This window comes from Chaetodon trifascialis, chromosome 7 (assembly GCF_039877785.1).
Source record: "Chaetodon trifascialis isolate fChaTrf1 chromosome 7, fChaTrf1.hap1, whole genome shotgun sequence".
Lineage (NCBI taxonomy): Eukaryota > Metazoa > Chordata > Actinopteri > Chaetodontiformes > Chaetodontidae > Chaetodon > Chaetodon trifascialis.
In genome coordinates this window covers 1147633-1261941 of record NC_092062.1, presented here as the reverse complement: position 1 = coordinate 1261941, position 114309 = coordinate 1147633, and the positions used below count along the sequence as shown (strand labels likewise).

The window sequence follows — 114309 nt, the reverse complement described above, 5'->3', positions numbered from 1 at the left end:
GGAAATCTGCAACCTCTTTAACCTGTGCAGCTGTGTGGACATGGACACATCCTCTCACAGTTTCAGCAGGTCTGACCTCCAACTGACTCATCTTGGTCCCTGAAGCCACAGCGGAAGTAAACTGCAAAGGCTTAACACCTTAATTGACACAAAGTGTGTCAAGGGTCACTTGAAGCTTGTAAAACAAAAAAAGCAGTTGACCTACATGACATTTTGGACCAATTGCAGGTAAACACTGTATTGGGAGACATTGAACAGGGCTGCATAAAATCTCTCAACAGGTGTGACTTGCCAGCCTGCTCACGTGCAAGGATTGTGAGTTTTTGTCACAAACCTGACATTTCACTTGGGACGACACCAAATTTGATTGCAACCTCTGACATTATGTCCACTAACTTTTTATTTTGGATGTATTGATATGACAATAGTGGCATGCAGGAGAATGTGGCAGGAAGCCGCTGTACTGTATATGTGTCTTGGGGGGAAATATTTGTGGAGCCACTGCTGTTTCCTCTGCTGCTTGTAAAGCCCATTAATGTTTCTGTAGAATGGGATCGAAGTGCAATAGTTTCTTCTACAAACCTGATGATCTCCTCCCTTAAGGAAAGGTTCAATCATTCCTTCCCCTTTGACTCATATTTTTATAGTGCAATGTACAAGTTTTATTCTAAATTTAAAGAAAGGGGAAGAGTACTGAATGTGTCCTTGTTGTACATAAAGTTTAGACAGTGTTTACTGGTCAGATTATTTATTGGAAATGACAGGGACATTGTTTTTTTTGTTGGTTTGTTTTTACACAGATGTGAAAGTGCCAATGATGAGAAAGGGTTTTAGATGTAAAAGCCAAAACATGTACCATGGCTGTATCCTGATTTGTATTTTAAAAGAATCTCAGGCTTGGGAATAAAATAGCACTTTGAATAATGTGTCATGACTTCAGGTTTTGCTTACAACAAAATTTTCTGAGCTAAATACCAACACAAGAACACTAAAATGCCATCTGGAGAGCCCATGCCAGCAGGGCCACCTGATGGCATCAAAAGGCAACAAAATGATTCAATCCTGTGGTTCTAGTTGTTGTTGCCATTCAGCTTGTGTCTGAATTTGATTCAGAACTTTGATTTGTCTTCACAGATTTTGTGGATAGAATTAGACATACTGTAAGTCTACTTAGCCTGTACTGAGTAGTTGATCCCAATCTTGGTTTTTAAGTTGAAGGATTTCTCTGTCAGCGTACCTGTTTCATTTCAATTGTTTGTCATCATAATATGCTTTGATTAAAAAACTGTAATATAGAAGAGCCTCAGTGTCATAATTATTGCAAAGTCAGTGGATACTACAACACATTGACGTCAGCTCTGCAGGTTGACTTGAGTTCTGCTGACAAGTGCACTTTGCTTCAACTGCATTAAACTGTAAAGGCTAGAGCTGTTGCATGTATTTTATTTGGGTTCAACTTGAATTGTCACTCATTTGCACATTCTTTTAAAATGAATACATTCAGCTTGAGGGTTTGAAAATAGGGGGCTTCGAGAGATCGATAAAGAGAGAGGAAGCAGATTATTGATCTCAATGTTAAAAGCTATGCCAAGTCACATAAATCATATAGTAAACAACACAAGGACACAAATACATAGCTAATGGAAAATAACAAAACAGCATGAAAACTAAACAAACTTCTAGAAACTGAACTAAAAATTAACCATACCCAAACTGTAGCTACATATGATGACAGTACCAACACCCTTTTCTCTGAAGAAACACTGCATAAAACTATCAGATTTTGATCACAAGGGTCCAAAATTGACTTCACAACTTCCAGCTTCACTGGTGTTTAACTGTTACTTTTTATAGTTAGGTGTACATGCACCTACACAGGCAGGACATTTGCAATTTACAAAGGACAAAAAGCATTGTATCTTTCAGATAGCAGCTCAGAAAAACATAAATAAATTCCCTTATTCCCTTATTAAGTATATTAACTTCCAGTGCATGATAATAAATGTGCAATAATGCCTTGGTGAGCTTCATGTCATCTTTAATTCCATCCATCCATTATCTATACCGCCTATCCCTTTCGGGGTTGTGGGGGGCTGGAGCCTATCCCAGCTACAATGGGCAAGAGGCGGGGTACACCCTGAACCGGTCGCCAGCCGATTGCAGGGCCACATTCAAGGACAAACAAACATTCACACTCACACTCACACCTACGGACAATTTAGAGTCATCAATCAACCTAATGAGCATGTTTTTGGTCTGTGGGAGGAAGCCGGAGAGAACCCACGCATGCACGGGAAGAACTTCACACAGAAGGGCCCCGCCTGACCCGGGGATCGAACCGGCAACCTTCTTGCTGTGAGGCACATGCACTACCTGCTGCGTCACCGTGCAGCCCTCATCTTTAATTCGTATCTGAAAATGTTGCACCTTCACATTGAATCAGTTTTTCTTCTGTATAATTATTACTGCAGTAATAATAAGATTGGAAAAAAACAATGGCCTGAGAAATTGAGCCTTAGGTGTAAGTTTCAATGAACATGGCAGGAATGGTGATAATTGCAGTGGTCTAACGGGCTGACAATGGAAATCATTAACACACACACACACACACACACACACACACACACACACACACACACACACACACACACACACACACACACACACAAAATATCAGTATGCGTTTTGATAAGTGAGACGAGCTCCTCCTATCGGCGACGCAGCCCGCGCAAAAAGACGTGAAGGAATTTCCGCTGACGTCACTGCGTATGCCCATAACAGGGATGCAGCTGTCTGAGAGCAACAATAACAAGCTCTACCAAACAACTTCAACGCGGCATTAGCGGTAGCTGACAGTCCCAAATACCACCTAATTTCACAAAATGCGGTTGTCGAAATAACTCTAACTTCAATTTGTTCGTCGTCAGAATTGAAAACCGGGTTATCGTCGCGGCCACCGCCGCGAAACAAGCACGGGGGCTCGGCCGCAGGAGGAACAGGGCAGTTCGGTGCTGCATCTGGGTCAGTGGGCCTGTCGGCGGCTGTAACGGTAGTTTTGTCATCTCCACAGTGTGCCGTTGCACCTGTCATTAGTTGTGTCACCTGGTTAAATCGTGGCAACATGCAGGCTAACGGGGCAGGACAGGACCGAGATTCAGAACTGTCCTGCCGAAACGGTGCGCGAAACAGTGAGTCGTCCTCCACCGGGGTAGCTCACTCCAACGGACTTCTGTCAGTCACAAACAATGGAAACAGTGTCAGCAACAATAACGGAGTGTCTTCTCAGCCAGCGTCCAACAACGCCAGCAGCGCCTCGGATGCCAACTCTGGCGTCAAAAAGAAGAAGCGACTGTCTCAGCCTGAGGAGGACGTCATCAGACTGATTGGACAACATTTACACGATTTAGGTCTCAAGTAAGTGGGCCAGTTTAGTGACGGTGTCATCGACCAGCCGAGCCTGTACAGCCAGCTGTCAGACGAATTATCTTACTCAAATCCATGATGCAGTAGGGATGGTCAGGATGACCTGTGGACATGTTTTCTATCTGGGTTAAGGACGAAAACCTCCTAAACGTCCCTCGGAAAACTCAGGCAGTTTGTATCGTATATATCAGCAGTACGTTAATTACGTTACTAAAAATAACCGAAAAATGTTACCAATCTGTAGGCCCCGCAGGTGAATTTGGCCTATATAAAACCCACGTAGGAAATACGTTTTCCTTGCTCTTTTTTTTTGGAACGGTGGAGTGAATTTTTTTTTTTTTTTTGGATGGAATTTAAACAGATTTTCTTTCTGTCGCACGTCTTTGTTCAATAGAACGTTCTGGAGGACAGTAACAGTTAGAGTGTTTGGACAATCAAGTATAGTTTGGTGGAGCATAATATGCTCCACCAAACATATTATGTTCGACACCATGAGGACTTGCTCCTAAACATTTAGAAACAATTATCAAGTTTGGACAAACAGCAATTCGACTCAAAATTGCTTGCTTTTTGCACGGAGTTTGGCATGGGTTCCCAAGTCCCCAAATCACCTTCCCTTCATGCCATTATATACTGTTAGAGCATACAGTACTATGTAGTGTACTGTACCAGCAAAGGAGTAAGTTTTGTAAGGGGATTTTTTTTTTCAATAATCTAATTGTTTTGTCGATAAACTGTCGATAAAAAACGCACATCACCAGTTTGCAGTGGTCAAGGTGACTGAATATCTTTATGACAATCTAAAACCTAAAGATACTTTACAATGAAACAGAAAAAAAGCAAAGCACATTAGCGAAGCTGTAGCCAGATAATGAAAAATTATTAATAACTTATACAAATGAATTACCGTTAATTGAAAATTGAAAATCCAAATTGTTGATCATTAATTTTCTGTCATTTATATAATTAGTTCTCGCTGTTAAGTATATTCATATGCTTACAGATATACTTGGAGTGTAGATTGTATAGATAGTGAGCTAACAATTAAGTCTGTGGCTTGGCCCACTTCATGCATAGTGTCACACAGTCATTAATATAATATGTTATCAGTTTTTGTCATGACAAGACTATACATGTTTTAGTTCAACATTGTACTAAATGATCATGAGTACTGAGGCATTCCCAGGTTATTGATTATGATGTTAATTGATTTTTATTCTGCTCTGTACATTGTTTACAGTCAGACAGTGGACCTTCTGATGCAGGAGTCTGGCTGCAGACTGGAGCACCCCTCTGCCACCAAGTTCCGTAATCATGTCATGGAAGGAGAGTGGGACAAGGTGGAACCAAGTTATTTGAAATGCAAATCCATACTCTTAGGAGTCTTGTCCTACAGTAATCTGTCCACTGTATTTACACCAAGTTTAGGAAATTATGTGGATTTAATCTGGCTAAAAAAGACTGTGCTTGAAACCTCTGTGTGTTATTTATTCTTTTTCCCTCTTTATTCAGGCTGAGAGTGATCTGAATGAGTTGAAGGCATTGATGCATTCTCCAAGTGCTATAGTGGTAAGTGTCAAGCCTGGCAATCCTAAAACTACTGACAGTTTTTTCTCTCAATGCTATCTCATCAACAAATACACAAACACGACAGCTGTGAGTACCAAGCTCTGAAAATGGGGACAAAGTAAATGAAACTATCAGTAATTAGCTCATTAGTTCAAACATTTGTGTCAGTTCAGCAGAATAAAAAAGAGAAACCATCAAACAGTTTCACAGAACAACCACTAAAACAACCACAGGAAAAAAAATGTAACTTGACTTGCATTCTGACTTCAATAAGTACTTCATGTCAGTAGTGAGAACAAAAATATAAACATATTAAGGCTGTGCAAATCTTGAAACTGGTTGAAGGCACCCTGTTACTTTAGTTCAGTCGTCTGAGACACATACCGCCATTATCTCTCTCAACTAAGTTGTGTACCAGCCATGTGATGCTCAGAAAGTAAAAAGTTTCACAGTTTTATTGACTGGTGGACACACAGCCTGTGATGACAAATGTTATGTTGTTAGTTTTGGCCTTGTCCTCTACTTTCTTCCTGTACAGCGGATGAAATTCCTGCTGCTGCAGCAGAAGTATCTGGAGTATCTGGAGGATGGGAAGGTCTTGGAGGCCCTGCAGGTCCTCAGAGCCGAGCTCACTCCTCTCAAGTACAACACAGAGCGTATTCACATCTTGAGCGGGTCAGTTCCCTAGCAGACAGGAATGTTGATGGATTTTCATTACACTTTGAATATGAAATTTTGCTTGTTTTTAGGTTTAAGTTTTGCTTTTTCCATGTTGCTGTAGGATGTGTTGAAACCTTTGGAGTTCTGTTAGAAATGATTTTGGTAGCCTCACAGTTGACTTTGTTGTGTCAGATGAGCAGTAGGGATTATAATGTGTGCTTTGATTGGTAGGGTTTATTTTTAAAGAATTTCAAAATTAAAAAAAAAGTCCCACAGAATTCTGTGCTTGGTGGATGGAGATCCATCTGAAACAACAAGACCATCACAGAACACTAAAACACTAAAATGCAATCCACACAGACAGTGTTTCTGATGTCCATCACTTTTCCATCTCATGGATCTTTCATTTTGTCAAATGTAGCAATAAACACAGACAAGACGTGCATATGTGATGCTCATCCCACTGGATCCCCAACATTCCTTTTACGCTGCAAGTTTCTTTTTTTTTCTCTTGCATGTTTGTTGAAGCATAATCAAACAAAGCAGCCTTACAAATCATGCACATCTCCTGCTAATCTGTATGTTCATTGTCATATTGATGGTATCAATGATTACTCAGTACTTCCAGTTTTGCTTTGAGCCTCCTAGTTACACTTTAAACATTTCCCTGCCCACTAAGGTTTGGTGTTTATTCAGTTCAGTTTATTTTTTATTCGTCATATGTAGGTTAACACTGTACAATGAAGTGTGTTGGACAGGGACAGAGAAAAACACGTCAGCTCAGTTGTGAGAGCAGTAATAAAAGAGAAGAAGAAATTTTTCAATAAAAATAAATTTAGTTAGAAGAAAATCTCTCTCTCACTCTTTTCACATATACACTACTGACAAAAAGTTAGGGATATTCGGCTTTTGGGTGAAATTTCAGGATGAACCTAAAATGCACTATAACCTTTACATGTGAACTTAATTTGACCTTCTCTAAACTTTTGAATGCACATGTCCAGCTGTTCAATGTTTCCAGTACTTTTTGCACAACTTGCTGTTCTCTAACAAGGGGCTGAACGGCAAAATTCACAACAGGTGGTTGATCCTGTCCAGTCAACCAATAAATTTCCTTGTTCAGTTAGAATTGGTATTTAAACAGTCCTCGTCATCATGCTGTTCACATTTTGACATCATGAGATCAAGATGACACCTAACAATGGATCAACCGTGCCTTGGCATTGCAAGGCTTCAAACAGGATGTTCTGAGGGAAGTGGCCACTGAGCTTAGAGTGTCACAGAGTGTCATCAGCAGGTTGCAAAAGAGATACACAGAGACTGGAAGAGTCACAGAAAGGCATAGAAGTGGACGTCCTTTGGCCACATCCCATGCTGATGACCGTTTCATTGTGAACAGTGCCCTGCGGAACCGGATGATGAATGCCACTCAACTCCAGGCACATTTAAGGGAGGTGAGAGGCACCCAACTCGTTAGACCATTTGAAACTGTTTACATCCTTGGGTCTGCATGCTAGACGACCTGCAAGGGTACCTGACCAGACCACCTGGCATGGGTGTCATCGTCTTGCATGGGCCAGGGAGCATTCACGCTGGACAAGGGACCAGTGGGCCTCAGTGCTGTTCTCTGATGAAAGTCGATTCACGTTGAGCTGCAATGATGGCCGCCAACGATGTTTGGAGATGTCAAGGAGAGCACTATGCATCAGCCACTGTTTTCACCAGATGAGCCTTTGATGGTGCTGGTGTTACAGTATGGGCAGGTGTGTCTAGTCAATATAGAACTACCTTACACTTTGTGAATGGTACAGTGACAAGCCCATACTACCTGAATAACATCATTAATCCAGTCATTGTGCTCCTGCATGAACAACACAGGCCTAATTTCATCTTCATGGACGACAATACTCCAGCTCATTGAGGTTGCATCATTAGGGAATGGCTGCTGAAGACTGGGGTACCTCAGATGGAGTGGCCTGCACTTTCTCCAGACCTGAATCCCATGGAAAACCTATGGGATCAGCTGAGTTGCTGTGTAGAGGCTTGTAACTCTGTACCCCAGAACCTCAATGCCCATCAAGAAGAGTGAGATGCCATGCCTCAGCAGACAATAAGTCAACTTAATAATTCAATAAGTGAACAGTATGAGATGTCGTTGTCAGGCTGTAATTGATGCTCAAGGGCACATGACAAGTTATTGAGACATTGACATTTTTTGTTGTGATATACCAACCACTGTTGTTGGCTTTTGTTTCAATAATTTGTTTGAGATGAGGAAATCACCATTGCATGCTTCTACTTATACCTATTATATGCTACTTTCATGATGTAATATCACTGTCGCGTGAACATTTTCCATAAATTTCACCTGAAAGCCAAATATCCCTAACTCTTTGTGAGTAGTAAATATATCTAACACTATATACATATTTGAACCACTATATATATTTGAGGATTATGTATAGAAGTAAAGTGACAAATGTCTACAAGAGTGTTGCACAATTCTATGTAGCAGTCCAAGTGCATTCTGTGTAATTCTGTGTACATTGCACAGCACAGACAGTGTTCCAACATTGTTGCAAACTCAGTGTGAAAGTCCTGGTTAAGTAGCAGCAGTCATGGTTAATAGCACAAGATTAGATTTATGAGTTCAGAAGCCTGATGGCCTGGTGGTAGAAACTGTCCTTGAGTCTGATGGTACATTTAGCCATGCTCCTGTATAGTCTGCCAGATGGTACCAAAGAGAACAGTGGGTGGCTGTGGTCCTTGATGGTGCTGTGTGCCTTCCGCATGCAGTGCTAGTGGTAAATGTCCTGAATGGCAGGTAGCCTGTTGCCAGTGATGCACTATGTCACTCTCAAAACTGCAGAGATTTGCGGCTGTGAGCAGAACAGCTCCGGTACCAGACTGTGCTGATGTAGTCTGTCAGTAAGCATTTGATGGTGCATCTGTAGAAGTTTGTGAGGATGCTGACATTTATGCCAAATTTCCTCAGTCTCCTCAGGAAATGGAGCTGCTGGCGAGCTTTCTTCACCACAGTGTCTGTGTGTACTGCAGATAGTGTTCTTAAGTCCAACATCAGTGAGCTCAGATTCCAGTTTTGAGGGAATTATGCTTTTGAATACCAAGCTGTAATCAATGAAGAGCATTTTTTTCAGAGGTTTTCTCTTCACCACGGTGAGTGTCTGGATGAGGTGGGGACTATGGACTTACTCGGGGAGAGGTTGAAGATGTTTGTGAACACCTCTGCCACTTGATCAGCACATGCTCAGAGAGTCCAGCCTGGGATACCATCTGGGCCTGGAGCTTGCGGGGTAGACCCTCTTGAAGGTCTTCAGCTTCACGTCCACTTGTAGTCTCATGGCATGCATTGTTTTGTCCACATCAAACCAGGCATAAAAGGTGCGGAGCTCCTCTGAGAGTGATATGGTTGGCAGTGTCCTTGTCTTTCCCTTTGTAGTCAATGATTCAGCATAATCCAGTCCACATGTGCTTGGGATTGGAGCTGTAGTACACTTTGGTCCTGTAATCCCTGTGTTCTCTCTTGGCACCCCTGACGAACTTCTGGAGGTCATATTTCGGTGCTTTGTAGGCATCGGGGTGCCCTGAGTTGAAAGTGGTGGACCGCGCTTTGAGTTTGGTGCAGATATACTAGCTGACCCAGGGTTTCTGGTTGAGGTAGGAGCAGGTGGCTTTTGGAACAACATCATCAATGCACTTACTGACTTAGCCTATGACAGAGTCTGTGTAATTGCGATGTCTCAAAGCAGTCCTGTAAGACCACCCCCCCCATCACATTGTTCCATTTGTTAATGACCCTGGAAATATGTTTCAATTTTCACTGTCTTCATATTGGCTCTGTTGAAGTCTCGCAAAACAATGAATGCAAAGTCCAAACTTTCTGACCATTGTAAATCCAGAAGTGTGTATCAATCATACTGAGTATGTGATAATGATGAGTGTGCGAAAAGAACCAGTAATAAAAGTAAAACCACAGAAATTTGTTGACTTGACTCTGAGCTTTCATCAGTGCAGGCATCTCTCGGCCCATCGCATGCTATTTATCTATGAATAAATGAGTGCAATGCAGTTTTGCCTTGTATACTCCTTATGACGCCCACTGTAAAACTATTTTTGTCCAGAAAATTTCTGATTTTCCTCAGCTGGTTGAAGACTGTGTCTTGTTGTCCTCTCAGCTACTCAGGAGCTCTGCTGCTGACAGGAGAGCTGCTTCTGAGGATGTACAAGACTGAGCAGAGGTCTGAGTCACTGTGGATTGAACAAATAGGCACATCTTGCTTTTGATGAGAGATTACCAATAAGGCTGTTTTCAGATCACTAACACTGCATCATAATCCGAATGCTCCTTATGCATTTCATTGAAACCACTGTGTTTTAGCAGTGGGGGTACATCCACACAAGGCTCCTACAAAAATAGCAGTTCACAAAAGCAAGATTGATCCTGACTCAGATTTTGTTGCTGTGTAGGGTAACATTAGAGCCTGCAACATTCATCATACCCCAAAATTTGAAAGTGCTTATGTGTTCCAAAGAACCAAAATATCCTGATTTGGGTTCGGTATCTTGCATGCAGTTTGACCTGAGGGAAGAAAACCAAACAGAATATCAGCACTCACAGATGAATGGATAACTGATTTGTTGTGGGAATTCCAAATAGATATAGATATAAATAAAGTTGGTTTATATATGCCAGTTTCACTGATGCCTTTATACTTTTCATGGGCAATAATGGCAATAGTAAGTAGGAAAACAAAGTGATACCGTGTTGGTTTACTATAGAAAGTTAAGCGTGATTTTCCAACTTCTCTTTTATGTAGTAATTGTGAAGGCAGAGCCTGTATTATACGAGATGACAGTATAGACCCAGACTATGCCATGCATTTGTGTAAGATGACTGTAAAAGTAAGTGTGAATGTGTCTGAAAAAATGTCATCATGTGTCTTGAAGGTACCTGATGTGCAGTCACGCAGAGGACCTACGAACCAAAGCAGAGTGGGAAGGCAAAGGCATGGCATCCAGAACAAAGCTGCTGGATAAGCTCCAAAGTAAGTGTAGTCTGACTCACACCCCATAGTTATTCTACTGCATGTAGTTAACACTCCTTTTGTATGACCATTGTCATACACTATGAATGTCAAGCAGCAGCATTAACAGCAGTGGGTAATTCTCATGTATGGGATGTGCTTGAAAATGTTGTGTTTCTCTCTTCCACTCTGAAATCCTCCAGCTGCTTCCTACATGACATTAGCAGTTGCATCCTGGCTAGATTTTATGTAGATATTATTCATTTGGGTTATGATATTAGAAATTTCTTTGTACACTGAAATCAGAGTTTTGCCCATTTTCCAAAACACATTTTCTCAAGTTAAATCTCCACCTGTGCAAATAAGAACATTTAGGAGTATGCTAATCTTGGCCAAAACACAGATAAGTATGGACATATGCAGAGAAGGTTGTTATGGGTAACTAGAGGTCACAGATGCTCACAGAGGATCAGTTACACACACACACCACACAAATCTCAACAAGGCGTGTGCAGATCTTCACGTCAATCAAGTTGTTGTTGATTCAACTCATGTTGAGAAATGGGTCCAAAATAGTGACCAAAAAAAACAAAAAATGCATGATTGCTCATGTTTAGCCCGATGAAACAGAATTCCTGCTAAAGTAACTATCAAATGCTCAATGTGAGTTGAATTTGGTTTTCCAGTTAATTCCATACTCTGATGTTTGTTACAGTAGTTGGTCACTAAAATGTTCTTAACTAATTAGTGTGTGTGTGTGTGTGTGTGTGTGTGTGTGTGTGTGTGTGTGTGTGTGTGTGTGTGTGTGTGTGTGTGTGTGTGTGCGTGCGCGCGCGCGCAGCGTACCTGCCTCCATCAGTGATGCTGCCTCCTCGCCGCCTGCAGACTCTTCTGAAGCAGGCAGTGGAGCTGCAGAGGGAGCGCTGTCTCTACCACAACACCAAACTGGACAGTGGACTGGACTCCGTGTCCCTGCTGCTGGACCATGCCTGCAGCCGGTAAGACCCGACACATCTGTACCACGTCGTTTGATTGTCATTTAGTACTGTGGCACAGTGTTGCCTATATGCAGTTTGGCCTATATAATTCCTGTCTGGGTGGAGACAATATTTAGTCCATTGGACCCTCTCTATAATCCCTTCCGTGACGATCTTTTCATATATATTACTAAAATCAAGACAATTAATGTATTGCTGATCAAGTCTGCAGTAGATGTGTAATCATTCAGACTATGTCATATAAGATTTTTTGGCAAACAAATGTATTTGACCGTAAACACGGTTATGTTTGATGTCTGCTCAATTTTTGTGTGTTCCTAATCTTTAGGAAACAGTTCCCTTGCTACACTCAGCAGATTCTCACCGAACACTGCAATGAAGTCTGGTTCTGTAAGTTCTCCAATGACGGTGCAAAACTAGCGACTGGGTCCAAAGACACCACAGTCATTGTGTGGCATGTTGACATGGTAATCAATCATTTATTTATCATGAATTTCACTTTGAAGCAGAAAAAAAAATTAGTCACCCTGTGAGAGTTGAAATAACTGGATGATTGACTGTTTTGTTAATCAAAAGGAAACCCAGCAGTTGAAGTTGATGAAGACTCTGGAGGGTCATGCTTATGGTGTTTCATACCTGGCATGGAGCCCTGATGATGCCTATCTGATAGCCTGTGGTCCTGATGACTGCTCTGAACTGTGGCTGTGGAATGTACAGGTACAATATGTCTCACACTGGTGCAGAATGGGCATGTATATCAGCTGGCCATCGGATGCCTTCTTGTTTGACTAAACTGTGATCCACCTTTCGAAAAATCAAACAAGTAAAACAACAACAAAAGTAATTGAATGACAACTGCTGGGCAGCTGCATGGTGAATGTAAAGTAAATCAGCAGCAGGTCACTGGCCAATCACAACTGTGATAAGGCAGCTAGGATGTCTCGGCATGATTTTACTAATGTATTTATTTGTTTCTCACAAACTCTGACCTGATCTGACAACAATTTCCCTTCGGGGATCAATAAGTATTTCTGATTCTGATTTTGAATGCAGGCTTTAAAAAGCTGGTTACATACAAGAAAAGGCAGCATTTTATAATAGACATCAGTTATATAATAATAGGAAAAAGTTTATTGGGAGTTTTGTTGGTCGGTGTATACAGTTTATCCCCTGTGTTTTGGGGTATTTTTCACTTTTTAATTGTTTACTTTGAATGAATTTTGTTGATAAGATAATGTTTAAGAACAAATCTTTTCAGCATTCAGTGTATAGTGCACTCACCATACAGATGGAGTGGCCTCGAAATTCCCCTCCAGGCCAGAGGCCATCCAGTTCCCAGCCGGCTCCCAGCCGGCTGCCAGCCAGCTACCAGTCCCCCCCCTCCTCTTGGGGGTGTGCCCAGAATCCACTATAAACACGCCTCTTCATTCAATTGCAGGGTGTCACCAGGAGATGGCGTGTCCCTCACAGGAACACATCTCAAGGGCAAAGATTTTTACTCCACTACATTCATCTGCTTTAGTAGGCTTATTTGTAGTTAGGCAGTCACAGTTACTCAACTATTTTACGTTGATTATTTAGATCAACTTAGAAAAATATTTCTCGCACAAAGTCTTAAAAAAGTCTTAAATGTGTGTTTCCATCAGCCTGTTTTAATGCATATTTTCGATTTGCAAACAGAAAATTCCTAAGTTTTTCTCTTACAATATACTGTATGAATGTTTTTGTGATTGTTGCGATCAAAAAAAAAACAATCTCATATAAAAAAGTTGTATATAATCACTTCCTATATGATAATAACCATACTTCACATTACAGAAACAGTCGAAAAGATTCAGTTCCCATCTTAAAAAAAAACAAGTTTTAAGTTGAGAATACGAAACATCAGCTCAAAGTTACGAAATTATGTGGTGGAGATTTGGCGTAGTTGGTAGAGCATTCGCCCCGTGTATGAAGCTTTCTGCAGCAGCTACGGGTTCGATTCCGTCTTTCAGCCCTTTGCTGCATATTATCTTCTTTGAAAAAAAAGTTACAAAATCATTCCTGAGTCATAAAAGTGATGTAGCTTTACAAAACAGCCTGTGACTCCAAGAATAAACAGGCTCCATCTGTTTACATAGAGTTTGCTTTTGATAATTATCAACAAAAATGATGACCTAATTTTACTTTACATGCGCTGGAACAGAGACAGAGCTGCAGGAGCAGAGCGTGTCATCTGGAGATTCCAGGGCTCTCCTATGTTTTCCGCAACAGGCGCGCGGCTCTCGGCAAAAATAGACCAGGAAGCGGCCAGTAGACAGTCATATTAGTATTGGTTGGATATGCGCTAATTTTTGCGATCGCAAGATTTCCTGGTCGGACTGATAATATACATTTTGATGCATGAGGGAGGTGGGAAAGTTGGCTTATCCATAAATGTAATTAAGTGTAATGGAAACATTTAGTGAAGTCTATAAAGTAGCCAGCGACACAATATTAATATCTGTGGCACAAATTGATTTTTAATTACTGGAGGTACGCGCTCCCCTCAGCCCTCCACCTATTTTACTGGCCATAGCTAGTCTGTGGGACAGTGGGGACTGGGAGCCTGTTTGGCTGGCCACCATCCATTGAGTTAGAACAAAGGATACACTCTAATGCAAATAATTACTTTTCAGCCAACAACGCGGCCGGCTCGACACTACACATGCCTGACAGAGTGACAGACAGGAGAACATCATGACGCCTGTGGTGATGATGCGCGATGTGTCAGTGAAACTACAGGTTTACTCAGCTCTGAAATGTGCCGGGAGTTAATCGCTTCAAATGCACAAATGCAGTGAAGTTCACAAACCACCAACAGTTTATAGAATAAGATGGACAGTCTATCAGTGGCCATTAGAGCAGCTCTCTAATAATTAAAATAGATGTCACGCTGTGCGGAAGAGCTTAATAAGTTAACAAGAGATTTGGCCTCGACAGCTGAAACAATGAAACAATTGGATTTATACTTTATCCAAAATCGGGGTGAAATATTGCATGCCACGGATTAGATAGATACAGAAATCATATCTGAGAAATACTCATGATACTGATTTCACTGTTTATTGGCCGTTTTCATGTGTGTGTGTTAACTGATTGGCCAATAAAAACAAGTAGATTGGCCCATCTACATCGGCCCATTGGCCCTTTATGCCCCACAACATTGTTTTTTTTCATTGGTCTGATTGGCCCATTAGGATTATTCATGATTGAATGTAGGTGTCCGTGCGGGGGATGAGGCTCGCTGGCTGCGGAGGGAGAGTTGATGTTGTAGTAAGAACCTGTCTGCCTGGTCTAACATGATGAAGTCATGTTGAACATTTCCGTTTCCCAAAAAAACATTTATTTGAGGTGCTGCGGCACAATATCAATATCAAACACGCGTGCACAATGCCTGACGTAAAAAATGCATTCTTGGTGTGCTTCTGAGCACTATGTTTACCCGCGACTATAAGTTTTTTTTTTAATAGTTACTGTTTATATTCATTGCGTGAACAGTCTGAAAAAAGAGACACAGAGAGGAGGACACAGACAGTCACACAGACAGAGTGATGAAAAAGATCAGTGATAATTAACTACAGTTTATTAAGCCTATGATGTTGAACATCGCAGTGCGCAGTGCGAGCCGTCTGCGGCGCTCCGCAGCCGCCTGTGAAGGCAAACGAAATCTGGAACCTTTCAGCTCAATGACATGACTTTGAAAGCACCAAGTGACTTGTTTTAACAAATTTCGTTAGATTAAAATATGTAGAACTGTAAAATATCACTTCCGTGAGGCTGTTCAGTCAGACATTAACAGATCACAGGCTGAAATTGGCATTTCATCCTCCCGTCCCTCCCTCTTCAGCGCACTGTAAATGATTTCTGTCCAGTAATATACAGTACACACACATACAGAAACTGCGTATTGCTGGTCGCCGCATCAAATAGCGACCCGCAAATCTAAAATGCGCTACAAACAGGAAACCCACCAACTGAAAGTGGCTCCGCGAATCAGGCAGAGTATTAAACATTTAACTGTTTAGCAGTTCAGAATGCTAGAAAAACGCGACGCACAACTTCTGTTATTCATGATTAATTTTCTGGGCACAAATCACTCGGCACGCGGAGATGCGCTGGGAGCCTCTCCAAAGGTGGAGAGAGATGTGGAGGAAAAGGCAGGATGGGCAGATGAGCAGATCCAAGAAGTTTGTGAACGAGTACTACAATAATGTGGATGATTAAGCATAATTATATTTAAAAAACTGCACAGGGTGCTCTACTAGACAAGCAGTTTTTCTTACAGCAGTGGAGGCTATGTGCAGATCTAATGAACGACTCAGCAAAGCTGACACGGTAACCGATTATAGTGACTGCTCCTCCTGGTGGACTGATCGAGCGAGTGCAGGTAGTTTCCGCAAATGGAGCTTAGGGGCGTTACGAGTTGGCCCCGCGCCGATGACGTCATCGCGGGGGATCTCATTACAGTCACGAACCCGCCTACTGCAGAGCAGGGACCGGTCACGGACCCGCCAGGGCCCCAGCATGAAATTAGGGGAATTTCGAGGCCGCTCCATCTGTATATGCTCTGTCACTGTATGTCATTCATCTCCTGCAACTGAGTGAAGATTAAATGTATTTTTGTTCATATTTAGAAACAGCCAACCAACTTCTCCGTGACAACCAGTTCTCTCAGCCTGTCCATCTGTCATGCACGTAGCGCAAACTGTATTCCTAGCGGACAACTCTTACCAATCTTGGTAGCACTGCTTACCATCTATTTGTTGCTGTTGTCACCTCCCAAATTACAGTCCTTTTAGTATAAAATTTGAAAAGGCTGTATTTCCTGGTTGATCTGCAGTGAAGAAATAGTAGCGCAAAGAGAGAATTACCTACTAAGAAGAATGTAACTTTGAAAGATATTAATTTAATTTGTGCACCTGAGACTGCTTAAGTTTCATGTTAGTTTTGTTTGAACTTTAGAAGTCATGTTTACACAGATGAGGGTCCATCACTTACAGTGTAGTAGCACTAAGAAGGATTGCCTTCACTGCCAGTATAACCAGAAGGAATGATAACAGCAGCCTTTAACTCCCTCAGTGTACATATATGTGAGAATTGTATTAATAGAGAATTGCAAATATTCTATCATTTTACTTACCAACTAAATTGTTGGAATTCCTGAATACTGGTAGTGAGCAGTTAGTGTACAGCAGGTTTAGCAGAGATTTTTCACTGAAGCCAGCTGCCTACTGCTGCTGGAATTCAGGCTGATGAGAGAGGAGTTTTTGCACTGAAAAACTACTCCATTGTTCTGCTGGGGGACTTCAATGCTCACATGGGTAGCGACAGTGATACCTGGAGGGGTGTGATTGGGAGGAATGGCCTCCCTGATCTGAACCCAAGCGGTGTTGTTATTAGATTTATGTGCTAGTCACAGCTTGTCCATAACGAACACCATTTTCAAGCATAAGGGTGTCCATCAGTGCACGTGGCACCAGGACACCCTAGGCCAGAGGTCAGTGATCGACTTTGTAGTCGTATCATCTGACCTTTGGTGGTATGTCTTGGACACTTGGGTAAAGAGAGGGGCTGAGCTGTCAACTGATCACCACCTGGTGGTGAGTTGGATCCGCTGGCAGGGGAGGAAGCGGGACAGACTTGGCAGACCCAAACATACCATGAGGGTCTGTTGGGAATGTCTGACAGAACCCGCTGTCAGGGAGGTCTTCAACTCCCACCTCTGGGAGAGCTTCGACCAGATTCTGAGGGAGGTTGACATCGAGTCCGAATGGACCATGTTCGCCGGTGCCTGTCGTGGCGGCAACCCCCGAACCCGGTGGTGGACAAGGGAAGTAAGGGATGCTGTCAAGCTGAAGAAGGAGTCTTATCGTGCCTGGTTGGCTCATGGGACTCCTGAGGCAGCTGACGGGTACCGGCAGGCCAAGCGTGCGGCAGCTAGGGCAGTTGTAGAAGCAAAAAACTCGGGTCTGGGAGGAGTTCGGGGAGACCATGGAGGAGGACTACCGGTCGGCCTCGAAGAAATTCTGGCAAACTGTTCAGCGCCTCAGGAAGGGGAAGCAGCTTTCTGTCAACACTGTTACAGTGGAGGTGGGGAGCTGTTGATCTTGACTGGGGATATTGTCAGGCGGTGGAAGGAATACTTTGAGGATCTCCTCAATCCCACTGTCATGTCTTCTGTAGAGGAAGCAGAAACTGGGGACTCTGAGGCCGATTCATCCATCACCAGGGCAGAAGTCACTGAGGTAGTTTACAAGCTCCTTGGTTGCAAAGCACCGGGGGTGGATGAGATCCGCCCTGAGTACCTCAAGTCTCTGGATATTGTAGGGCCGTCTTGGTTGACACGCCTCTGCAACAAAGCATTGCAGTCGGGGGCGGTGCCTCTGGACTGGCAGACTGGGGTAGTGGTCCCTCTTTTACAAAGGAGGACCGGAGGGTGTGTTCCAACTATCGGGGGATCACACTCCTCAGCCTCCCTGGGAAAGTCTATTCCAGGGTACTGGAGAGGAGAATCCGGCCGATAGTCGAACCTCGGATTCAGGAGGAACAATGCGGTTTTCATCCTGGCCGTAGAACACTGGACCAGCTCTATACCCTCCATAGGGTGCTTGAGGGTTCACAGGAGTTTGCCCAACCAGTCCACACATGTTTTGTGGACTTGGAGAAGGCATTCAACCGTGTCCCTCGCATCATTCTGTGGGAGGTGCTCCGGGAGTATGGGGTTGGAGGCCCTCTGTTGAGGGCTGTACAGTCCCTGTACAACCGGAGCAGGAGCTTGGTCCACATTGCCGGCAGTAAGTCGGACCTGTTCCCGGTGCATGTTGGACTCTGGCAGGGCTGCCCTTTGTCACCGGTTGTCACCGGAATTTCTATGCGCAGCCAGGGGCCGGAGGGGGTTCGGTTCTGGAGCTGGCAGATTTCGTCTCTGCTTTTTGCAGATGATTTTGTCTTGTTGGCTCCCTTGAGACAGGACCTTCAGCATGCACTGGGGCAGTTCGCAGCCGAGTATGAAGCAGCTGGGATTAGAGTCAGCACCTCCAAGTCAGAGGCCATCGTTCTCAACCCGGAAAAAGGTGGCTTGCTCCCTCCAGGTTGGGGGAGAGTTCCTGCCTCAAGTGAAGGAGTTTAAGTATCTTGGGATCCTGTTCACAAGTGAGGGAAGGATGAAGCATGAGATTGACAGGCGGATCGGTGCAGCGGCAACAGTAATGCAGACGCTGTATCGGTCTGTTGTGGTGAAGAAGGAGCTGAGCCAAAAGGCGAAGCTCTCGATTTACCGGTCAATCTACGTTCCTACCCTCACCTATGGTCACGAACTTTGGATCATGACCGAAAGAACGAGGTCCTGGATACAAGCAGCTGAAATGAGTTTCCTCCGCAGGGTGGCAGGGCGCTCCCTTAGAGATAAGGTGAGGAGCTCTGTCACCCAGGAGGAGCTCAGAGTAGAATTGCTGCTCCTCCGCATCAAGAGGAGTCAGGCATCTTTATCGGATGCCCCCTGGACGCCTCCCTAGGGAGGTGTTCGAGGCATGCCCCACCGGGAGGAGGCCCCAGGGAAGATCCAGGATGCACTGGAGTGACTATGTCGCTCGGCTGACCTGGGAACACCTCGGGATTCCCCAGGAAGAGCTAGAGGAAGTGTCCGGGGAGAGGGAAGTTTGGGCGTCCCTGCTCAGACTGCTGCCCCCGCAACCCAGCCCTGGATGAAGCAGGAGAAGATGGATGGATGGGATATGTCTCCTTTCATTCTACACTTCAATCTTAAGCTGCACTACTCAAGTCGTACTCAGTGCCTTACTCAAAGTAGCCATATTGCTGCTGCTCCAGTCACTTTCATGTAAAAAGGCATCAGGATCCTCGTAGTGCAGTATTTTCCAAACCCATTCAAACCTGAAGGGAGAACAGTATTGCAGTCAGAGATAAAGGAAAACTTACAGTTAGTGTGTGTTGTAGAGTGTGTGGTGTCTGATGATTTCAGTCATGTTTCTTTCTCTTTGACTCTGTTGTTTAGACGGGGGAGTTACGTACAAAGATGAGTCAGTCTCATGAGGATAGCCTGACCAGCGTTGCCTGGAATCCAGATGGCAAACGCTTTGTCACCGGCGGCCAGAGAGGCCAGTTCTATCAGTGTGTGAGTATCTTTCACAGAACACACTCTGTGCTATCAGTGCCCACAGGTTCACAGGTTCTGAGCATTATATACAGTGCATTTACATCCCACTCACTTTCATCAAACCAATTTTACAGAAGTGCACTGGTAGCTGTAGCTCACACTTTGCTTAATAAGCTTTCCTTATATTGATATTTTGATTTCATGCACTTTGAAAACATCCATGTACAATAGGGCTGTCAATGAATTTGTAAGTATGAATTTATATTTGCATTATAAAAAATCCATACATTTTAATGAAAAAAAGTCTTTGAATGTGGAAAAGAAAGCAGCACTGCCTACATTTAAAGAACTGCATGAAGGACAGTATAAAAAAAACAGTTTCTGTTGTCCAGTAATTACTGTTTTTTGGTGAGAAAATCTGTTGCAGTCTGACATATTTAAGTCTGTGCAGATGTGTAAATGTTACAACATTACAGCACCAGGAAGGATTTAATTACAGTGTGTTTTGTGGCTGCCAGCTGCAGTGCTCTCACTCAATAGTGAAAAAAACTTCCAAAAATGTTACTTTCACTTTCTTAAAATGTCACTTTCATTGACTGTAAATCTAATTTAGGTCAAGCTGAATGTGTAGGTGTGTAGATCCTTTGAAAGATGATTATGTTCTAATAATGTACAAGTAATATGTCTCTCGTATTTGTTTTCCCTTTTATGGATGTAATATACAAAAATAGATAATCAAATAGTTTGAACGAATGTGTTCTTTAGAGGGAATATATTAGTGTTGTCAAGAATATCGCGTTAATTAACGCGTTAACGCAAATCAGTTTTAACGGCATCATTTTTTTATCACGTGATTAACATTCTTTGTGACCTAGTGAACTTGTAGTTTTTTATAAACTGTGGCCACTGCTAGTAATGTTACAAAAACTACAGGATCGATTGTAAACCGGAAACAAAACAATAGGCCCGCCCCGCGCACGTGTTTGGTCTTGTCTGCATGTTAGCTGTGAAAGAGAAGGCTACTGGTTTGTGTGGATGTCAAGCACGAAACGCCAGAATGGATGCGAACAAGATTCTGAATGGAAAGTTTAGTTTCAAAAAGTTACCAGATGGGTCGACCAAAGTTATCTGTGGTTATTGTCGGTGTGAACTAAATTATCACCGCAGCACATCCAGGCCAAACACACGGCTAATGTGAATTCTCCGCCGCCTCCTTATCAAAACCAGGTGACAATCAATGGCTTTCGGCAGAGGCATATGGATACCGCAACTAAGAACCAGCTTACTGCAGCCATAGCCAAGTAATGTTCATTCTTTCTGGAGAGAAATAATAGGCTGGGTTGATAAGCCTCTGGTGAATAAACAGAAGAGCATAATAGTCTGACTGCTTATATGTTCAAAGGAAACTTAAGAAAGAAAAGTTTAAGCCATGGTTTACTGCACTATAGGCTGAGTCCTAGTTTGCAATGATGTGCACTTTGTAACTTTATTTTGTATCACCCTGTTTTGATCCCTTGGAAAGGGTTGTTGAAGGGACTTTTTTGTAACCAAGTATTTATTTTTTTGTCATCTGTTTATTGACAGTGTTAAATTGTGTGAGCTTCGATTCATTCAAATGTGAATGACTGCTCAAAGTGAGAATGTTAGTGTGAAATAAAACACTACACGTTGCTGTTTGCAATAAAAAACAATTGCACAAAGCAAGCCTATCCACTTTTCCAGTATTAAAATGATAATTAATGGGACATTTAGAATAGATGAAAATGTGTGATTAATTTGTGATTAATCGCGAGTTAACTATGACATTCATGAGATTAATCGCGATTAAATATTTTAATCGATTGACAGCACTTTGTATTATATATTTTGTCCTGTCATTTACCTGATTTTAGTGCTGAAATGATGCTTGTTTGTGCACAAATGGAATCTTGGACATGTGATTGAAATGACATTCTGATATGTCAAACACTAAGGCTATTTTTTTTTAAAGTAGCAGACTTGTTTAATTTGGGTGTCATATGGGCTTGTATGTAAAAAGAAAGTGCACTTTTTATGTGTGGAATAGCAAGATTCCTCAGGTTATGAGTTAGCCCTGAATCCCATCAAACATCATGGTTTCATGTGCACCTTATCATGATGAATCCTCACTCTTGAGTGATGGTGAAACTTTTTATTCTCTTTTTCCACCTGTTAACACAAAACATTAAAGACATCACAGATTTCCAGCATCATGCAACTCAAACAAACATTGCCAGGGTTAAAGTCCATCTATTAGTCCACTTTGACCAGAACAAGTTTGTAAAGTATATGGCCCCACTTCACCACTAAGGGGGAGATGGGGCAATAATTAGGCCATTATCTCACTTTATCAAAAAGGGTAAGAACCAACCTAGCAGTTGATCACTCTTCAAACTTGTCACAAACTACACAGGGCAACTAATTCATCACTCCTGATACTTAATACTCATTTTGCAGAAAAGAAATGATTAATTATGTCCAAATGTTGATCATTGGTCCTCCTCTGGTTTGCTCCATATTTGGCAGGTCCTACACAAAATACCCTGATGCAGTTGGCCCACCTCTTTGCTGCACTCAAAAAAAATAAAAAATAAAAATAAAATGTTGGATTTACTTAAAAATGTCAGGTCAGGTGGTTCCATGAAACTGGGTTAGGTAACTCCTGAGATACTTGATTTATTAATATGGACTCAAATGAAAATCAAATGAACAATACGTGAGTGTATTGAGTATATATAACTAGATTAGTTCATTTTTATGAATTATTCATACATTCAACTAACTTAATATGGTTATGTTCAGCTAATGATAGAATGATGATGATAATGATACAGTGATACAAAATCAGAGGATTCCCCCATAGCTCAGTTGGTAGTGTATGCGCCCCATTTACTGAGGCTGCCAATTCTCTGCAGTGGCTGCAGGCTCGACTCCCACCTGCGGTTCCTTGACTGCATATTGTACCCTCTCTCTGCCCCCTTCCTGTCATGTCTTCAGCTATCTCTGTCACAATAAAAGCAAAAATCCCCAAAAAGTAATCATAATTGAGTAAAGTTACTTTTAAGTAACTCATTTGTTTCGTTTAGCCTATGAGCCTATTGAGCCTGAAACTGGGAAGGGTGCCACGCCTCTGCAAGACGTCCTGCGTGGTACCTGTTCCAAAGACCCCACATCCTAAGGACCCTGGCACTAACATCCCACCTCATGAAGGCCCTGGAGCGGCTGGTCCTTGCCCACCTGCACCCTCTGGTGAGCTCGTCCATGGACCCACTGCAGTTCACGTACCAGCCCGGCATAGGAGTGGATGATGCCCTCATCTTCCTCCTTCATCGAGCTCTGTCTCACCTGGAGTCGCCTGGGAGCTCTGTCTGTATCCTTTTCCTCGACCTCAGCAGTGCTTTCAACACCATCAGGCCAGCCATCCTGAGAAATAAGCTGGAGCTTTCGGGGGTGGACCAGCACCTCACATGCTGGATAGTGGACTACCTCTCCAACCGCCCACAGTATGTCAGGACACGGAACTGTATGTCAGGGACTGTCCTCTGCAGTGTAGGGGCCCCCCAGAGAACGGTGCTGGTACTGTTCCTCTTCACCCTCTATACAGCTGACTTTTCCCACCTGTGACCCACCTGCAGAAGTTCTCTGATGACTCTGCCATTGTCGGCCTCATCACAGATGGGGATGACAAGTCATGCAGAGGACTCATCCAGGACCTGATTAATGCGGGTAAAACCAAGGAGCTGGTTGTGGACTTCCGTCGGCACCCATACTCTCCCCCATCACCAGTGAACATCCAGGAAAGAGACATTGAGATGGTGACATCTTTTAAGTACCTGAGTGTTCATCTGAACAACAAACTGGACTGGATTCATAACACCACTGCACTTTACAAAAAAGGACAAAGCAGACTCTATCTGCTCAGAAGGCTGAGGTCTTTTGGGGTGCGTGGAGCACTCCTGAAGACCTTCTATGACTCTGTTGTGGCCTCTGCCTTGTTCTATGGTGTAGTCTGCTGGGGGAGCAGCATCACAACAGCTGACAGGAAGAGGCTGGACAAACTCATTAGGAAGACCAGCTCTGTCCTGGGATGCCCTTTGGAACTGGTGGAGGAGGTGGGGGAGAGGATGGATGCCAAGCTGTCCTCCGTGACAGTCAATGACTCCCATCCCCTCCAACACACACTCACTGCACTGAGGAGCACCATCAGTGAGAGGATGCTACATCCAGCAGCAAAGTGGATAGCAAGAATATAGGGCATCAGTAAAAAAAAAAAAAGATATTAAATATCAAACAAGCAATATAAACAATATAATCAAGGAATATAAAAATATGAACAACAGGAACCGATTGGATGATAGTATTCCTGACTGGAGTATTGATATTGCACATAGGAGTAATAATACACCTGATTGAAAGATTGGCATATTGTACCTTAAGTTGAGATTCACTTGAGCAAATAAAATAATTTCAGTGTAAGTGAACACAGTTGATGTGTATTATAGTGCAGTTATATTGAAATATTGTCTTGGTGAGTGTGTGGTCTACTGGGAGCACTGCTGGTTGTAGAGTCTGACTGCTGCAGGAAGGAAGGACCTGCGATAGCATTCCTTCACACACTTTGGGTGAAGCAGTCTCTCGCTGAAGGAGCTGTCCAGTGCTGTGAAAGTGTTCTGCACAGGGTGGGAGTCCTTCTTGATCATAGATGACAGCTTAGCCATCATCCTCCTCTCTCCTACCACCTCCACTGAGTCAAGGGGGCATCCCAGGACAGAGCTGGCCTTCTTGATCAGTTTGTCAAGTCTCTTCCTGTCAGCTGTGAAGTTGCTGCTCCCCCAGCAGACCACTCCATAGAAGATGGCTGATGCCACCACAGTCTCATAAAAAGTCTTCAGGAGTGCCGCCTGCACTCCAAACGACCTCAGTCTCCTGAGCAGGTGAAGTCTGCTCTGGCCTTTCTTGTAAAGTGTGGTTGTGTTGTGAGTCCAGTCCAGTTTATTGTTAAGGTGAACACCCAGCTACTTATAAGATGTCACCATCTCGATGTCCGTTACCTGGATGTTCACCGATTTCAGGGGGCAGAGTGTTTGTCTGCGGAAATCCACCACCAGTTCTTTGGTTTTCCCTGCGTTGATCTGGAGACAGTTCCACTAGCACCAGTCCACGAAGTCCTGCGTCAGTTCTCTGTACTCTCTGTCGTCCCCATCTGTGATGAGGCCGATGATTGCAGAGTCATCAGAGAACTTCTGTAGGTGACAGGTGGGTGTGTTGTATGAGAAGTCTGCAGTGTAGAGGGTGAAGAGGAACAGAGCCAGGGCTATTCCCTGCGGGGCCCCGGTGCTGCAGATGACCGTGTCGGACACACAGTCGCGGGTAATCACAAACTGTGGACGGTTGGTGAGATAGTCCAGAATCCAGTGTGTGAGGTGATGGTTCACCCCGGTGTGCTTCAGCTTGTCCCTCAGAAGTGCAGGCTTAATGGTACTGCTTAATGGTACTGAAAGCACTGGAGAAATCAAAAAACATGATTCTCACAGTACTCCCAACTTTCTCCAGGTGAGAGAGAGCTCAGTGTTGGAGGAAGATGACGGAGTCGTCCACCCCAAGGCCAGGCTGGTAGGCAAACTGAAGTGGATCCAGTGATGAGCTAACCAGGGGGCAGAGATGAGCAAGGACCAGCCGCTCTAGGGTCTTCATTAGGTGGGATGTTAGTGCCACCGGTCTGTAGCTGCTGAGGTCCTTGGGGTGCGGAGTCTTGGGCACCGGTACCACGCAGGATGACTGATCAAATCTATTGAAGAATAAGTTTAGGTCATTCACCCACTTTTGGTCCCCCCCAGCTTGGGAGTCAAGTTCCTTGTGGCCAGAGATGGTTTTTAGGCCTCTCCAGACGCCACTGACATTTTTTTCCTGCAGCTGATCCTCCATCTTCCTCCTGTAGGTGTTTTTCCCCTCTCTGATCTTCCTTCTCAGCTTCTTCTGCACAGCCTTCAGCTCATCCTTATTTCCTGACTTAAAGGCCCTCTTCTTCTCCCTAAGGAGAGCCTTTATGTCAGGGTTAATCCACGTTTTTTTGTTGGAAAAACACCGTACAGTCCTGGTGGGTACGGTGTTTTCCACACAGAAGTTAGTATAGTCAGTTATGCAGTGTGTGAGACTCTCAGTGTCCTCTCTGAGAATCACAGAATTCCTACCACACAGTTGTCTGTAAACAGTCCTTCAGAGCCTCGTCAGCCTCGTCGGACCATCTCTTCACTGTGCGGGACACAGCTGGTTGCCTGTGCACAAGAGGTTTGTACACAGGCAGGAGTTGAACCAGGTTGTGGTCGGATCTTCCCAGGGGAGGGAGGGGTGATGAAGTGTATGCCTCCTAGGTGTTGGCATAACACAAATCCAGTATCTTGTTGTCTCTGGTGTAACATGTAACATACAGGGTAAAGGTGGGCAGAGTGGAGGATGGAGAGGCATGATTAAAGTCCCCAGAGATAAGAAGGAGGGCCTGTGGGTGCTCTGTCTGCAGCCTGCTTGTGACAGAGTGGAGAACGTCACAGGCTGCATCAGCGTTAGCAGAGGGGGGATATATGCAGCTATGGCGATAACATGCGAGAATTCCCGCGGCAGGTAGTGTGGCCTCATGCTAATGGCAGTTCAATGTCCTTGCAGCATTGAGCAAATAGAGAAAAAATCTGAGAAAAATATGTGCTATGCAATACATACAATGATGAAGTGAACTGTAGTAGACCTGTAAGTGTCCCAGTGCTCCTCCCCTTCCCACCCTCTGTCCCATGTTACCTCCTCACCCCGAGTGAGACGTTGTACAGTCTGATGGCATGAGGGACAAAAGAGTATTTTAGTCTGTTAGTCCTGCACTTGGGAAGGAGCAGTCTTCCACTGAACAGGCTCCTCTGGTTACTGATGACGGTGTGCAGAGGATGGCTGGCATCATCCATAATGTTCAGCAGTTTTTGCAGCATCCTCTTCTCTGCCACTGTCACCGGAGAGTCCAGCTTTGTGGCAACCACTGAGCCGGCCCACGTGATCAGTTTGTCCAGCCTGGATGTGTCCTTCTTGGATGTGCTGGCACCCCAGCACACTACTTTGTAGAAGACCACACTGGCGACCACAGACTGGTAGAACATCCACAGGAGTTTGTTGCGGATGTTATGACCGCAGCCTCCTCAGGAAGTACAGCCTGCTCTGTCCTTTCCTGTACAGGTGGGTGGTGTGGGTTGTCCAGTCGGGTTTGCTGTCCAGCCACAGTCCGAGGTACTTGTAGGAGTCCACAGCCTCCACCTCAACTCCCTCTATCAGAGCTGGACATGGTCTGGGTCTGGACTTCCCAAAGTCAGTGACCAGTTCTTTTGTCTTTGATGTGTTGAGTTGTAGATCGTTTGTGTGGCTCCAGGCAGTAAAGTCCCTGACCAGGCTCCTATACTCCTCCTCTCTCGTCCCTGATGCATCCCATGATGGCTGTGTCATCAGTGAACTTCTGAATGTGACACAGCTCAGAGTTGTAGCAGAAGTCTGATGTGTACAGGGTGAAGAGAAGAGGGGTAAGCACCATGCCCTGGGGGGCTCCAGTGCTGCTGATCACAGAGTCAGACGTGATGTCCTTCATCCTGACGTACTGTGGCCTGCTTGCAAAAGAACAGTGCATGTGCAAGTACATGTCAACAAATCCACATTTCTCAGGAAACACATAGCTTCCTCATTATTTTCACCAACATTAAGCATTTCTCATAAACTGTCTTATAAGTCTTTTAACATGCATGTAAAACAACAACAGCTTAAGTACACAGCTTGTTTGAACAAGCGGAGTGAACAATAGGAGCCGTCTCCTGTCTGTTCAAGCTGCACGTGATTTGTCAACTACATGATCAGACACAGCGCACCCACCTTATCCAATCAGTCCCGCGTCGACCAAATCTCACTCTGAACTCAGTTCAAAACTTAAGAGCCCTGTGTAACATTATCTTCACAAGTTACCTGAGAGATTCGAGTGTTAACGTTACTACAAAACCCCCAAACCAGCAAATACCAATTGTTTATATAAAATACATGTACATTACATCACCAGAAAAAAGTTCTCTTATCGGTATTTCAAAGGATAATAATGGATTCCACCTCAATCAGTCAGCATGACATTCACAATGATGCACTTGGAGGCTGGGCGCCAGGTGAGTTGAATTTGTAACGGTGGTGCGCTACGCGGATATACGACAGTCATAGAGGAACAATCTACTTCACTTTTGGAACGACTTGCATTTTACTTAAAAATGTTGCATTGACTCAACAAAGAGCCATTGTGTAAACCTGACGAGACACATTAGTTCATTGAAACAGCAGAACTGACTGAATTAGACTTTGAAATATACATTTGTTGAGCACATTCAATAAAAGAGGATTTATTAAAACCAACAACACTGAGATTTCGTTTTTTTGAGTGTGTTCCATCTGGGGCTCAGTGGTTAAGGGCAAGAATCGATGCTCCCTTTCCCCTCGTGATTCCCAGGATGATGCTACTGGTTTGGCTCTTTGCTACTTTGGCTACTCTACCAACATCCCTTCCCTTCACTGCTGCTGAGTGGAGGTTGTGCTTAAAGAAATTACAAAATTCTATTCTGTCTTTTGTGTGACAATTTGGTCAATTATTAAAATTCTTCAGTAATGCAAATAATGAAAGATATTGTGCCAATAAATACTTAGTAAAATCTAAGTAATAAGTAAAATAAGGAACTGCGCTGTAAATGTAACAAAGACATTAAGAAATATAGACTTTATTACTTTTCCCAAATTATTACTGACAGTTTGAGTAATTGTACGTTTTTGTTCAGTACAATTGATAAACTGGTTTATGATCTTAGACCAGTACCTGCTGAGCTCCACTCTTAAGAGAAATGTAAAGAACGATGATAGACGCTAATATTTTTAACCACTGGCCCTACAGCCACCAAGCCCCCTAAATGTGATGGTCAAACAGAAGGGCAGTTTAACACAACTTAACTCAGCCTTAAAACAACGTAAGACACTTCAGTTAATTAAAAGCCATTTACAGAATAATACCCATTCCTTCAAATCAAATCAAATCATCAAATCAAACTTTATTTATATGGCACTTTTCATACTTAAAATCAACACAGTGCCTCACAGAGGCTAAAAACAGCAAAGAAGAAAAAGAAACCCCGCCCCTCCCGCCTTCCAGGGATATTGATAGTACTACTTTTATCATTACTTCTCATAGGTTCAGTTCTTTACTGATGCTCTTTTCGTTTCTTTACATAAGTAAATAATTGCTTTTTATAAAGTATTTTTAAAATGAATAACAGCAAAGTCATTATATAAACAGGGTAGTGTGTCACTGGAAAAAAATCTAAAAGGTCAGTAAAATAGATAATATTCCTGACATTGCAATAGTGAGTCAAGTTTAAAAAGAATGAAGAACACAGACATCAGTCATTCATCCTGTCATTAGTCATACATCATGTTTTCCATCTGTCCTCCTTCCTCTGCTGTGGTGATCAGAAACAGAATCAGAAATACTTCATTGATCCCCGAGGGCAAATTGTTTTCGTTACAGGTGCTCCTTACAAGAACAAAAGAGATGGAAGAGATTTAACATGTAGTGCAATTAGAAGAGGAAAAAAAAGTATATATATATATATATACATATATATATATATAAAACAAAATATAAGACAAAATGGCAAAAAGAATAATAATAAACACAGTATATATAGTAAAGGTATGTGCCTTGTTTTTGAACAATAGTATACTAATATTGTACAGGCTAGTTATTATACATATATACTGTAATAGATTAGAATGTACAGAATGTGCATTATGATACAAAAGTAAGTTATTTAACAGTGTAAAAAATAAATAAATGTATGACAGTGGATATTACACAAGTTGAATTATTGCACAGAGTAATAACACTGTTGGTTATTGCACATGAATATTGTATTAAGTGAGCAGCGACTGTAGTATAAATATGGATGATCTGACAGGGAGTGAAAAAGTCCAAGAGCCATTCAGAGGGAGGAGTTGTACAGTTTGATGGCCACTGGCAGTCGTGCCTTTTGGTGGGATGAGTCTCTCACTGCAAGTACTCTTGTGCCTGACCAGTACATCATGAAGTGGGTGTGAGACGTTGTCCAAGATTGTCCGTAGCTTAGTCAGCATCCTTCTCTCTGACACCACCGTCAGAGAGTCACACTCCATGCCCACAATGTCACTGGCCTTGGGGATCAGTTTGTTGAGTCTGTTGGCGTCCGCCATCCTCGGCCTGCTGCCCCAGCACGCAGCAGCATAGAGGATATCACTAGCCACGACAGACTCATAGAAAATCCTGAGCATAGTCCAGCAGATGTTGAAGGACCTCAGTCGCCTCAGAAAATAGAGGTAGTACCCCCAGGTACTTGTAGACCTCCACAACGTCCACACTGACCCCCTGGATGGAAACAGGGGTCACCGGTGCCTTGGTTCTCCTCAGGTATGATATGGGATTCATTAATGGATCACGGGGCAGGAGTTATTCCACAGCCAAACGACCAGTGCCATAGATGCCCCAGGACGTGGCCATAATGCCCCCTCAACCGCACAGCCAGTTTTTGTCCTGTCCTGTCTCGCCCTGTCTTGAACTAGATGTTTTACCCTTAAAAGAAAGTTGCAAATTTCCTCATTCAAAACTAATGTTGTATGCAGTTAACATTGTGTGATAAGTACAAGCAGGTAAACATTGTATACTGTAAGTATTAAAAATCATGCTGGATAGCTGTGTACTGTGAACTGTGAACTGTGAACGTACATCAAGTTTATAAGTTGCTGTGAGATCTGACTTGCCACTTGTCTGTTGACAGACATGCATGATGCGTTAATATCCGAAAGGATGCAGTAAACTCCTACTATCTACTAACTATCTAAGATAAAATAAGATATTCCTTTATTAGTCCCACAGTGGGGAAATTTCCAAAATCTACACACCCGGAAGATGTACCTATTTTTTCCCCAATGCTACACACTGAATTAACACTGTTATGAGTCAGTGTTTAGTTCAGCGTGCATCTGATCCACCAACCAGCCTGTATATTAGTGAGAAATCTCAATTTTGTGAGTGGTTAGCCCCGTTCCCATGGCCGTGTCCCAATAAAATAGAGCAGCCAACCAACAGAGGCTGATAGGGAGTTTGAACAGAAATACAGTTTGTAAGACTGTCGATATGTGAAGGCCTTTTGTCTTGTGTTTCTAGAGTAATGTGTTGTTGTGCACACATAAGGAATTATCTTTGTCATATTTCTTAAAGGACATTTGCCTAGATTCCATTTAATTGAAATACTGTAAAGTTATGTATATTTTTAATGTTTTGTCACCATCACAGAAACACCAGGTAACTGCTGAAATATTATATTGTCAGACAGTTATTGACTGCGATTAGTTACTGGTTTGATGAATGGTTTACAGTCTAATAATGTGTGTTTGTATAGTTTACTGATTGTAGCTGATCAGGCTAATTATCAGCTAATTGTTTCAGTGTAATCAGCTTCTATGACAGCAGAATGACTGACTGACATAACAATGACATGACTGACAATATGCAGATGATAAAACTCCTGATAAAACTTAAGCCACATTAACATTTATTCACCCAGAGCAAGCTAATATTTCTCTGTAAAATATGACCTCCTCTTTCTGTCCACTGCTGTGTGTCTTTGTATCTAGTGATGAGATGAGTAGTCTCACCTTAGTTGCATGGCTTTTGAAACTTAATTAAATTAATCTTGATCACCTTTTATTTTATTATTAAAATATGAATTTGAATCTGAATCAGAATCGGCTTTATTAGCCAAGTATATGTGAACGTACAAGGAATCTGACTCTGGTTTGAACATTGTGCTCAGTGCACTGGCACAAGGAAAAAGAAACACAGCTCAACAAGGACAAAAAGACAAAAAAAAAAAAAACCCCAAAAGAAGTTAAGGAGTACAAAAATATAAACTAAACAATGAACTATATATGGATGTGTGTGTCTGTCTCTGTCAGTAGGTGGGGGTGGGAGGGACATATGGGGGCGGGAGGGCGGGGTTCTTGTTTTTGTTCTTGTTCTGTGAAGCACTTTGTGCTACAATTTTATGTATGAAAAGTGCTATATAAATAAAGTTGATTTGATTTGATATATACAAAGAATTGAGAGGCAATAAACAATCTATGCAACAAAATTTACAATGCGCAGGGATTTACATTGATATGAAATAATAGTAAAAATCAATGGGCTTCAGGGCATTCAATTGTTCGCAACTGGACTTGGTCAGTTTGTCTTGGAAGACGTTTCGCCTCTCATCCGAGCAGGCTTCATCAGTTCATGCGCACCAGACTAGATAGGACAGCTCTAGTCTAATAAAATGGTGTTAGGTTCAAGTATTTTTCCTCCGCGTGAGGCCAACCCCCAAAACCAAGGATGGTATCACTCTATTGTGAGGCAAACGATCCCCCATTAAGGCGGGGTAGGGTGCAACCCTTGGGTGTCAACGACAGTCGCCTGCCTCGTTAGGAGGCATTGGGAGGCTCCTTGAGCCATGTGTGAATGGCTTTGTTGTTTATTTTCAGAGGCTAAATTTTTGAATCTCTTTGGAAGAGATGAAAGGACAGCATTGTATGTGGGAGATAGGTGGTGTCTCAGACTTCCCCCTCTGTTCAGAGATGGTTTTTCAACCTTGACATGGATGGCTTCTCTCACTCCTCTTTCAAACCATCTGTCTTCTCTGTCCAGAATATGCACATTTTTATCCTCAAAGGGGTGTGCTTCCTCCTTGAGGTGCAGGTAAACAGCTGAGTCTAGACCTGAAGAGTTAGCCCTTCTGTGTTGTGCCATGCGTTTGCTCAGTGGCTGTTTTGTTTCCCCAATATATAAGTCTGTGCATTCCTCACTGCACTGGACTGCATACACCAGATTGTTCTTCTGAGTATGAGGTGTCCGGTCTTTGGGGTGCACCAGCCTTTGTCTGAGAGTGTTCCCAGGTTTGAAATGTACCAGGATGTTGTGTTTGTTAAAGATTCGCCTGAGTTTCTCTGATACACCAGACACATATGGAATGACAATGTTATGTTTCTTTCTGGAAGCGGCTGAACTTTTCACAAAAGACCAGGTGGGATAACCACAGGTTTTGAGGGTATCCCTCTGGTGTTTGTGTTCCTTGTCTCTGGCCTGTTGGCTGGTTGGAACATTATCAGCTCTGTGTTGGAGAGTTCTGATAACGCCTAGTTTGTGTTCCAGTGGGTGATGTGAGTCAGAAAGGAGGTACTGGTCTGTGTGAGTAGGTTTTCTGTAAACCCCAATATGGAGGCTCCTGTTCTCTCCAATGTGGACATCACATTCCAAAAAAGGCAAACTCATGCCCTTGACATCCTCTCGAGTGAATTTGATGTTCTTGTCCACTGAGTTAATGTGCTTGGTGAAGGCTTGCTTGATTTTTACCCATGTGTCATCCACATATCTGTACCAATGACTTGGTGTTGTTCCTTTGAAAGAGTTCAGAGCCGTTCTTTCCATGTTCTCCATGTACAGATTAGCCACAATGGGGGATACTGGTGAACCCATCGCACACCCATGTTTTTGCCTGTAAAACCTCGGCCTAAATTGAAAATAGGTGGTTTTTAAGCAGAGTTCCAGTAAATGGCATATTTGCTCTGGGTTAAGGGTAGTTCTGTTCTGCAAAGTGTTGTCTTGTAACAACTGCCGCCTCACTGTTTCCACTGCATCCTGAGTTGGATGAGTTGTACAACAATGCATGTGAACAACGATGTGACATCGAAGGAAACCATTGTTTCTAATGGGTCTAGTTAGTCTGTCTTCCAAGACAAACTGACAAAGTCCAGTTGTGAACAATTGAATGCCCTGAAGCTTACAATGACCTGGATGAATGAGAATATTCACAGGCAGTAAAAATTTATGTGATGAGTTCAGATTTAACAAAACAGCATTTTGTGGAAAAGTCAAATATTCAGGTTCCTTAGTATTGTTTTTAAATGCACAGATTCCTGATTGTTGATTGGATACCGTTTTGTCTTCATGATATGTAATTATTATTTATTGTTAATGCATAATTGTTTTGGCATTGTTGCCCTACATTTTGCTTGCAATGCCCCAATAATTTTTATTTATCAAAGGCCAAAGTGCTTTGCCCTAAAAATGACGTTATGCTAGGCCTGGGGTGAACCAATCTTTTTACTGACCTGGGAGTGACAAGTCCTTATCGCCGCTGACTTGCCCTTCCTACATGTTACTGGCTACTGTAAACTGCTAAGATGGGGCAAGGCCACGTGTCACTCACACTATTGTGCAACTCTAATGTAATTGTTTTTATAGGAATGTATCAAGTTAATTCCTGTATTAACCTAGCCCTGTGAGAACGACAACCACTTTGCTTTTTGTAACTCAGTACTCTCTCTCCCTGCCCTGAGCTGAAGGTATAACTCACGTTGGACAAATCAGTCACACACTCAGTGCTCTCTCCCCCAATCCGGAGCCCACCCTGTGTCCTGAGCTGAAGGTCTGACTGCACAAATCACTCGCTCGCTTAGTGTGTGTAGGTCAACTGGTTTTGTTTGTTACTGCTGGAGTTTGCTGCTCCACTTCCCTAATGTTAGTCTCTGTGTGAGGTTTTATTATTGCATGCATGCGTACATGCTTGCAATAATAAAATGCTTGTGAGAGAGAGAAGTAGGGAGGGACGGAGAGGGAGACAAAACAGTCAAACAGTCTTTCACAAACACTTGCACATGGTTTATTTACAGTGTTTTTTCACTATTGCACATTAGGTAAAAAAAAAATGTAGCACACTATATAAAAGAAAAAAATATATATGCATAGACTTGATACAAAAAAGATAATGTAATATTGAATAAAATATGTAAGAGGTAGGACCTGCTATAACAAGCTGCCACTCTTGCAGCTCCATCTTGCACCTGTATATCGTCAATATATCTTTGAGTTTTGGACTGCCAATCAAGCAAAAAAAAAAAGACATTTGAAGACATCATCTCTAGTTGTGAGCAAGTTGTCACTATTTTCTGACTTTCATAGACCAAATTATTGAAAAAGGGAGTGTATCCTGTGCAGGGTTGTGGAAAACAGGCCTGAAATATTCTTTTTTTAAATAAAAATTGTAATCTACTGTCAGGTAATGTAGAAAATAACCATCTGTAGAGATCATGCCAAAGTTATGTTGTGTTTGTAAAATATTTGTGTTTGTAAAATAATTGTAAAATATACTTAAACTTTTTTTCTTAAAGCTTTTTGGAGTAAACTTTTTACTGTGATATTGCCATCTTTTCAATTGTTCTAGTGGCTCGACTTGGTGTTTCAGAGAAATGAGGCATCCCATTGAAAACTGGTCTTATTGTTGCTTTGTGGCCATTCATTTAGTGTCCTCAGATCGCATCAGTAGTCTGTCACATTATTGTCATGTTTACAAAAATTTGTCAATTTTCAAACTGTTTTCAAATTAAAGAAAGAAAATATAAGCCATAAATAAATATGTAATGATGTGTAGTCTCGTGTTGATGGTGTTCCTGAATGCATTTTGTTTCATCGTGACTTCCAGGACTTGGATGGAAACCTGCTGGACTCATGGGAAGGAGTTCGGGTGCAGTGCCTGTGGTGTCTGTGTGATGGCCGGACTGTCCTTGCATCAGACACCCACCAACGCATCCGTGGATACAACTTTGAGGACCTGACGGATAGAAACATGTAAGTCACCCCCCTGACTGGGGTGAGGAACCAGAATACCCTGTTTTCCTGCCCTTTCTATAGAAAGAGCACAAAATGTAACCAGTTCTGGATTTTATTTCATCTGTGCCAGCTCCAGCCTCAAAAGCCACCTTTCTCTCCAATGGAATAAGAATCGGTTTTAAATCATAATGAATCATGAGATTCCTAAAGATTCCCACTCCTACAATATACCCTTCAGTTTTCACAGAAGAAATTCACAAATTTGGTTTCTTTAACAAATTAATTGTGCAATTGTGAAAATGTAAAAAAAAAAACAAAAAAAAACTTAAGAGTTTTAAAGTGGTTGCATGTCCCTTCACCACAGTCAACCACTTTTCAATAAACAAGATTCTTTTCAGAATTTTGGTTGGATCATTTCCCAGTTTTCTTGGCAGCAGTCCTAGCAGTAGTATTAGAAGTAGTAATAGTAGTGATGAAACAATTTGGTTGTCTAGCATGGAGGTGTCTTTTGTATTTTCAATGAGGTTAAGGTCAGGTCTGGAAAGAATTTAAATGGAAACTGATAGTGAGACATTATAGAATGCCGCACAAAACAAGGAAGATTGTCTATACTTTCTGGTCATGCAAGAAATTGAAAAGATACTGGGATGACCTCTCAGTTCTGTTTTTGAAATATAAGTCCGCCAGAACTATTGGTTGCTTTACTGTGAGTTATCCATAGATATCCGAAGGAATTTTAAGTAGAAGTCATTCAATCTGTTGACGTGGATCTTAAAGTGGGAGAGTGATCCAAAACATACTGCAAGGTAGAGTTGGGATCTAGCAGAGGGTCTAGCAGAGATGGCGCCGCAGCTGGCTGCCTCAGTGTGCACGTTGTTTTGTTCTGTTTTGTGTTTTAAATCTTTTTTTTGCGACAGTACCCGGAGCTCCTTTACCAGAGAAGAGCTCATGAACATCAGGGTAACAACACCACAGGATTTATTTCCTAATTTTCTGTTCCCAACATTGGAAATTTTGGACACCTTTGCTCAAGCAGCGAAACACCGGAGGAGAGGAAATTGGGCTGGTGCGCTCATGCGTCTTCGCCAGTGCGGACTACGCACAGTGTTACCGGGAATATTTCTCTCTAACGTGCGTTCACCGCTCAACAAACTGGACGAATTGCAACTGCTGTTGCTTAAAAATAGGGACTTTTCTTCATCTGCGGTTTTGTGCTTCCTTGAGATGTGGCTGTGTGGATTAATACCGGACTCTGTGCTGCAGCTGGCTGGCTTCCAACTCCACTGCGCGGACAGAGACACGGAACTTTCCGTCAAAACTAAAGGTGTAGGAATCTGTTTCTACATCAAGTGGTTGGTGCAATGATGTGACAGTGATCCAGCAGCACTGTTCTCCTGACCTGGAATCTTTTACCATTAACTGTAAGCCAGACCATTGTGCAGGACACACAGCGCGTGCTCAGTGCATGAAGCTGGGGAAACACGTCTCTGATGCAAAGACCATCAGCACCGGATCCCCTCAGGGCTGCGTTCTTTCTCCTCTGCTCTTCTCCCTGTACATGAACAGCTGCACCTCCAGTCACCAGTCCGTCAAGCTCCTGAAGTTTGCGGACGACACCACCCTCATCGGACTCATCTCTGATGGCAACGAGTCCGCCTACAGGTGGGAGGTCGACTATCTGGTGACCCGGTGCAACCAGAACAACCTAGAGCTCAACGCTCCACTATTGACACTGTGGAGTCTTTCCGCTTCCTGGGAACTATCATCTCCCAGGACCTCAAGTGGGAGCCAAACATCAGCTCTCTCATCAAGAAAGCACAGCAGAGGATGTACTTCCTACGGCAACTGAAGAAATTCAATCTGCCAAAGACAATGATGGTGCACTTCTACACAGCCATCATTGAGTCCATCTTCACCTCCTCCATCACCATCTGGTACGCTGCTGCCACCGCCAAGGACAAGGGCAGACTGCAGCGCTTCATTAGGACTGCAGAGAAGATGATCGACTGCAATCTCCTATCTCTTCAGGACCTGTACACCTCCAGGACTCTTAGGCGCGCAGGAAAGATTGTGGCTGATCCCTCCCACCCCGGACACAAAGTCTTCGAGACACTCCCCTCTGGCAGGAGGCTGTGGTCCATCAGGACCAAAACCTCATGCCACAAGAACAGTTTTTTCCCGTCTGCTGTCAGCCTTATCAACAAGGCCCGGAACCCCCCCCCGACACTCTTCATACTCCACCTCTGCCTCTACTTGTCACACTGACATTGCCATATCTCTATGGGTTACATTAATGCTCAGCTTGGACTTCTTTCTTTCTGAGAAAACAGACTGTGTTTCTGAAAAAACAGGCTGTGCTTCTGGGAAAAAAAAAAACAAAAACAGACTTGTGTATATATATTTATATTGTTATTAGTGCTGTCAATTGATTAAAATATTTAATCACGATTAATCTCATGAATGTCATAGTTAACTCGTGATTAATCGCAAATTAATCACACATTTTTATCTATTCTAAATGTCCCATTAATTATCATTTTAATACTCTTATCAACATGGAAAAGTGGACAGGCTTGCTTTGTGCAAATGTTTTTTAATTGAAAACAACAATGTGTAGTGATATATTTCACACTAACATTCTCACTTTGAGCAGTCATTCACATTTGAAGCAAAATCTCACACAATTTAACAGTCAATAAACAGATGACAAAAAAATAATAAATACTTGGATACAAAAAGCCCCTTCAAGAACCCTTTCTAAGGGATCAAAACAGGGTGATACAAGATAAAGTTACAAAGTACCAATAATTGTAAACTAGGACTCAGCCCATAGTGCAGTTAAACCATGGCTTAAACTTTCCTGTTTCCTTTGAACATACAAGCCGTCAGATTATAATGCTCTTCTGTTTATTCACCAGAGGCTTATCAACCCAGCCTATTATTTCTCTCCAGAAAGAATGAACATTACTTGACTATGGCTGCAGTAAGCTGGTTCTTATTTGCGGTATCCATATGCCTCTGTTGAAAGCTATCCATTGTCGCCTGGTTTTGACAAGGAGGCGGCGGAGAATTCGCATTAGCTGTGTGTTTGGCCATCAAGTGGTATTTCAGACTGGATGTGCTACGGTGATAACTCAGTTCACAACAATACACACAGATAACTTTGGTCTTGTCAGTTGACCCATCTGGCAACTTTTTGAAACTAAACTTTCCATTCAAATCTTGTTCGCATTTATTTCGGCGTTTCACGCTTGACATCCACACAAACCAGTAGCCTACTTTTTTACAGCTAGCGAGCAGGCAAGACCAAACACATGCGTGGGGCGTGCCTATTGTTTTGTTTCCGGTTTACAATCGGATCCTGTAGTTTTTCTAACGTTACTAGCAGTGGCCACAGCTTATAAAAAACTGCAAAGTTACTCGGTCACAAAGAACGTTAATCTCACAATAAAAAAAATGATGCCGTTAAAAGTGATTTGCGGTAACATGTTAACGCGATATTCTTGACAGCACTAATATTTATATTTTTTACTTTTTAATAGATAATTTTTAGTAGACATGTCATGCACCAACCTCACCAAAGCAAATTCCTCGTATGTGTAAACTTGTACTTGGCAATAAAGCTTTTTCTGATTCTGATTCTAATATGTGTTGGAATGGCCCAATAGAACACATATGGAAGGAACTGATGATCATAATTGACCAGTGGGCCAACCAGAATCTTCTGCAGTTTCAGTTAGCATGTTCAGTACTTTTGTCTGGTGTCATTCCGCTTTATTTTGCAGAACTTTTTGTATGGATTTGAATGTCATTTATTTCTTTATCTGTATAGTTTTATTCTGTTAAAATCAGTGTGTGGCCTAAATTTAATGTGAATAGTTGCATTGGAAAAATGTTTACTGAAAAAAAAGTGGTGAATACTTCATTCAATCTGCCACAGTCAGTTGAAGATCCTACTTAGTCAAAAGGTAGTATCCTTGACTTGGTACTATACACTATTTCTGTCCAGAGAATGTAGAGTTAGTAGATGCGTTTGTCTCAGACCAAACCTTTTTAAAACCTTACTCCATCACTCGTTTTTTTTACTGCTGACTCCGAAGCCAAATTCAGTAATTGTTTTATCCCTATAACAACACTTCCACAAAATTCAGATGAACTTCAGATGAGTCACTGTCTTTCCAATATTGATCACCCTCCCCTGACTTAATGAACACAGAAGGGATGGGCATTTCAAGCAAAATAGCATTCAATATTAACTGGATTTGACCATTCTGTACATAGTTGTAGACTGATATGCTGGCAGGTAGTTTTACCTGTCTTATAGTTGTTGGGAGAGCACTGGTTTCTTCAGATTAATTTAGCATAGCTTGTAGCTAGTAACTAGCCGAAACAGAGCAGAGGTAGCAACTAGCAGAGCAGAGTGGTTTAATGAAGAATATGTCACAAGACATTGTTGTGGGGATTGTATACAGAAATTTTATTTCCTCTGCAGCAGCACAGCCTTCTAACACTACTAAGCTGCAACCTCAGCTTATCTGGACATTTTTGCACTGACTATTAATACAACTCACTACCTCTTGCACACACTTTATGGTGGCTGCAATAACATGAAGGTTCACTCACACATATGAGAGATCTTCCCACAAGTCCCGATGAACTATGTCATACCCACACAGGTTAATTAAAACAAGGGAAATATGTTTTTTTAAGACAAGATGATAGTGTAAATTATTCTTCTTATTTTTTAGAATTTAAAGACTATTCTAAAGATTTGAAGACCATGACCCATTCTACAAACACACCAGATCCCTGAGAGGAAGATGCAGAAGATACAAATGCAAATGCATATAGCTAAGTCAGCAGTTGTTTACAGCACATAAAGTTTGCATGGCAAACTACCAGAAAGCAGTAAAAGAGACAAGATCAACATATTTCTCAGACATAATATCCAAAGTTTCATCAGTTGTGTTTCAAACACGCAATCATTCAACTGCCACTGAAAAAGGCAAACAAAAAACAGGATCATCTATTACTCAATAATTACAAAACCAATTTCAGAATTCAAAAAATAATTTCAACTTAATGTCTTTTATGACTAATAATATTTTAAATAATTTTCAGTCAGGTTTTAAGACCATTAACCTACTTTCAACAGGAAATGAAAGTCCCTGCTCCCTTTTTTTTCAATTGTTGTAGAAAATGCCAGTTCCTGTAGGGCCCATTCTCAATTCAATTCAATTCAATTCAATTCAATTCAATTCAATTCAATTCAATTCAATTCAATTTTCCTTTATTAGTCCCATGAGGGGAAATTCCAATATACAGCAGCATCAATAAAGTGAATAAAGTATTAGAACAAGTGCAATGCAAATTCAAAACAAGTATATATACAAGAGTGGGATAAAAGAATAACATCATCCTAAGAAATTGTAAATAGTATTTACAGATTGTTATGCACTGATTATTGCACATTATTGCATTATTGCACAGGTTATTGCACAGATTGTATACATATTATTGTACTGATTACTTGGAGCAGTTTCTGTTGTACAGTCTGACGGTTGCAGGAAGGAATGACCTGCGATACCTCTCCTTCACACACTTTGGATGTAGCATCCTGTCACTGATGGAGCTCCTCAGTGCAGTGCTCTGCTATTTTCAATATCTCCTTGCCTGCCTCGTGGATGTCAAATGCTGGATGTTACAAAACTTTTTAAAATTGAATGACCATAAATGGGAGATCATAGCCATGAGTCCAGCAAACTCTACCAGCCTGGATCATAGCAAGCTCAGCTAACTTCCTTAAAATGTGAAGCAGGCTGCAAGAAATTTTAATTTACTAATATTTGATGCAGATTTGTGTTGTGATGTTCAAGTGAAGAACATTGTTCAGCCATGCTTCTAAACTAAAACAAACCCTCTAAATTCAGATTTTTTTTAGTCTCTTTCTGTTTACATAAGGTTACATATGCTTACATTTTTTCCTCACCTGGACCACTGTCATGCATTCAATCCTGGTACCAGTCAGAGCTCCCTTCACAAACTTAAAATGGTGCAGAACATGACTTGTGTTAGGTACACTAGTTGCCCATTTTATTCTTTATTAAATTTAGTATTTTATTGATCTCTTTTAAAGCGCTAAATGGCCTTACTCCAAATTATCAAAAGAATTTATTGACTCCTTATGTGCCCAGGCATTCTCAGAGATGTGGATACAGCTCTATTTTTTGTTCCTGGATCGGGTTTGTGACCAGGCCTTTGCTGTCCAAGTCCCCAAACTGTGAAAAGTTCTACAGAAATAAGACAGGCTAAATCATTAGCATAATTTAAATCCCTTCCTTTTATAGGGAAGCATATATGAATATTTAATACATTGCTGGATTTTAACTTCCCACTCTTGCCATGCTTAAGTTTGAACTTTTATTTCATTTCCCATTGTTTTTATGTTGTTTGATCCTTGTGTGTTTTTTGTTTTTTTTTCTGTAAAGCACTTTGTATCCTTGTTAAGAAAAGCGCTGTACCAGTGCCAGTTGCACATGTACTATCATGTGTTGTGTGAGATTTTTTTTTTTTTTCAATTTTTGCCTCTCTGTGCAGCAGTATTTGCTCTGCCTGTTGCTGATGTGTTGTGTCATTCCAGAGTACAGGAGGACCACCCCATTATGTCTTTCACTGTTTCCAAAAATGGAAGGTTAGCTCTACTCAATGTTGCCACTCAGGTGAGCAGCTAGTTACTTCCTCACATTTCACATGACAGTACCGTATACTTTCCTTTCCTTTGAACTTCAGCTTGTCACTGCAGCAGCAGTTCTGGTTAATATTGATTTTGAAATGCGTGTCTCAGTAAATGCTGTACATTTCTAGGGAGTGCACCTATGGGACCTGCAGGACCGGGTGCTGGTGAGGAAATACCAAGGGGTGACCCAGGGCTTCTACACTATCCACTCCTGCTTCGGAGGGCACAATGAAGACTTCATTGCTAGTGGCAGTGAAGGTATGACAACATAATGTTTAGTTGGTCAGCTCAGCTGCTTTTTGTTGTGGACTGAACCAACAAAAAGAACATTACAAAAAATAAAGATTACAAGAAGAACTGTCAAAATGTAAAGACATTATCACAGTTACTTTCTCACACTTGAAAAAGCTCCTCTTGAGCCATAGCCTGCACGTGGACTTCTTTGAAGAAAAACATAAACACATCTACAAACCCACACATTTCCTAAATCACACCAAAACATCATGGGAACACGTGTCTCAAGCAAGTTGGAGCTAAATGTAAAGTATAAAGCAAACAGCCACACTATCAGCTCAGAGTGACCCCTGTGTGTGTTTGCTTATGCATAGCCTGAGAAGTACTCTACATTATATATACACAGATTTGTGTCATTTGTAAAATTGATGAAGTTGCCATTTAAGTCTAATCCAATAAACAGGTTGCAGCTGATTAAGTGTCCTGTCTCCTGTCAGATCACAAAGTTTACATCTGGCACCGGCGCAGTGAGCTGCCCATTGCAGAGCTGACTGGTCACACCCGCACAGTCAATTGTGTGAGCTGGAACCCTGTCTTGCCCGGACTGCTGGCCAGTGCCTCTGATGATGGGACCGTTCGAATCTGGGGACCTGCCCCTTTTCTGGATGTCCAGGATGCAGAAGGGCTCAATGGTATGAACATGAAAACTAGTAAGTCTAGTTGTTCGGGGTAAAATTTCAAAGGCTGTGCATGTCATCATTGTATGAAGTAAAAGTATTTAGGGCTGCACTTTTCTCTCACTGTTGTATTTGTTAGATTATCTTCAGTTTACATAAGTAGGATGAGAATCCACAGTTTCTTTCTACATTTTTGCAACAGTCCTCTTGAACACAGACATTTCAGGTTCTAAATGTTCATTAAATGTTAAATGGACTGCACTTAAAGAGCGTTTTTCTACCTTAACAGACGAAGCTTTTCCTTCCCTTATTGACACACTTGCACATTGATGGTGCTCATGAGTCAAACCACCACCCTGCAGTTTAGAGGACAACCTGCTCTGCCTCCTATATGTTAATCAATAATAATATATATATTTGTAATGAAGTAAGATAAACTTAATTATGTAGTGCATAAGACATGTAAAAAACAACATTAAAAATAGTTCAAAAGAATGCAATGCTGAAATGTCTTTTAAAAGAGATTCAAATGAAGAAACAGACCTGGTTTGCCTGATATCCTCAGTCAGTCAGTGGGCCATGACTTGGCTTAAAAGACTTTGTCTCACATGGGGTGTAATACAACGCACAACAATACAAAAATAAACACGAGACAAAACAAACTATGGCGAACCAGGTAATGAAAACTGAGACACGCTCACAGGCAACTAGGTAACAAGAAGCACTAGGATACAACAAGACAAGGTATAGCTGGAAAGTTTCGCATGGAGCTCAAACAATCTGGCAGCGAGACAATGCCGCCACGCTGCTTAAATGCAGGGAGAAAATCAGTGGATGAGCGTCAGGTGCACCGTTTGCCTTCTGCGCCGCCAGGCCACACCTCCACTGCAGAAAACAGAAAAACACATACACACAGCCCCTATACAGAAAACAAAACCAACACATCTTAAAGCGCAGTCTAACATGGGGTTAGCAAGTCAGAGCAGGGTCAAACCCCACAGAGGCTTTACAAGTAATGATTAAAGTCACAAGATACAGTATATTCTAAAACATACAGGTAACCAATCTAGAGATGCTTAGATTGGGGTTATTTGCATTGTTGGGTCTTGGGAGAAGTTGTGTTATACTTATTTATACAAACTTAATTTGTATAGCAACTTACAAACTAGATTTGCAGCTCAAAGTGCTTTACAACAAAGAAGTCATATGCATGAGGTGAATGCTTGACATAGAAAAGACAGAATGGACATAAAAACAGGGATAAAAAAAAAATTATGTAAAATAAGATACAGATGGAAACCCACTTGATAATTATAGTAAAACTAAGATAGAGTAAGGATGAAAAAAAAAAGATGGTGCATAAAACCACGGAATAAAATAGATCACATAGAGTGCATAAAACCAGGTAAAATACAATGATTTGAAAGAAGTGCAACAGTGCATAAGGATGAGGCAAACCACAAACGTTTCAGATCTGGATCAGGAAGTCATAGCAAGTTAAAGCTAAAGCAAAGAGATGTGTCTTTAGCTAGTTTTAAAAATATTTAGCAAGCTGGCTACCCTGATATCTGTAGGTAGTGAACTTTGAGGCGTAATTGACAAAGGCTGCATTCCTGATTTTCTTTTTGGCTGTTGCTGAAAACCCTCTATAGACCAGCATCAGGTGATCACAGTGTCCTTGAAGTCAAATGATAAACAAGGGAGTTAGCAGTGCTTGGTCCTAGGCCATGAAGGGCTTTGTATACAAGGGGGAGGACCTTAAAATCAATTCCAAATGCTACAGGAAGCCAGAGCAGAGCAGCTAAAACTGCGCTAATGTGCTTTCTCCTCTTGGTTCTGGTTAATAGTCGAGCTGCAGAGTTTTAATGAGCTGAAGTCTTGCAGTGTTTTTTTGCAGGAAGAAACAGATGTCATGTTTCTCAGACTCATGGTCTCCAATTATTTTCATCAGAATTTAATCGGAGATTGCTGATTATTGTAGGAAGAACAGTTTTAGTGCTGTGATATGTTCTAAAGCATTCCTCCAGTATGTTATTTTCTTTAAGAAAGGACTGAGATTTGACTGAGACTTTCCGGTATTCTCGGTTCTTCCTTTTCTGGTATCTTACTGGTGAATGGAAGGTTGGATATTGGCCTATAGTCTGTGAGTACATTACTAACTAGGTTAGGTTTCTAGTAATGGTTTTACAGCAGCTGTTTAAACACATCGAGGAGGATGCTTGTCTTACACATGTATTTAGAATCTTAAGGACATGACCTGAAACACTTTCAAACTGTTAAAAATGTTGTAGGTACAGGGTCAGCACATGAGGTGGACAAGTTAGACGAGCTCAACGAATGTAATACGGGAGAATTTTCAAATGGTTACATCTTTTTTACAGGGTTTGTTGAGGTCATCTGTGTTCACATCAGCAGCAACCTCTAATCAAGGTTATTTTGTTATTGAGGAACAATGCAAGTTTTCATCATTTGATGTCAAGAACTGTGAACAGGTGGGGGCGGTGCTGAGTAGCTGGTCAATAGTGGAGAATATTCTAGAGTTCCCAACATTCTCTGTAATAATCTTTGAAAGGTAATGTTTTCTTGCCATACATGTTTGTTATAGACATTCTTGGCTTCTTTTTATATATTACAAGATTACTTACTAACTAAAAATGATTTGACATTAAAAAGCTGATTTCAGCTGAAGGCCTTCTGTGATAGGATAGGGGACTGGCTGTGCATGGACATTGACAAATTTAAGGTTACTGAGACAAATACCAGATGGCTTGTGATTGCTATGATATGTTTGACTACTGGTATGTTTAAGGAAGCGGCATGGTGTCTGTCTCATTTCTGATGTCTGTGGTTATTGTTGTGGTAGCTTTAACCTATTCCTTAATTGGTGATTGTGGTGGAAGTTGGGTCCCTGGAGAATGTGACGAAGAAAGGGACGAGGAGCATAGGATCCCTGACTGGGACAGAGACATCCTCTGAATTCCTTGGATGATGTGAGACAGAGTGTCAGGTGAGGCTCTCTGTCTATGCAGGCTGAACTTGTCACCTATGTGTGCATTCTTGTTGTGGCCAAGAGCATGTTGCAGTTTAGCGCCAAGTACCCCATGAGGCCTAAAGTGGTCTTTACAGTTCCAAAAGATATTGAAATTGCTAATAAACTTAATTCCATGGTCAAGGCATTCCAATGTCAGCCATGTATTTAGGGCAAGGAGTCTGCTGAAAGATTTGATGCCTTTCCCCAAGGTTGGAATGGAACATGATATAAATCAAATCAAATCAAATCAAACTTTATTTATATAGCGCTTTTCATACATATTAAAATGCAACACAAAGTGCTTCACAGGATTTAAAAACAATAGAAATCAAAATAAAGCAACAATAAAAACCCATCCCTCCCACCCTCTGTATGTACAAACACCCACCCTCAACTACATGCATACACACGCGCACATACACGCACATACACACATACATACACACACACACACACACACACACACACACACACACACACATATGCACATTCTTACTGCAGACGATGGGAGGGGTAACGAGACATGGCAGGGCACGAATGACTGAGGAAAAGGCCACCTTTGGGGTCGTCCACACCAAGAGACATCAGGGACTGTGAGCACAGGGGGCACCCGCACCCGAGCCCACCCAAGCCTGACAGACCGGTGGACCCCACACCAAGGTAGGGAGTCCCCCAACCAGCCGGGCCAAGAGGGCCCGAGGACAGCCCCCCCTGCAAGAGATCAGACACATCTCTCAGTGTGGAGGACCCGCCGAGGAAACACTGGAATTTAAAAATAAATAAATAAGTAAAAAATATATATATATATAAACATTTAAAAGAAGAAAAGTTCATAAGACAATAAGTAAAGTAGATAAAATAGAGTAAAATAACACAATATATAAGACATGAACATTGAATGAAATGAGATGAGTAAAGGAAATAAATAGTAAATAAACTATGAATGAAAGCTATAGATAAACTATAAAAAAACTGAGTAAATGAAATAAATAGTAAATAGTCATGTCGTTAAAACATACAACTAAAGTATGATAAGAGGCCTGATTAAAGGAATGAGATAAATCAGACATAGCAATTGAAAGCCTGATTTAAAAACGTGAGTCTTGAGCCTCTTTTTAAAAACATCAACGGTCTCTGCGGCCCTGAGGTTCTCCGGCAGGCTGTTCCACAGTCAGGGGCCATAATGACTAAAAGCCGCCTCCCCGTGTGTTTTAGTTCTTATTTTTGGTATGGTTAAGAGGCCAGAGCCGAAGGACCTCAGGGTCCGCGAGGGTTGATATGGTAAAAGTAGGTCAGATAAATAAGAAGGCCCAAGACCGTTAAGACATTTGAAAACTAATAAAAGAACCTTAAAATCCATCCTGAAACACACAGGGAGCCAATGCAGTGTTTTTAAAACTGGTGTAATGTGCTCCCGCCCTCTGGTCCTCGTCAGCACGCGAGCGGCTGAGTTCTGCAGTAATTGAAAATTTGAGATACTCTTTTTGGGAAGACCAGAGAGCAGGGCATTACAATAATCTAAGCGACAAGAGATAAAAGAATGCATCAGCACCTCCGTGCTGGCCTGAGAGAGAAACGGACGGACTCTGGCTATATTCTTAAGATGGTAAAAACCTATCTTTGTTATGTTTTTGATGTGTGGAATAAAAGTAAGCTCAGAGTCAAAAATCACGCCCAGACTTTTTACAGAATGTGTTGGTTCAAGATCTTTTAGTTTTGGTAAAAGTTCTCTCTCTGGCCTTCAGGACCAATGACTAAGACCTCTGTTTTGTCCTGATTGAGCTGAAGGAAATTTTCTGCCATCCATGACTTGATGTCTAAAATACAGTTAAAAAGGGCATTAATAGGCCCTGTGTCATCAGGAGACATGGCAATGTACAGTTGCGTATCATCAGCATAACTATGGAAGTTGATGCCGTGCCTCCTGATGACGTCCCCGAGGGGTAGCATGTACAGATTAAAAAGAGTTGGACCTAAAATTGACCCCTGGGGAACCCCACACTTGATCTTATGGGTACCCGAGGAACATGCATCCCAACTTACAAAGAAGTGTCGGTCAGTGAGGTATGAGACGAACCAGTTAAAAGCAGTACCTGAGAGGCCGACCAGGTGCCTCAGTCTGTTTAATAAAATGTGATGGTCTACTGTATCGAAGGCGGCAGTTAGATTCAGTAGCACCAAGACTGTGAGCTTGTGTTTATCTAAGTTGCACCTGATATCATTTAAAATCTTTAATAGGGCTGTCTTGGTACTGTGGTTCATCCTGAAACCAGACTGATACCTTTCTAAAATGTTCTTTTTGTTTAAAAAATCATTTACTTGGTTAAAAACCAGTTTTTCTAAAATTTTACTTTAAAAAGGTAAGTTGGATACAGGTCGATAGTTATTTAGAATATTGGGGTCTAAATTGCTCTTCTTCAGAAGGGGCTTCACCACCGCCGTTTTAAAGGAGGCGGGGAAGACACCCGTCTGAAGAGAGCAATTCACCATGTATAACAGCTGTTCCTCAAAGAACCCATAGAGCGTTTTAAAAAACGGTGTGGGAATTGGGTCTAAAAGGCAGGTTGTGGATAAAATCACAGGGTGCTGGTAAAATCTCTGCAGGAGTGCTCTGTAAAACCTGGATAAAATTTGCAGCCACTTCAGGAGTTAGGTAGCGCTTCCTCACTGTTCTCACTGGTGCCTCCCGCTGAATAAAACTGGCGATGTTAAAAAACACACATGAGTGATCGGACACAGCCAGATCCACAACAGAGGACACCCCCACAGACGTTATGATCAGGTCCAGGGTGTGCCCCCTGCTGTGGGTCGGCTGTGTAACGTGCTGTTCAAAATCCATACAGTTTAAAAATTCTCTGGATACTGGGTCCGAGTTGTTGTCAATGTGTAGATTAAAATCACCAGCTATTAAAATCCTGTTTAGGTGGTGTGAATGATTGATAAGAAATCAGAGAATTCACTGATAAAAGAGGATGAATACTGGGGTGGTCTATAGATCGTTATGCAAAGAATAGGAGGACTGCTAAAAACAAAGGCATGGTGCTCAAATGATGTAAAAGTGTTAAAAGGAACTGCATTTGCAGACATTGTAGTTCTAGTGATAGATGCAGTGCCGCCTCCCTTTTTGCCACCCCTAGTAGAGAATAAAAAGTTAAAATTTGGTGGGGAAGCCTCAGTGAGAACAACAGGTGCATCAGTGCCGAGCCATGTCTCTGTAAGGAGAATACCATCTAGGTTTTTGTCTAAAATTAAGTCATTTATGATAAAAGATTTGTTTAAAAGAGAGCGCACATTCAGCACAGCCAATTTGATAGCTGTGCTGAACGTGCACTCATCATGGTGTTTTAAAGGAATGGTAAAAACAGTGCTGGGTCTAAAAACAGTCCTGGGCTTTGAATGTCTGTGTGAAGTGATTGATGTAATGATGTGAATGTCCTGAGGTTTCGGTGGAGAAGACAGGGTTACTGCAGGGAAGGTGTGCATGGTGTGGGTGAAACATGTAATGGGTGAGGGTGAGTGTGGAGCAGAGTGCTTGTGTGCATGAGTCATACCAGTTAGTCAGGAGGTGGCTGAAGTGCAGGACCGGACAGTGAGGTCAATGTTGACTGATAAAAGCCGTTAGCCCTCCTGGTTGGGGTGTAGGTTATCCCTTTTAAAAAGGCAAGGCCTGTTTAAAAACGCTATAAAATTGTCCACATACGGGATGTCTCTCGTCAGGCAGTAACCCTTCAGCCACAGGTGCAGCTGGCGAAGCCGGCTGGTGATGACGTCACCATAACGTGGTGGGGGAAGCGGGCCAGAGATAATTAGTCGCTTCCCAGTGTCCAGCAGGCGGTCGATCAGCGACACGAAATCCTTTTTTAGGACCTCCGACTGCTGGTTTCTAAAGTCATTGATGCCTGCTTCCAAGACCAGTGTGGAGGCTGGGCTGTGTTCCGCACACAGTTGGAGAGCGGTGGATGCAACCTCCGTGACGCGGGCTCCAGGGTGGCAGAAGGTCCGGCCGCCGAGCACCGCCACGTGCCAGACCATGGAGGTCCCCACCACCAGCACCGAGGGGAAGGTGCGCTGCCCCACTGGCTCCCTGGGGGTGCGGCGGTGGCGAGGTGGAACCTGCTGGCGTCGCGACGCGGGTGCTCCAGGCCGAGCTGGAGGGGAGCGGCCATGTTGGACTGGCAGATCCCGGGTCTTGGACTGGTGAGAGCCACGGCCAGGTGGGTGGGCAGGTCCTGGAGGCGAGCTGGGCCAGGCACCGACGGGAGGGAAATCCTGCAGGCTTAGGATGTCGAACCTGTTGTCCAGTGGCAGATCCAGAGGCGGTGGAGGAGGAGATGGCCGAGCTCCAGCGCCCCGGTGCACCACCGACCAGGGCTCCCTCGGCCTAAGTGGGGTTGAGCTCACCGGGCCCTTCACCCCGTCCTCCCCAATGAAGCAGTGCGACTCATCGGGGCGAGGGCAAGAAGTGGAAGGTGCCGATGTTTTAGGCTTGGCTCCCTGTCGGTGCCAGCGGGACTCGGCCTGTGCTGGTGCCGGAGTACCGGTGGTGATCGAGCCTGTCCACGGTAGGGTGGTGTTATTTGTGGCCGCCATGTTCCGGTCACCAGCGCTGGATCGCCTCAGGTAGGCGATATGTTTCGCCTGAGTCGTGGCGACAGTGGAGAAATCCAGGAGGATTTTATCTTTCTCTCTGAGATCGGCCCGCAGACCGGAGATGCTCTCCCTCAGTTTTGAGAGGGTGGGGAGGCAGGACTCGCACACCGCCATCATACCTGAGGCCACTATAGGCTCAGGCAGGTCGACAAACCTGCCAGTATGTTTTGACTGACAATTGATCAGTTTCTCCAGTTGCAGGCAAAAGTCTTTATTCAGGACCACAGCGCCAGTTTTCTGATCCAATTTGAATAATTGTTTTCCGGTCACTTGAGGATGCCTGGCAACAACTGTGTTAGTCTCAGTCTTTGCCATTCTTACATCCTTAGTTAGCCTATTGGAATGATGTCTGGCTTAGGAGTTAGCAATATTTCTCCCGGCCTTTGGCCTCACAGTGGTCTTGGCTGTTTCTTGGGTTACAGCCAGCCTTACTGCTTATGGTGTGATTAGTTTTCCTGGCCTCAACATAGTTAGTATTATCACACCTTCACACCTTTGGTCATTCAGAGTCAGCAGGTCACACCAGTTTTGCAGTGAGAATTCAAGGGGCGGAGTGAGCGTCGGTGCCCTCTTATTTAAATTCTTGCTGGATTTGCCTTTGCAGTGGGCGAAGTCAGCCAAAGTCTGGTCTAGCATCAGTGCTGCGCTAGTAAGAAACACCTTTAGGGATGGCTAGTTTGTAAACCTCAGAGCTGATCCAGTGGTGTTAGGATGCATCCAGGGCAGTGTGTCCACCAAATCTGTAACCGGGATGTTCCACAGCTGAAGTAATTGTCTATAAAAGTATGTCCATTTTCAGCAACATGTATAGAGGTTACCTAATTTATTAGGTGAAGCTATTCTAAAATCACACACATCCCAAGACTGGAGTTCTTTTAATATTTTGTCCAGCCTGTTATATTACAGTTTTTCTCCATTGGTTTGGCTCATTACTTGAAACAGAAATTACATTCTCAAGTAACATGGACAAACCTCAAAAACACTTAGCAATTGTTCACCACAGAATTGAATTCCTCATTCATTTCACCAAATTGCAAACGTCTTAGTACATGTCTCAATGTCTCAGTATATCTTTGCATCTTTGATTAAATACAGGTAGCCTACAGTTAGCTCAGTTAGCCTACATTTAGCACAATTTCTAAGTGAATAGATCTTGCTGATCTAAACTGATTGTTGATTCTCAGTCTAATGGTTGTTCTCTCCAAAACATGTCAGCATCATTTCATTGTATAAGTCATCACATGCAAAATAGTCTGTTCAATTGTCAAAATTAGTCAAGAACATAATACCATGAATACCATACATGAATCTCTTGGAACATTTGATAAATTGATTACAGTACTTGACAGTCAGGTGAAACTAGAACTTGACTAACGAGGAGGTGTTTCACACATCTTAGATGACCAATCAAACAGTATGTTTAGTTACCTGACAGGTGCTGTCCATGGTTGTGAATGCTGCCAAACATGTATATATAGAGCTTGACCACAGGGACCAGTACAATCCCCTTCAATCAGTGTAGGGGATGGTCGCGACATGCACTCCGTTTCTTCCCTCGTTGCATTGCAAAGGAGAATATACGCCGTGATTGGGATGATAATCTGTGGCCAGACAGACAGCAGTGTGGCCAGGAGGGTGAGGAGGACAGCCAGAAGGGCGAGGACAGTGGCCAGGAGAGGAAGGATGAGGACAGCGACTAGTGAAGAAGAGTTAGTTGTGAAACTCCAGCTTTATTTACAGCACTGTAGGCTACATATAATTTTCCTTGTTTTTTGTTTATGTGTTTATATTTGAGTATATTATGCTGCATACATTTTCTTTTTACTCTGATGTATAAAAGTTACTTTATGTGTATGAATAAAAATGGTTACAATATCCTTGGCAGTATCAATGCAATGTGTGATGTCAAACCTTGGAGGCTACTCTTACCTTAAAATCATATTTTTTTTCCAGTTTTATACACAATTGTATTGTTAGCTAGACCAAAAAACTAGTACAGTAACCATTTTCAATGAAGGACTGGGCTAAGACTGAGAGTTGCACATGAGGGATATTTCAATGGTCCTCTGCCACAGTGACAAAACATCTAAACATTTTGACTTGCAGTGCTTACACAATGCCAAAGGGACAATGCATTTTGGGGGCACTGACTATTTACAGGTGCTGGTCATAAAATTAGTATATCATGGAAAAGTTGATTTTTTTCAGTAATTCCATTCAAAAAGTGAAACTTGTATAATGTATACATTCATTTCACACAGACCGACATATTTCAAGTATTTACTTCTTTTAATATTGATGATTATACCTGACAACTAATGAAAACCCCCAATTGAGTATCCCAGAAAATTAGAATATTGTGGAAAAGGTCAATATTGAAGATATCTGGTGCCACACTCTAATCAGCTAATTAACTCAAAACACCTGCAAAGGCCTTTAAATGGCCTCACAATCATGGGGAAGACTGCTGACCTGACAAATGTCCAAAAGACGATCATTGACACCTTGCACAAGGAGGGCAAGTCCCAAAAGGTCATTGCTAAAGAGGCTGGATGTTCACAGAGCTCTGTGTCCAAGCACATTAGTAGAAAGGCAAAGGGAAGGAAAAGATGTGGTAAAAAAAAGTGTACAAGCAATAGGGATAACCGCACCCTGGAGAGGATAGTGAGACAAAACCCATTCAAAACTGCGGGGGAGATTCACAAAGAGTGGACTGCAGCTGGAGTCAGTGCTTCAAGAACCACCACTCACAGACGTATGCAAGACATGGGTTTCAGCTGTCGCATTCCTTGTGTCAAGCCACTCTTGAACAAGAGACAGCGTCAGAAGCATCTCACCTGGGCTAAAGACAAAAAGGACTGGACTGCTGCTGAGTGGTCCAAAGTCATGTTCTCAGATGAAAGTAAATTTTGCATGTCCTTTGGTAATCAAGGTCCCAGAGTCTGGAGGAAGAGAGGAGAGGCACAGAATCCATGTTGCCTGAGGTCGTAGTGTCAAGTTTCCACAGTCAGTGATGGTTTGGGGTGCCATGTCATCTGCTGGTGTTGGTCCACTGTGTTTCCTTAGGTCCAAGGTCAATGCAGCTGTCTATCAGGAAGTTTTGGAGCACTTCATGCTTCCTGCTGCTGACCAACTTTATGGAGATGCAGATTTCATTTTTCAACAGGACTTGGCACCTGCTCACAGTGCCAAAGCTACCAGTACCTGGTTTAAGGACCATGGTATCCCTGTTCTTGATTGGCCAGCAAACTCCCCTGACCTTAACCCCATAGAAAATCTATGGGGTATTGTGAAGAGGAAGATGCAAGATGCCAGACTCAACAACGCAGAAGAGCTGAAGGCCACCATCAAAGCAACCTGGGCTCTCATAACACCTGAGCAGTGCCACAGCCTGATCGACTCCATGCCACGCCGCATTGCTGCAGTAATTCAGGCAAAAGGAGCCCCAACTAAGTATTGAGTGCTGTACATGCTCATACTTTTCATGTTTATACTTTTCAGTTGGACAACATTTTTAGAAATTCTTTTTTTGTATCAGTCTTAAGTGATACTCTAGTTTTCTGAGATACTGAAATTTGGATTTTCATTAGTTGTTAGTTTAAAATCATCAAAATTAAAGAACTAAACATTTGAAATATATCAGTCTGTGTGTAATGAATGAATATAATATACAAGTTTCACTTTTTGAATGGAATTACTGAAATAAATCAACTTTTCCATGATATTCTAATTTTATGACCAGCACCTGTACATGAGAAAGGAACTTAGTTTTGACCACGAGTGAACTGTTTTGGGAGAGATATGAGCTTTTGCAGGTGAACCATAGTGTTGTGCTGAACCATCCAGGCTATTTTGGCAAAAGCACCAAGAGTGTTAAGAACATCTGATCTGTTTCGAGAAATGAGCCAAAGCAATTGAGAAGGATCTTTGCATTTTGGGGGCACTGACTATTTATGTGGGAAAGGAATTTAGTTTTGAAGCATGAGTGAACAGTTTTGGGACAGATATGAGCTTTTGCAAGTGAGCTATGGTGTTGTGCTGAAGTGGAAGACTGTTTTGCCAAATGATCTTAGAGTTTTAAGAATGTAATTTCTGTGTCAAGAAATGGGCCAAACCAATGGAGAAAAACTGCAATGAGGGAAGACTAAAATATTAGGAACACCTCTTAGTATAAAACAATTCACTTCAATAGCAACTAGCCTCCAAAATATTCACAAAGTTGAATTAACACCTCTCCAAGACCATTCCATTATTAACTGAATATTAAAACTTTCATGAAGGGGGAATTTATTGCAGGATTGGACTAGACTGCCTAATACAGTGCAGTGTTTCCTCTAGGATTTTTTTCAGCAGCGGGGGCAGGCTCTCTGGGGAGCCGTGGCAGCATAAACAAATGTCACTTGACTGCAGATTTTACTATTACAACCTATTTATTGAATGGCCAGTTGAAAATTGCTTTTTAAAGGCTGAATGTAAAAATAAAAAATGCTTATGCTGCCGACATAAGCAGCAGAACTTTTCTATAGGAGTAAAGTGGCATTGTTGATTATTGCACTTACAATGGAAATAAACGGAATTTATTTATTTTATTCTTTTATTTTTTTAACAGAAATATTGACATGTATATGATGCAAAAGAATAAGAAAGGAAAAAAAGGTTCATCAACACTCGGCTCTCACGACTCTTTTGGCTCCCAAGTGGCTCCTCAGATTTTTTGTTGCTTAAATTAATTTATTACCAAAATAATGTCAAATTATGTGTAAAATTAATTATTAATGTATAAAACCTACTTTATATCAACTTAACAGCATTTTCTGCGGTCACTCATTTTCTCACTTTTCCGGCGTTCTGTCTGTTGAGGCTCTGTGTGTGTGTGTGTGTAGCAAAAGAAAAACCAAAGCGGCTCTTGCTCAGGTGACCAGCACATCCCTACTGATTAGCGTCAGCTTCATCAGCTGTCTCTCTCTTCTTAGACAAATACTTGAACAAGCTCACCTGAAAAGGCAGTCAGCAGTTACATCATGGCATGCAGATATTAGCTTAATGCTATCAATTAGTTTACTCACATTCAGGGCCGTGCAGAGACCTTTGGAGGGGTGGATGTTAAAAGTTAAAAGGGGGCACATGGAGCACGAATTTGAAACCCCATACAGAAACATACCTTGCAATATAACCAGTTGAATGGTAGCAACCCATATTCATAAAGAATGCAACATGGAATCAAAACATACCATATCATTGTCCACACCTAATATATTTGTTAGAGGCCAGTGCAAAGTAAAATTAGTCTGTTTTACCTGATGGGGTACATTGAACAGCTTCTGTTGAGGGGGTTGGTGAGGAGGCTGCTGCTGCTGCTGCTGCTGCTGCTATGACATTTCTTTTCAAAAATTGTACTGTATAGCCACGAATTTAATCCATTCATAATCTGCCCCTTATTATTAAATAAAGGGCAGATTATGATTGCTCATGGGGGAATTGTTGGTTTCTTTGTAGATAAAAGAGCTTGGTCTGTACCAGCTCTATATGGAAAGTGTCCTGAGACAACTTCTGTTGTGATTTGGCGCTATACAAATAAAATTGAATTGAATTGAATTATTATTATTATAAGTAAAAAATAATTAAATGATAAAGAAATCATGTATTTAAATATGTTTGTGCTTTTATTCAGTTTGACTATCAACTTTGACAGCAAGATTCTAAAAGTTATATAATTTGTATGCATATTATATTTAATTTGAGTGTAAATGTTAGAAACAAACAAGTACTGATATGTTTAAATGAGAGGTTGAGAAAATCAAAATTCAAATTCTTCTATTATTGTTGTATTTATACTGTAATAGTCCAAAATTATGTGAATATGCATATTGCATAGTTTTAGTAAAATCGCTCCCTCAGATCTTCCACCTCTCTCCACCTCTCTGTGCCCTCTGCCCATCTCAGCACCATGGGGAGCAGAGCTTTCAGTCGCTCTGCTCCCCAACTTTGGAATTCACTGCCACCTGACATCAGAAACACCGATTCTCTCCTCATCTTCAAATCCAGACTCAAAACTCATCTGTTCCAGACTGCCTTCTCTCTTTAATTTCAGTTCTCCTTTTAGCCTGTATTTAACTTGATGTGTTTTTAATTACTGTGCTCTTATTTATTCTATGTATTTTGCTTGTGTTTTTACCCACTCTGTACAGTGTCCTTGAGTGTTTTGAAAGGTGCTTCTAAATAAAATGTATTATTATTATTATTATTATTATTATTATTATTATAGGAAAAAACAGCTTGACAGTGAAATAACACTCTCTAATGCACTTTGCCCATGACAAGAGAAACATAGAAACAAACAAACAAACAAAAAAGCCTCACACACGCTGTGTGTGCTTAACTAGCAGCTACAACTTGTGAGAGGTGTGTGTGCAGAGTTGGATGACAGAGAGGATGCTCATTGCTCACTTCACTTCATCAGTCATCTTGCAAGAATACACCGTGCACAAGCGAATACGCTGCAAAACCTATTCACCGGACCAGTTGTTTACTGCCTTGGGTCTTCTTTGGTTTCACAAGACTAGCAGTGGCCGTCTCCAGCAGCTCAGCGATTAGCAGCAGGGCACGTCTGTGCACGTCAGGGCAGCGACAGCAAAGTGAGGGCATGTTGAGGATCATGTGACCGACCAAGGTAGATCTAAATTATTATCATTTTGTTTTATTTATTATTATTTTGGGCCACACAGACGGACTTTCCACACACACACACACACACACACACACACACACACACACACACACACACACACACACACACAAAAAAAATCACTTTGACAAAAGGGCACTTTGGGCATCAAGGGGCAAAGGGGCAGGCGGCCCACCACTCCTAAATGAATGTAGAGGAAACACTGCAGTGGAAACATAACATAATAAAAGCAAAGAGCTGTTGCTGGGCTCCTGTCAAAATTTAAACTGGTCAATAAAGTACAAGTTATCGATACATGTTTCCTGCTTGTCTTTGATACCATTTGACGCTAATGATATTATTTTCTATCCTGGCAGCAAACCTTTTAGCATTTGTTCTGTTAGTTTTTGATGATGAATGCAAAGAAAATCTTGACAGTAACCCGCTCCTTGAATTAAGAATCTGCAGCCTACTAAACATGAATGAGTGAGTGTCTGAATTAGTGAGCCAGTTCCATAAGCAGCTTCATGTCCACACAGAGCAACAGGTGATACTGATGTGTTTCTTTTCCCTGTCCTGTCAGAATGCAGCAGCATGGACAGCTGATGATCTGCTGCTGCTACTGTGAACCTGAGGAGCATTCAGACTCTGTAGAAACTTGAATGGATGAAGCGGGGATAGCTTTGGTGATTGAACAGCTGCTTCCTGAAGGCAGGGCCAGTGGTGCTGTGTGTCAGGATCTCACAACATAGAGATGTCAGCCTTAGTCACATTATTGAGAGCAGAACTGGCTGGGTGAAGTTGAGCTCCATGACCTCCACTGTCTGACCCATCTCCTCCTCCTGCCTCGACCCGCTCCCTCAGCACCGTCCAGGACCACCCTCTTCCTCTTATTTATTATCAAATACATTATTTATTCATGGGTTGTTCACTGACTTTTGCTAGGCTGTGATGTAGCTGCATTTGTGGAGGGTGTTTGTTCTTAGTTTTCTTCAGTCCTGTGTTTGACCTGCTCACATGGAGAAGCTTAAACTTTTTCGTCTGTCACCTCCTGAAATTTTGAAGAAATATTACGACAGGAACATTAGATGGATATAACACCCATTTGAACAGTATCTTTTAAATCCAAAATTCTGTTACATATCTGTTACAGTACGTTGAGTGGTTGGCTGCCTTTGTTGAGTATGCAGCAGCTGATGTGTGGAAACCTGTAGAGTTCAAAGGATTATCTGTCAACCCTCACCTCTGCAATATGGATTATCCCAGCATAGCTTCCTTCTTGCAGTCAGTCTGGACTTCCGCTTTATTTTGTTGATACATCTTTGCTCTTTGGATTCACTATTTACTTTATTTCTGCTTTCATTGCAACACCATTTCTCCCTGCATAAAACGGCAGTCTTCATATGAATTTCTTTTGGATTGGTTTAGTTGTGACTTGTTTCATTGATCACTGTTTGTTTTTTATCTACTATAAGTTGAGCTGTAACATTTAAAGAGAATCCCAGCTCAACTGTGAACTGTCTTAAAAGATCACGCTGGTGTTATTCTCTATGTTTGGTATTATCAACAAATCCCATGAAAAGACCAGAACTAACAATGTGTTTCTGTTTCTGTGTTCACTTGATGACTTTCCTGCCCTGTTTGTGACACATCTGAGGACATAAATCAGCCCACAAATATCTTTTTTATTTATTTTTTATTTTTTTTTGTTAAAGGTAAGGTAATTCTAAAACATCTTTTCAATGTATTTTTTTTTAACAAACATTACTTGTTTTCAGCAGTGGATTAATCCACATTTTGTGCTCTGGTGAGTATCTGGGGGCTGTAGGGTGGTGTATCTGGGATTGAGTCAGAAAAAACTTTGGTGTGTGTGTTCATGGTAATGATGGAATATGTCACTCAGTGAAACACTGTGTTAAAAAGTGGCAATCTGTGGGCCTGAATAATAGAGCCAATGCAGAAGTGCCAAAAACTACAGTTCCTTCAATCGCCGCTTGAGACTGGTTCCAAAAGCGAGTCAGTCCCCATAGACCCCCATATTAAAATGCATGCAATGTGTTTACAGCCTGGTACAAAACTTTTGGTCTCTATAGCTAGAGAGGGGGTGGGAGTGAATTTTTATTTAACACACACAGGCTTAAAGTTGTGCATAATTATGGGCATGGCCACTTTAAGTGACAGCTAGCCACTAGGTTTCAGCAAACAGACTTCATTCAGCCCATCTCAGCTCTACCCACACTACACCTCTTTTCCCATTTTTGCATTAGCTGGGAGTTTGGTGGAGTCAGGCACTGCCAAGATGGCAAAGGCCAGAGCTACTGTCAGTGAGCTTCACTCAAGAGGGTCTTCAGAAACCTATGGGTGACATCACAGAGAGTGCTTCCATGTTTTGTACGGTCATGGCTTCTAATAGTTTTTGGCCAACAATGGAGCTTTATGGCACAGAGGAATAGGATATCAGGCTTTGATAACACACACAATACTTGTAAGTAGAACACATCCATTTTTTGGTCAGTACATGAAGTTTGTTCATCATTTTAAAAAATGTCCTTTCAAGACACTTGTATAACTAAATGATGGAGTGTATCTTTAACAATCAGTAACACATTTGTACACAAGTGTAACATAAAGTTATCATAAACTTCTAAAGTGTGTTTCCTTTTAGAAAGTCAAAGCAACAATCTTGCCTGATGTGATGTTCTATGTAACGTGCTGTGTATTTGTATGTTATGGCATGTATGTGAGGCTTTGTCCAAATGGCAGACAGGATGATGTGTTTCATGCCACACCTATTTTTCATTTTGTCAATTTCAAAAAACTTTCAGCTACTCTTCAACAACATTGACTGCTAACACAAAATTCTTTTAGAGGTTCACAAACTACCGTGTGGTGAAAGATATATTTCAGCCTGCTTCTTTTTTGACCTTTTTTCAAAGTGCTTTTACAGATTTTATTTACAAATTTATTGGAATGATAATTGTTTTTCCTAAACCTTTCATGTCCTGAACAGTAACTGCAGGAATGTCAGGACAATGGGAACCCTGTTAATCTGCCCAGACACCATCACAGCCATCACCAGCTTCAACTCTGCCATCACAAAACACACATGCTAGTGATACATAACAGTAGATGTTATGTTTCTTGCACACACACACACACACACACACACACACACACACACACACACACACACACACACACACACGCACACACACACACACACACACGATTCAATCACAGATTTCGTGTTTTAGTTTCTGCTTCTGTGATTTATTTTGAATTTATTATGAGTGTTTCAGGCTTCATTTCTCACTGTATGAAGCCAAAGTAGTAACTTTTGTTTGCTTGCAGGCAGTTTCTGCCAGAAACCATTTTACATTTTAAATGTGTTATTACAAAAAGTGATTGTACTGTTCTGTATTGTGTAGGAGAAGTGTTATGTATGCATATTTTAAATAAAGTATTCAGGGTTTTAAAATGCTATTTACTTTGAAATGTTGTTCACTTGATGTCTACAGTGTCCTGTGTTCCTGTGTCTGACTGGTGCCTTGATGCACTGACCTACACCTGAGCAGTAAACCTTCTAGTTTGACCAAAACCCCTTCAGACATGACCATGCACACTGAATTCTTTTTACTCTTTTTTTTTTTTTTTTTTTTTTTTTTTTCATTTGTTGTTTCAGAAAATGTGCACTCTTTTGACATTTGACCTTAGCCTAGTAGGTAGACTTGAACAAATCATTTGAGGTTAACTTGTGGCTTAAAGTGCAAGTCAAAAGTTTGGACACACCTCATTCAGTGTTTTGTTTTTTTTTTCTTATTTTCTATATTGTAGACTAATACTGAAGACATCAAAACTATGAAATAAAATGGAATTATGCTGTAAACAAAGCAAGATATTGGCATTACCTTAACCAGTTTCATGAGGTAGTCACTTGAAATGCTTTTCCAACAGTCTTGAAGTGGTTCCCATACAGCACGGACAATAGAAGAAGAAGAAGAAGAACAAGAAATGTACTTTATTTATCACACATAGTTGCACACACTACATGCTTCCGTAAAAAAAAAATTTCTGCATTTGACCCATCCTCGGTCTGTCGATCCTCCGCGGCAGACCAGAGGCCTGTACCATAAAGCTGGATTACGCCTTAGTGAGATAACTTCAGGCTTAACCCTGGCTTTTCGGTACCATAAAGGTGGCTTACTTTCTATCGGGCTACGTTGCCGTGGTAACCTATGCTGAACACCTAACCTGCTCCGGAGCAGAATAAGTTCAGGATAAGAGCTCAGCAGGTATAAAAGCCCCACCTACTGACCAATCAGTTCTCTTGGAAAATGGCCTGTCCGTTTGATGAGAACCCGGTGGATCTTGGTGCACAGCTTGTGCGAAGAGCACTCAGGCGCGAGAGAATATTTAGAGATCGCTGTAATCCGTTCGAATTGTCTGAACAATCACTGTACGAAAGGTACAGGTTTTCGGGAGAGGGGTTACAATACATCTGTCAGCTGCTGGAGCCTTACATCAGTAATGTAACGCACCGCAACCATGCGCTGACAGTCCCGCAGACAGTATGCATTGCACTGAGGTTTTTTGCCTCAGGTAATATATTTCTTAGTGATGTTTGTAATTATTATGATGTCTTTAAATCCCTCGTTGGATGGGTTACAAGCAAGCCACAGATAAAATGCCATTAATCAATTATTTGTTTAAGTAAATCATGGATTGATTCATTCATTCATAGGTACTTTTATGTATTCTGTTGGCGATGCCGAAAACCTCGGGAAAAACACAGTATGTAGAGCTATTCATAAAGTCGCGGGGGCCCTGACTGAGCTTGTCAATGCATTCGTGGTGTTTCCCGGCCACCTGCCCACGCAATGCATCAAAGAGGGCTTTTATGACATCGCAGGTAAGCAAGGTTGATGTGTAATTTGCATAATGTAGACTAAGCCCTGGGATGTTTGCCGTTGTATATTAAATGCAGCACATTCCTTTCACAGGGTTCCCCAGGGTGCTGGGTGCCATTGACTGCACCCACATCCCCATCTCTGCCCATCTGGGTGAGAATGAGGCTGACTTTGTGAATAGGAAGTCCTTTCACAGTCTCAACATTCAGGTAGAATTCATCTTACAATATTATGTTATGTCAGTCATTTTAAATTAAACTGTCCAAATGTATAAAAACACCCACACAATACTTTTTTCAGTAGTAGGCTTGCTATGTTTGAGTCCTTTTTAAAAACACATTGCAGCATCACTCACTACAGTTTATCCCCAATGCTTCTGCAGATGACATGTGACCATCAAATGATGGTCACCAGTTTGGTGGCAAAGTGGCCGGGGTCTGTCCACGACTCCCGCATATTCAGGGAGTCTTTGCTGTGCCAAAAGCTGGAGCAGGGTATGAAAAATTTACATTGGTGGCTATAGATTTTGATGATATCCTTGAGCATTTTTTCCACACTTATCAAAGCCATTTCTTTTTATCTTTAGGGCAGTTCAGTGCAGTACTCCTTGGAGACAGAGCCTATGCCTGCCTGCCTTATCTCCTGACCCCCTATCCTGATCCTGGTGCAGGGCCACAAATGAGGTTCAATGTGGCCCATGCCAAAACCAGGGTCAGGATAGAGATGACCTTTGGGGTCATCAAGGCATGGTTTTCATGCCTCCGTGGCCTGAGGGTGGTCCCGGGCATGCAGGATCATTTCTGCATGTGTGGTTCTGCACAATATCGCCACAATGAGGAAGGAGAGGACCCCCTCCAGTGACCCCCCACCCCCGGATGTGGTGGACCCCATCACTGTTGATTTCCCTTCAGGCAGGGCTGTGAGAGAGGCCATAACTGAAAATTTTTTTAGTTAAATGAAAAAAGCAAACATGGAATTTTTTTAAATTTCTTTTTCACAGTTTTAATTTTTCTCCCGCTCCTGAAACAGAACAGCACATTTTGAGTCTCAGTGTTGCCTGTCTGAAAAACATTACATCACTGATAGATAGATAGATAGATAGATAGATAGATAGATAGATAGATAGATAGATAGATAGATAGATAGATAGATAGATAGATAGATAGATTTAATTTATTGATCCCAAACTGGGAAATTCCCAGTTTGAGTTTGAGTTTTTTCATTTTCAGTTCTTTATATTCAATATCCAGTGTCTTTGCGGCAATGTCTAGTTCCAGTTTTCTTTTGTTTTTTCTCACACTGTCAGCTCCGACCTGAAACAAATTAAATACATTTTACAGTTGCTTCACCATATAAGCATTCCTGCTTTTAATGGCTGGCTTTAAAATAATGCCAATGTCACACTGACTATCACCATTAAATTGAAGTGAATTACATCTTGCGACTGTCTCCTGCTGGACTGTCTGGAGGTGGAGGCCACAGGCTCGGGGTCCGGAGGATTTCCCTCTTCCTGTGAAATACACATCATAGCAGCTAATTCATTTTAAGATAGCGAGCATTGAGGACACCAGTTAGTCCCATGTGCAGACCACCACCACCATTAGTGAGACATGAAAGATACATCAGCAACTGCCAAGTGTCCACACTGGATCTATGTTAAAACAGGGTGAATGACATATAACTGTTAATTATGGACTACAGTGTACCAGCAATGGTCTTTCTGAGCCTGCAGACAGTGTCTCCTCCTCATCCATGGCCTCCACCTGAGTACAACCCCCCCAGATCTATGATCAGCAACCACAGATGACACGTGTAAATGTATATGACAGGTTGACTTCACTATTACCTCTGCATGGGACAGTGTTTGTGTGGGTGGGGGCAGCAGCGTGAGAGTATGAGTCTCATTATCAACTGTTGAGAAAATACATGTTACACTCCCACAGTAAAAATATTGGATAATTGTGTTCTATAAACAACCCAGTGTTTTAACATTGAGTCACTGAGACGTACCCTGAACAAATAAGGTGCTGCGGGAGCTGCCACTTCCACTGGGGTCTGATGTCACCCCCCCCATACCCTCCAACAAGGGTCGACCCTCATTGTTGGAGAGGGCCAGTTCCTCTGCAGGTGTGTAAGGCTGAATGGGAGCCCCCCCCCCGTCTTTTCCCGCTGAGCTTTTTTCCTGTGGGCTGCAAAGAATATCATATCAATTCCATTGTGATCATCCTACACAGACAGTGTGAAGAAGTAAAGCATTGGAGGCTATATAGCCTCCAACATGTAGGCCTACATATACATATGCTACATGTATAAGATATAGTAAGTGTACTGACCACTTTGAAGTATATTTTTATACTTATGTTTGATTTGTTCCCATGTTCTTTTTGCTCCACTCGGGTTGCATCTGAAATAATAAGGCTACAATCACATGCCATAACGAAAAATTTCATACACACATACATTTATGGAACACACAAATGTTACTGTAGTCAGATATACAAGTGCAGTCATAGTGGGGAAGTAATATTATAATGGCACTAACTTACGCATTGACACAGTCAGCGATTTTTTGCCAGCAATCCTTGCGCCGCTTGGCAGCTGCAACTGTGTTGCTTTTTGCCTGGAATATTAATTTGTATTCCGCGTATTTATTAATTATTATTGTTTGCTCCTCCGTGGTGAAATATGCGGCTCGGGCTGATTTTTCCATGTTTGCGATTGGTCGCATGCAGCAAACTCCGCCCTTTTTATGTGAGCGCGCTCAGATCTAGATTGGACAAGTCTGAATTGAATTAGTGAGTTGATAGCCGGCTTTATGGTAATGAAAATCCGGAGGGCGGATGTCTCGTTAAGTGAAGCCCGATAAGTAAGAGAGGTAGGTTAATCAAGCTTTATGGTACAGGCCTCAGGTGCCAGCCGATGCCGGTGCCCGCGCCCGGGGACCTCCCTTCTTGTCACCATTGGTCAGGTGGTGATCTTCTTGCATGTTTTTAGTGGGAGTTATTGCGGGTCAACACGGGGAGAACATGCAAACTCCACACAGAAAGCAGCAGACACTGAAGACATGGTGGAGGACACACCACCAGCGCCCACAGTGGGATTCGAACTGGGGACATTCTAGCTGTGAGGCAACAGTGTTACCACTTGTGCTATTTCTAATAGGGCTATTGAAATTAAGTTTTCAACAGATGTCAGTAACAACCCGAGTAATCAACGAATACAAAGAAATCAAAAACAATTATGTACATAAATTATGTGAAATTAAGTGGAATGACACAGGCAAAAAGCACCAAACACGCAAACTGAAAATGATTAAATACTTTGTAGAAAAGCCTCTGTTAGTAATGACAGCTTCAAGATGCCTCCTGTATGAACAAACTAGTCGCATGCATTGCTCAGGTGTGATTTTGGCCCATTCTTCCACACAAACTCTCAAATGGATTTAAGTTGGGTGATTGACTGGGGCACTATAGCAGCTTAATTTCTTTTTCTGAAACCCTCAATTGGTTTCCTTTCCTTGGATTTTTTTGGGGGGGGATTAATGTCTTGCTGAAATGTCCACCCTCACTTCAGCTTCAGCATCCTGGTATGGCAGCATATTATTATAAAGAATGTCTCTGTACATTTCTCCATTCATTCTTCCTCCAATTATATGAAGCCTGCCAGTACCATGTGATGAAAAACAACCCCACGCCATGATGTTCCCACCTCCCAAACTTCACTGTTGGTATGGTGTTTTGTGGTGATGTGCAGTGCCATTTCCAAACATGGTGTGTGTTGTGACATCCAAAAAGTTTAATTTTGGTCCCATCTGAACAGACTATATTCTCCCAGTATTTCATCGGCTTGTCCAAATGTTGTGCAGCTCAAATGAGCTTCATGTTTTTTCTTCAGTAATGGAGTCTTGTGTGGTGAGGATGCATAGAGGCCATGGTGGTTGTTAGGGATTAGGAATTTTGAGTATTGGGTCATTTTGGTACCAGTGTTCCACTCGCAGTGTACGTGGCCGACTTTTAGATCATGGCTTAAGGTCCTACAAAGCTGTCAAGAAGCCCCTGATCAATGAGAGACAGAGGTTAGCCCGGCGTTGTTGGGCCCAAGCACACAGGAAGTGGACAGCCATGAACTGGAAGAAGATTCTTGGTCTGTACCAGCTCTATATGGAAAGTGTCCTGAGACAACTTCTGTTGTGATTTGGTGCTATACAAATAAAATTGAATTGAAAAATTCTGTGGTCAGATGAGTCCAGTTTCCAGCTTTATCTTCCTCCTGCTAATGTGAGGATATGCAGAAGGCCAGGCGAAGCATCATCTCCAGCATCTACAGTACCTACTGTCAAGCATGGTGGAGGCAGTATCATGGTTTGGGGATGCATGAGTGCTGCTGGTGTTGGTCATCTCACTGTCTGTGATGGCACATTGAACTCTTCCAAGTATTGTGCCATTCTCGAAACCCACATGCTCCCTTCTGCACGTGCACTGTTTCGTCGAGGTCAAAACTGGATGTTTCGGGGGGGCGCTAGAGAGCCCGAACAAGATGGCAGCATAGCGTGACAGCTCCATACAACTTCGCACAGAAAACAACCCCAAACCTTCGCAAACCTGGTCAACTATACAGTACAAAGGATGCCTAAACCCCCAGCAGCTAAGGAGTGTGTCATCTTCTCGAACGCCCGCAAAAAAGCTCGCGAAACGCGAAGACAACATCTCCGAGTCCGGCTATGTGCACCGAAGATATCAACATGGTCAACGTAACCGACGTGCTAGCCGAGCTCAAATCACTCCGCTCCGAGTTTAGCTCGAAGCTGGATGGAATAAACAACCAGTTGGGGGAGCTGATCTCGGTGATGGAGAATAATCTAGGTGAAATCAAGCAAGATGTAACAGCTAATGAACAACGCATCGGCGAGGCCGAAGTCCGCATAGCCGCTACAGAAGACGCATTGGATAAGGCAGAGAGGGCTCTTGCTAAAGCAACAAAGCGGCTCACATACCTGGAGGAAAAGACAGAGGACTTGGAAAACTGCGGGAGGAGGAAAAACATCTGACTGTTTGGTCTCAAAGAAGGAGCCGAGGGCACGCGTCCTCTTTTGGACTTTATGAACAACATGCTGCCCCGATGGCTGGACACCGGACCCAGCAGAACATTCACATTGGAAAGAGCCCACCACACCCTGGCTCCAGCGATTCCCAACCAGAACTGAGCCGTCCTCCTACGCTTCCTCAACTACCAAGATAAAGAGTTTGTCCTACGTCCCTCAAGACAACGGGACATTACACACGACGGCTCCAAACTCGCATTCGTCCAAGATTTTTCAGCAGAAACGATCAGACAAAGACGGGAGTTCAACAATGTAAAAAAGCTGTTTGTTAACATGGGGACGTTCCGAGGATTCCACCTTCAGCCATGCAAGCTGTGAGTGCTTCACAACGGGAAGATCCAGATGTTCTCCTCCCCACAAGAGGCTGAGGAGTTCTACCGCAATATCTCCGCCAAATAACCTACATACGACCAGGTTTGAACTTTTTCTCATACATGGAAAGGGGTAAGAGCACTAACTTATGTGCAAGGAAATAGACTCAACACAGGGCCTGGTGTTTGCTCGACATCAGTGGAAAATATGAACAATTAACAGCAACTTCATACTGGCTATCAGACAGTGCATAAATCCTATTTTACTTTTATTTCATTCTATTTTATCTATTTCCTGTGAACACTTACAGTCTATGTGTATGACTGTCACTTTATTTTGGATATTTATTAACATGGTTAATAGAAGTTACTGAGATGGGATGCAACTATACAAGCAACAGATGTATGGGCTCCATAAACCTGGTTATTAATTTAAATTGCGTCATAATTATACTAATGGCTGGACAGTTTGTTGTTTTTTTTTGTATACTTGAAAATAGTATGATTACATTGTGCAAAAGTCAACTTTTTATAATTTTTAATTTTCAAACCAGCCCCTTATGATGAGGATAGAAGAGTCATCCATGAGTTGCTAACTTCATTCCCATTATGACCTCGTTTTAATATGATTTATTTGTTTTTTGTTTTTTAATTTATTACTACGCTATCATTACCAATACTCAAATAGATATCCTACATATTCTTTTCTTCCCTTTAACCAGCATTCTTGCTGTTGTCTGGAGTGAAATACCACCCAAGGAAACTAAGCCCGAACTTTTTTCTTTTTTTTTCTTTTTTTTTGGGTTGTTTTGTTTTCCCTGTGTTCTCTCTTGCACAGAGATGTTATTCTGTTTAAACAATATGTGCGTTGTTGACTGATAGTTGTCACTTGCCGGTTAACTTGAGGGTGTTATCTGTTCCAGTGGGGTTGCCTTGTCGTTTGGGGACTAGGCTGGGGTTCTGGGGAGGCGGGGAGGGGGTGGGTAGAGGGGTCCCCTCATGCTCTACCTATATTACATTTTCTTTTGTGAGTTTGTTAGTTTTATGTTATTTTTCCCCTTACTTTTGTTGTACCATGGTCACACAAAACCAATACAAAACGCAAAACTCAGTATGTCTAGTACACTTAATGTAATAACTTTTAATGTCAGAGGCCTTGGCCACCCAATTAAGCGGAAGAGAGTTCTTACATTCTTAAAAAAGGAAAAAGTAGACATTGCTTTCCTCCAGGAAACTCATCTGTTCAATGAAGAGCACAACAAACTCAAGAGGGATTGGGTGATGTGATATAGGTCCTATTCTTATACCAGATCACTCACCAGTCTATTTACGGCTATCCCTACCTCAACAGGCAAATCAAACTAAACAATGGAGATTCAATGCCTCACTCCTCACAAAGCCTGTAATAATATTAGAAAATGGTTAGAGGAATACAGACGAGATAATGAGTCCTCCCCTGTTACCCTGGCAGTGATGTGGGATGCAGCTAAAGCAGTAATTAGGGGGCAGATGATCTCCTACACATCTACAAAGAAAAAATCTATTATTAAAAAAACAGAACAACTTAAGAAAGAGTTAATCAATTCGGAACAATCCCATAAACAGTTTCCTACAGAGGAAAACTTGAGGAAACTAAATGCAACCAAAAATAAACTTAATCTTATTCAAACAGAGCATTTCAAAAACACTTATGTTCTATACCAGACAGCAATATCATAAGCCCAGTAGACTCCTAGCCTACCAACTTAAAAAAGAACGTGTAGAAAACACAATAAAATGTACACGTAATGCAACAGGCCAGTTGAAATACGATATGCAATCAATTAAGTCCTCATTTCTTGACTTTTATTCATAGCTTTACACGTCAGAAAATCCTGAAACCAATATTCGTAGTTTTTTGGAAAAAGTAACCCTACCCTCTATCTCAGAGGACGAAAAGGAGCAGTTGAGTGCTCCATTCACCTCAGATGAGGTGTTACAAGCAATTAATTCAATGCCCTCGGGAAAAACTCCAGGTTTAGACGGATATTCAGTAGAGTTCTACAAGGTTGAGGCTGAGGTCTATGTATAGCAACCCAAAAGCTAAAATATGTGTAAATGGTACCCTCACCGAAACATTTGATCTGTTTTGAGGCTGTCAGCAAGGGTGCCCATTATCTCCATTTTTATTTAACCTGGCAATTGAGCCACTCGCAGAAGCTATACAGGCTAATAAAGAGATTGCTGGTATCAATATTGGAAAAACAAAGAACAAAATTTCATTATATGCTGACGATATCATTCTATATTTAACCAACCCTGAGCAATCAATCCCAGCAGTATTAGAACTTATCACTAAATTTGGAACAATATCCGGCTATAAAGTCAACTTGACAAAATCCAAAGCTTTATTAATTAATTCATCAGTTTCTAGTAAACTCAGGGCCATTTCACCATTCACCTGGGCTAAAAACAGCTTTAAATATCTTGGGGTGAACGTGACTATAAAACTTCACACTATAAATTACACTCCGTCTCCTCCTTGAACTGCCACCCTATCATGGTGGAGGAGTTTGAGTACCCGAATGATCCTAGAGGCTATGTTGTCCAGGGCTTAATGCCCCTGGTAGGGTCTCCCAAGGCAAACAGGTTCTAGGTGACGGGTCAGACTAAGAGCAGTTCAAAAAGCCCCTATGAAAGACATCAAATCAAGGAAGCGTACGTCGCCCGGAGCCAGGCCTGGGGTTGGGGCTCGCAGGCGAGCGCCTGGTGGCCGGGTCTTTGCCCACGGGACCCGGCCGGGCACAGCCTGAAGGAGCGACGTGGGCCCGCTTTCCCGTAGGCAACCACCCGCAGGAAGGATCAGAAGGGGCCAGTGCTATGTGGAATGGGTAGCAGTCGTGGGCGGGGGCCCTGATGACCCAAACCCTGGACAACGACTCTGGCTATGGGGACATGGAATGTCACCTCACTGTGGGGGAAAGAGCCTGAGCTAGTGTGGGAGGTTGAGCGGTACTGGCTAGAGATAGTCGGGCTCACCTCCATGCACAGTCTGGGCTCTGGAACCCAACTCCTTGAGAGAGGCTGGACTCTCTTCTACTCTGGAGTTGCCCGCGGTGAGAGGCAGCGAGCTGGTGTGGGCTTGCTTATAGCCCCCCAGCTCAGCCGCCATGTTGGAGTTCTCCCCGCTGAGCGAGAGGGTCACTTCCCTGCGCCTTCGGGTTGGGGATAGGTCTCTCACTATTGTTTCGGCCTACGGGCCGAACAGTAGTGTAGAGTACCCGGCCTTCTTGGAGTCCCTGGGAGGGGTACTGGAAAGTGCTCCAACCGGGGACTCCATTGTTCTGCTGGGAGACTTCAATGCTCACGTGGGCAGCGACAGTGACACCTGGAGGGGTGTGATTGGGAGGAACGGCCTCCCCAATCTGAACCCGAGTGGTGTTCTGTTATTGGATTTCTGTGCTAGTCACAGTTTGTCCATAACGAACACCATGTTCAAGCATAAGGGTGTCCATCAGTGCACGTGGCACCAGGACACCCTAGGCCGGAGGTCAATGATCGACTTTGTAGTCGTATCATCTGACCTTCGGCGGTATGTCTTGGACACTCGGGTAAAGAGAGGGGCTGAGCTGTCAACTGATCACCACCTGGTGGCGAGTTGGATTCGCTGGCAGGGTAAGAAGCAGGACAGACTTGGCAGACTCAAACGTACCGTGAGGGTCTGTTGGGAACGTCTGGCGGAACCCGCTGTCAGGGAAGTTTTCAACTCCCACCTCCGGGAGAGCTTCAACCAGATCCCGAGGGAGGTTGGAGACATTGAGTCCGAATGGACCATGTTCTCCACTTCCATTGTTGATGCAGCCATCCGTAGCTGTGGCCGTAAAGTCGGCGGTGCCTGTCGTGGTGGCAACCCCCGAACCCGGTGGTGGACACCGGAAGTAAGGGATGCCGTCAAGCTGAAGAAGGAGTCCTATCGGGCCTGGTTGGCTCATAGGACTCCTGAGGCAGCTGATGGGTACCGGCAGGCCGAGCGTGCGGCAGCTCGGGCGTTTGTAGAAGCAAAAACTCGGGTCTGGGAGGAGTTCGGGGAGGCCATGGAGGAGGACTACCGGTCGGCCTCGAGGAAATTCTGGCAAACTGTTCAGCGCCTCAGGAGGGGGAAGCAGCTTTCTGTCAACACTGTTTACAGTGGAGGTGGGGAGCTGTTGACCTCGACTGGGGATATTGTCGGGCGGTGGAAGGAATACTTCGAGGATCTCCTCAATCCCTCTGTCATGTCTTCCGTAGAGGAAGCAGAGACTGGGGACTTGGAGGTCGATTCATTCATCACCGGGGCTGAAGTCACTGAGGCAGTTCGCAAGCTCCTCGGTGGCAAAGCGCCGGGGGTGGATGAGATCCGCCCTGAGTACCTCAAGTCTCTGGATGTTGTAGGACTGTCTTGGTTGACATGCCTCTGCAGCATCGCGTGGCAGACGGGGACAGTGCCTCTGGACTGGCAGACTGGGGTGGTGGTCCCTCTTTTTAAAAAGGGGGACTGGAGGGTGTGTTACAACTATCGGGGGATCACACTCCTCAGCCTCCCTGGTAAAGTCTATTCCAGGGTACTGGAGAGGAGAATCCGGCCGATAGTCGAACCCCGGATTCAAGAGGAACAATGCGGTTTTCGTTCTGGCCGTGGAACACTGGACCAGCTCTATACCCTCCACAGGGTGCTTGAGGGTTCATGGGAGTTTGCCCAACCAGTCCACATGTGCTTCGTGGACTTGGAGAAGGCATTCGACCGTGTCCCTCGCGTCATTCTGTGGGAGGTGCTCCAGGAGTATGGGGTTGGAGGCCCTCTGTTGAGGGCTGTACAGTCCCTGTACAACCGGAGCAGGAGCTTGGTCCGCATTGCCGGCAGTAAGTCGTCAACATGCACCTGTTCCCGGTGCATGTTGGACTCCGGCAGGGCTGCCCTTTGTCACCGGTTCTGTTCACCATTTTTATGGACAGGATTTCTAGGCGCAGCCAGGGGCCGGAGGGGGTTCGGTTCGCGGGCCGGCAGATTTCGTCTCTGCTTTTCGTGGATGATGTTGTCTTGTTGGCTACCTCGAGCCAGGACCTTCAGCATGCGCTGGGGCGGTTCGCAGCCGAGTGTGAAGCAGCTGGGATGAGAGTCAGCACCTCCAAGTCCGAGGTCATGGTTCTCGACCGGAAAAAGGTGGCTTGCTCCCTTCAGGTTGGGGGAGAGTTCCTGCCTCAAGTGGAGGAGTTTAAGTATCTTGGGATCCTGTTCTTGAGTGAGGGAAGGATGGAACGTGAGATTGACAGGCGGATCGGTGCAGCGGCTGCAGTAATGCGGTCGCTGTATCGGTCTGTCGTGGTAAAGAAGGAGCTGAGCCAAAAGGCGAAGCTCTCGATTTACCGGTCAATCTACGTTCCTACCCTCACCTATGGTCATGAACTTTGGGTCATGACCGAAAGAACGAGGTCCCGGATACAAGCGGCTGAAATGAGTTTCCTCCGCAGGGTGGCGGGGCGCTCCCTTAGAGATAGGGTGAGGAGCTCTGTCACCCGGGAGGAGCTCAGTGTAGAGTCGCTGCTCCTCCGCATCGAGAGGAGTCAGCTGAGGTGGCTCAGGCATCTCTATCGGATGCCCCCTGGACGCCTCCCTAGGGAGGTGTTCCAGGCATGTCCCACCGGGAGGAGGCCCCGGGGAAGACCCAGGACACGCTGGGGTGACTATGTCACTTGGCTGGCCTGGGAACGCCTCGGGATCCCCCCGGAAGAGCTGGAGGAAGTGTCCGGAGAGAGGGAAGCCTGGGCGTCCCTGCTCAGACTGCTCCCCCCGCAACCCGGCCCCGGATAAGCGGAAGACAATGGATGGATGGATGGATTACACTCCGTTGCTTAAAAAGAATTAGAACATTGGAAAATGCTCCCCATTTCTTTTCTCGGACAAATTAATGTAATTAAAGTGAATGTTCTGCCCCGTCTTAGTTATCTATTTCAGTCACTGCCCTGTTATCTGGATAAAACATTCTTTAAATCTATAAATAAAATGTTAACTTCTTTTATCTGGAAGAATTCCCAACCAAGAATAGCATTTAAAACTTTAACAAAGTCTAGAGAGAAAGGAGGACTGGCATTACCGGATTTACAGATGTACTACTGGGCCGCCCAGACAAAGAGCCTGATTAGCTGGGTGCAAAAATGCAATAATGCACACTGGATAGATATAGAAGAAGAACTCTGTACTCCTATTTCCAAAACCTGGCTACCATTCATAAATAATATAAGTTCACTACATCAAATAAAGAAAACATATGTAGTTTACAACACTCTTCAGGCTTGGCAAGATGTAAATAAGTTCTGTGGGAATTTTGGCAAAATCTGGGAATTTTGGCAAAACCAGGTTTTCCCCCTTATCCTCAAATCCAGATCTACCACCATCAATTGGTAGTTCCTTGTTCGCAAAGTGGAGAGAGAATGGTATATGTCAGCTCCAACATTTGTTTGTAAAGGAAACAGATTTACAGATTTAATGTCAGAATACGGAATTCTGAAACAGGACTTTTATAAATATTTACAAATTCGCCATTTAGTAAATACCCTGAAAAGAGAAAATCGTCTGTCCCTGGGGCTGACAAATTTCGAAAAGATTTTGGTGGAATCTACAACATTAAAAGGAAAAATCTCTGTAATTTATAATGCTTTATTAGACCATTACAGCTCTTCATTGATTCCACTTAGGAACATATGGCAGAGGGATATGGGATGTGTTTTTGATGAAGATCAGTGGGATACTATATGTCAGAATGTTTTTTCCTCATTGTCCTGCAATAAAATCATTGAAAAAAATTATAAATTCATGTACAGGATATACCTTACTCCACTACCTTTAAGTAAAATGTTTCCTAACTCATCTTCCAGATGTCATCGTTGTAAAACATGTAAAGGGTCAATAATGCATGTTTTTTGGGAATGCAGGAAATGAAAATATTTCTGGAAGGCAATACATGATTTAACTGTTAAGGTTGTGGAAACCCCATTGGACATTCCACCAACACGGTACCTCTTTGGTACGGAACTGGACAAGACACTGTACACCACACACAGGAAGAGGATTACCATAATATCTTATATAGCAAAGAAATGCATCTTGCTCAAATGGAATCAACAAAGTCCCCCATCATTTGATTTGTTTAAAGAAATCTTAAATGAAACTTTAAGACTGGAGCAACGCACATATACACATATAAAAAACAAGGAGGATGCTTTTCGGAGGATATGGGAACCGCTTATGGACCTCTGACACACATCATCAGGGTTTGGTATGCCCAAATACTATTTTCAAGGATGAACTGTGACCATGGAGTGATCCAATTTACTTTGCTGTACTTTTCTGTTGTTGTCTGTCATGTATTAATTTTTTTATGTTTTATTTTATTCTATTTTATTTGTGTAATTTTTTTTTCTTCATTTCTTTGATTGTATGTTCTGAAATCTCAAAAAATAAATAAAAAGATAATTGAAAAAAAAACAAAAAAAAAACTGGATGTTTCAACAAGATAATGCCCCTTGCCACACATCCAGGGCCAGTAGAACTTGGCTGCAGGAGCACAGTATCCATGTCTTAGAGTGGTCAGATCAATCCCCGGACATGAGCCTCATTGAAAATCTGTGGTGGATTATCAAAACATCTGTTTCAAAGCGTAAAACAATGAATTTAGAAGAATTAAGAGCAGTAATTCAAGAAGAATGGGACCAGATTACCCCTCAACAGTGTGAAAGGCTCGTGGGGAATATGCCAGCCAGGATTAGAGCTCTACTGCGTACTAAATATTAATTTGATGTGATGGTTTATTTATTTTCTGTTCAGTTTTGAACACATTCTCTATTATTTGTTGACTTTGATACTGACAGTGTTGAGAACTGACATTGAAACTGTCAAGAATTTGGTTTTGTTAGTTTTTCTTGTAAACAATAAACAAAAAAGAATATCATTTGTATTTGTGTCTGTCTAATGCAGCCACACCTTTTGAAACTCAAAAACCACAAATATTTCATGATAATATTTGAGATTGTGTAAAATTTTAAGGGTGTCCAAAAACTTTTTTCCACCACTGTAAAGATGTTATTGCTGAGTTTGCAGCCAAGAAGGCGAGGAAAGTGACTCTGACATGATCATTTTCTGCACAATTTATGCATGGTGAGTCCATCCCATTTGCACAGTGCAGTAAATATGTTGTGTATAGTTGTAGTGAAAATTAACATTATGAATGAAAAGTGTCCTAACCTAGTTCTTTAAAATGTCAAGATGCCAAAAATAAAGTGACTGACGTGACTTGATGTAAAGCCACTCAGGGGCGGACTGGGACAAAAAATCAGCCTTGGCATTTTGGACCAGACTGGCCCACCACATTCGATAACGCACACCATTTCAGTCTTTTCGGTCTCTTGAATGTGTATACCAACTGTGCAACTCTTTAAAACCACGTACCATAAGCCATGCAATGAGTTAAAGGGAATCAGTGAGAGTGGACACATTAAATACTTTATTAACGCTACAAAAAAGTATACTCCACCACTCCATCACAGTAATGGATCTTTAAGCAGAATTCATCCTATTGGGTGTACCTATGTGTTTCAGGGAGGAAGAAAAGAGAAATAATAGAGATGAGAAATGATGGATCAGATGTTAACTCTTCCAAGAGTAGTACTCAATAAATTGTGAACTAACCCAGTCCAAAAGGATGAATGTAGCTGAACTCCTGAATGAACTTTGAACTCTGTGTGTGTATGTTTGAGAGAAAAAGAGAGAGAGATTTAATTATTGGTCAATCAAGATAAAAATAGCAGCTTAGAAACTGAAAACTTAAGAGGGATGATGACACATGAATGAGGGTGAGAGAAAGAGAAATAATAGACATGGTTGATTGATCTGATTATCACTGTTTTCCAGACAAAGCAGTGCTGAATGAAGAAGGCCTGTGAACTTGGGCAAATCCTTAAAGAAGACATCATCCTGTATGTGTGTGACAGATAGTAAGAGAATGAGAGGATCGTCTGTGTCTTTTGCATTACATCAACTGTGAACTTACCAAGGAAAAGGGATGCAAGTGAAGTCATCCCCTAAAGGACTCCTCCTATAACAAACAAGTGAAGGCATTCTGTGTGTGTGTGTGTGTGTGTGTGTGTGTGAGTGGGAGTGAGAGAGAGAGAGAGACTAGTCAGCGTCAGAGTGTTGGAATCCTGTCAGAAAGTAGGAAAGCAGTCCAGCTTACCGCAGGTTTTACTGCATGTCCCTGTTCAATGTCGCCAGCACCACCACTGTCACGGGACAGTGGTCATCATGTGCCTTTTGGGGCCCCAAACATTTGGTCAAGTGTCCCTTTTTTTTTCACAAATCCAAGGTGGCAACCCTAATCACAGCCGTGTTTCACTCCATGGTGCACACTGGTAAGCTCTGCCACTGCAATCTTGCCTTCTTCTGGTGAACCTTTTGTGGTCATAAAAGTTGCAATGGCTGCCTGTTTTTGTTTGTTTGATACCACAACTTGATGCTTTTTTGTTTTCGTGTGGATTTCCAAAGCGTTTTTCCTTCATATTTTACGGAGATTTTTGCAGGACACAAAACACAAGTGGTGGAAAAATGGTCTTCCTGGGTCGGCCATACCCATTCAAACTCTGAAAGTGTCGCCTAGTGAGGATTGTAACGAGTATAACGTTTTTTTCGTGGCGGGTGGCTTAGATGAATTTGCTCCTCCTCCTTCCTCGTCAGTCGTCTCTCCTCCCATTTCAAATTAAGATGCCAAGACTTGGTGAAAAGAAGATGGACGCCTGGAAGTTCAGCTTGCTCTGTCTCTCTTCCGTCAAGTTTCCCTCCCTGCTTGGCTTGCGTGAGCCGCTTTCAGCACTGGGGCGCGTGCGTGTGACGTACGCATAGACGAGAAGCAAACAGAGACAATTTTAAATAACCACAGAAGCACAGGAGACCTTTCTAGACTACAGAACAAAGGAAATCAAATTGGGTTTTTTCATTTTCCCTAAAAAATGTGACAAAATGTGTCCCGGGAGAGATTTTTTTCCCCGGGGCAGCTGGTAAAAAAAGAGAACAATTCTGGGAAAAACGGTACGGGTGGCAACTCTACAACGAGCTACAACCTACTTTTTTTTTCTTTTTTTTTTTAAAATCCAAATGAGCCGTCCTCCGTATGTATTGAATTACATTGGCCTCTAGAGCAGCTGGCAGCGAGAGAGAGCGCATGCAGGGACCGTCTACAAATGTCTATACCGATAAGAAACAATAAAAGAGTATTCAATAACTGCTGCTGCTGCCCGCTCCACTGGCCGTGTCCTCACCCATGCTGTGCTGGAGTCACAAGAAGAAATCATTTGAGCAATAGGCGGCATGAATGATCGTCTAGGTCAACTATTAGGCGTCCTCACAAATATTGGTGAATCAATAATTGCATTGGTGAATAAGTGAATCCTGTGTCCTTGCCTCTTTTACATGGTTGAAATGTTGCCGGGCCAAATGGCTTCCTGGGTAGGATGCACATTCATGGGTCCAACTTCTGGTTCGTCTGGTGGGGGGATATGCTGCTCTGGCAGTGGTATGGCGTGCTGGTGTGCCACATTGTGGCAGGGGCAGAGCTACGGGTGGGCATGGGCGGGTGTACACCCGCCCAGATTGACATCTTGCCCGCCCAGTCAGAAATTCAAATAATAAAAATTTAAATAAAACGCTTTTCAATTCAATTCAATTCAATTCAATTCAATTCAATTCAATTCAATTCAATTCAATTCAATTCAATTTAATTTTATTTGTATAGCGCCAAATCACAACAGAAGTTGTCTCAGGACACTTTCCATATAGAGCTGGTACAGACCAAGCTCTTTTATCTACAAAGAAACCAACAATTCCCCCATGAGCAGCACTTGGCGACAGTGGCGAGGAAAAACTTCCTTTTAACAGGCAGAAACCTCGAGCAGAACCAGACTCTGGGTGGGCGGCCATCTGCCTCGACCGGTTGGGTGAGAGAGGAAGAGCAAGAGAGAGAGAGTGAGACAGACAGACAGACAGACAGAAATGCAGTCAGAGAGAGAGAGAGAGAGAGAGAGAGAGAGAGAGAGACAGAGAGACAGAGAGACAGACATGCAGTCACAGTAACAGTGACAGTGGATGTAATAACAGCAGTAGCAGTTGCAGTGGATGTCAGGCAGGGCCAAGGCAGGAGATGCAGCTGAAATCCACAATCCAGATTCAGCCACTGTCCATGGGAAACTGCAAGACGACAAAGCACAGAGACTCCGGGGAAGGAGCTAAGTTAGTAACACGCCGTGGTAGGACATGAAAGCGTGCAAATGGAGAGGGACAGAAGGACAGAGGAGCTCGGTGTATCTTTGGATGTCCCCCGACAGTCTAATCCTATAGCAGCATAACTAGGGGCTGGTCCAAGACAAGCCTGAGCCAGCCCTAACTATAAGCTTTATCAAAAAGGAAAGTTTTAAGCCTACTCTTAAATGTAGAGACAGTGTCTGCCTCCCGAACAAAGACTGGAAGATGGTTCCACAGGAGAGGAGCTTGATAGCTAAATGCTCTGACTCTGACTCTGCTTTTTGAGACTTTAGGAACCATAAGTAGACCTGCATTCTGGGAACGCAGTGTTCGAGTAGGGCAATAAGGTACTATGAGCTCTTTAAGATAAGAAGGTGCCTGGCCATTTATGGCTTTGTAAGTAAGGAGGAGAATTTTAAACTCTATTCTAAACTTTACAGGGAGCCAGTGCAAAGTGGCGAGTATTGGAGAAATATGATCTCGCTTCCTGGTTTTTGTCAGAACACGTGCTGCAGCGTTCTGGAGCAACTGGAGAATATTCAGCAACGAATTTGGGCAGCCTGATAGTAAAGAATTGCAATAATCCAGCCTGGAAGTTACGAATGCATGGACTAGTTTTTCTGCATCATTCTGAGACAAAATATGCCTGATTTTTGCAATATTACGTAGGTGAAAAAAGGCAGTCCTTGAAATTTGTTTTACACGGGAGTGAAAGGACATGTCCTGATCAAAGATAACGCCCAGATTCTTTACAGTGGTGCTGGAGGCCAGCGCAATGCCATCCATAGCTGCTATGTCATCAGAAAGTGACTTTCTAAGATGTTTAGGGCCTACTACTATAACTTCAGTTTTGTCCGAGTTTAGCATCAGAAAATTGCAGGTCATCCAGGTCTTTATGTCATGAAGACATGCTTGTAGTCTAGTTAACTGACTGGTTTCTTCCGGTTTCATTGATAAATATAGCTGGGTATCATCTGCATAGCAATGAAAATTTATTGAGTGCTTCCTGATAATCTTACCTAAAGGAAGCATATATAAGGTGAATAGAATTGGTCCAAGCACAGAACCCTGCGGAACTCCATAGCTGACTTTAGTGAGCACAGAGGAGTCATCATTAACGCGTACAAACTGAGAGCGATCTGACAGGTAGGATTTAAACCAGCTTAGCGCAGTTCCCTTAATGCCAATGAAATGTTCCAGTGTCTGCAATAGGATGCCATGGTCAATGGTGTCAAATGCAGCACTAAGATCCAATAAGACTAGTACAGAGACAAATCCTTTATCAGATGCAATTAGAAGGTCATTTGTAACTTTAACCAGTGCTGTCTCTGTGCTATGATGCACTCTAAATCCTGACTGGAAATTCTCGAATAAACTATTATTGTTTATAAAGTCGCACAGCTGATTGGCAACTGCTTTCTCAAGAGTTTTTGAGAGAAAGGGAAGGTTGGATATCGGCCTATAGTTGGCTAAAACCCCTGGATCAAGAGTAGGCTTTTTCAGTAGCGGTTTTATCACAGCTACTTTAAAGGACTGTGGTACGTAGCCTGTTGATAAAGAGAGATTGATCATGTCTAAAACTGAAGAGTCAATTAGAGGTAATACTTCTTTAAACAGCTTAGTCGGGATAGGATCTAAAATACAGGTAGATGATTTTGATGATGAAATTATTGAAATTAGTTGGTGAAGGTCAACAGGAGTAAAACAGTCTAAAACTGCGACAGACTGAGTAACAGTTTCTACGATTTCTGTGTTTGAAGACAAAACAGTACCTGTTAACGGCAGGAGTCGATGAATTCTGTCTCTAATAGTTAGAATTTTATCATTAAAGAAGCTCATGAAGTCATTACTGTTCAGAGCTAAAGGAATACATGGTTCAACAGAATTATGGCTCTCTGTCAGCCTGGCTACAGTGCTGAAGAGAAACCTGGGATTGTTCTTATTTTCCTCTATTAGTGCAGAGTAATAGGCTGCCCTGGCACTGCGGAGGGCTTTCCTGTATATTTTAAGACTGTCTTGCCAGGCGGACCGAAATTCTTCCAAATTGGTAGAACGCCATTTCCTTTCTATTTTCCGTGAAGTTTGCTTTAATTTGCGGGTTTGAGGAGTATACCATGGAGCTAACCTCCTCTGTTTAATTTTCTTCTTTTTTAGGGGAGCAACAGAGTCAAGTGTCATACGCAACGATCCTGTAGCACTATCAACCAGGAAGTCAATCTGGGAGGGACTAACGTTAGCATAAGACTCCTCTGTTGTATTGAGACATGGCATTGAATTAAATACTGATGGGATCATATCCTTAAATTTAGCTACAGCACTATCAGACAGGAGTCTGGTATAAGAATTTTTGCCTACTGGCTGGTAGTCTGGTAATATGAATTCGAAAGTTATTAAATGATGGTCTGATAAAAGAGGATTCTGTGAGGAGACTATTAAGTCTTCGATTTCAATGCCATATGTCAGAACAAGGTCGAGGGTGTGGTTAAAACAGTGAGTCGGTTCATGTACATTCTGGCGGAAGCCAACTGAGTCTAATACTGAGATAAACGCAGTGCTAAGGCTGTCATTATCAACGTCGACATGTACATTAAAGTCACCTACAATAATTACTTTATCTGCTTCAAGAACTAAACTTGATAGAAACTCTGAGAACTCAGCTATAAATTCGGAGTAAGGACCAGGAGAACGGTATACTACAACAAATAAAAGTGGCTGCACTGTTTTCCATTTCTCATGAGAAAGAGTGAGAACAAGGCTTTCAAATGAGTTATAGTCGAGTTTAGGTTTAGGGTTGATCAAAAGGCTTGAGTCAAAAATGGCTGCAACTCCACCTCCTCTGCCGCTGCCTCGAGGAAAGTGAGTATTAATATGGCTCGGAGGAGTAGCTTCATTTAGGCTCACATACTCTTCAGGACACAGCCAGGTTTCAGTCAGACAAAATAAATCAACATTATGGTCTGATATTAACTCATTTACTAGAACAGCTTTAGAGGACAGAGATCTGATGTTAAGGAGTCCACATTTAATTCTCCTATCTTGTTGTACTATTGCAGAGGTTGTTCTAATTTTAATTAGATTCTTATGTTTAACTCCTCTTCTCTGTACTTTTGGTTTACTTAGTTTACGTGGTCGGGGGGCAGACACAGTCTCTATGGAGTGTTGGGTGGGTAACTGCTCTAATGGAGGCGCAGAGAAGCATGTAGGACTGCAGCTCTGCCTCCTGGTCTCAACTCTGAGTTGTCAGGGGTTAGGTTCATAAATAAAATCGGTCAGATTTCTAGAGATGAGAGCTGCTCCCTCCAAAGTGGGATGGATGCCGTCTCTCCTAATCAGACCAGGTCTTCCCCAGAAAGTCTGCCAATTATCAATGAAGCCCACACCGTGGATGGATGGATAACTTTTCACAGTTATCCATCCATCCATCCATTTTCTATGCTGCTTATCCCTTTCGGGGTCGCGGGGGGGCCGGAGCCTATCTCGGCTGTCAATGGGCGGGAGGCGGGGTACACCCTGGACCGGTCACCAGCCGATCGCTGGACAGCCGAACAAGATGGCGCAAGGCTGAGTTGACGGGAGACAGTGCTGGGCTGTTATTTGTTTGAAATGCCCCTGGAAAATGCGGAAATGTGGTTTAAGGTTGGAAGTTGAAGAATTATATCGAAGGCGCAGTGGTGACATGAACGGACACTCGGAACAGATTAAACAAGAGCAGATCAAAGTAGAAATCAATCGAAGCGCAAACAAAAGCAGAGATCAATGGAGAGCGACCAAACTGAGAGCGTAGCGTTGAACTTGAGAAGTTTGATTGAAAACATTAGTAAGGAACTTGGAGCTTTCCGTGCTGATTTTAATAAGAACTCTACAGAAATGAAAAATGAAATCGAGAAATTGACGCTGAAAGTTAAAGGTATGCAAGCCAAGATGAAAAGCATGAAGGGTGAAATTGTTGCGGCACAACAAAGAATCAGTGATTTGGAGGATAAAGAGCCAACAAAGAATGAAGTGCTGACTCACTTGCTGGTACAACAAAGTCTCATGGCTGATAAAATCGATTACCTTGAGACCAAATCGAGGCAGTATAAGGATTCACCAGGTGAAGGAGGGCGTTGAAGGGGAAGATATGGTGAAATTCTTAAGTGAATTTATACTTAAAAAGTTGGGGATACCGGACAATGAACTGTTCATAGTTGCCGCACATAGATCGACCCGAATGAAACCTAAAGAAGGAAAACCACCACGCTCAATTGTTGTCCGGTTTTTAACCTGGCAGACAAGGCAGAGAGTATTAAATGCGGTCTGGGAGAAGAAGAGGACACCGATCATGTATGCTGACCAAAGGATTTATTTTGATCAAGATTACTCGGAGGCAGTGATAAAAAAGAGGAGCCAGTACACCTGGATAAGAAAGGAACTACGTGAAAAAGGGATAAAGTCCCACTTCATGTATCCAGCGAAGTTGAAAGTATTCACTAAAGGTGGGGAACAAGTGTTCAACACGGCGTTGGAGGTCGGCAAGGCGCTTCAAGCGCAGAACATCATCAGAGCGCACAGCAGGGCGCATGATGGGCAGCGGGAACTCCTTGGAGAACAGACTGACGCGCAGCAAAGAGGCCAGAAGAAGTTGTTGGATGACAAGATCGCTGGATTATTAATGAAGTTTACGGGCAGAAATGGTGACTGATGGATTTAAGGTACATGGACAACTTCTTATGTTCTATTTTCTGTTGTATAGAATCTTTTTTTGTTTAATATGAATAAAAGAACTACATAATGAACAAGAAATGTGATGAATAAATTTTGTCCGGGAGATTGAAATGACAGCATGATGTCAGGGGTAAGCCTAAGCCTATTTATAGGCATAATTTAATTTTCTAAATACAGCCACTTCCGTAAAAGGTTGATAATTAATCGGAAGAATTTTTGTGTTTATGTGTTTGTTTTGTCTGAATGTTTAGGTAGCTCCTATTATGTGTTAAGAGAAATTAGAGGTAATTATTCAAAATAATGTCAAGATATGTTAATCTACCAAGGAAGGGGTTAAAGATGGCACACATCAACATATGCAGTATTAGAAACAAGATGACAGAAATTTCAGAAATGTTGGCAGATAATGTCCATATACTAGCAGTATCTGAGACACATCTAGATTCATCCTTTCAAGATGAGTCTTTAATGGTGGAGGGATACTCCATCTACAGAAAAGACAGGAGTGCTCGTGAAAGGGGGTGTCATGTTTTACGATCAGAACCATATTCCAGTGAGAACAAGATATGACTTAATGACTGACGAGATTGAGGTGCTATGGTTGCAAGTTCATCTTCCGCATGTAAAGTCAATTCTAGTAGGTTGTGGCTATAGACTGCCAAGTGCAAATAGTGAATACATGGATAAACTATGTGAGATGCTTGAAACAGTGTGTGAATTAGAATCAGAAATTTATCTACTAGCTGACCTAAATATAGACTGGAACTCTAATGTATGTTCACTAAAGAAGAGACTGTGTGCGTTAACCAGTGCATGCGGGCTTCAACAGATGGTTAAACAACCAACGAGGTTATGTTTTAAAGATAATGGCACCCAGACTTCAACATGCATAGACCATATCTTTACAAATGCCACTGACAAGTGCTCAGGAGCAGTGTCGGTAGCAATGGGCTGTAGTGACCACAACATGATTGTAACTGTGAGGAAAACAAAAGTGCCTAAACCTGGCCCAAAAATCATCTTTAGAAGAGTGTTTAAAAAATTTAAGGAAGAATGTTTTGTGGAAGAAGTGAAGAATCTACCATTATTAAAGGTGTTGTTAGAAACGAAACATCCAGAAAAAGCACTGGAAATATTTGAGGAATTGCTCATGACTGTGGTTGAGAAACATGCACCAATCAAAAAATTTACAGCTTGTAGCTGTCGAACACCGTGGTTAGATAATGAATTAAAAGAGCATATGTTGGAGCGTGATAGAGCTAAACAATGGCAAATGACTCTGGTCTCAAATCAGACTGGCAAGTTTATTGTAAATACTGCAATTATGTTACATCATTAAATAAGAGGAAAAAGAAATTATATATTATGCAAATAGGATTAAAAATATCAATAATGATAACAAAAAAATGTGGAGTGTTTTGAAGGAGGTAATGGGTCAGAAGAGAAATACAACACCATCATACCTTGAGAAAGAGGGCCTCTTCTTGACCAAGCCAGCAGATATAGCAAATCATATTATTTCATTAAAAAAGTTAACAATCTATCTGTTAAAATGTCTGGTATGGATAGTGGCCACTCTTATGAATTTATAAATCACAAAATCATGAGGGACAAGACCTGCCATTTTGTTTTTGGTAATGTCACTGTGAGCTATGTAGAGGAACTCATTTTAACCTGCAAAGACAAACGTGCTGGCATAGATGGACTAGAGACTAAACTTATTAAAATGGTTGCAAGCATCATTGCACCTGCGATCTGTCACATTGTTAATTTGTGTTTCAAGGAGAGTATCTGCCCATCTAAGTGGAAGATTGCAAAAATAATACCTTTGCCTAAAAATGGAAAATTGCCATTTCCAGGACCAAACAGTAGACCGATAAGTTTGTTGCCTTCTCTAAGTAAACTAATGGAGAGAATAGTAAGTAATCAGATTCAAGAATATTTTTATCAAAATCAATTGAACACTGCATTTCAACATGCATATAGGAAAGATCATTCTACTGCAGCTCTGACTCAGATGTCAGATGACTGGCTCAGAGCCATTGATGAGCAGAAAATGGTGGGTGCAGTCATGCTTGATTTCACAGCAGCATTTGACATTATAGGACACAAAATACTACCTGAAAAATTGCATTGCTATGGTTTCTTGAATTCAGCTTTAAAATGGATGGAAAGTTTCTTAAACAATAGGTCACAAACTGTTTTCTTTAATGGAAGTTATTCTTAGGTTAAAACGCTGAACTGTGGTGTACCACAAGGAAGCTGCCTTGGACTGCTGTTGTACACAATATATACTAATGATTTGACACTTGTTGTGAGACAAGCAAAGATTTCGATGTACATGGATGACTCCACCATCTACGTGGCAACAAAAACAGCTGAGGAGTTAAATAAAATACTAAACTCAGAATTACTTTCAGTGGTTGAATGGATTAGGAGGAATAAGTTAGTTTTGAATGTTTCAAAGACAAACTGTATTATTTTCGGCTCAAACGCTAATCTTAAATGTGAACCGGTGTTAAATATTATGATAAATGATGTAAAAGTAAATCAGGTTAAAGAGACAAAACTCTTGGGAGTCACTTTGGACGAAAGATTGTCATGGTCCACACAAATAAACAAAACAATAACAAAGGTGGGTGCTGGTATTTCTGTAATTAAAAGATTTGCAAAATGTTTAACAAAAACTGCAAAAAGACAAGTCATGCAAGCATTGATACTGTCAAACATTGATTATTGCTCAGATGTATGGTCAAATTGTGCTATAGATGGTATCAAGAAACTCCAAGTTGCACAGAATAGAGTAGCTCGGGTGGTACTGAATTGTGACATTAGAACAAATGTGATCGCAATGCATGATGTACTAAGTTGGTTAAATGTTCAAAATAGATTTCTGTATTCTTTGTTGGTATTCTTTAGAAATATTATAGCTACTAAAAGCCCATTTACATTGTATAATAAACTGTTGTTAACTTCTACCAGGCAAGCAACACAGGGGACCTTTATATTACCTAGAGCCAGAACTAATTTCATGAAAAGAACACTGATGTATAGAGGAATAAGAGAATGGAATGCATCACCTGATCATATTAAAAATGAGAAAAACAACAGTACATTTAAACTTTTCTTTAAAAAGTATCTCTTGGTAAGAAATGGGACATGATTGCTTAGTTTAATGATGATGCTTAGTTTTTGCTTGCGTACAAGTGGGTGTGTTGTAAATGTAAGTGTGACATTGATACCCTTTGAGCTAGTATTGGCATTCTTGACATGGGGAGAACCCATGTATGCATGGGAAGAACATGCCAACAGAAAGGCCCGACCCGGGAATCGAACCTGCGACCTTCTTACTGTGGGGCACGCACACTACCTGCTGCGCCACCGTGCAGCCCATTTTCACAATTACGTCCCATATTATTAAAAACTCACTTCTTTGGGTCTCTGGTGCTACCACACACATACAAAGTGTGAAACAAGACCGTCCGCGCTTTTTCGAGTGAGATACGGATCTCTGTAAGCACCCTGCCTACAGCTTCCACACAAGCCGTTTGAATTCGGCGCTCCCGGTCTCTCTCCACCCAGCGCCACCTTCTCACAGATCCGCTGTTAGGTTATCGAAAGCACCGTGCTATGAATCATGTCCAGGCGTTGTTCTGTTATTGGCTGTAAAGAGGAGCACAAATCGCTCCATCGGCTCCCAGCCGACAGAAGAGCACCGTGGATTGAATTCATTTTTCAAGGCATGGACGTGTATGGCATGAACTCCTTTTTTTTTTTTTTTTTTTTTCCATTAATAGTAAAGGTGCATAAACTGCGTTCACGTGTTTCCTCCTCTCAACCATCCACTTCGTTCGTGTCAGACAAGACGATTTCTCTTCCTTCCTTCAAACTCCATTTCAACTGCATGTTTAACAGCCCAGTTTAATAATAATAATAATAATAATAATAATAATAATAATAATAATAATAATAATAATAATAATAATAATCAGGGATTAAGCCCCAAACCCCCTATTAGGTAGGAGCTGAACACTTTCTAGCGTAACACAGTAGTGATGTGTCCGTTTGAAGTAAACGTTTGGAGCCAGAGAGCGAGCCGCTTTGGGCTTTTTGTTTTTGTTTTTGTTTTCGTATTTTTCTCGACTTTTTTCCGTTCAAGCCGCACGTGATTGGTCAAATACTTGATGTGTGGTGGCTTCAGTGTGTGTGCGCGCAATAAAGTGTGTGCGCTTGAGCGCGCGCGCGCACACACACACACACACACACACACACACACACACACACACACACACACACACACACTTTATCAATTTTGGCGAAGTGGCGATCAGGCCCGCCCAGACTTAATCCACGCCATCTGTCACGTTTTGCATCCGCCACCTCACACCTGTACAGCAGCATACCCCCAGTCCTGTCCAGGCAGCGCCACCATCCCTTCAGCAGACCGATTGTCCTCTCAATGACTGACAGAGTGCGGGAATGGAGGTCATTGTACCTCCGCTCTTGGTCAGTCTGAGGGTTGGTGAGAGGGGTCATCAGCCAGCTCTTAAGTGGGTAGCCACGGTTCCCTGGGCTCAATTGAAAGCAGACAAAGTAGACTGGATTTACAGTTTCCACTCCTTAATTCTTTACACTACATACATGGATCACACACTATTGTTGCAAATTAGTGCAGAAGTGCGCCGGGGAAAAGGTGAGGCTGGTTAAGATATTTCACACTTTACGCGCGGGGTTATTAACATGAGTATTTTGCACACAGACACAATCAGGGGCTTAAAGCAGCTATTGTTTTTAACGGTATTTTTAGCACCACTTTGCGCATACTTTTATATCCGCTCATGTAATTGCAGACACGTGGGTGTGTTAATTGTTCATCAGTGTTAATTGTTCATGTGTCTCTGATGTGCACATCCCAGCATCACCTCTAATGTCGCCAAAGGATCAACAGCTATAGAAACGTGTGTAAAGTTAGAAATATATTCACAGATTCGAACTTCCGGGATCAATAACTCCCACGCGGAAAATTTGTTACACAGCAAATGATACCTCTTTCCAACCGTGGTGACACAGACAACGAGCTACAACCTACTTTTTATCAAAATAAGCCGTCCTCTGTGCAGTATGAATTACATTAGTCTCTACGAGCAGCCGGCAGCGAGACCGGAGCGCAGGGACCGTCTACAAATGTCTATACCGATAAAGAAACAATAAACGATTATTCAATAGCTTTACTTCTGTTAAGTGTAGTGCCACCAAAATCCCCACACACATCAATGGCCACCTCTTGTTTATACTACAACACTTAGTTTGGGAAAAGGTGCTTTTACATAATTTCCGGGAATTTTTCAAGGGAATAATATTCAATAACTTCATGTTAATAACATGTAGTGCCACCAAACTCCCCCCACACATCAATGACCTCTGCCTGGTTATACTACAATGCTTAGTTCGGAGAATTGTGCTTTTGCATAATTTGGGGGAATTTTTATTGGTTTTAGTGTAGTGCCACCAAAATCCCCACACACATCAATGGCCACCTCTTGTTTATACTACAACACTTAGTTTGGGAAAAGGTGCTTTTACATAATTTCCAGGAATTTTTATTGGGAATAATATTCAATAACTTCATGTTAATAACATGTAGTGCCACCAAACTCCCCCCACACATCAATGACCTCTGCCTGGTTATACTACAACGCTTAGTTCGGAGAATTGTGCTTTTGCATAATTTGGGGGAATTTTTATTGGGAATAATATTCAATAACTTCATGGTAATAGACTGTAGTGCCACCAAAATCCCCCCATACATCAATAGCCTCCTCCTGGTTATACTACAGCACTTAGTTTGGGAAAAGGTCTTGGTCCAAGATGGCTGCCAAGGTGCAGACACACAGTTTGGCAGGTCCTGTGTGTTTGCTGAAAAAGTCACCCAAAGAGCGAAAAAGACCTTGGATTGTGCTATCATCGTCCTGCTCTGTTGTGTGGATAACTCTCTATCTTCTGACCTTGGAAAAAGACCTTGGATTGTGCTATCAACGTCCTGCTCTGTTGTGTGGATAACTCTCTATCTTCTGCTGAGTTCAATATATCCAAGAAAAACGGACAATCAAACCCTGTATTCAGCCAGATGGAGTCAGCACATGCTGTTCACAGGAGTACTGGACTATGGCCATGCCAGACCACCTCCAGGTGAACAGGAACAGGCTATCACAGGTAGACCACTCCTGGGTGTTTTTAATCTTTTGCTGGTACTTCTCTTGGCTGGTGATGTTGAACTAAATCCTGGGCCTCAATCTTCAACTGGATTAGCCCCACAGCTAGCTGGACCACCTCCAGTGCTAGCTGGGCCTATACCTTTGCTAGTGGGGCTAACACCACTGCCAGCTAGGCCTCCACTTCTACTAGCTGGGCTAACACTGCTGCCAGCTTGGCCTCCACCTCTGCTGCCTGGGCCTCCACCTTTGCTAGCTGGGCTAACACCACTGTCAGTTGGGCCACCACTTCTGCTAGCTGGGCTACCATCTCTGCTGGCTGGCCCTCCACCTCTGCTAGCTGGGCTACCACCTCTGCTGGCTGGGCCACCACCTCTGCCAGCTGGGCCACCACCTCCGCTGGCTGGGCCACCACCTTTGCTGGCTGGGCCTCCACCTCTGCTAGCTGGGCTAACATCTCTACTGGCTGGGCCTCCACCTCTGCTAGCTGGGCTAACATCACTACCAGCTGGGCTTCTATCTTTGCTAGCTGGATCTCCACCTCTGCTGCCTGGGCCTCCACCTCTGCTGCCTGTGCCTCTACCCCTGCTGCCTGGGCCTCCACCTCTGCTGCCTGGGAGTCCACCTCAGCTAGATGGACCTCCACCTCTGCTACCTGGGCTTCCATTTCAGCTAGCTGGACCTCCACCTCTGCTGCCTGGGCCTCCACCTCTGCTAGCTGGACCTCCACCTCTGCTGCCTGGGCCTCCACCTCAGTTAGCTGGATCTCCACCTCTGCTGCCTGGGCTTCCACCTTTGCTAACTGGACCTCCATCTCAACTAGCTGGACCTCCACCTCAGCTAGCTGGACCTCCACCTCTGCTGCCTGGGCCTCCACCTCAGCTAGCTGGATCTCCATCTCTGCTGCCTGGGCCTCCACCTCAGCTAGCTGGATCTCCACCTCTGCTGCCTGGGCCTCCACCTCAGCTAGCTGGATCTCCACCTCTGCTGCCTGGGCCTCCACCTCTGCTAACTGGACCTCCATCTCAGCTAGCTGGACCTCCACCTCTGCTGCCTGGGCCTCCACCTCAGCTAGCTGGATCTCCACCTCTGCTGCCTGGGCCTCCACCTCAGCTAGCTGGATCTCCACCTCTGCTGCCTGGGCCTCCACTTCAGCTATCTGGATCTCCACCACCACTAGCTGGGCTGACATCGCTACCGGCGGGACCTCCACCACTGCTAGCAGCTCATTCAGACTCCATCAGCAGTGTAGTGGTCGGTGAGTCCAGGAGTGGGTTATGCCCCAGGAACCCTGTGTTCAAAAAACAACGATCTGCAAAGCTATACAACACCCTTAACCAAGCCAAGGTAATCTGGGACACACAATATAAGCCAAGAGGTCTACTTGATGGACATTTAAATATTAGAAGCATTTTGCCCAAGTGTGACCAAGTTCATCATCTATTGAGTAACTCGAACCTGGAGTTTTTATGTTTGTCTGAGACCTGGCTAAATATAAATTCACCGATGGCTGGACTGCATGTACCAGGCTACAATATCTTTAGGAAAGACCGGGTGGGAAATCGGGGTGGAGGGGTAATATTTTATGTAAAGGAACACTTAAAGTGCAAACGGATAGAATGGATCTGTGTACACAACCTTGAATGTATCGGTCTTAAAATAGCTCTCTCTCCACAAATGTCGATAACGCTGATTGGGATGTATAGACCTCCATCAGCCTCTAATGCTTTCTATGCGGAGCTTCAGGCTCTACTTAAGGAATGTGATACAAAAAATGAAGTTATCTTGCTTGGAGATTTAAATATTAACTGGCTTGACAAATCGAATTGGAGACAGTTAAAATCATTATTAACTAATCTTAACTTTTTTCAATTAATTAAAGGTCCTACTAGACTAACTACTTCCTCTGAAACATGCATAGATCTCGTCTTTTCCAATAAGTGTGAGAGAATTCAAAAGACGTTCAATATGATCACAGGTCTGTCAGACCATAACCTCATTCTGTTCTCAAGAAAGCTATCTAAAAATAGATTTTCTTGTAGTAAGAAAATAATATCAGAGCAGATGACAGTACTGAGGAGTGAGATTCCAAATTTGACACAGGCGCTAAACAATATCAATTGGGATAATTATCTCACCCATAATCATGTTAGTGACAACTGTAATGTATTCATGACAGTTATCCAAGACACAGTGTCTGCATTTACTAGAAAAATTAAAGCAAAACCATCAAAAAAGAATCACCTCCCGTGGTTGAATGAAACCATACGAACATTACTGAAAAAATGAAATCATGCTCTTAAAATATCACTTAAAACAAAAAGGGTGATTGATAGACAGACATTTACTTCTCTTAGAAATAAAGTGGTAAAGGAAATTAGAATTGCAAAAGCAAATTTTTTTATTAATATGATTAGTACTGCAAGAGGAAATGCTAAAGAGATCTGGACAAATATTAAAAAACTGACGGGAAATAGTATAGTGCATAGAGAAATTAGGGAGCTACAGCTAGAGGAGAAAATCATCCATGATCCAAGAGACATTGCAACAACTTTGAATGATTACTTTATAGACTCAGTTAAAGAACTGACTTGAAGCAACTGCCCCCAGATAGAATACCACCCACCAATGCCACTAAACGCCAACAAACCCATTCTTAATTTGTGTGTAGTGTCGCAGTCACAAGTTGATAAAGCTGTGTGTGGCCTAAAAAGCTCTAAAGCCAAAGATGCATTTTGTATGGATGTAACATTTCTAAAATATCACAAAGAATCTTTCATAGCACCCTTAACTACTATTATGAATAAATCCATAAATGAAAGTTCCTTCCCTGAAGCCTGGAAGTGCTCTGTCATTACACCAGTCTTTAAGTCAGGTAATCCTGCAATAACCAGCAACTACAGACCGATAAGCATACTTCCAGCAGTCTCCAAAGTCATGGAAAAAATAGTAGCAGAGCAAATTGTAGATCATCTTAACAACAGTCCATATACCTTGAACAGGATGCAATTTGGCTTTAGAAAACATCATTCTACTGAGACAGCAGTTTGCTTCTTCCTGGAAAACATAAAATCAAAGCTGGATGCAGACGGAGTCATTGGTGCTGTTTTCATCGATCTTAGAAAAGCGTTTGACACCATTAACCACCAGATGCTGTTGACCGAACTGTCTAGTTTTAACTTCTCCCCAAGTACTCTGAATTGGATTGAATCATACATATCTGCAAGATCACAGTGTGTTAGGATACAGAACATGAAGTCGACATCACGTAACAACAATCTTGGGGTACCGCAGGGGTCAGTGCTAGGTCCACTGCTTTTCAGTTTGTTTATAAATGATCTGCCAAGTTGTTGTCCTTTGAATGTCACCTGCCAAATGTATGCCAATGATGCTGTTCTGTATGTCCATGCAAAGGATAAAAGACACGCTGTGCAAGAACTGACAGATGCTATGACAAATGTGTATAACTGGCTTGAGAAAACCCAACTACAGTATGCTTGAACATATCCAAGACTGTGTGTATGTACTTCTCAAAAAGAGCAAATACTGACAGTGATCCCAACGTTTCTGTACAAGGTAAAACAATTGAGGTGGTACAAGAGTTTAAATACTTAGGAATCACTCTTGACACACAACTTCTTTTTAAACGACAGATAAAAAATACTGTGAATAGAATTAAGTTTAACTTGTCCAACTTTAAGTTTATTAGAAACAATTTAACTCTTGAGTCAGCAAAATTGTATTTTGATACTATGATCATGTCACACATGTCCTATTGCGTGACAAGTTGGGCATCGGCCTGTAAGACGACACTAAAGCCGATTGAAACAGTTTATAAACAAGCTCTGAAAGTATTGGATAAAAAAACAAAAACGTACCATCACTGTCAGATATTAAAAAAACATGAGCGCTTAAGCTGGGACAACACCGTTAAATACACTGACGCTGTCTTGATTTACAAAATCTTCCATGGCAAAGCACCTCCTCCATTACAAGATTTTGTGAAAAAAAAACTCAAACAGATTAACAAGAGCTGGTTCTAGAGGTGACTGTGTAGTTCCTTTTAGAAAGAGTGCCTTTAGTCAAGCTACCTTTTCTGTTCGTGCTTCTCACACCTGGAATTCAATACCAAACACAATACGTGAACTCTGACCTGTTTTACCAAACATCTTAAAGCTTGGCTATTGGAAGAACAATACTGTTGCCACAACTGTGCCTAAACTTGTATATCTGTTTGTTAGCTAATTGTTGCGGTACCATTTGCGTACCCATTAATACTTTCATTATTTATTACATTTTTATTTACTTTGTAGTTATTAGGGCTACGTGCAAGGCAAGACACGCTTTATATTCTTAAAAATGGGTATTCCCAGTATCATATAATTGCCATTTCTGGTATTTAATTGATGTAATATGTATTGAGAATTGTGCATTTAAAATAGCACTTTATATTTACTGTGCAATCGGGCAATCTGCAATATAATTACACACCTAACACTTTAACACTTCAGCACTCTGCACTTTAATCAGCCCTTTCATATCTAAATTTAGCATTTAACACTAGACCCTCGGCCTGTATGTTTCATGATCCACTATACTTTTCATTGTTCTTGCTTTTCTTTTTTATTTTCTGTCCTATTGTGTTTTCAAGAACACGTTTTCTCTCTCTGTATTACTACCCCTGCTCATTCTGGCCATGAAGGCCAACTGTTCTACTTGTTGTTACTATTGTTTTATTGATTTTATTATCTTATGTTGATGACATCAACCTGCCGAAGGGACTAAAGATGGAAATTAGCCGTTGGCTATAATCTTGCATATTTACATATATATGTTCATTAATATGTATTGTCCCTGTTTTAAATAAATAAACTCAAACTCAACTCAAACTCAAGGTGGTTTTACATAATTTTTGGGAATTTTTCAAGGGAATAATATTCAATAACTTCATGTTAATAGAGTGTATTGCCACCAAAATTGCCTCACACATCAATGGCCTCCGGGTGGTTATACTACAACACTGAGTTTGGAGAAATGTGCTTTTGCAAAATTTTTGGGAATTTTTCAAGGGAATAATATTCAATAACGCTACTTCTGTAGTTTAGTCCTGTAACGATTTGGTCCCTTCAAGTCATTTTATGTGTTCTCATCCTGTGATATTTTATTGCATTTGTCTAACCCAATGAATGTCCTTGTACCGTTCAGTGTTGTAAGATAACATGACCGGTGGAAGCCAGTTTGGATAACAGGAGGCAGATGACACTTTTCTCTACTGTCAGCAATGTCTGTTGCATTAGATCCATGCCCAAACAACACTCACGCACAGGTTGCTTATCGCATTCCAAGGACAAGATGTGGACAATAGTTGTGCTGTCCACGTCCTGGTAACTGGCCAAATACATTTGGTCATGTAAATCCAACTTCTGTATGGGGCTTCAGCTCAAGAAGAAAAATGTGACCTCGATAAATACTTTGGCTGTGAACCGAAGATTTCTCCAGACTGTTCTGTAATGATTTGGTCCTTTCAAATGATTTTATGTGTTCTCATCCTGTGTATTCAGTAACGTATGTCTGTTTATTGTATGGGGTTGAGTCAAACCCAGGAAGATAGATGTGAACTTTTGTCAGAAATCTGGGCTCATTCTGAAGGAGATCTGTGAGAGCTCTGTCAGTCTGAGACCAGCACTGCTATGCTTTACCTGTGACCTCAATAAATACTTTGGCTGTGAACTGAAGATTTCTCCAGACTGTTCTTGGGCTTCCAATAAAAGAATCGGGGCTAACAGTCCCACCAAGATCACCTCACACGTCAAACAAAAGAAGAAACCAATCAGATGAAGGGCCTTAATAGGTCACTACTCAGTAGTCAATCAAAAGCAACTTTCAACCTCTTCAATACAAGGCCTATTTTGTCCACCTCCCACCCAAAATGACCTACCCAAAATAAATAAAGTATATCTTCACAACTATACGGGCTGTATGAATAATCTTGGTCTCAAAAGAAAGTGAAGACCTGTGATATTACTACAGAAGTGTCAGAATTAATATATGTGTTACTGTGTCAGAGTAAATTCATCTTGAACACAGTGGACATTTTTAATTTTTAGCTCTGCCTAAAAAAAAAAAAAAGTAATGTTGTGGACTGTTGAAACCGAAGTTTCAAGCCACAAAGGACCAAAAATCTAAATTCAGCTGTGTTCAATTGTTCAGGAAAAATGTCCTTGATGGTGTTCAGTAAAGATCTGCAGGCATCAGTAGTCTGAAGAGCAAAAGACTTTATTGTCGACCATAAGGAGAATTTGTTCAGAAATGCACAGTATGCAAACCTGAACAGTTCTGACCTAGAGTGGTCTGTGTTCTGTCTTATATTCAGTTCAGTTGAGGGTTTACCATGCCTCTGGGGGTGTCTTCTCTTTGTTTCTAAGGTCTCTTCAACTTTACACCATTAGGTAATCTTTAGGCAGTTGATTTACCTTGGATTTCCACTTTCTTTCCTGATTAGTGCAGTTTCATTAAAGGTGCAGCCTAAGAGTGTACCTTTTTTATTTTTCTCTCTATTCTCCCAAATTACACCATTATATCATAATTGCCGTCCATACCATTTTTTTTAAAAAAAGGCTATCAAACATAATAATAAAGTAAAACAAATCAATAAGTGCATAATATAAAGTATAATAACAGAAGACACAAAAGTATTGTCATTAAGTGTACCTCAGTAATTAAGTGTATTTAAAAACCATGGTGAGATTATAAGAACATTCATAAGAGTGCTGATAATAATACGATTCAATATATACCTTCATTGGGGAAATTCAGCAGCACCAGTAAAAGATAGATTAAAAAAACAACAATATACATATATACAAAGGAGTGTAATAAAATAAACATTATCTTAAATTACAAATTGTATTTGCAGTTATATACAGGATGGATTGCACAGATTATTGCACCAATTATTGCCCAGATTATTGCGCAGGTAATTTACAGATGATTTACAGATAAATTATCAGATTACTTTGAGCAGTTCTTGTTGTGCAGTCTGACAGCTGCAGGAAGGAATGACCTGCAATACCGCTCCTTCACACACTTTGGATGTAGCATCCTGTCACTGATGGAGCTCCTCAGTGCAGTGAGTGTGTGATGGAGGGGGTGGAAATCATTGACTGTCATGGAGGACAGCTTGGCTGTCATCCTCCTCTCCCCCACCTCCTCCACCAGTTCCAGAGGGCATCCCAGGACAGAGCTGGCCTTCCTGATGAGTTTGTCCAGCCTCTTCCTGTCAGCTGTAATGATGCTGCTCCCCCAGCAGACTACACCATAGAAAATGGCAGAGGCCACAACAGATTCATAGAAGGTCTTCAGTGCCCCCGCACCCCAAAAGACCTCATGCTATGTCCAGGTGCTCATCTGGGTGCATCTGAGCCGAGTACCGTAATCTCATCCAAGCATACAGAGAAACTTCTCTGTTGCAGTCTTTTTCCTGCTTGCTGTTGTTCTTAGCCCTCATAAAAGGATGAAATGCAAACAAAACTGTAAAATAACACCTTGGGCTGCTCAGCAGAGTCCTCTGTGAGCACTCATTCATGTGTAAATAAGACGGAGTGGTCACACTTACAAACAAACAAGTTAATAGCTCAGCAACCCATTTGGTCACTTGAGGGGCAGGACCCAAGTACACCATAGTAACAACAATCAAGAAGGAAGTAACCCCAGAGATAGGTTATTGCATGAAGAGCGCTCCCTCCACTCTAGAAACCCCTCCTCTTCTTGTAAACAACCAGGACCTTTGTGATTGAACTCAAACTAATGCAGAGTCATAGGAGGAGACATTAGCAGCGTTTTTTTAGCTGGAATATAACTTCTGACCACAAAACAGCAAAGGTAAGACATACTTTATGATATTATGAAGTTCTTTTCTGCTACTCTTTGGCTGCTGGCTCGCCATTTTGTTGCACAGTGAGGAGGCAGACATCTTCATGATCATCAGACTCTCTGCTTTCTCTTCTTTCTGACACACCCCCTGCAAAGGGGGCACTCGTACTGAACAGGATAAGCTTTAATTACAGTGATGGTGCTGTTGCGGATAACATCTTGTTTGAACACTCCAACATCTTGTTTTGTACTCTGGCATACAAAAACATCTTGTCACTGTGATAGAAGGCCTGACTCTTAGCCCTGAGTCATAAATATCATATCCCCAGAGACAATCAGTAGTGGCAAACAAGATGTCCATGGCACCTCTACTCCTTATTTACGATGTCTGCAATATTATCCTCACGCCGGACACAACACACATACACACATATGTTTTACTTATCACATGTTTAGTGGTTAGTACTTGAAGATGTCTAGAATGTCCTGAACTGATTAATGTACTGGGCTGGTCAATCCCAACTCCTTAAATGTGAACGATTGTCTGTGAACGGTACTCATTCTGGCTGAGATCCTGAGGGAACTCTGACACCCTGAGACCAGCGCTGCATTACTTTACCTGTGACCTACAATAAATACTTTGACTGTGAACTGAAGACTTCTCCAGACCGTTCTTGAGCTTCCAATAAAGAACCGAGCTTCAAAGCTAACAGTGCAGTTGTGTTTCAGTTTGCAAAACCACTCCACTACAGGAAAAAGAAACCTTTGGATGCGTAATTCATTTGGACTTAATCCCGTTCCACGATTAATAGTAAGTTTTTTTTTTTCTTGTCTGTTATTTTTGTTGCTGTTCCTTTCCTTTTCATTCTTTAAGAACTGCTCAGACTCTGAAATACGCATGCCTTTTGACCTACTATCTTCTTTGTATGTCACTACAGAAATGTTAAGAAATTGAAGCGCTAAACAACAGTGTTATTTTTGTAGGTATTTATCTGAAGTAAATACTGTAACTTACAAAGCCAAAGACACAATACATGTTGAATGTGTTCACCATGTGTAAAAGTATTGATGTTATACCTATTTATCATTAATTGGAATTATTTTTTTCTTATTGCTAATTGTGTTTATTACATAAAAGGTTCTTTCTTTCCCTGTCCCTCTTTCACTAGGTGACAGACAATGGGAAGATTTAAAAAAGGAAACAGAGCTCAGAGGAAAGATTTGTAGGCAATGTCTGGTGGACTAGAAGCTTTAGTGGAAGCAATGAGGAGTGTTGATATTTCAAACAGAGATGCAAGCTATTCTTCAGCTATGTGGTCTGAACTTGCCCTAAAGGTATTTGGTGAAGATCTCAACAAAAACCGTAATTGGCTGTGGGTCATTTGGACCAAAAATAGGAATGGAGTAAGAGATTTAATCCGTACACAACATGAAAGGTCAGAGAGGACTGAAGCTGGTGAAACAAACAAACTACCTGCGAATGAGACAGAAAAGACTGAGATATCAGATGAGGACATGGAATGCAACAATGCAGAAGACAAGCAAGAGGTACCACTGCAGAATGTGGGACAAACTGAAGAACAGGTGTCAGATAAAGACAGAGAAACAAAATGATGCAGAAGACAAGCAACAGAAGGTGGTGTTCAAGAAAGAAGCCAAACGTAAACATGGAAAAACACGGAACAAAAAAACATGGAGGAAGTTGCCAGTTATATCAAAGAAGTTTAACATTACAGTGGATGGAAAAAAATGGGGAAAAATAGTCCCACTTCCGGGTTCAACAAAACTGAGGCAACCATGGACCAATGTGTTATACAAGAGTTTCAGAAAAAAAAAATCCCTGTTGTACCCTGGCCTTCAAGAGTCAGCATGTCAAATCTCCTCAAAGTCGTAAAATTAATAGTCCATATTTAAATATCAGTGTAGTTTGTACATTCCCCTCATGCAATGCAAAATACTCCTTTAAAAGGATGAAAGAGCCAGTGGGGAAAACTCAGATCAAGATATCTGTGATACGAAGAGGAAAAATCACACACAAAAAAACTGAAAGAAAATTCCGCCCAGCTGCATACACAAGAAGAGGAAGAATCGCAAGAGCTTTGCGAAAAGGGAGTGAGCCAAGTCTACTATAGTAAAATTAAAAAAACTCCCATTGCTGAACTATTATCAGGAAACATAACCCGAAGTTTGAACAAAAATGTTCTTAAAGTTATTAGTTCAGAGATTGGAAAGGGAAAAAGAATTCATGACGATGTTTTCATGGAGATGTATCTGACTCAGACAATTATGAAGGAATGTGACTTCAGTTTTCACAAGATGCCTGGGTACATTCAGCACCTACAAGTTGACCCCCCTGGTGTACACATGTATACTGAAACCAGAATAAGCATACTTGTGCAACACCTGAGAACAAACAACCCACTCACCTTACACCTCGATGCTACAGGTAATGTTGCATCCAAAGTTCCCGGTCAGACCAAAAGACTTCTTTACTACTGTCTCACTCTTCCTGGAGGTGGTCGGAATGCACCTCCCCTACCAGTCTGCGAAATGAGCAGTCTATACCACCAATAACATACTGGCTAATGCAGTTCCTTCGAAAACTGTCACAGTACACAAAGCTAAGAGTAAATCAGGTTGAAACTGATTACAGCTGGGCACTACTCCAAAGCGTTCTTCTGGCATTCGACAAGGAGAGTATTACCAGCTACTTGGACCGGGCTTTTGCTATTTGTTCTAAACTGAAGACATGGAAGGACATCAAAATGTTTACAGTGCTACACCTATGCTCTGCACACATAATCAAAGCTGTCTCACAGTCAATTGGAAGAAAAACAGCTGACAATGGTCTGAAGGAATTTGCAACATTTGCATTTGCCAGGCTGCAAAATAGTACATCAATGACCACAGCACTCAAAACCTTCCGCTCTCTGTGCACTGTATTAACACGCAAACACAACACCGACACTGTCCAGAGTAATCTGAAAGCCATGCAGGACTTAATAAACAAAGGCAACCTCTCCAACATGGAAGATGTTGTAAAGGTAGAGGACAGCCCCTTAGCTGAGGTGGAAGATGATGAATAAAGGAGAAAGGCACACACAATCATTGGCAGATCTCCTTTCACACATCAGTTCAAGAAGGTCTTGAAGGAGGTGCAGAATGATTTGGAAAAAGAGGGTGCTGAAGGTACACATGAAGAGGACGATCCATACTTCTGCCCTGGTATTGTTGATGTCCTTTTTGAAAACTACCTTGGCATTTTTCCCCTTTGGAGTGGTCTGCTGTTTGGGAATTTGAGAAGGTATCATCTGACAAAGAAGATGACACCTTTGGCCCAGGCAAAACATGGGACACCAACTGCCATGTAGAGAGATGGTTTGGAATTGTAAAACAGTCAATTCTGAGAAAGCAGAGGCGACTGAGGCCGGGGACCTTTGTCAGGAAAATGTATGGCTCTCTACAGGGAAGATACAGAGAACACATCACGTCTCATAACTTTTCTGAGCAGTTACTCCTTAAACCCTCTGAGCCAAAAGACATCACTCAGGCTCAGGAGGGTTGGGCAAAGAGAAACGGAGCAACACCCAACACTGCCAAATCCAAATTTTACACTCCTCCCAAGACTGTTCCAGTTCCGAAGAATCAACTCAAATAGCAGAAAAAGATCATCAGAAGAGCACAGATAAGAAGAAAAGCAGAGATGGCCTCTCAAGTAAAGCGTCCGAGCCTTCTGCAGAGGTAATGTTTCGCTGATCACTGAAATAAAATGTATGCTTAAGATTGAAACCAAGTCATTGTAATCTTAAGAGCCTGAAACCACTTAGCACGTTCCACAGCTATAACATTTAACATTATAAGGGAGCATGAAGAAATAATCAAATCATCTGTGAGTCAGCTGTATTCGCACAGAAAGTGTGTTCATACTTGGATTAAGTTCTGCTTGTGTAAATTTGTCACAATAAAATTCCAAAATTGGAACAAATAGTCATTAATAGAAAATGGTTATGGATAGTTTAATGACAGCTTATCAGAACAACACAATTTTCAGCAGAGTACTGTAAAATTGAAAAAAGAATGCATTTGTCAATCCTGCATGAAATTATTACAGTCTTATTTTTCATATCCCTTTAGGTTGACGCCCTTTGGACATGCAAACCAACTGAAGTTGCTGTTGCTGTTGTAAAATCTGCTGACTAGAAGCAGAATTTTACCCTGTGGCACAGGGAATTTCAGAGTTTGAGGTCTGATGAACTCATCATAGGCGAGGCAAGTTGATCATTATAACTTTCATTGTACTAGATTCCTTAACTTAAGTGGATCTACAGATGGAGCGGCCTCGAAATTCCCCCAATTTCATGCTGGGGCCCTGGCGGGTCCGTGACCGGTCCCTGCTCTGCAGTAGGCGGGTTCGTGACTGTAATGAGATCCCCCGCGATGACGTTATCAGCGCGGGGCCAACTCGTAACGCCCCTAAGCTCCATTTGCGGAAACTACCTGCACTCGCTTGATCAGTCCACCAGGAGGAGCAGTCATTATTACCATGTCAGCTTTGCTGAGTCGTTCATTAGATCTGCACATAGCCTCCACTGCTGTAAGAAAAACTGCTTGTCTAGTAGAGCACCCTGTGCAGTTTTTTAAATATAATTATGCTTAATCATCCACATTATTGTAGTGCTCGTTCACAAACTTCTTGGATCTGCTCATCTGCCCATCCTGCCTTTTCCTCCACATCTCTCTCCACCTTTGGAGAGGCTCCCAGCGCATCTCCGCGTGCCGAGTGATTTGTGCCCAGAAAATTAATCATGAATAACAGAAGTTGTGCGTCGCGTTTTTCTAGCATTCTGAACTGCTAAACAGTTAAATGTTTAATACTCTGCCTGATTCGCGGAGCCACTTTCAGTTGGTGGGTTTCCTGTTTGTAGCGCATTTTAGATTTGCGGGTCGCTATTTGATGCGGCGACCAGCAATACGCAGTTTCTGTATGTGTGTGTACTGTATATTACTGGACAGAAATCATTTACAGTGCGCTGAAGAGGGAGGGACGGGAGGATGAAATGCCAATTTCAGCCTGTGATCTGTTAATGTCTGACTGAACAGCCTCACGGAAGTGACATTTTACAGTTCTACATATTTTAATCTAACGAAATTCGTTAAAACAAGTCACTTGGTGCTTTCAAAGCCATGTCATTGAGCTGAAAGGTTCCAGATTTCGTTCGCCTTCACAGGCGGCTGCGGAGCGCAGCAGACGGCTCGCACTGCGCACTGCGATGTTCAACATCATAGGCTTAATATACTGTAGTTAATTATCACTGATCTTTTTCATCACTCTGTCTGTGTGACTGTCTGTGTCCTCCTATCTGTGTCTGTCTCTTTTTTCAGACTGTTCATGCAATGAATATAAACAGTAACTATTAAAAAAAGTTATAGTCGCGGGTAAACATAGTGCTCAGAAGCGCACCAAGAATGCATTTTTTACGTCAGGCGTTGTGCACGCGTGTTTGATATTAATATTGTGCCGCTGCACCTCAAATAAATGTTTTTTTGGGGAAACGGAAATGTTCAACATGACTTCATCATGTTAGACCAGGCAGACTTACTACAACATCAACTCTCCCTCCGCAGCCAGCGAGCCTCATCCCCCGCACGGACACCTACATTCAATCATGAATAATCCTAATGGGCCAATCAGACCAATGAAAAAAAAACAATGTGGGGCATACAGGGCCAATGGGCCGATGTAGATGGACCAATCTACTTGTTTTTATTGGCCAATCAGCTCACACACACACACATGAAAACGGCCAATAAACAGTGAAATCAGTATCATGAGTATTTCTCAGATGATGATTTCTGTATCTATCTAATCCGTGGCATGCAATATTTCACCCCGATTTTGGATAAAGTATAAATCCAATTGTTTCATTGTTTCAGCTGTCGTGGCCAAATCTCTTGTTAACTTATTAAGCTCTTCCGCACAGTGTGACATCTATTTTAATTATTAGAGAGCTGCTCTAATGGCCACTGATAGACAGTCCATCCTATTCTATAAACTGTTGGTGGTTTGTGAACTTCACTGCATTTGTGCATTTGAAGCGATTAACTCCCGGCACATTTCAGAGCTGAGTAAACCTGTAGTTTCACTGACACATCGCGCATCATCACCACAGGCGTCATGATGTTCTCCTGTCTGTCACTCTGTCAGGCATGTGTAGTGTCGAGCCGGCCGCGTTGTTGGCTGAAAAGTCATTATTTGCATTACAGTGTATCCTTTGTTCTAACTCAATGGATGGTCGCCAGCCAAACAGGCTCCCAGCCCCCACTGTCCCACAGACTCGCTATGGCCAGTAAAATAGGTGGAGGGCTGAGGGGAGCGCGTACCTCCAGTAATTAAAAAACAATTTGTGCACAGATATTAATATTGTGTCGCTGGCTACTTTATAGACTTCACTAAATGTTTCCATTACACTTAATTACATTCATGGATAAGCCAACTTTCCCACCTCCCTCATGCATCAAAATGTATATTATCAGTCCGACCAGGAAATCTTGCGATCGCAAAAATTAGCGCATATCCAACCAATACTAATATGACTGTCTACTGGCCGCTTCCTGGTCTATTTTTGCCGAGAGCCGCGCGCCTGTTGCGGAAAACATAGGCGAGCCCTGGAATCTCCAGATGACACGCTCTGCTCCTGCAGCTCTGTCTCTGTTCCAGCGCATGTAAAGTAAAATTAGGTCATCATTTTTGTTGATAATTATCAAAAGCAAACTCTATGTAAACAGATGGAGCCTGTTTATTCTTGCAGTCACAGGCTGTTTTGTAAAGCTACATCACTTTTATGACTCAGGAATGATTTTGTAACTTTTTTTTCGAAGAAGAAGATAATATGCAGCAAATGGCTGAAAGACGGAATCGAATCCGTAGCCGCTGCAGAAAGCTTCATACACGGGGCGAATGCTCTACCAACTACGCCAAATCTCCACCACATAATTTCGTAACTTTGAGCTGATGCTTCGTATTCTCAACTTAAAACTTTTTTTTTTTTTAAGATGGGAACTGAATCTTTTCGACTGTTTCTGTAATGTGAAGTATGGTTATTATCATAAAGGAAGTGATTATATACAACTTTTTTACATGAGTTTGTTTTTTTTGATCGCAACAATCACAAAAACATTCATACAGTATATTGTAAGAGAAAAACTTAGGAATTTTCTGTTTGCAAATCGAAAATATGCATTAAAACAGGCTGATGGAAACACACGTTTATGACTTTTTTAAGACTTTGTGCGAGAAATATTTTTCTAAGTTGATCTAAATAATCAACGTAAAATAGTTGAGTAACTGTGACTGCCTAACTACAAATAAGCCTACTAAAGCAGATGAATGCAGTGGAGTAAAAATCTTTGCCCTTGAGATGTGTTCCAGTGAGGGACACGCCATCTCCTGGTGACACCCTGCAATTGAATGAAGAGGCGTGTTTATAGTGGATTCTGGGCACACCCCCAAGAGGAGGGGGGGGACTGGTAGCTGGCTGGCAGCCGGCTGGGAGCCGGATGGCCTCTGGCCTGGAGGGGAATTTCGAGGCTGCTGCATCTGTATCTGATGAAACAAAAATGCCGACAACTGTTGTTTTTTTCCAGTACTGGAATGACTTGTGCTGCAAATTTAAAAAATGATAGACTGTCATGACAGAAGGTTTGGAGTATGACAGACAGAAGAACAGAAGTGTTGCTCTAACATGTTTTACAGCAACATGAATTAACATGACCTAACTTTGTTACTTGGCATTTATGTATGACCCCCCCCATGATGTCTCTAAAAGGCGATAGAATGTTACTTAGGAGCTCTCCTCAACTCGACAAGAACTAAAGGCCGACTGTACCAAATGAACCACTACACCATGGGTTCAATATTGCATGGCACAAGAGAGCAGATGGCCAGGCAAGGACTAAAAAGGGTGAGTACAAGTGCACTCTTTATTCTTTTTCTTTTTCACTTTTGTATAGCAGTCTGGATTACTGTCAGCATGCTTCTGACAGGAGACTGAATGGTTTGATATGTGCAAACAGACCCTCTTGTAATATGTTTGTTTGTAACCACAAGTTTTCGAATTGCAACTTCTCTTTCTTTTTGTTGCTTCTGTGGAATAAATTGCATAATGTGCACAGTGTGTATGACAACTTTTTAGCTGCTGTACATTATTTTAAAATTCAGCTTCTTTTATATTTGATTCAATTTTTCAGGTCTCATTTGATGATTATGATGGAGTCATTGGATTTGTCAACGTAGGAAATATCCACTGGAAGTTTGTGGTAAGCTTACACCTAGCTATTTGTGTAGTTTAACTTAATACAAGTGCACATAAATGTCTCTTTTTAAGCTTTGTAACAACAGTTTAGAAACTTTTTAAATTAAACTTTAATATTTCTTTTAAATTCATGATTAAAAAACAATCTTTCAGCTGTGGTTTTGAAGTTTTGCATAAATACAGCTGCATTTTTATGAACGTTGTTGTTGCTGCTGCTGCTGACACTATTCAAAAATAGCTAGTTGTTGTGAGTACTTTTAATTTGTTTTTCAAACAGTATCTTCATGCCCCATCAAGCCACATTTTTGTGGTTGATCCCCTGCAAGGGTCAAATGAGCTCGAGGACTCCAGAAAGGCTGGCAACAGATTTGGGTATATAGAAATAAATTAACACATAACAAATAAATGAGCTACACACAAATTTAGTCAAGGCACAGAGTAAGCTCAAATATAAACCACAACAATTTTTTCTTTTGTCCTACAGACAGTATTTCAAGATGCGGCAGAACAGACTCGGAAAGGAGGACTGGGTTAACATCAAGTGGCAGCCTGGCAAGATAACCCACACCTTCCAAAACGTTGACAGTAGTTGTGGTGTGTTTGTGATGCAGGTGATTCAAAGATAAATGTGGTCTTTATGACGGAAGAAACAACATGGTTGTACTATGTAAGATCACAATATAACAGTAGATTTGATTTTGTTGCCATCTGAAACAGATGGCCAAGATGACGATGATGGCATTTCCGAACATACCACAGACATTCCACATTAAGTCATCGAAGAAATCTGTTCGAAATCTAAGACGAGAAATGGCAGAAGAAAGTCTTGAAGGATCAGGTATTTTTTCAAAATTTTAAATGAATATGTTTTAAGCCGGCTGCACGGTGGCGCAGCAGGTAGTGCGCGTGCCTCACAGCAAGAAGGTTGCCGGTTCGATCCCCGGGTCAGGCGGGGCCTTTCTGTGTGAAGTTTGCATGTTCTTCCCGTGCATGCGTGGATTCTCTCCGGCTTCCTCCCACAGACCAAAAACATGCTCATTAGGTTAATTGGTGACTCTAAATTGCCCCTAGGTGTGAATGGTTGTTTATTTGTATATGTGGCCCTGCAATCGGCTGGCGACTGGTCCAAGGTGTACCCCGCCTCTCGCCCATTGAAGCTGGGATAGGCTCCAGCCCCCCCGCAACCCCAAAAGGGATAGGCGGTATAGATAATGGATGGATGTTTTAAGCCTCTTTTTAAGTGAAATGAAATGTGCTCAAAGGAGAATTTTTGTTCCTTTTGTGGAAATGAGGATTTGCTGCAAACTGAAGATACTGTTTGGGTGAGACTCAGTGTTTAATTGTTTTAAAACATCAATAAAAGTTGCATAATCTAAAGATGATCAAAAGTGAAAAGGTTAGCATTAATCACTGTAGACTGTATACTTTTCAATATTGTATGAATTACAGTTTATTTAAGGTAAACTCTTTTCTTTTTTTTTAATTATGTTATGTTTTCATCCCCATGTAGTTTCAGTGTGGAACTTGTTTCAGGTGGTTTCACACACACTGCCTTGGATTGACAGCAGCACAATTATCAAACAAAGATACCCCATGGTATTGTGTGCTGTGCGGCAGCCCCAAACTGAGCCTGTAGGTAAGTTTGGTTTGTGATAGCTCTTCTTTTGATGTACAGTATGTGTAAGCTTTCTATATTGTTTTGTAATTGTTTTGTTTGTATTGTTTTGTACAAGTCTGAAACTGATCAGGTGTCCATATCAACACTGAAACAGGTGTTGCCTATATTTCTTTATTTATATTTATTTATTTGTGTATTAAAATGCCAGAACAACTTGTGATAGCTCTTCTTTTGATGTACAGTATGTGTAAGCTTTCTATATTCTTTGTTTTGTACAAGTCTGAAACTGATCAGTGTTCCTTCAATGGTTCCCTTCATTTCATTTTTATTCTAATTCTATAAAAAATTCCCCCAAATTATGCAAAAGCACAATTCTCCGAACTAAGTGCTGTAGTGTAACTAGTAGGAGGTCATTGATATGTGAGGGGATTTTGGTGGCACTACACAATATTAACATGAAGTTATTGAATATTATTCCCTTGAAAAATTCCCCAAAATTATGTTAAAGTACATTTCTCCTAACTCAGTGTTGTAGTATAACCAGAAGGAGGCCATTGATGTGTGAGGGGATTTTTGTGGCAATAAAACTCTAGTGAAGTTATTGAATATTATTCACTTGAAAAATTCCAGAAAATTATGTAAAAGTACCTATTCCCAAACTAAGTGGTGTAGTATAACCAGGTGGAGGCCATTGATGTATGAGGGGATTTTGATGGCACTGCAGTCTATTACCATGAAGCTATTGAATATTATTCCCAATAAAAATTCCCCCAAATTATGCAAAAGCACAATTCTCCAAACTAAGTGTTATAGTATAACCAGGAGGAGGCCATTGATGTGTGGGGGATTTTTGTGGCAATACACTCTATTAACATGAAGTTATTGAATATTATTCCCTTGAAAAATTCACAAAAATTATGTAAAAGTAACTTGTCCCAAACTAAGTGCTGTAGTATAACCAAGAGGAGGCTATTGATGTATGGGGGGATTTTGGTGGCACTACAGTCTATTACCATGAAGCTATTGAATATTATTTCCAATAAAAATTCCCCAAAATTATGCAAAAGCACAATTCTCCAAACTAAGTGTTATAGTATAACCAGGAGGAGGTCATTGATGTGTGGGGGGAGTTTGGTGGCACTACATGTTATTAACATGAAGTTATTGAGTATTATTCCCTTGAAAAATTCCATAAAATTATGTAAAAGCACCTTTTCCCAAACTAAGTGTTGTAGTATAACCAGGCAGAGGTCATTGATGTGTGGGGGGATTTCAGTGCCACTACACTTCATAGAAGTGAAGTTATTGAATATTATTCCCTTGAAAAATTCCCAAAAATTATATAAAGAACCTTCTCCCAAACTAAGTGTTGTAGTATAAACAGGAGGAGGTCATTGATGTGTGAGGGGATTTTGGTGGCACTACAGTCTATTACCATGAAGTTATTGAATATTATTCCCTTGAAAAATTCCCCAAAATTATGCAAAAGCACAATTCTCCAAACTAAGTGTTGTAGTATAAACAGGAGAAGGCCATTGATGTGTGAGGGGATTTTGGTTGCACTACATACTATTAATGTGAAGTTATTGAATATTATTCCCAATAAAAATTCCCCAAAATGATGGAAAAACACCTTTTCCCAAAACTAAGTGTTGTAGTACAACCAAGAAGAGGCCATTGATGTGTGAGGCAATTTTGGTGGCATTACAGTCTATTATCATGAAGTTACTGAACATTATTCCCTTGAAAAATTCCCGGAAATTATGTAAAAGCACCTTTTCCCAAACTAAGTGCTGTAGTATAACCAGGTGGAGGCAATTGATGTGTGAGGGGATAGTGGCACTACAGTCTATTACCATGAAGTTATTGAATATTATTCCCTTGAAAAATTCCCGGAAATTATGTAAAAGCACCTTTTCCCAAACTAAGTGTTGTAGTATAAACAAGAGGTGACCATTGATGTGTGAGGTGAGTTTGGTGGCACTAGTAAAGCAGAAGAAGTAAAGCTTTTGAATAATCGTTTATTGTTTCTTATCGGTATAGACATTTGTAGACGGTCCTTGCGCTCCGGTCTCGCTGCCGGCTGCTCGTAGAGACCAATGTAATTTAAAAAAAAAGTAGGTTGTAGCTCGTTGTCTGAGTTACCACGGTTGGAAAGAGGTATCGTTTGCTGTGTAACAAATTTTCGCGTGGGAGTTATTGATTCCGGAAGTTCGACTCTGTGAATATATTTCTAACTTTACCGCAGTCAGCCATGAAGTTGGCGTGAGGCACCGCACATTTCCACGGTCATTTCACTCTTGATACATCTGAACTTTGCCGTGAAAAAGAGCGTACGCCAAGTTTTTGTGCGTATGTACCCTTTGTACAGGTGTCTTTGCAGGTGTCTTTCTATATTGCGAACTTTACCCTAGTAATCTCACATGACCTTACTGTCTTACAGTAGCCTTCAATCATGTATTCTTTTGCAACTCATAATCATGCGTTTTACTATAACTACCAATGAATTGATTGTCCTTATAATCTCACAATGGTTTTGATATAATCCTAAAGTGCACTTGATGACAATACTACTCTGTATTATGCTCTTATTACTCTTATTATTATGTTTTATTATTCTTTAAAAAAAAAACAAAAAAAAAAAAACAGCATAGACAATGGCTGGGAAATAATGGTGTAATTTGTGAAGAAACTGATAAAAAAGAAAAAGGCTGTCCTTTTGCTGAGTCAGCATTAAGACAAGGAAAAAAGGAAAAGAAAAAAAAACAAGGCATATCAGCTGCCAAGAGATTACCTAATGGCATAAAGATGCAGGGACTTTGGAAAACAACTAGAGGATGCCCCAGAGGCGTGGAAAACCAGTACCAAACTGGATATAAGACAGAACACAGGCCATTGTAACTCAGAACACTTCTGGTGCCCCTCGTGAGCACTTGAACCTGTTTTCCTTTAACTGTCGACATTGAAGTCTTTGCTACCCAGAATCCTAACTCCTGCTGATTTTTGATTTTTTTGAACAATTGAACACAGCTGAAACTTTGATTTTTGGTCCAGGTGGCTTGGAACTTCAGTTTCAATACACCACACTATTGGCAGAGTATGGCAGAAGCAGAATATAATATTCATAAGTATGTTTTCATTCATGCACATCACCTGAAAATAAGGACTTACACTGTGTTCCAAATTATAGTGCAGATACCATTTTTGTTTTTCCTAAATAGTCAATACAATTATGGATATTTTTTACCCTCAACAATTACACTGAAGTGTGGATGTTATTACAAGCAAACCTACTGCTAATTTGTTTATTTATTTGTTTATTTAAAAGGATCCCCAATTAGCTGACACCAAGACGACAGCTAGTCTTCTAACATAAAAATTTCAAAACACAGACATACAAAACACAATAATTACAATCTCAATTACAATCTCAATTAAAAGAGGAAAAAAAAACAACAACTCTGACAGTACTTATTAAAATAAGAACATTAAAATAAGAAAAAGCAGCATCCCATCATGTATCACATGACAAAACCTTGCTCAATCAAATAAGATGATATTATAGTGTTGAGAATAAATACATTCTTAGTCTCTTTTTAAAACTAATTTTTCCCTTAATTTCACGAACCACACCTGGAAGATTGTTCCAAAACAATACTTCATAGAGTCAGACTTAGGTAGGGGTAAAGTAATCTGTCCACTATTTGCCCCTCTAGTGAAATGTGAATGCGTATTTGAGCAGTAAATTATGTTATCACAAAGAAATTTAGGAGTCTGAGTGTTAATAATTCTATGAAAGTATGTTAATATATTAGCAGACTAGTCTATGCTTGACCATCAGCCAAGCAAGATGTTTATGCATGTCTGCAACACTAGTTCTTGAAGAAGAACCAAGAACCAGTCTTACAGCCTTGTATTGAGCCACTTGTAATTTTCTTAGAAGACAATTTGATGCAGCAGACCATACAACTGAACAGTAATCTAAATGACATAAAACCAACGTACAAACAACACGACTTAACAATTGTGAATTGAGAAAGGGTGCACATTTATGCATTATAGCAACAGCTACCCATTTTGGCAACAACCTTGTTGATGTGATCAGACCATGACAATGTGCAATCAAGCCAAAGTCCCAGAAGCTTCACTGTTTTTACTTGCTGTAAAGTTTGACCATTTACCATTTATTCATTTTAGGATTATCTGATAATCTATACTTAAAACCAAATATTATACTCATTGTTTTTGATATATTTATAATAAGTTTAGACAGAACCTGATTACGCTCTGAGCATGTAGGGGCTGCATAATAAAGAGTAGAATCATCGGCAAACATAATCAATGTGGCCTTACTGAGTGCATATGGCATATCATTAGTAAAAATTGAAAATAAAAGGGGTCTGAGGCAGCTTCCTTGAGGGACTCCACAGTCTAGGGACTTACTACAAGATAATGCACCATTAAAATAAACTCTTTGCGACCTCTCAGACAGATAGCTCGTAAACCACTTGATTGCAGAGGAAGTAAAACCATAACTAATAAGTTTGGAAATCAAAATGTCATGGTCGATCACATCAAAGGCAGCACTGAAGTCAAGTAATATTGTACCCACTAGCATCGAATCATCAGTTGATGTTAACCAGCATTTGTGTCATTGCAGTACAGGTCGAATGACCAGACCTATAAGCATGTTGGAACATTGTAGTTAAATTATTGTGAGAAAAATAATCTTGCATTTGCTTAAATACAATCTTTTCCAATAATTTACTCAGAATAGGCAGAATGCTAATAGGCCTACTATTCGGACCACAGAAAGTTGATTTTGTATCTTTGGGTAAAGGAATGATCTTGCCCTCCTTCCAAAGTTTTGGATACACGCCACTAATCAGACATCTGTTGAATATGTGACAGATTGGTTTAGAAATATGTACAGCTGATAATTTCAACAGCCTACTATCCAAGTTGTCTGTACCAGCAGACCCACCAACAGTCAAAGATCTCAGCAACATTTCCATCTGCACAACATTTAACCCGCTGAAATTCAAAATTACACTGTAACAACCGTTACAGAAACGGGTGTTGAGCACATATCAGGATTATTAGTGTAAATATGATCAATACATTTTGATGTTAAAGATCCTGTACTATTACTAGAAATTCTTGTGGGTTGATACATTAATTGAGATAAACCACCAGTTTACACACATTTTTCAGAGGACAATTATCAGATAGCCAATCAATATTTAGATCACCCAGCCAGTATAGCTCTCTGTTTTCCTCAGTCACTTTGTCCAGCATATTACATAAACTATTTAAATACTCTATCCTGGGACTAGGTGGCCTGTAACAACAGCCAAGAACTATTGGTTTTAGATATGGAAGTTGTACCTGTAACAATAACACTTCAACATCCTCAACCATTAAGTCGTGTCTTGGTTTCACAGGAAAATGGTCACGTATGTAAATAGACACGCCACCTCCAAACCTGTTTCGATCATGTCTATAAATTGAAAACCCCCCTATATCAACATCTGAATTGTCTATGAAGCTGTCCAGATGGGTTTCAGAAATCATGAGTATGTCTATTTTGTTTATTGCAAAAACAGAGAAAGGCCGTGAATTTTATTCCTCAGACTACATGTATTAATATGTGCAAGGATTAAACCTTTAGGTAGTTTATTTATACTGGTCATCTTAGTTGATGGTAAATAAATCAGATATTATAAAAATATGTATTATCCATTTGAACACGTTGTGCCATAAGTTGTTTTGTCATGATCAAGTAGGCTGCATCAGACTTATTGGTCTAGCACACAGACACACATGCATGTACACAAACACTACACTCACAAAAAGATAAAATTGAACTTTAAAGCTCATTAGGTCAGTGAGTGACATTGTCCAGCCCTGGGGGTGATGACAAGTTTATCATACTTCAAGCTCGCTTTATCTCCTTTCTCTCTGGCAGCTTTCAACTTCGGCCACAGCTCTTTCCTCCTCAGTTGCACAGCTTCAGAGAAATCTTCGTTAATATAGATCTTTGTGCCCTTTAATTTCTTGGCAGAAGAAAGAATCAGCTCTCTGTCTTTAATGCAAAGAAGGTTGACAACAATTTTCCTTGGCCTTCCCCCCTCCTGGTACTGACCAAGCCTCTGGGCACGCTCAGTGTCCATATTTGTTCCATCTAAGCCCAAGTCTTTAGAAAGCATTTGTCTCACCTTTTTCTCTGATTCAATCCAATTCTCTCCTTTCTCGTCAGCAATGCCATTGATTAAAATGTTCGTTCTCCTGCTCTGGTTTTCAATGTAGTCCAGCTTAGTTAACATTGCATCCAATTCCTGCTTGGGAGTAGTTATGGTTCTCTCAAATGCCTTTATCTTTGCCTCAATCTCAGAGCATCCCATCTT

The 114309-nt window shown here is 41.9% G+C and overlaps 1 protein-coding gene and 1 pseudogene across 2 annotated transcripts; both read left to right on the top strand.

The window, feature by feature from the left end:
- The first annotated feature begins 2733 nt into the window (after positions 1-2733).
- Positions 2734-61046, top strand: wdr26a (WD repeat domain 26a). 2 transcript variants are annotated; one of them, XM_070965949.1, is made up of 14 exons: positions 2734-3414; positions 4664-4763; positions 4936-4992; positions 5531-5667; positions 10621-10718; positions 11539-11695; positions 12024-12162; positions 12272-12412; positions 19728-19847; positions 35444-35589; positions 42212-42290; positions 42436-42565; positions 43039-43233; positions 58147-61046. In XM_070965949.1, the coding sequence occupies exons 1-14, from the start codon at positions 3122-3124 to the stop codon at positions 58167-58169; spliced, it is 1815 nt and encodes a 604-aa protein (XP_070822050.1). In that variant the 5' UTR covers positions 2734-3121; the 3' UTR covers positions 58170-61046. The 2 variants fall into 2 exon arrangements, with proteins under 2 accessions (XP_070822050.1, XP_070822049.1); XM_070965948.1 differs by lacking the exon at positions 58147-61046 and having other exon boundaries at positions 43039-47020.
- Positions 61047-61897: 851 nt separating this feature from the next.
- Positions 61898-63425, top strand: LOC139333523 (putative nuclease HARBI1; annotated as a pseudogene).
- Positions 63426-114309: the final 50884 nt, after the last annotated feature.

What these genes read in the sequence shown, in the direction of transcription:
- wdr26a (XM_070965948.1), top strand. Translation starts at nt 3,122, where the DNA reads ATGCAGGCTAACGGGGCAGGACAGGACCGAGATTCAGAACTGTCCTGC. An exon ending in TTACACGATTTAGGTCTCAA is followed by an intron (nt 3,415 to 4,663) that starts GTAAGTGGGCCA and finishes CATTGTTTACAG; the next exon opens with TCAGACAGTGGACCTTCTGA. An exon ending in GAGGCCAGTTCTATCAGTGT is followed by an intron (nt 19,848 to 35,443) that starts GTGAGTATCTTT and finishes CGTGACTTCCAG; the next exon opens with GACTTGGATGGAAACCTGCT.